Source organism: Lepisosteus oculatus, chromosome 13 (genome assembly GCF_040954835.1).
Source record: "Lepisosteus oculatus isolate fLepOcu1 chromosome 13, fLepOcu1.hap2, whole genome shotgun sequence".
Classification (NCBI taxonomy): Eukaryota; Metazoa; Chordata; class Actinopteri; order Semionotiformes; family Lepisosteidae; genus Lepisosteus; species Lepisosteus oculatus.
The window spans coordinates 22,285,440-22,429,618 of record NC_090708.1 but is presented as its reverse complement, the minus strand read 5'-3'; the positions used below and the strand labels follow the sequence as shown (position 1 = coordinate 22,429,618).

Sequence of the window (144,179 nt, the reverse complement as noted above, 5' to 3'; positions counted from 1 at the left end):
TTAAGAATATAATGGTTTGAATACAAAATAGGATTATAAGTGTCAAAGTAGGAATTAAACTTAATCCCCTATTTATCACTACCCAGTAAATTAGTCAGGTAACAGTCCTGATCAGTCAAAAAATGCAGAGACATATTCTCAGTCTAATTCTTTATTAATGTTTTTGTGCATAGAAGGGTGCGGATTTCCCTTTCATAATCACATCAAAAGCAAAAGGTATGTAGATTTGAGGGGAACAGGAAAAGTCAGCTGCTTGCAGTCTATAAATTTGATTTAATCCTTAACTGCCAGCAATGGAGACTTGTTGTGTATACATGACATCAAAAGCCCCAAAAAACATGCTTTAGACACTTTGCAAATTGAATATGTGAAGAAAATGGCAGGATCGCATTAATAAATCTATTATCATTCCACTATTCAATAAAGTGTGTAAGCCATCCACACTTTTTTTATAAATTGCACTTTTATTTTGTCTCTTCCATTATACATTAATAAACATTAATTTCTATATTGTTATTAATCCAGCGTACACAACAAAAGAATTATATAGCCTCACAAAACTGCAGAAACGTGCAGAGACTGCAGAAAAGTGCAGCTGATGGTTATTTGTACCATATGACTTGAATTGCTTTTAAACCTGGTAAATGATCATATATGGTAATAATCTGTAAATGATTCTGGATGGAATGAAAGAAACGTTTCCAATATATGCAAGACAGAAAATAATTTTCTTCATCTTTATTCCCAGAAGATGGGAATGTGTTTTCCTTTTCTTAAGGGGGTGAATTTATATAAATTGAATAACAGGAGGTAAACACATTTTACCTTCGGATGAGACGTAAAACCGAGGTCCTGACTCTCTGTGGTCATTAAAAATCCCAGGGCGTTTCTCAAAAAGTGTAGGGCTGTAACCCCGGCGTCCTGGCCAAATTTCCCATTGGCCCTTACCAATCATGGCCTCCTAATAATCCCCATCTATGAATTGGCTTCATTGCTCTGCTCTCCTCCCCACTGATAGCTGATGTGTGGTGAGCGTTCTGGTGCACTATGGCTGCCGCCGCATCATCCAGGTGGGGCTGCACATTGGCAGTGGTGGAGGGGAGTCCCCATTACCTGTAAAGTGCTTTGAGTGGAGTGTCCAGAAAAGCGCTATATAAGTGTAAGCAATTATTATTATTATTAATTATTAAAGCCTAATTCCCAACTTCTGTGATAATTCCTACAAACAGTAGGAGTCGTTTCAATGACTGTGGTGCAGTAAGTATACTGATGGAAAAAAATTAACGCAACATTTTCTGTAATGAGAATACTATAGTTATAGCTTATGTACTTTCACAAAAAGTTGTCAATTTGTTTTCAGCCCTCTGACCAGCAATACAGTTTGTGCAGTGAGGCATTGCAACTTCCCAATCACACGAAAGCTCGTAAGGTGAACTTTCACCTAACGACGTCCAGGTGGAACAATGCCTGATCAGGAAAAAGAAAAAGGCCACACTTAGTTTTCTTTGCATTCCATAATGCTTTGAATGTCACCAGAAGCAAGGGAGAGGGCCTTACGAGCTTTACTATGGAGTAAGCCACTCCACTGTGTTAGAGCAAGGTGACCTGTCAGAGGCCCTCTGCTCACACCTCCTAGACATCACATCCAACTGGCTTGGGCCAGACAGAGGCTGCGATGGACTTGTCAGCAGTGGCATCAGGTCCTCTTCACGGATGAGTCACTCTTCGGCCTGTTCCACACAGACAAAGTGTGGAGGAGGAGATGTTGCGTTTCTTTTTTCCATCAGTATAGATAATTAACTACCGAACAAGAGGGTGTCTTCCAGCCCGTCCACTTTGTTGGGTTCTAGTTATCACACCGAAGGTGTTATGACATGTTGACGGGACAGAAAGCCAAGTGGCATTGAGCTCCGGCAGGCTGAGTAGAGGATGGTAGGGAGTTGATAAGGTTGATAAGATCGGGCAGGTGGCAGAGGAGTGACAATGTCCCAGGAGGACTGCATGGTCAGCTGGTGCTGCGCTCTCGGAGATGGCAGAAGTGCGGAAGCCGACCAGCAGCTGTCCGGGATCGCAGACAGTGAAACCACTGAACAGGGATAGCAAGCAGCAGGGAAGCTGCTGTGAAGCTGCCAAAGAACAATAAGGGAGAAAAAGATCTCGCCAGAGCTTCTAGAAAAATGGGCTTTAGTGGTTGAGGGACAAAAGCAGAGGCCTGAAAGCTAGAGTGAGCTCAATGTCAGAGCAACAGTCTTGTGGGGAACAGTGCCTTTAATAGGCAGATCACTCAGGTGCTTGATTACTTGATTGGCTCCCTGATTAAAAGATTGATGGAGAAAGGATCCAAGCATGTTCTCACAAAGCCCGTGAACGGGTAAGCGCTCATGGGAAGTCCCAGCTTCTCAACATCAGGCTGCAAGCTCCTCCTAGCCTAGGTGTAACATTATATAATCAACAATGTCATTCCTGATGCATCAGGAGTCTGCTTCATTAATATGGTATTATTACTTGATCCAGATGTCCACAACCCTTTCCGTAAAGACGTGCTTCCTGTATTTAATCTTAAAGGTTCTTAATTTCTATCTGTGCCCTTTTGTGTGTTTCCACTGGTTCAGAAGATGCTCTCGCTGACTTTATCTCAGTACATGTCAGGACTTATCTCCTTGTCATGAGTAATTTTAAAAGTATATTTCCAACAGCTGGATGTCTATCTACTGGACACAGGCCAAAGTCACATTAGACATTATCCTGACTTACTTAATCATTTTAGGCACTATTTTTCCACTTCATAAAATGTAACACAATTGCACATGATATATACGATGTGAGTTGCACAAGCCCTTCACAGGAATTTCAAGCACTTCTTTTACAACTTTACTGCTGGCTCCCCTCTGATTTTCCCACACAGCACATGACTCATATTTGAAATAATTTCCACAGGATTTCTCTGCAGTGTTCCTCACAAAATCAGCCTTCATGTTTGGTGAAGCCTTGAATCTATGTGTGTTTAAATGCTACATAATGAACCATGTTTCTGCCACTAATAATCAGTTCTAGGTAACGTGAAAGTGGGCATAACGCAGCAGAATGCTGTTGTGTGTGTTTAATGAACTTAATATTATTATTCAGGCTTGTTTTGTCAATGGCAGAAAACAGCACAAAATCAACACAAAACCCAGGCCTTTACTAGCAACACTGCCTGCCCAAGTGCAGGGTGACCCATGGGTTCGAAGAACCTGGGTTAGATTACAAGCCTACTGCACCTGGGATTCCCATAGTCGTGGTGTAGGCTGAGCTCTGCCGGAAGAAGGATCGGGGATAGTCAGCCAGGGGTCCCTTAGTCCACTGCCATATAATGACCCCTGCAGACCTGAGGTGCCGCCAGTGATCGGCGCACTTTCCCGCCAGTGTCCTCCTGTGCCAGGATACAGAGCCTACGCAAAGTACAGAGATGTCAGGAAGATGAGTGTCTTAAAAGTCAGGCAGGTCAGAGAAGTCTGCCTACACTTCCACGTTCTCCCCCATATGAGGTCAAGGAGTTTATAGTCATTATCTGAGATATGAAAATGTGCCACTGGTGATTCTAAACAGAGCAAGTATATAATAAAAATAATTGTTGAATAGATAAAAACTTTCACATTCATAATAACGGCAAGATGCCTCATTCAAAGCTGAACCATAACACCTATTTGGTCTCAAGCTATTTTTTTAACACTGAGAGGGTTTTAATTATTAATGCCTCATCAGGATTGATTTTTTCAAGGTGATTGTGCCTTTTTTAAAGGCAAAAGAGATTCTCAAAGCTGAGATAATTCAGGAGATACAGTGACAGCAAGTTAATGAAGAAATTATTATCTGTTGTGACAGAATTAATCTGGAATATCCCTGTATATTCTTGTTGAAAATCCTGTTGTATAAAACCTTAGTATCCTCCTTACTGAAATATGTGGGAGTCGTGTAACACTCTGTCAGTCCAAAGCTTTTATTATCCTGACCAGGGCTGCCTTCCTTAATCTCTTTCATGCACATTTGCTTTTCTATTACAGGTTCTTTGGAAGGTTTTCAGGGGCAGGCTTGCAGATGTTCTTGGGACTGAACTGTAGATTACATCAGCTTCATTCCACAGAGTGTTGCAAGCAAGCAGAGTGCATTCCATTAACGACAATTTCGATTCAACTACATGGCTGGAAAGCTTTCACACTTTTCAACAACCAGCACAGTTTTTGTATTTTCAAGTCAGAATTCAATAAAATGACGGCTGTGTTGCATTAAAAAATCTGATGCTGTTTTCTGGCCAAGTTCCGATTTTTTAATTGAAACATCTCAAAACATTATTATTTTTATTATTATGTTTTTTAGCAAGATGAACTCTTTTAAAAAATAGTTTACTTTTTTAACAAGGTTTAAATATAGTCAATCGTATTCAGATCGTTCACTTGTAAGATGTTTGTTTTCTTCTTAATTCTTGTTCCGAAAACACTCCCTACTACCGAAATTGGAATGAAAAATCAAGAGATATTTTATTTACACTCTGCATTGAATTTGTTGTTGAGTTCAGTTACTTATTATACTTTTAAATTCAGCAACATACCACCAAACATTTGGAAATAATAATACTACCAGACACAAAGAAAGATTACTGTGTCAGTTGACATCTTTTTATAGGTAACAGGTATTTAGGTCGGGTACTGTTAATACATGGAATAAAAGAATTATCTTGAAAACAAATGTAATGACAAACAAAAATGGTTGACAACTACAGGATGATTGGAAATAAAGAAAAATTCACCATGCAAAATTAAAATAGGAATTATTGCACTATACAGTATTTACCGATGACAGTCTGGGTGGGGGTATATGGATTTGCCTGTAATTGCAATAACACTGCATATCCTTGTGGGAGAGCTCCATTGCTCTGTGTTCCACCCCCTCTGTGTAGTTCTGCAATTTTCTTCATGAATTGGTCTATAATGATACAACCCCTGCCTATGATAATAAGACCCACTCTGAAATTAAACCATGCTGATGGATCTGTTGTGCTGACATGTGAGGTTGACTGAATAATGGAATTTGTGACTCATTCTTGAAGAGTTTCTGTGTTATGGGCAAAATAAACCTGTCAGTAACTCACCATTATATATATATTCCCATTTATGTAATGTCCACAATTAATTTACATCAGAACAATCTGAGAAAGGTAGCTAGATGTTAGGCCTTTTATCACAAGAATTTGTTTTTGTAAGGCTGCTGAAGATGCCCAGATTTTTTAAATCAAGGTCAAATCACTTTAGGACTAAGAAACAATATATCCGGAAGATACCTAACATCTTCTGAACTTCCTAGATTTAAAACAAAATACGCAGGTAGAAAGAATTTTCAGTTGACACTAAACACATATAATTAGTTTGCCTTTTTAAGCACAATTGATTAGAAACATTTTATCTGTGCTGATGCAGTTATCTTAATGGCTTCATTTTTTTCTGGTAGCTTGCTACATTGTGTTTTAATAAGTAAACATAACTTCCTATTTTCATCACATGATGTTTAGATTGTATTTAAAGTAAAGCCTTGAGTAAGTCACAGTCAAAAGAAATGTGTTGTTATTTTATTAAATAAAAATGTTGTGTGCACTTGATTTCTTTTAATTTTTTTTCTTCAGTTTGTTACTTCATGACTTTCATTTTCACTAATTATTACAGTATATGCATAACATAGAATAGGAAAGCAAACTGCCCTGAATTAAAATGCATAGGAATTATTATGGCTTTTGAAAATTATTTTTAGCACACTTTTCACCAATAATTTGTCTCAATTTCACATAGAGAAGAATGACCTCATTAAATCCTGTGAGTGTCTCGGCCCAGTAGTTTAAACAGCCTTGATGTCCTAAGCTATTTTAAAAAAGATAATATTGTGTAATGAAGATACCATTCATGAGATTTTCCAATACAAATCTTCAAAATCCATTGTATTTATCCTTACAGTATCGTACGGTAATCACACTGGAATGATTTTCTGTCACTGGGGACTTTGCTAGATTTCAGGGTCATACACAAGACAGAAAAGGCCAAAACATTCAAGTAGATATTAAATAGCAATTACCTTAAGATTGATGCATCTAATTATGTACGTATTCCTAGTAAGGGAAACCTTCATTGTTCATTCTACTGCTATGTACAAAGCTATTAGGATTCATGGCATTGGACCCTAAGAGCGTGAGAAAAATAACTGGCCTGTTCAAAACCAGCAAAATTGTTGTGTGAAAGTCACACGCAAGTGACCAATACTGGAAGCCATATGAGCTGCACATCTGTAATGCAGATTCCAGATGCTGTCTTGTGGGATACAACCCAAATCCTCATACAGAGGCTAAATGGGAATACACTGTTGACTGGTCTCTGAGCCTTAGATGCAACACATCATCCCAAACTCTCTCTCACACATTGAGTAGGATTCACATTCAATTTATAACCATATTTAACAGAAACATTACCTGTTGTCTTGATCTTGTTTTTTTTTTTTAAAATGACTACTTTAGAAGATAATCTTCTTAGAAATTAGCCTTGGATTTTTTTCTTTTGGTATTTGGTCATTTTATTTTAGAATAAGATACGGTATTGCCTTAAAACGATATGATGAGATGAAACTTCGCTGACTTTTGTTAAACATAAATATGTGACTCGGTTCCTCTAATTAAGATAAGTTCATAGGGGTTAGAATCAAAAGACTGCTAGGTCATTACTAAGTAGGTCTTATATGGGCCTTATATAGTAACATCAAGACATTGGCATGAATTCCCATTTGTTCTCTAAAATTTTGTTCTACAGTCTAGACAATACAATCCTTGAGATTTATTAGGATGCAGGAAAGAGAAGAAGAGACTGGAAATACATTATACATTATGGAGACAGGACTTTAACTAAAAGATTCCATCTTAAATGTAACCTTCAAAAATTATTTAGGGCTTCTCATTTACTTTCCAACCTTTTGTTTCTGAAGAGTACAGCTGATAAAAAAGTGTTATTAAATATTTTGACCAATGGAATATTTTTAGGATGAATCTACCACTAAATGCTATGGTAAAATGTCCTTCAATCAGCTTGGATACTCATGAAACCTTTCATTTCGGAACAATTATGTGAAACAAAAAACAGAAAAGTACATCCTTATACATGTTGGAACACGTTCAACCAGAATGATGAAGCTGTAGAAGGACTGATTAATACTGCAAAATATCAAAATAAATAAATACTCTCAAATTTTACTCACTCAGTTAAGGTGGACATGTACAGTACATGAGAATTGTGCTAAATCTGTAAAGGAATTTCTGCAAAACAGAACAAGATTAGTATTATGAATTGGCCATCTCAGTCCAGAGACGTCAAAACCATCAGGATCTTGACTTGAAGGCTACAGTTGCAAAGAGGAAACTAAAACTTGTTGCGTAACTCAGAACCATGCATGTCAATGAATGGGCAAAAACATCTCTGGAAAGAAGCCAGGGACTGATTTCAAAATGCAAGAAAATTACAAGCTGTAAAATCTGAAGCAAATAGTGTGCTCACAAAGTATAAAATTGTGCCCAGATACTGTCTGTCTGTCAGACATCTGATATTTTTTTTATTTAATGTGGCTCTTATAGTAATTTAGCAAACTGAAAGTGTAATTTGTATTCAGTAGCAGCATTTAATTAAAGAAAACACCTTGTTGTTTGGTTTTACATTTGTCTGTGGTCTTACGCTTATAATAACATGCCCCATCCAAACAAACAATTAATCTATTACCTTTGGATGCAGTGTGTGTACAACATGCTGTATTACAGTCTGCCTTATACATAACAGGCTTTAAGGCATAAGGAGCATTCAATCTACTTTTAACCTAGATAAAGTGAAAGCAGATATGGGGGAGGGGGAGGGAGAGAGACTGTAAACATAAGGCTTTCAAACACAGTTTTTATTCTAGGGTAGCGTATCTAATCCTGCCTGACTGATCAGATTCCTATTCACATATAGTGTTTCAGAGAAAAAATCTATACTGAATATGGAAGCACAGATTCAATATTTCATGGCCTTTTGGTTGGGAGGGATAAAAGTGAGAGAACTAGAGCAGAATATTTTCTCTCTTTGCTGCTGATCCCGATCCAAAGCCTTAATTACAGACCAACACGAGCTGTGTGACTTGTAGCTCCCCTCCCCCACAGCTACATATTACCGTCCAAGTTCTGTGCTGTCTAGAAAGGTCATGTGACCCTCATCAGTCTCCCGGAGTGGAGGAGGGGAAGCAGATTGAACCTGTTCTTTGTTAAGAGGTCAACGCCAGCTCCCTTGCAGGAAGGGATATACCACACACTTCCTACTAGCAGCGCAGCTGGAAAACAGTCCATGTGTAATGATAAAAAACACTTGCACTGCTCAAATATAGCACTGCTCACTGGCTATTGTATATATATACTGTTTATATCAATAATAATGTTATGTAATTTAACGTTATTACAGTCTCTTTATTTATACTTGTGCATTGACTGTATAGCCCTAATTTAAGATGAAAAAAATAATTTTGTTTAATGCACAATATTGTGATTTATTTTGCAAGATGAATGTGTGATCCCACGTTTTACAAGAATATAAGCAAGAAAATAGAAGGGCTTGGAAGAAGATGCCATATACAGTAGTTGCATTTCAGGTATGTGTGTCTAAATATAAGCATTTTGGTATCTCTGAGTGAGGATACAGAAAATTAGTCTGTACTGCAAAAGAAAGAAGTGGCCTAAACTTTACAATAAATAACTTCTTATAATGTCGTAGTTCAGGTGGGTAGCTGCATCAGCATGCGTAGGCTGCAAAGGAACAAATAAAGGTTTATTCCATGCTGAAAAAAATGGGAGAAAGAAAACAAAACGTTTCGGCCGTGGAGCCTTCTTCAGGTGTGAGAGAGACAAGGCAGTAAGCAAAGGTAATGTAGCGAGAGAACAAAAGCTGGAAGAGAGGAGGAACGAGAGGCTGGAGCTCCCTTGACCGCCCTCAGCAACCATCCACACCAGGCACTTTCTCCTGCAACAGAGCTCGCTGCATCACCTGTAAGTATACATCTAACACCACACTCATTCAAGGCCCCTCAGGACGATTCCGGATCACCCAGATGGCATCTTGTACGTCCAGCAACCCTATTTACTGTTTCTCTTGCAGTAAATGCCCAGCCATCTACATTGGAGAAACAGGAAGGAGACTCGGAGACCGCTTCAGAGAACATGTTAGGGCTGTGAAGATTAAAGATCTCTCTAAGCCCATTGTTTTCCATTTCACCTCTGACGGCCATGACCACTCTAATCTCTCCGTCTGTGTTCTCAAAGATGGTTTTCCGAATTCATACATCAGAAAGACTACAGAAACCAAAATTATCCTGCAGCTAGGATCACACCTCCCCCCTTCTCTTAACGACAGACTACTTTTCTTCTAAATTCTCTCAATTCATTGAAGGTTTCATTTCACACCTCTCTACACCTATTCTGACTTCACATCTCTTAATTGGCCTCTACTTCTGTCCCCTGCTCCCGCCTCTCTCTCCTCCTCTCTCCCAGCTTTTGTTCTCCCACTACATTACCTTTGCTTACTGCCCTGTCTTTCTCACACCTGAAGAAGGCTTCACGGCCAAAACATTGTTTTCTTTCTTCCTTTTTATCAGCATGGAATAAACCATGCTTACTTGTTCCTTATTATAATGTCTACCATTACAACTTCATCAACTGAGAGTGAGCTTATTATTTCATTGTTAAACTCTTGGCTTGTTTTAAGACAATTAAAGACATAATTTAGAAACAAAGAGTAATTTACCTTCCACTAAAAGATTGGAGGGATAATTACATAGTTACGTTTTATGGTGGGCAGTACTATAGAACAGAGATTCCAACCTCTCTGTATTAAAGACCTGTCAGTAATCATGGGTGTGTCTGTAGATTTAATCTGCCACAGAGAGTGTCTGTGAATTCTCTCTAGAGTTCACAACAGGATGCCTCTCTAGCAGCTCCTCTGAAGACCATTTAGAGTACGGTATTAGGTAATGTCGTCACAGCAAGAAGTACTGACTTAACTAAACTCGGACTACATCAAAGCCTTGGCCTACCAGTCAGTCAAGAATCACAAATTTAGTACATGGCTGCATTTTACCCAGAAGCATCATGCTTTTACCTAGGATTTATGACTTGTTATCGAAAGGTGAATCAAGGTTTTGATTTGATCTGGGTTTAAGACTGGATTTACCAGTCAATGTGTTACACTTGCCCTGCTGCAGCTCAGTCGGGTGTGTCACACTTTTAGGGGATGGTGGCCATGCCTCTGCCCCGCCCTGATCACCAAGGAGAGAAGATATGTAGTATATGTCCTGGCAGCAGGTGCTCTGAGGGTATTTAAACCCAGCTAGGATTCTCCACGGTGATCCAGTACCGATGTTTTACACTTCACTCGCAAACCAACTTCTAGCGTCTTGGATTTCCTCTGGAAGCTCTGCCTGTGGCTGTGCTGTCCAAGGATTCTCCAGGCTGCAGAGGTTGAGATCCCAATTCAGACCCGTACCTCAGCAGACGACAGCCTCTGCCCAGTCATGGGTGTGTCTCCCTAGTCTGCCCTGACGGCGTGCACTGGTCTGGTCCCTGGAATAGATCCCTTCGAGGAGTGCACGCCCCGTTCAGCCCAGTTATAGACATGCCTTGAGGATGATCGCTCTGACTGGGAGTATCCTGCCTGACCTCGGTGCCACACCCCTTAGCCCAGCACTGCGCCCTGGAACAAAGCACAGCCCCAGTGTCTGGTGGCTCTCCCTACCGTGCACCTGCTTTCCCACCACTCCTTCCCTGTGTTCTAGTCCCTCAGTCTATCTGTCTGCAGCCCAGGCAATCCTGGCAAACTGTCCTTTACCCTGTGAGGCACCTGCTCCTGGGGCTGGCTGTAGATTTCCCAGGACAGTCTCACTTCAGGCTATGTCTATGTTCCAGCATGTCTTGCATCCAAGGTGCAATGAGCTGACAAGTCCCCGTGGATGGCAACGCCCTAGCTCTTAGGTTCATTACGTCATTCATCATCCACCCCAGCGGGGCAGCACCTGGTTGTAACAAAATATTAATGAAGTTCGAGTAGCTATGTGCGTCAGCATGCGTAGGCTGCAAAGGAACAGGTAAAGGGTTATTCGATACTGAAAGGACAAGATGTTAACTAACAAAATGTTAATGTTCAGTTAAATTAAGCATTAGTCCTTAGCCCTTAATTGCAATGTTTAATAGCTTAACCAACCATACTTTTCAGCCTTTATAAAAAGACAAAGGGTTGGTTCAGTCGCTGGCTAAAATATTAGATGGCTCCAGCAAATAACAATCAGAACCTTTTAGGAGCAACAGGAACAGCTTGAGGTTGAGCTTGAAGTACTGCTCACACCACCTTCTTGGATTGAACACCGATGAGTGCCAGGGCACTGTGTGATCACCTGGCCTGCAGACAAACACAGTGCAGCTGTACTTCCTCAGAATTCAACTGCTGTCGCACAGGTAGCTGCAATCTGGTCTTTCTGAGGCAGTGGGACCAGCACTGTAAAATAAATCACGAGGAAAGAATATAACGTGTTAATCTTTCTGAGGAGTCGGGAGCATCGTTGGCCTTGAACACGCCAGACAGCAAGCATCAGTGCACTGACAACCTGCCTCTGGCACAGGACATTGCACTCTCAGTAAGTGAGGCATATTGGGTGCTTTCTACATTTTTCTTTCTTGATTAAACCATGCTTGACATTCATCAGGTTATTCATCAGGTATATTCATCAGGTTAAATCACCTGACCCCCTGTGCTCAATCAACTCTGATTCTAACAAGGTGATTCAGTGTTCACAAAACAGTTTACCTCATTCAAGTGCATCTTGTTCAAACCTTCATGTGTAATCTGCTAATCAAAAGGACTTTATTTTTCTAATAATGTAAAAAGACAGAGTTAGATTTCTATTTATCTAATTATACGTGTAATTATAGTGTTTTAAGGCTCAATTGAATGAATAATAAATGCACAAAGCAATTGTGACTCCTTTTTAGGAATTGAAATGAATATTAAAAAATGAGCTGTTGAACTTCCAACTCTGGTGGTCTATTCATATGTTATATAAATAATCTGCCTTGGAATCTGCCTTGGAACTTCAATGCAAAGTAAAGATTAAAACAGTTTTCACCTTTGAAAGGTATAATTGTGAATGTTATAGAAAGATATAAATGTTTCCTAATTCCATTAGAATTGGATTTCATATAAGATTTTGTATTTTGTACTTTTTCAGTGTGTACAGCCTTGTTGTTCATAATGCTTTCAATTATCCTTTTTTCTCATAAGATATCCATTGTTGTTAAAATAATTAAATTGCTTTTACATATGATTGAACACAAGTAGTGGTCTGTTTTTCAGAATTCACAAGACCCTGTCTAGTGTTTCAGGGTAATTTGTTTTGTACCTTTCAGAAAGTAATTGGATTTATAATCCAACACTTGCTCAAAAAATGTTTGTTCAGCAGTATTCAGTTTATGAAGATACTAAACCTAGCCATAAAACTGAAAGATATACCTGTGTTAGAACTCTTCCCTTGCAAAACTGTTAAATATTTTTCCTTCCATCTGTACCATGTATGTGACCATGCTGAGAACAAAAGTTTACGCTATATGGTGACCATTGCAAAGGATTTAAAGTAATACTTTTTTCACGTCAAATGACCTGACTTCTGCCTTTTAGTTTTGTATTACTGCAAGTACAAAGGTGAAACCATTCAAACATAATTCAGTGTGAGGAGCTGTGCAACAGCATCAGCCTACTGCACTCACTGAGCTCTGCAGCATCTATTTTAACGGACATGAATACTCCTGAATGCCTTTTATGTATGATTCAAAGAAATGTATTCTTGCTGTCATTAAAAACCTAGTTAAGAATTGACTAATTTCAAACCTGTCTGTATGCAAGACAGATACAAAAATATTTCAGTAAATAAATATTAGCTTTTTGTTCAGGGAGACAAGGATGTTTGGGGAATAGGAGAGTAGAATAATTACTATTTGGGAATCTGAAAGAGAATTAATTAAAAAAAACTAACACAACTACACATTACATATAATGCAATGCAAACCCTCAAAAGAAACAAACATTCATTATTTAAAATGCAAATGTACTGTATAGATTTTACATTCGCTACATGAACCATAGTATAGCTTAATTAGTTTCAATTCAGAGATAGCCTGCTGTGATAAAATATTTATGTAACAATATGCAGTTTGAGAAAATATTTTGTAATTACTTAATAATCCCCCGGTGCAGGTTTCAGGAACAATTAAATGGTTTGGAGAATGCAGGAAAACAATAAATTCAATATCAGTACTTAGCCTCTGTTTTATTAAAAGTTAGGGTAACACTTTCACTTGTAAGCCCTTTGTTAGTAACTTATGAATAACATACAGTATTTGCACTGACATTTGCACTAACATGCAGTATTTGCAACAAAATATGAACAATCTCTGTATACAGCCTAGTGCATATTACCTTACGGCATTGATAAATATCACATACTCCTCGCTAATATTTCACTAATATTCTGCTTGTAATAGAGTTAGTCACTTACTAGCATTAAAATGGCTGTTTCAACAGTAAATACATAATAATATTAGTAATAAAGTATTAATACATTGTTTGTTGTAATATTATTAGTAATAAACTACTGACGCATGGCTTAGAGTTATAATATTTACTCATAAGCTAAATTGTTATATGACGTTGTGATGTTTTTGTTAATTTATGAGAACAATTCTATTCTAATTTATTTTTTTCAAATTCCATTACTGTTCACTTATTCAGTTTTAAAAAGGATTAAAGAATTTCAGCTTACACTAAAAAATACTTGGATATAAAATATGCTTTGGAATTGTGGGAGTTTCAAATTCAGCTCCATAAATGGCCCTGTGGGTTATAAATGAAAGTGACTCACATATCTGTTACTCCTACTTCAACATTGAATCTGATTTTTCACAGTATTAAACACTTTTAAATGGAATTCCCTTATTTTGTATTGGATTTTTTGAATATAATCACTGTACCATTTTTATTTAACAGAAAACACTTAGGTGGTAAAACTTAAGCAAACATACATACCACATATATAAGTACAGTATATAATATTGAAGGCATACCCGAAGAAGGCTTCACAGCCAAAACGTTGTGTTTTATCGCTTCTCTTTCAGCGTGGAATAAACCTATTATTTGTTCCTTTGCATATAATATTGACTACATAAATCATCAGATAAACGTAGAAGCAGAAAGCATGAAAGAGGAACACCAGAGAGAGATCTTTCATTTGTATTATTTGCCTCTTATAATTTATTGTTGTAAACATATAAATGGTGCTGTGTATAATCTGTGAAAAAAATACTCCTAAAGAAATAATAATAATTGCTTACACTTATATAGCGCTTTTCTGGACACTCCACTCAAAGCGCTTTACAGGTAATGGGGACTCCCCTCCACCACCACCAATGTGCAGCATTCACCTATGGCGGCAGCCAAAGCGCACCAGAACGCTCACCACACATCAGCTATCAATGGGGAGGAGAGCAGAGTAATGTAAGGGCCAATGGGAAATTTGGCCAGGACACCGGGGTTACACCCCTATTCTTTTTGAGAAACGCCTTGGGATTTTTAATGACCACAGAGAGTCAGGACCTTAATTTTACGTCTCATCCGAAGGACGGCGCCTGTTTTACAGTATAGTGTCCCCATCACTATACTGGGGCATTGGGACCCACATGGACTGCAGGGTGAGCACCCCCTGCTGGCCCCACTAACACCTCTTCCAGCATCAACCTTAGTTTTTCCCAGGAGGTCTCCCATCCAGGTACTGACCAGGCTCACACCTGCTTAGCTTCAGTGGGTCGCCAGTTGTGAGTTGCAGGGTGATATGGCTGCTGAGTGAACCTTACAGAAAATGGTTAGCAGGAAGCAAATGTGAAAGAATGTAAACCTGCAAGTTGTGACTACTACCACCTTGCACAGAGCTTGAGTCCTGTTCTAGAGAAAATTGACTCTTGTAAGATCATATCAGAAGGCCACTCTTCCTTAGAAAGTGGTGAAGATTAAAACAGCCATAAATACAGTAATGTGAAAAAGAACATACACACTCTTAAGATTCTACAGTTTTACATTCTGTATTAAGACATACCTGACCTTCACCAAGTGCTCACCAGGACCTAACAGTAGATACATCTATCCTCATGTGACAAATAACACACAAATCTTACTTGGTCATTATTTATTAAACAAAAAAATCATCCAACATTCAGAAGCCTTGTGTGAAAAAGTAAGTGCTTCCATATCAGTAAAGAAGGTAATTAGAATCTTATGCTGCTAAACAAGTGCACATGATTAGTTGATCATCAGGAATTGCTTCCACCTGAATAAAATCTGAATTTTGTGAGTTTGGTCTTGAGCACTCAGGTTTGTAGTAACACATAATGCCTAGGTCAAAAGATATCTGTAATGGTCTCAGATAAAGGATTGTTGCTGTCCATCAGTCTGGGAAGGGTTATAAAGCTATTTTCAAATGATATGAAGTTCATTAGTCCAGTGAGAAAGATAATTTACAAAAGGAGAAAGTTTAAGACAGTTGCCAATCTATCCATGAGTGGACGTCCCAGCAAAATCCTGCAAAGATCAGATTGCATGATGCTCCTAGAGATTGCAAAGAACTACAGAGATACAGTCAGGGATGTAGAGGCCTCGGTCAATACGGTAAACATCACTAAACATTACCATGTTCATGACTCTACCATTAGCAAAAGACTTAACAAGAATGGTTTTCCTGGAAGGGTAGCCAGGAGAAAACCCCTTCTCTCCAAAATAACATTGCAGCAAGGTTTAGGTTTGCAAAACAGCAATGAACCACAAGACTTCTGGAATAATGTCCTCTGGATAGTTGTGACCAAGGTGGAGTTGTTTGGCTGTAATGCAAAATGACAATCACCACAAGAACCTCATACCAACTGTCAAGCATGGTGGCGGAGGGATGATGATTTGGGCCTTCTTTTGAGCCTCAAGACCTGGAAGCCTCCCAATCACTGAGTCTACCACGAATTCCTCTCGATACCAGAACATTCTGGAGGAACACTGAGACCTATGTCCAACAGCTAAGGCCTATGATCCAAAACACACACATAAATCTACAACAGAATGGCTGAATGTAGAGGATCAGGATTTTGGAATGGACAAGTCAAATTTCAGACCTCATCCCCATTGAGATACTGTGGCAGGACCTAAAGAGAGCTGTGCGTAAACACATACCCCCAAACATCACCAAGCTGAAGCAGTTTTGTAAGGAGGAGTGGGCCAGACTTTCTCCAAGGTGATGTGAGAGACTGATAAACTCTAACAGGAAATGTTTACTTCAAGTTATTGCTGTTAAAGAGAGTTTCATGTGCTATCAAATCACAGGGTGCACTTAGTTTTTTATACAAGCGTATAGAATGTTTAATAAATAATGGCAAAGTAAAATGTGTGCATGTTATCTATCACATGAAGTTTGATATACTGTTTATATACTGTTAAGGCTTGGTAAGGTCAGATATACCTTAATAAGTAAAACCATAGAATCGTAAGGGAGTGTACTTTCTTTTTTCGATCACTGTGCTTCTATTGCACAATTACAAAGAAGATGTATTAAAATAAATTTGTTGTTCACTTAACCTTAATCCCATATACAACCAAACTAATTTGTAAAGGTTTTCTTATCTGGCTATAACAATAATAAGAATTTGTATTTGGATAGTATCGTGGAATGATGCGACTCACACAGCATAACTGGATCTCTTTTATATCTCTCTTTATTCTTTATCCCTGCTTTGTACTTTAGAGAATACATTTCAGAAGATGGCAACAGTACACCATTCTGGGGGTGTGTCACTATTGGTCTGAATTAGATGACGCAGTAGTTGTTCAGCATGATGTTTCTAATTTTTCTTCAGTTCCAACATTCATTGTGTATGAAATGGGATCTATCTGTGATGCAGTGCTCCCACAACCAGGGATGGAAAGGTGATGGAACAGGCAGCTGCTTAGCATGATAACAGGAGGCGTATGTCTTTGCTTGTTGCTCAGCTTGGGAATCAGTTCCAGGTCACCAAATGTAGCCTCTAGCCAAAGCCTTCATTCTGTCAACTTCAGAATGTCCCAAGTGCAAGTCTTTAAAGATATGTCTGTGGAGAGCTAGAAGGACAACTACTTGGATAGCCCTGAAATAAGGACCCTTGTGCTGTGAGCTCATGTGTTCCTTCAAGGAATGGCAACAATTTAACCTTCAAGCTCCTTTAAAATGAGAACGTGGCAGATACAACTATTTAAACTATTTACTCTTTGCTAAGGAAGGAAAAAATATATTGAGTGTGGGGAACGGAGTACCCACACAGAGAACAAGGTGGATGTTCACTTTACAGTCCCCATGTATTCTCACTGAGCCATCTTTTCTCATTGCTGCTACAGGAAGAGTGGTGGAATTGTAACACTGTACAGGTGACAAGACTCCCCATCAGGACTCAGTTCAGCCTCCACTGCGGGTCAAACAGCATGTGATACAGGCCGGGTCTGACAGAGCCTTGGTCTGTGCTCTGGCTTCAGAAACACATTGGCTTGAGTGCCCTTCATAGTTCCCTGTTCCTTGGCAAATCTGGAAATGTTTCTGCAAAACTGCTTCACGTCTGTTCTAACAGCCCCTGAACCATGCTTATTTACAGTTGCTCTTCAGCCTGTCCCTGCCTCAGACAGAAGGGTAATTACTCTTGACCACAGATAAGAGAAGAAGTGCAACTTGTTCATTTTTATAATCACATTCATGACTCCCTCAGGTGAAACATCTTCAATAATTGATTTTCCTTAAAGGTTTCCTTTTCCAGTTTTCCTCAACAATGTGAACAGCTTACAAGAAGTTTTGACTGTGGATAGCAAAACCAATGTGGTAATTGATGTTTTCAGCCTTTTAATAACTTACGTATTCATGTATGAAATATTCAGTGGCTCTCGATGTATAAACACTTATGTGACATAAGTCACTATGCAAAGACTTAATGCAGTTTAGGAAGGAAAAAAACTAACTGCAATATAATCAAGAAAGAATAGGCACTGGAACAACTGAATACCTCTGAAGCTTTTTCATGTGGGTAGAGATTAAGCAAAAACACCAAGTGGTTTCCAGCCACATAAAAATATCTCTAGATTCTGGGCCAAAAGTAACAAGGCAACTGCTTCAATATTTTATGCAGAAGTAGTCTGAAAGTGATAATTAGATTCTCTCTTGCCCTTTTTATCTCTTTGTTGCTAATTGCAGTTTGAGAATCCACTAATATTTCCAGTTCCTTCCTTCACAGACGACCCCTGAGGATGCCCTGATACTTACAGATGAACAAGCTGCAGTGGAGACTAGAAAATGATGCTATTTTAGCACACTAGTGGCAGAGACAGCTGGGTGACAGCAGACGCTGAGCAGTTACAAGAAAAGCAGAAAGACAGAATCACAATCGAGATCAGCTACAGCCTTCAAGCTTGAAGATTTAAAAGGATAAAGGCTTGGTTCATGTGACAAACAGTGAAAACCGAGTGAGCCCAGAAGGATTTTTCAATGTGAATATCTCTCAAGGGCCTGGCTGTTAAATGAATGTTTCTTAAAGGGTGCACTGGGAGGTAATGGGGTATTAAGCAAATAATTGCAGTTTAGTAATTGACTTTTCTTAGCATAATTTAAATAAGTAACTATGTTGTAATACCTAAAAGGTATCATATTTAATTCAATCTGCTTTTATAATGTGTATTTACAAGCACTGTAGCTTCTAGAACTTTCTTACGAGATGCAATGGCTTGATTGTTTAATGTACATTTTTAAATCATAGCAGCAATAGTAGACAAGAACACTAGAACATTTTATCAGTTATTCGCATGTGTTTGGCTTTTTATGTACAGTTCCAAAAATAATTACATTATAAATTTTACCTCTACATCAGGTGTATCGGAATGAATGATAAAGTGAAATGCCAAGAGAAGCCACATTGTGTTATTCTTTACCCAGAAAACACAGCATTACTGTATCCAGAGATTTATAGATTCCTACTACTTGAAATAAATGTTGTTAGCAACTCTTGTGAGCGAAGCAAATTCTTTCAAGCTTTGCAAATTAAATATAAAGAGTCATCCTGCTCTGCAGAGTGGTCAGAAGACAGCCCATGATCAAGGGTTCTTTTTGGTATGTCCATCTAGCAAACCATTTTCTAACCACTTAATCTGATGCAGAATTGCATGAGAGTTGGATTCTATCCCATCCAGCAACAAGCATAAGGCAGGATACACCCTGGATGGGATGACAGTCTGTCGTAGGGCACACGGAGAAACAAACACAGACACGCGCACACACTCACACCAGTGCCAATTTTCCCAAAAGCCAATTAACCTATCAGTATGTCTTTGGACTGTGGGAGGAAATCAGAGCACCCAGAGGAAATTTACATGAACACAGGGTGAACACACAAACCCCACACAGATAGGATCCCAGTTCCAAAATTGAACCCAGGGCCCTGGCACTGCAAGATAGCAATGATAAACGCTACACCATCATGGCACCATATATGAGCATGAAATAAATATGGAGGTGACAGAGATGCTTTAGATGTCTCAACTATGTTTAAGGCCCACAGAGAAGCAGTTAGGCCCTGCAAATATGACAAATATCTCGGAAGCCCAGAAATGTTTTAGCAACATGAGGCATTTAACTCCATATCACCCAGACACAATGTTAACACTAACACAGCAGCAACATTGTCTAACATTTAGAAAAAAATACAGTGCACAGTGGTAGGTATCATAATGATTACGCTGAGAATTAAGTGTTTGGAAAGATCTTTTTTTTTCTCCCTTGAATTGAAAAAGTCTGGAACAGCACAACTCAATGTATCAAAGTAAATTGCTGAGAGTCCTGATACCAACACCTCAAGCCAGACCATCAGAAATTGGGTCCATACTGACATCTCCAGTGTGCAAGTGCCAAACTGACACCTCTCATTTTGACTCTCATTTTGAGTCCACACAAATAAACAAACATCTCATGTTCACATGAATTAACCTTTGTACCTTTATTCTACTTAAAAACATTTTCCTGTTTTTTCCCCCCATACCTGCTTCTCACTGGAATACTGTACATCAGATGTAAATCCTTTGAGATATCTCTCTTGACATGATGTTTGAAACAATAACTTCACAAAGAGCAAAGATACTTTGGGAATTTTTGAAGCATATTATGCGTGCATAATGTACGCATATACATATGAAAAACACAGCAAATAAATGTTTAGAACATTAAAATGAACTCAGAAAAAATCTTTACTGTAAAATACATAAACATTGCAGATATGTCAACAAATATGATTAACAGAAGCATGTATTTAGATACAAAGGCATTAATCCTACGCGGTATTAAAACGAGGAGACTCAATTTAGTATATAATACGGAAGAATTAAGAAACTTTCATAAGAGTACAGGAGGACTTTATGATTCCTATTGCATAAGCAAAATAACACCATTGAAGGGGACTAACTACGCTACTAAATAATTTAAAAAGGCCAATTTTAAAGATTCAAGGTAAAAAGAACAGTACTAAATGATGTAAATCCTAAATGCACAACCTGAAAGACTGTACATCTGACCAACGAGGTAGTCTAGGAATGAACATACACTAGCAATGGTGTAATTTATTCTAAATTTATTTTGGGAAATGTTTAGAAAATCAGTAGCTACACTTGGGAATACTGTACTTTTATGCTGAACAGTTGCACTAAAAGATCTTCCAGACAGACCTCAGGATTCAAAATCACACAATGATTTACTTCTTTTATTTCTATGCGGGGGAACAGTTACAGGTAGGTTGGAGGCTTTAGGCCTTCACCCACACATGATCATCATGAAGACAAAAAATATGGGAAAACAATAGACTGAACAGATCTCCTTATGTCTTTTATAATGCACCGAAACCTTCAATATCACAAAAGCTATTTTAGAAACTCACAATTCAATGCAGTTAACAGAAACAGTAAAAATTGCAAGATTTGTTAGTATGCACTTTGGCAACATTTATCCAAAAATAAAAAAAGTACATTTTGTCTTGTATAGTCAAGCTTAGACATCAAAATACGCCGATTTTATTCATACAATCACCACTCTAACCCTGTCCAAACTTTCCTATTACAGTAATGAAATGCAGGCAAACCCGTCTTAAAAGATAACATGCTTTGAAAAAATGACTAAAAAAAGATCTAAATTGCAGGATAAACAAATACAAAATGTTAAGGTGGAAACTGATACTGAGTTTGAATTTTTTTTGCCAATAAATTTTTAAATATATATATATAGAATGCAATAAGAGCTACCTAGATTTTTATAATGTAATTTATAATGTTATTTCATACTAATATTTCATTTTGGTTAAAAAAAAATTGTGCAGAAAAATACAACATTTAAAAAGGAAGGTGAAGCCTAAAATATCAAAGGTTCCATAGTACTTCACTCTATAACGAATATACTACAGTTACACTAAATTAATATTGTTATAAAATAAACTATTAACATAGTACTTAACAAGCTTCAGAAAATGACATGAAATGAAAATAAAATACATTTTAAGTTATAGTTATTTTTGTAACAGGGGTTTTCTTAAGAATACTGTTTGATGAGTTCTGAATAATTGTCTTAACCTCCTTTGTAGTTGATTTTGTAAATGTAGAGCTTCCCTTCCTAATCATTTTTTAAGTTTTAGTCATAGGATACAGCAAACGAAGTAGGAAAGTTCATTCTTCCACATCAGAGAAACTGTCTTGGCTTCTTTAAACATTTAGTTTACTGGAAGCGGCTATTAAGCCAACAGACGTCTCGTATAGTTTAATTCAATACATAAAATCCCAATGCTAAAAAGAAAGGGTGTTATGAAATGGAGGCAATAGATGTGAATAATTTTTAATGTATTCGCATTAAAATAGCAGTATAAATCAGTCAATCTCTCTCACAGAGCTAGGCTGCAGTCAGAATTGAATATTTACAACAATTACACATTAAGGTTTGATAACAAAGACCAAGCTGTACTTTTGGACTTGCTCATCTAAAATAATATTAGGGAGTCCAGATAAGAGCTCGTCCAGGCCTATGAAACCACTGGGAAATGTCCATCAAAAATTTAAATGAAAAAATATGGCTGAATATTTCGGGTTCAGCTTCATTTTGACTCCAGAAATCTACATTACATTCAATTTCTTCCAGATTGTTTCCATGTCTATGATAAGGCTGCCAAGCTTTGTAGCAACTTCTTCATTTGCCCAAGCAGAAGATGGAATCACAGACTAAACACCACAAGAGGATTTGGATTCCCTCGTTTTGAATCTGGGATAGTTGCTAAAATGAAGAGATGACATTCTTTTTAATTTGAACTGTTCTTGGATGCACAATACAGAAAACTGTATTTAAATTGTCTTTTAATAATATGCAGCTAACCCCAAACACGTTTCAGCCACAACTGATTGTTGAATACCGATAAAATATCCAGCTCTCACAGTAGTCTTCATCAGAACCTCTTGACTAGGAAAAGTCAAGAAGTTTTCTGTTCAAATGTAATCTCACCGTTGCAGAGAGCTTGACTCCAAACTACATATGGTATCAGCACATTGCCTTGCTGATCATTTTCCTTTTTTGTGTTTTCTTCTTCAAAGAGGGCTTCTGCAATAGCTTCGTGCTAGAAGTTTGCAGATTTTCCTTAACGATCTCCTCCTGAGCAGCCGGAGACACACCTGCGAGAGAGCACTGTTCCCCATCCGTTCTCTCTGTAGGGGTGTGTTTCTCTTTCCTGACCAGTGTCTTCAAGTACAACTCAACGCCATCTGGGCGCTTCTGAGGTCTTCCACTTCTCCTGATATTCTCCACCATCCCTGTGGCCTCGTATTTTTTCACAATGCTTCTGACAGTAGATATGGGCATGTTCAGTTTCTTGGCTATAGATTTGTATCCAAGAAGTTCCTTTTTTTTCAAGTCAACAACCTGCTGTCGCAAATCCAAAGAAGTCTCCTTTACCTTCCCCATTTTTTACAGGGAGAACAATGTCTGAATACTTCCTAAAACCGCAAAAAAAGCCAAATATTCCCTATCGTTTTGAAGGCTGCCTCAGTTCAAAACAGTACGAATTGTAATTTTAACGTGACGAGAAGAACTGCGTTGCAGGTATCACGGTTTCATGGTAAGTAGGTTTAACTTTCAGCAGTCCCGACCAAAGTGCAGCAATTTTACGATGACTTCACATGTGAATCTCTACTGATAACTTCTAAAATAAAGAGATTTGGTTATTCACAGAGACCAGCGTCTGTTCCTGGCAACAGCTTGATGCGACCACTTCACATCGTCTCATGATTAATCTTCTTGATGCAGAAAGTACTCAATTAAAAATACATTTCAAAATAAATCCGAAACATGAACAGAAATTGTCACAGAAAAACAAACTTTGCCTCTTTGCTTCTCTGTATGTATTCCACTACTCATCACTGCCTGCGTATCCATCTTTTCTCTTGCGCCAGTCACAGCCGCACTGCACTGTGGTCTGTGTGGTTTTATTTAACAAACGTAAGAATACACCGGCAAAGTATTTTTCTTACCTAAACTACAATTCCCATTTTGCTGTTTGACGCACATAACTTTATTTGTTTTCCTCATTTCCTCAGCAGTAAGTGTGTGATCCTTTTGCTGTTGCCTCCGTGTAATGAATTCACGAACGCAAGCATTTTTTTTAAAGTTTTCAAATAAAAAAAAGACCCAAAGTGCAAACTCACTGCATCCTAGCGTTCATGATGTTCAAACTCACGTTTCTCCGTGTGAGTGAGTATGTATGTAGGAACCGTATTATTTATTTAAACCTTGTGTACAACAAAACACGTTATTTTCTTTTTCACATATTTTGTAAAATGCAGTTTGACCAATCTTTAAAATCGTCTCAGTTCCTAAGAAAGGACTGAACAGGATATGGAGCCCTGTAGCCACTACAACGGACTTCAGTAGGTGTACACTCCTTTGCTCTGCTCTCTGGGTCCTGTTCTCCCACGTGTGTGTCGACATGGGTGCAGGTGGGCGTGGGCGTGGCCGCTCCGGCTTGCTTTAGCACAGGGGAACGAAACTTTGGACACATGGGGGACAAATGTGACAAAAGTGGAGGAACCCCTGATGAGCTGATGGGCCTGAATGGTGAATGGAGCCTCTGTCTCTCCTCCTGAGGCCCCAGCCCTGGCAGGGGATGAAACAAATCAGCCTTGCACCCTTTGGGCGAGTTGGGACAGCAGAGCTGGGCAGTTCGATTCCTTCTGGTGAATCCTTGACTGAATCAGCTCGTTCATTTGACTAACCAAGTCAGCTGAATAGAAAGCCACTGGATCAAGTTTGAGCCAGTGAACGAAATAGTCCCGCTGAATCGAGTCTAAAACAGTGATCAACTTGTTGCTACTAAATAACATATCATATAAGTAATTATTTAATGATTACCATCTATAAAGCTCAATTTAAAATAATATGCTCTGTAAAATATACATAATGTCGTGTGATATGTATTCTTGGTAGTGTTTGTTCATTCACATGGAAAGATATTTAGTTTGAGAAACAATATTATATTATTATGAAATAATAGAAGAGATATCATGTATTAACAGTTTAATTGATGAGAACCTAACCTGTTTATACACACAGTTGTCATGAATAGGGTAAAAGAAAAACAAAAATATTACAAAAGTACACTCTTCTTATTTACCCATTTTTATTGCATCCCCAATGTATAGAAAACATAAATGATATATCAATATAAAAACGTTCATTTTTTCACGTGTAGCCTTCCACTGTTTCCCATTTTGTGTCTATATGTCCCATTTTTGTTTTGCCTTCTGCAAGCCAATCTCTGCATTTATTCACATTAAATGTCTTCTGCCATATGTTTGCCTGGTTTTGAATTTTACCTAACTTATTTTGAATTTTCTTTTGCTGCTTCTATAGTCTCCTTAATCAGTATCATCGGCACTTTTGACTAACCCACAGTTTCAGAACCTAGTGGTCCTAATTCAGATCTCTGTGGTACTCCACTAATTATATCACCCATATTTAAAGACAGGGCCTGCTGTAGCCTCCCGGATTCTTGCAAGTCTGTGATGCCATGATCACATTCAAGTCCTTAGTTACTCTGCAGAATCAGGCAGCCAGTGACAGTATCATGGATCCAGAGGCATGAGTCACACAGGACCCACATGGCAGAGAGGACATATGTGTGAAGGGTCTCTCATTGGGCAGGCGGACCTGTGATAAATGGAAATTTCTACAACACCAGAGAAACACCACCACAGGCAGGCGGGTTTTTAGGTTTGTGGGTTTCTTTGTTAATAAAGTTGGCATACTTCTATGTCTGTGGGTCTATGTCCTAAGTGCCCTCATTAAACACCAAACAGCAGGTTTTGATACAACATGCAAAACTAAATAATATGGTTATCCTACATCATACCATCCTTCATACATGATTTGTAGAAGTCTAAATCCTGGTAAGGGTCATGCCAACCTAAAGTGTATTCTGGAAGCACTCTGCACAAGTTGGGACCACACCATAAGCAACTGACAGACAGCAATAAGCCAGCATGCTCTCAAAGATACTCACATGGACAGGCTGAGAACATGCAACCTCCACACAGACAGACACCCCAAGCCTGTTAGAAAAAGCCAGGATCAAAGTGCTGCGATACCCAACCTGGGCGATGGACACAATGTCCCATGAAGGGTCAAGCCAGTTGAACTCTTTCACTAAAATTGTTACCTCTTCTCCAAGGTCTTCCTCACATTACATGTGTAATGTGGGGTACTGGGGCTAGATGTCCTCTCTAGTGGCCAGTTGTGTTCTGTAGAGCCCTTGGCAGCACTGTGGGAAAACAGTTCATTAATAATAATTGCTTACACTTATATAGCATTTTTCTGGACATTCCACTCAAAGCACTTTACACATAATGGTGACTACCATCCACCACCATTCACCTGGATGATGTGCCAGTACACTCCCGACACATGAGCTATCAGTGGGGAGAAGAACAAGAGTAATGAAGCCAATTCATAGATGGGGAATATTAGGAGACCATGGTTGGTAAAGGCAAGGTCCCCAGGGTAACACCCCTACTCTTTTTGAGATACACCCTGGGATTCTGACCACAGGAACTTGGGTTTGTATCTCATCTGAAGGACTGCACCTTTTTACAGTAAAGTGGCCCCATTACTATATTGGGGGCACTAAGACATACACGAACTGCAGGGTGAGCACCCCCTACAGGTCCCACTAACACCTCTTCCAGCAGCAACCTTAGTTTTTCCCAGGAGGTCTCCCATCCAGGTACTAACCAGATTCACACCTGCCTAGCTTCAGTGGGTTGCTAGTTGAGAGTTGCAGGGTGATATGGCTGCTGGCCTAAACTATTAAGGTTACTTGATGCTGGAAGCCTGTTCTTTACTGATCGCATTAACAGCACAGGCAGCAGTAGTTACAGAACACCACATCTCACTGTTCTCTTCTGGATGCTTCAGGCCCCAGGACCGTTTTGAGGTTTCCCTCTGGATAACCCTCTGGCCATTATGTGCACGCAGCAGGTGTTGTGCATGAGCTAAACACTTCAGCAGAAACAGAGCTTTAGCTACCTGGAAGTTTTTCGTGAGTCTATGATCTACAGTTCAAGCATGAAAAATCCCATGGCGAACCAGTTGCTCCTCCTGGTTTAAAGATGGAAGCAGTAATATATAGGTTCCATCATTTTTAAAAATACGTAATCCAGTCAATAGTGCCACAGCATTTCTGACACAATTTGTGTGTCAAAAGGGCAGTTTCCATGTAAATGCAAATTGTGCATAAACATCTGAATCAGCTGAGTTTTAAATGGTAGTTAATTGATTTTAATGATAAATTGCAAACTTTGCTAATACAAATGAGGAATTAAACGTGCAATTAATGTAATAATTCAGTCTTCCAGACAACACAGGACTGTCACCTGGTGCTGACATATTTTTATTACCAGAGCTTGTATTAAATATGACTGAGATAAATGTATGCTTGTGGGGGATAAGTTGTTTATAATTGTCTGAGTATTTAATATTATCTTACATATGCATGAGACAAAGGTTTTATATTGCTCTCAGACACGACCTTTATCAAATAGCCATGGTGTCTTTACAATGACCCTAGAATTGATTTTCCGCATAAACAATATAAACACTGTTCTGTGTTGATGACAGTATAATTGTCAAATTGTTGGGATTTTTATGTATGTTAAAGTGTACCACGTGTGTGCTATTGTTTACCGCTGGGAAAAAAGCTAATGAATGTATATCATTTGTATTAATTATTGGTGGTAGCAGTAGTATTATGTCATAGACGGAACTCTTTGCGTGATCATCTCAAATGATGCATTATATTTTTGAGTTTCTTTTAAGAACACGCAGACTGTGACCTGAAATGGTTCCTTGTGCTCAAACGCTTAAATAAACAGGCAGTGCATTTTCCTTTTTTTAACTACAGTACTCCCAGGCCTGCTTTTTGAGTGCGCGGATACTCGAAAGGGCTGGGTAACCAAAGGAATGTGTCACACTAATGCAGAGCTGTAATGATGTCAACTTGTTATTTACTTTCCAAATCTGAATGACTGAGCAAGGCGAAAGGAGAATTAATCAACCACAATGTGACCGTGCAGGCGAAAAAAACGAGCTCACAAAGCACACGGCCGCGTGGGGGGAAGGGATACCGATCTAGCACATGGACCCAATGCAAGGTAACGTTGCATGATGTAGTAAAGGTTGTACTTAGGATTTATTTTCTTCCAGTAAATGTGACTATATTTCGGAGTCTGTTTGAAATATGAGTAAAACGACTGAGTTACATAACGAAAAACACTCAAAGAGCGAAAAATAATTGCTTATCATTAATGCTGATTCATATTCCAAAACGTACAAACGCTGTTTACCTTGAATTTATTTGGGGGTAGCAATCTATGTATGTGTTTTGTGATAGTTATTCTTATGTTCAGGTCATTTGCAGAAATGAATAACCGTTCCCATGTTGCTTTTGAAGGCAAGGTACAGCCTACATAATCGAGAGTAGACCTATAAAAAAATCAAACCACATAATATTAGTTTATACTGAATTATATTTTTAGAAACTCTTAGTATATCTGAGAAAAACCAAAAATGAGGTGTTGTAAGTCTTAAAATTCGATTTTTTTTCAAAACCTGGCATAGTTTCAGTTTTACTTAGACTTACCTTGTAAGTTTTTTTCTGAAAATTAAAAATCTGTGTTCATATTAAAAACAAAGTGGCTTTAGTCTATGATACTTCGCGTCTAAACAAGCACACCAGTCCTCTGCGTGACCATTATACAGCAATGTGTGTTGTCAGGGATGCTGCGCTAATTGTTTCAGTCTTTAGCTGATCCACAATGTAAAATGTGTCTTCTAATATTTTTTCCCATGTGGAAATAATGCTCTGTGAAAGCGGGTTTAAGGTCACTCGCTGATTTTTCCCTTGTAGGTCACTGGCTGTGGCTCTCGTCTCAAAAGTGGCTCTCTCTCTTGGTCTGCGAGTGGTTGCCGCTGTCTCCTGTAGCTTCTCTTACAACGCAGACACAGTAACTGCTAATGAAATAGTTAGCGGCACCTCCTGACTTCATTCCACTCCAAACTTTACCCTCTGGCTTGTCTGCCCTTGGTGTATACGACATATTTATTTCGGGTTTCTCTGGGGTTTGCGGATTACAGGGTGCAAAGGACACACGGGAGCCTTCTGCTGAGTTGTAGCGAATATTATGTGAAGAAAAGTCCGCATTTCCTCCCTGAAGTTGGAATCTCTTTCCTTGTGGAAGTGAAAGCTCTGTCGTCGGCGCGCACACACTCGTATTAAGGTAAAATCAACTCTTGATATACCGCAAATTGTGAAGTTTCAAATGATTGTTTTAAGTTGTCTTTTATGCGGTGCTGTACAATTGCAACATCGTCTTAAAATTTCCTTGTTTTTGCATTACTTTTTCGGCGATGTGTGCTTGCTTTAAAAATAGTTGATCTGGTGTGTCTAGGTTAATCACACTGTACTTCATTTGTTCTCCTTTACGGGGTTAGTGTGGCTTTTAAAGAGCAGCAGTTGATGTGAGTAAAACTGGAGACCTAGTTTGTTTTGCCTTGTGGAAACTAAACGTGTAACCTCTTGAACTGTGCTGTTAATGTGTTTAATATGGAGTCGTGAGCGTTTGAGCCAAAATATTGTCACCTTGGTTTTGATAGCTTTTAAAAGTGCTGAATGTTGTGATTCTTTCCTGCACTTCTATTTTTTAAAAACAAATCTTTCCAGATAGGAAGGTACAGAACTAAGCCATGCAGATGGCCAGACTTCAGAAGTAAGTGGGGGGGATGGGCGGCATGTAGAATTGTACCAGCAGACCGTGTCTTTTTAGAAGTATTTTGTTAGCTGGTGGATTGTTAAATAAAGCAACCAAATTCCTCCAACTTTCTTCAGAAATTGTCTGACTGCTGGCTACCAAGGCCTTTTCTGTCTGCTTTGTATCTAATTTAGGAAATGTTGAGCCTATAATCCTGCTCATAAGTGTATTATAACAATGCAACTTCTGATGTAAGCTCAATAGCTACACATTGATGGTGCACTAAGTGAAGAAAAGTCACAATGCCACCCTTAAGACATGGAGCAGTGCCAGCTAATGTACCTCAGCCTGCAGTGATCCATATTCTGTTTGTGATCACCTGTTGGACACAGGCAGAAGGATGTGATGCTGGTTACAGTGTGGAAAGTTGTTTGAAAAATTATAAATCATGGAAATTAAATTTGAGTAAACAGTTAAGTCACCTAGGTTTTTTAGTTATGGATAAGGATGTTTATTTTTTATCCAGTACGATGTGATTCTCAAAAACAATATTACCACACATAAGCCTTGCGGCCTTTTAGAAAATATAGTACGCCTATTTCATTTTCCATGTGAAGATTTCATAGTAATTAAGTAATAACTCAATGTGGGTTAAAGTTGTAACAACTTCAATTTGCCTATTTTGGGGGGCTTTTCAGAGTTTCTCCTGTGTTGTACATATCTGTTTACAACATCCTGAGCTCTCCTGAATAAATCAGGTGGTTATTACTGAAGGCAGATCGGAGGGGTGGTCATTCCAGTCACTTTTCTGCTGTTAAACTACAGCAACATGTGGGTGGCAGAGAGAATTTGTATTTCTGTGTGTTGAAGCTCTATGAATCAATTCTTCACTGGCCTCCTGTTGAACAACAACAATATAGTCCAGGTGGAGGGCTTAGGGCAAAATTCAAAACCTGTTATATTCTCTACAGAACTACATTTTAGTGTTTTTTTTTATTTCTTAGCATTGTCTGGAAAATGTGTGGGTTTGTTGGCAATTATTGTTGAGTAATGGAGATAACGGGGAGGATGGCTGCTTTATGGATATAGAGAGCCATACATCATTTTGCTTGTTTGAATTTCAATTGCTCAGTGAAACAGCTTGATTGTACAAATGTGAAACTTCCTTGAAGGAGTAAAAAGGCCAGTGTATCATGGTGTTGTAATACTAAGTGCAGTAGAAATACACCACAAATCCATAGAAACATGTTCACTCATTATGGTGTGTGTGTGGTGGGGGGAGGGGGTGACTTAGTTATGCCAGTTACATAATATTTGCATTACATTATCAAGTTATCTGCATATCTGTAAGGAAGAGCATGTTTCCTCCTTACTGTGCAGCAACAGAAACTATAATTTTGTTTGTAATAGAACCTGAAATGTTGAAAAGACTGTCAAGAAGACAGGAATCTTCTATTGTACTAACTGTACTGGATGTTGCAAGATTAACCTTGGACAAAGGTTTGGGGCTGTTTTATATACCAGGAGTAAAGGGCTGTACTTATTTTAATGATTAATTTGACATGCTTTGAAAGTGAGGATCAACCAGCAGTTTGGAGGAGTGGTTAGGTCTCTGCTCTTGTAACTAGGAGGTTGCAGGCCATTGCTGTTGGATCTCTTTGCAGGTTATTTCACTCAGTGAAGTAACCAAGCACAGTGCTCACTTGTAGAAATGGGTCTTCTGCAGGTCATTGTAAAGGACAGTTTGTTCTCATTTGAGTTGCCCACTTTAAAGGTACAGTGGCATCACGAAGAAATATCAGTATTGGTTGAATGTGCTGAAACTCTAGTTCCAAGAGATTCTGAAGGCAGTGTTGCTCATTATGCCCTGGTCATTCAGACTCTATCTAGTGTCTGTTTCTTAATTGTCTGTAGAAGTAGTGTGGATGTTCCATATCGGATAATTGTGGTTGAGTGTGGAGAGAAGCCTAATGAAAACTCAAAAATGGTTTATTTCCAACCATATAAACAGCTGCAGCTCTGCATTTGGATCCATTGTTTTCTCTGAGTGGATTTTACTTTGATAAAGTATGTGTTGCTCAAATCAAATGCAAGTAGCTGTTAAAATGTATCATTATTTCTTGGTATTGCATATAAGGAAATTTTCTCAGGCATTAGGAGCAGACAGTGTAACCTAAAAGAATTTGTCATATGTAATATTTGACTACATATTTTTATTTTTTACCCTAGAGTTGTCATTAATTTATGTCAATATCACATTTGTGATTTTTCTGTTGTAATATAATCACTCTTGAGTATCTGTAAAATTGCTCTCATACTACGTATTTCTAAGCAGAGGGATAGACCTAATAATTTGGATGATGTTGTAACTCCATTACTTTCCAATGATTAGCTTTTAAGAAAAGATTTATTTTCTGCTAAGTCTCTAAGACATACTTGCAGCCCAAAGTCATGAAGTGCTCTCCAACATGGCCAGAAATCCCCCTATGCCAAAGGGCTGGCCTCCTACTGTTGTAGAGTTCAATGCTCATGAGAGTCTTAGGAGTTTATGTCATCGTAACAACCTTATGTAACTGTCAGACCTTTTATATGTGTCTCGCACTGATTTAGGACATGACTTAAGAGAAGTAAGAAAGTGTCAGCTAATTAATATACTGGGTGTAACTTATGAAAGCCTCGGTGGAAATCTAGGGGTAGACCATGGAATATTTATATCAATGTGCAGGTAGTGCGCCAAAACGTGGATGTTCCATAGCCTGTATGAATAGTGGCATAGACTCTCCCGGCATCTGGAATTCTGCAGTGTTCCACAAAAAAGTAAATCAGGTCATTCATTGTTGATGGAGGTGGAAAGCTCTGTCTTGGTAATCGTTCCATAATATCCCATCAGTGCTTAAATGAATTCAGATCTGGTGAATGTGAAGGCCATGACATACAAATAACATCAGTGTCAGTGTCTAGCTTTTCAAACTATTGGGCACACTGCAGCATGACTATGGTTTTTGCTCAGTGGAGTTCTCTGTGGACTATTTTTAATTAAAATGGCTACTTGCATCCAAGGCTGAAATTTGTAGCTAAATGATCTGCAATAGCTCGCCTGTCTTGCACTTTGTATTAATGCAGGGACATCGCCATCCTGGCCCATGCGCTCCCTTGTGGGGTGTATGTTGACATCATTTTAAACAGTGTTATGTGTGAAACATCAACCTGTCATTCAGAGTCACTGAGGTTTGTAATTATAGGTAACCAGGCCCCTCTAGTATTTTTGTACATGACCAAAAGCATGCTGGGATTTTATTTACTGAAGTGACGCATGAAATGCCCTTTGCAAGGTTTTGGAAGCCCCTGTTTTCATTATACTTCGTCCCGCTTGTACCCAGGTTTTCCATTGAGTGTGTTCTGTTAAGAGTTAAACAGAGAGAGAGTTTAAGGATCTCCTAGACACGCACAGATTAATATAATTTGAGCTGTGCCAAGTTAATTGTGATTTTGGGTAACCAAATATATCCATTTTCTAGACGGAGAAATGAGTCCCTTATTTTATTTATTCACATTTTCTTCCTTACCTTGTTCTTCAGTATTATTTTTTACTAATGGTTAATATAAAACTGCATGTTACACATTTAGGATTAGGCATAGAAACTTGTAAAGAAATGGTATACATTTTATGCACAATCAGTGTTGTTTTTGCCGTGTTCTGTGGTTGGTACTGTCTTGTGATTGGTATTTTGCACTCCCGTGAAAAACTCTTAAAACACTATAGAAAAGCTAATTAAAGGTTTCCATGACTGGCATTTTTTGATGAAGTATTTCACACCTTACACAAGCTTGGGAAACCTGATGAAACAACATGCAAGAAGAATAATTGCTGTTTTTAATCCCAGATATCCCAGAGGGCTTACTTGTGGTTGTGGTGGTGGTGGGGGGGCACTTCCTTCATATGCACCCATTATTAATCAGCAGCCCCAAAGCTGGAGAAGAGAGAAATTACTTCATCCCTTGAATTAAGGGTAGATTTTCTGGAGGACTGATGTAAGCCTAAGGTGGAATTTAGCCAGGATGCCAGAGTTGACAAACCCACTCTTACGAACATGTGAAATGACCAGGAAGTTGGGGCTTTACTTTGCTGTCTCTGTAGTCCCTGTGGGTGAAGCTCAGTGGCACTGGAAACCCTTAGTCTTAGCAGCCTCCAGGGTTCTGCTAAAGGTCAGCAGTGGAACTGAGGCATACCACTTGGCTGTTGTGTGCGAACGGGCCAAAATCAACCACCTGAATCATGAAAGCACTTAGGATCTATGAAAACACTAGAGCATCATGGAGACTAAATTCACCTCAAAATCCATAACTATAATTTTGAGTTTAAGGCTGCAATTTGGAAATCAGTGACACCTCAGTTTAATAGTCAAATAATTTGTAGGGTTTTTAATGTTTTGCACTTTTCATGTTAAAATAAGGGTACAGAAACTATTGTCTTCTGATTTCTGGGCTACAATCTGTCTCTTCTGGGACAGTTATTATTCCAATTTAGAAGCTTTTCTATCTTCTTTTTGTATTCTTCTTTTAATAATAATAATTGCTTACGCTTATATAGCGCTTTTCTGGACACTCCACTCAAAGTCGCTTTACAGGTAATGGGAACCACACATCAGCTATCAGTGGGGAGGAGAGCAGAGTAATATAGCCAATTCATAGAGGAGGATTATTAGGAGGCCATGATTGATAAGGGCCAATGGGAAATTTGGCCAAGGACACTGGGGTTACACCCCTACTCTTTTCGAGAAATGCGTTGGGATTTTTTATGACCACAGAGAGTCAGGACCTCGGTGCCTGTTTACAGCATAGTGTCCCCGTCACTTTACTGGGGCATTAGGACCCGCATGGACCGCAGGGTGAGCGCCTCTTGCTGGCCCCATTAACACCTCTTCCAGCACCTTCTAACACCTTTTCCCAGGAGCTCTCCCTGATCTGAAAATATATTTTTTTCCTACCAAAATACTATCAATTCCATTGATAATTAGATAAGCATTAATTTTAGCATAAAAGAGATGATGGTATGTATGTATGTCTTATGTCATCCACTGCATGTCCTCATTGCAGTGAGTAGAGATGAGCAAACACTAATGTAGCCGAGTAAAGACTTGCAGACCTAACCAATACCTAACCAGTTACTGGTTGCTGTTGTGTTGCAAAGCTGAGTGATTTCAAGCCTAACCGAGCCCTAGAGGGCTTGACCAGGCTCAGGCTGCCTTCACAGATCTCTTGCTCATAGCTGGCCAGTGTCAGTCTATACTTTACTTTGTATATACTGAAAATTGTCAAGGACTTAAACTTTTAAACTTTCTGTAGTGTACTTTTTAAAAGTAATTTTAAAAAGTGTTTGGTCAATGTTAATATTTGAAATGAACTTTTCTCATAAGCCTGTTTGTTCATCAGTCTTATTGTGGATGCACCAAAAAGTATGATAGATAGGCAAGTGCTATATTATTTTGTTTTTAAGGCACATTTTGCCTAAAGGCTTTTTTTGTAGATGGAAATTCAGATTCATGACAAGGGTGTTAACAATAGCCTATTTTTATTCCACAGTTGTCAAACGACTTTAGAATAATTGGCAAATTCAAGCAGCTTTTTCTTTTTTGGCTTGAAAGCTTTAACTTGAGTATATGTTATTTTACTGTCTTTTCAAAGCTCAGTTTTTTTCAGATGATACCTTAAATGCATTTATTTATAAAGTGGGCTTAAACAGAATGCATCCTCAGACTTAAAGATGTGTTGTAAAGTGTGTTCCGGATGGATCTGTTGAGAGAGTTGCTCTAGGTCACATTGCAACTGGATACTTGTAATCCCTTCTACATTTCAATGCAACCGCATTCTGCTTTTTCTTGGTGGAATTTCAGTTTTTGAGAACGGGTACTCTAGTTCTCGAGAGAAAAAAGTACATCTAATTTATGTGGACATTTTAGTAACTGATATCTTGGATGGAGTCAAATAAGTGAACAGTATTAATTTCTTTCATTAGGCATAAAGATGGGGGGAAAAACACGTTCCTTTCAATATTAAGGCGTCAACCATGTTGAATTTGGTATAATGGGAAGAGAGACGTGATCACATTGTATTAATCTCCAATTCAGATATTTGTCTCATGGGGGAAAAATGTATATTTGTACACTGGACCACCGTACAACAGCTTTTTGTAGAGGAGTTTGAAACTAATTTGATCATTTAATTATTTTGCCCTGTGTGCCTGTGGGATTGACAGGCGTTTGGTCTTTGGTACGAGAAAAAATCATTTGAGATCAATAAAATAACTTGCGTGTGGGGACTCTGTAATAGAACGAGCCAGTGGTTGGCTCAGTTGCTGGCAGTCTTACGAGTGTGTTTAGCAGGGAAGTGGTCCAGTTGAGAGAATTGAAAAGATGATTATTGGTGTCAATGCAAATGGCAGGGACAGCAACAGTGACTCCGATTCCTTGGTTTCAGACAGTATTGAGAGACATCAAAATCGTCAGACTTTTCATGATCCTCTGGCAATTAGCCTAAACAGAGTAAATTCGTACATTAATTTTTCTCTTTTCCAGGCATAATGATGGATTGTAGATGTGCAGTCACAAGGTTTTTATTATTTATCAACTGCATTTCCTGCACAATTTACTTTGAAGGGTTGTCCATAGTTAATCTTTGGAGGATAGTAAGCGTGAATCACAGGGCTCCTGCCTGAGCCGGTTACCGGAGTGATGTCCACCCCCCCCCTGAGATCTAGAGCATGTAGATCTCTACCGCAGCTTTTGGTGTGGCGCAGTTACCCACTGCACCGAGAGGGGCGCTGTGTGTGCTCAGAGCCTGCGATCAAGTAGGATGGAATCCCAGCAGGGGCAGGGTGAGCTGCATTCCCTGCATGTGGAAGGGGCTGGTCAGCACATGGAAGCTACACGACGTTTTACAAAACCTTGACCCCAGTCTTGCACCCTCACATTTAGGATGGGATAATGAAGGATCTGCAAAGTAAAAGACCCTGGCTGGTAATGTAAAGTCTTGATTTTATATTGGCTCATATTCCAAATCTGACTCTGGTTTAGGACTTCTAAGATTGCGTGCTAATTAACTGGCTGCTCTTGAAACATATAGTCATTGTCATGAGTGAGTTCCACCCACCGTGGTGCAGTTTTCACTCTGCATTTCGAGCAAGGCTTAACCAGGAGTCACAATGACACGTGTGCAAGGTGCCAGAACAGCAGTCTGAAAGGATGACTCTTTTTAGCTTGTTTATGTCCATACTGGTTCTATGCAATACTGTTGGGAAGAAGCCTCATCGAAATATTGTAGAAGATGTTTTTGTTGCAGATGCTTCCCCTCCAGACTTGTTTGGACTGAAGTGTTGGTTCTAAGGATGGTGAGAGCAGCTGTCTCTGTGTCGCTCCACACCATTCCTACAGCATTTGTGTGTCATTCACACTATCAACATGCTGTTAACAGAAATAGGATGTGCTGTTCCAGTACTGGAGCTGGCGTGGCTATCTCTCGTCTGCGTTACTCACAAGTGGTCGCTGCTGACCTGAATATGTGGTTTTACATCATTCTACGCTGGTAACTGTGACATGGATGACTAACCCTAAACATGACCCGTCTCGGAGTGTGAAAGACAACAACAATAATAAGAAGAAGCAGGCACAATGTTTTATTCAGCATCACGGCAGAGATGCAATGAAAAAGTTACATATGGAATTTTTCAATTTCTGTTTTTTACACACTGGAGTTTTTTTCATAAATTAATTTTTAGAAATCGACTGTTTCTTATTTGCATACCGATTTCCCCTCAGGTCAAAGGCCTGCATTATTACGGCACTTTTAATCTGTTTATACATTATTTTCTGGAAACCGTGGGATGTTAAAGCCTGCACAGAAATTCTAGGTCTTGTCGTATTGCACATTCAAATACAGCTTTATGCGTTAGTGGACAGTTTTATGTGTGTTAAGGGTTTCATAGCCGTTTGTAATATTTAACTGCGTTTCATTGGATTCCTGGGTTCTGTGACGACCGTGACCTTTCCTGCCTGTGCTGTAGCTCATGACTCATGTTTCAGTTTGCTCACACTGTTGTCACCTTGAATTTTCTGTGCGGACTGCAACACAGGCCTTGTTTATGGAGAAAACTGAACATTTTGTTCTTCCCTTACAGTTATAAGTTTTCAGTTTGGAGTTCAGGCTAGAACTGTTTTGTTTAAACTTAAATGTCACTAATTGCACAGACTGGGTTTATGACTTTCCTTTCCATGCATAGTTGAATATAGAGTTTTGAAGCTGATTTGTTTTGAATGCCCCATTTATTACGATTTTTTTTGTCTATATATCATAGACTTTGTGTTTTTGTTAACACAATTTTCCTGTTTCCCCTTTTCATCTGAGCGTTACGCTTGTGCTCATTCTTTGTGTTCTTCAATATTTATGTTGTGCTTTATTCTTTGATATTGTTACAGAAATCTCCCTTCCCCCTCCCCTGCTTATTTTTTTGCACACAGAGCTATTTCCGAGCTTTTTATTGACTATGTCCAAGACTGAAAAAATTCCAAAGGTTTTGAGGTACCTGTATTGTGTTGGCATGACATACAAACCGCATATATTGCATTAGCATTATTTGCAGTGTGCTATTGAAAGCAGCAGTGTACCACCACATTAAAAAAATGCATGTATCGATCAGGTGTAGCTTATAAACTGAAATATAATTTTAAAATGTAGTTCTGGATTGATTTTTAATATGCATGAAATATTGTGATTGTTATCAGAATGGCAAGTTTCACCTGCCGTGACAAATAAATGAACAAGACATGTTTCCGTGTTCCATTAAGGTGTCTGTGAAAGCTGTATTTTTTAAAAGGAGCTTTAGCCTTTATAATAATATCTGCCTTTGGAAACAGGCAGGCTTAGAAGTCTTGGCATACTCCTTCTGAGTTTTAAAGATTCCTGTCGTGCTGCTGAAGCAGTGGTATAATCTGAAATGTCTGACTGTGGGGGTTGTTCTGTGCGATGGGGGATGGGTGGCAAACACTTCTCAGATCGGCTGGCTCAGATTCTCAGATCTGTGTAGACCTGCGATTGCTGATTTTGTCATTGTGTTTACCACATTTTTGTGAAATAGCTCTTTCCTGTATACGCCTCGCAGCAGGAAGGACTATGGGTCTTAAATTAGCAAGTTAAGGTCACAAGGAAAGCAGATGCTTAAGGCCTAAGGGCTGGCTAGACTGAAGCAGGTTTATCTTAAAAGGAAAAGGGTGACTGCTCTTAGTGGGGTGAACTCTAAACTGGTCCGATATGACAAAACTGTTTCACAGAAAACCATTTGTAGTTCCCGTGCTCTCCACCATTAAAGTAATTTTGTATGAGCTCTACTCTCACTACTTTGTATGAGCTCTACTGTACACTACTGATGGCTCAGCAAAATACTTCAGTTTACATTTCAGTTGAATGGTTTCGCTAGTTTATTTTTGCTTGTGTTAGCGGCATTGCTAATTTTACTTGACTGTATCTCCATGCTATCAGTATTTTAATCTTAAACTCTTGTGCAAACAGCATGCTTTTTTACAGATAACGTTGACTATTGTGATTTTTGGTAGCGTGATTCAAACTTGATCCAAATTTGTTTATTATGAGTTGAGCCGTTACAAATTAATTAAAATGAAACCTAGAATATAAAAGTTAAAAGACGCTCCAGCTGCAATACTTCATTTATCCAGTATAAATGGTCTAAGGACTAATGTGTTTTTTATAAAACATAAAAATATAGAAAGGTGAAATTAGAAAATTAGGTTTTCCTGAAAGGGGACACTTGTCTGTGTTCACATGCCCAAAACAGATAGCTGAAATTACAGATTGGTCCAATTCTCCTTAGTAAGTATATTTCACTGTCGTGGTGGGAAGCTCAGTGTGAGGCAGAATGGGAAATGATGGTACTGCCCTTTTCTCACTGTAGTGAAAGTTGAAGTGATTACTTCAGTATTGCAAGCTGAAGTTTCTCACCTCTCTTTACTGTTTGTGCTTCAATACAGCACTTCCTAAAGGCTCAGAATAGATATTGATGGCTTTATCGAACTGTTGTTGGGTCATATATTCTATTGCAGTGAAAAGGTTCAGACTAAAGATCTGGTAACAAATTTGTATGTTTGAAATGTTTATTGGCAATGTCATGTTTAAATATCTCATTAAAATTCAAAATATTAAAATGTGTGTGATATATAATATTTTTATTAGGTATAGAAAGTCCTCATACAAGAGAGACTTAAGAGCAACATTTTAGATAGTGTTCAACTTTATGGTCTGTCATTTTTGCATAATTTTATAGAATTATTCAGTGTTAGTAGTAACTTACCGTATACTGCCTCTACTGTAGATTGGTTGCATGTTTGTAGCAAAAGCTTAAACTCCATACTCATAACCCTAGAGTACTTACAGGAGGTAATTTGTATATAACTTATTTCTAATTTTTCCATGTCCAAAATGTAGCCATTACATTTTGGTTTCATGTAGTCTTCTACACAATTGTTTTGTTAATTATGTAACAAATATCTAGAATATATATAATATATATTATAGCCACCATACAGTGCTTTTACTTGGTAACTTGCAATGTAGATCCATATAAACTGATCCCTAACTTGAATTGTAAATCTGCTATAAAGTATTTTATCGATTATAGAGAAAAAAACCTAGAACTTCCTTTAATAAGCTGCTAAAGAGGTTGTTTAACGATGTACGATGTGGAATGGAAGGTTTGCTTACCTTTTAAAGTACTCTTGGAAATAAAGGTTGTACAGTAATATGAATTTGTCATGTTGTAAGAAAATATTTGGTCCATGCTATTGTGTTCCTCATATCAACGTATGGGTGTGAAAGCTGGACCCTGAAAAAACCTGACCGAAAGAGGATGGATGCTTTCGAGCTATGGTGCTGGAGAAGTCTGTTACAGATACCATGGCAGCAAGGGTCATCAATAAAGAGGTTCTGGAGCACATCAAGCCAGACATTTCGCTTGAGGGAAAGATCACCAGACTCCGGCTCACTTATTTTGGTCGAGTGATGCGATCAGATTCATTGGAGAAAGCAGTGATGCTTGGAAGGGTCAGTGCAACGAGAAGACGAGGCCGCCAAAGAACGCGGTGGTTTCACACCATCAAAACAGACACTGGCTTAGGCATAGAACAGCTGAAAGAGAAAGTCCAAGACCGGAAAGCGTGGCGAGAGATGGCCTATAGAATCGCCGAGAGTCGGATCCGACATCATCATTATCAAGAAAATATTTGCAAGTGTCTACAATAACAAAAAGGAGCTGCACAGAGGAGCACTGGTTAGCATTGCTGCCTTGCAGTGTTGGGGGACCTGGGCTCAATTCCCGGGGTGCTATCTGTGTGGAGTTTGTGTGTTTTCCTTGTGTTCACGTGTCTTACCTCTGGGTCCAAAGACATATTGGTAGGTTAATTGGCTTCTGCGAAAATTGGCTTTGTTGTTGTGAGTGTGTCATGAGGATGTATCCCATCTTGTGCCTGCTGCTTGCTGAAATACTCCCCAGCTACCTTACAAGTGGATTGGATGAAGCAGTTAGAGAATGAGTTGATGGATGAAAAACAAAAACGAATACCAAGAAGGAAAAGCTTTTGTGTTTGTCTTGACACCTCAGGCTACATGGCTCATCAAGGGTGTCATATTAGTGAGGGTTAAATTATTATAGTTGTACATTGCAGTATTATTTTGTTGTTGTCTGTAACTGAACTAATTTGTATTTTTTTTAAATGCTGGTCATGTTAAAATGTTTAGTCACTGTCATAAATCTTTCTGATACACCATTAACAATTATTAAGATATTTTAAATTCAGTCTATTCATTATGTAGTACCGATTGCAAGTTTTGTTGGAAGTTTCTTTTGTAATTAATTTTGGAATTAGTGTCTAATTTCCTGGAAGTGACATGCTTCTTGATTCTATAATGAAATTACAGTTACCTCAGTAGGCCATTTTCTTGTAAGTATATACTTTCGTAAAGACAGTAATTTTGAAACAATGTGAAATGACAGCGAAAAGGAATATTTTCTGCATTCACAAAATTATGTAAATTGACAAAATATCTGTGACATGCTCTGAAAATCACAAAACCAACCACTGAGACTGCAGGATTTTCCATCACTTTAAAGGACTGGGTGATACTAAGGGACTTTTTGCAAGTTTCAGCCTGGTACCCACATCTGTTTATCATTAATAATTTGAAACAGTGTGTATGAGTCAACTGTAAATTCTTTTTTCGAAGACTAGCAACATTAACATTTTTTTAGCGATGTCCCACCTCTTCCAGGCTAAATTTCTGTATACAGTCGGTAATTATATAATCACGTGCAAGGGGAGAAAGTATAATAGTCTCAGTGGGAGATTGTGTCTCAAGTAACTGCAGGTATTAAAGCTGCCTGTTGCTTGTCAAATCGGACCGATGTCTTTAATTATTTAAACAATTCACTGTGGTTTGGGATTAACAAGACCGTGCTACAACAAGGGTTGCGTTTCAATTCTCGGAACAAGCAGAACAATCTGCCCTGTAGTCTCTTGCTGTCCGGCAGTTGTCCTAGTGTACCTTCTTGAGCACACAAGCCAGCTTAGGTTTCCAGGGGAACCTTTTTAAGTTAGGCATTGGGTTACTGTAAAAGTAACTTGTAAGTTCATGACTGATTTACAGTATACTTCAGCATATCCCTTCTATTTTTAGGTATTCATTCACAGTGTCTGTTTACAAGAACATTCTTGTTTCTTAATTTCTCTCCTTCATAGAAGCTCAAGGCTGAGCAGTGATGTTTATACAGATATTCTGTGAATCACTGCACAGGTACTTCAAGCCCTGAGATTTAACACAGACGCCATGCAATTGTGTGTCAGTTTCAGAATAACAGTAACCAGCAACATGTCAGATTTGTCTTCAGATAAGTTTTTTGTCTTGTGAGGTCTAAATATCTAGCTGTGTTTCCTGTAAATCAAATATACAGCTGATTTAAATTTAGCAATATGTACCAAACCAAGAACTGTTCCCCCCGACTTACAAGACATTTATTGACTTCTTCACTGTTGTTGATTTTCTGTTTATTACTAATGTATGAGAAGAGGATCAACCATTAGTAATAGAGGGGTAATCTGTAGTGGAACAGAAACAATATGGGTGTTTTGTGTAATTGTTTTGCTCAGTTAGGAAAAGAATGCTGCAGACAGATTTGAAAAATGTTGGAGAAGATAAAGTGAACTTGCAGTTGTAATTTGGTAAATAATTTCAAACAAAACAGATGCAGGTTTGTGATCTTATTGAACTGCAACAACTCTCATTGATTAACATACCTCAGGATATCTGATGTTTTTCAGTTACAAACTGCTAAGTGTATGATAACCAGATGCACATTTAGATGAAGAAACTTAGGAACAGCAACAAATATCTTCATCTTGACTAATAATGTTCCCTGTTCTTAGCCAGTTACATCTGGCTCAAAAGCCCCTTGAAAGAGATTTTGCTTCACGTTAATAAAAATAAAGGTAATATTTGTTGGGTCACTGTTCTGTATTCTAGGTCTAATGCATTTACACAAAAACAGTTGTGAATCCTGACATTCTCTGCTTGATTTTTGCTTCGGCAAATTCTTTTTTTCTATTTCCAGTGCAGCCCTTCTTAATAAAGTCCTGATGTGTAGCCTAATGGGTGTATAATATTTCATCATGTTTCACTGGGGAGGTGTGTTCACCTCCTGCTGCAGAACTGCAAATGGAAACCGAATTGAGACTAGCGTTTGGGAGGATCATCCAATACACAGGACATCTGGATAATTTCATGTCATTGTTGGGAATTCCTAGTTCAGTTTTTTTTTCTGTTCCATTGCTCCTTTTTATACAAACGTGCTTTGTGTCGTCCCCACCCCCCACCCCCCAGTGTAGAATGTTTTATTTGTCCTGTGGGAAGAGAAAAGTTGTGTTCGAAGGCAAACCCAAGAGCTGCAAAGCATTATCTGTGCCAGGCGCTTACAGATTAAATTTTCCTTAAAAAAAGGCTGTAGTGTGGAAAAGTGGTCAGGGCTCTGGAACGGAGAGTCCTGGGTGCAAACCCCAGGCAGGGCACTGCAGTAGTGCCCTTGAGTGAGGTACGTTTCAGTCTGACTGCTCCAGTAAATATGAAATATAATAGTCTCCAGTTTATCATTGTAAATTAAAATTTTTGGAATTTTGTGAGGGATTGACTTAATGTATAAGATTAGTGGGGGAAAAATTGTGTAGTGGAGAATAACTTCAGTCTGGATGCTTTATGGCCACTGAGTAGGACTCACATGTCTGTTAAGTCATTTTTTTCCAAGGCATTTCTTTTTTTTGTTTGGCTTAAACTTGCATAGCAGTTCTTGCATTTATAATTTCAGTTACATACTTAGGAATGTCTACATTAAATAACAGAATTTGGTATTGCAGTTCTCTTCTACTGATTTACTCTGGAAAGGAAAAAAAGAAGTTATATTCACAGTCAGATGCTTAGTGAGACCACAGGTTTGCCCTGTACTTAAGGTTCAGTTCTTAATGACACACTAAGAGGGTGAGTAGACTTCACAGGATCACAGGATCTAAGACACTTGCAGAAAGTGTGATCTTTTTAAAACTTTGATCCTTTCTCTGATGGTATGCAGGTTGAACAAGAAAGCATCCACAAAAATATAGTCGAGGTGTTAAAATCTGGTAATTATCAAGAAAATAACAGTAATTTCTGTAGTGAGTGCACTGACATTTGATTGAACAGACTTAACACATGGATCAATTAACTACTAGCTACCAAAAGAGCTATACAGACTGAATGGACTCATCTCATTTGTAACCATTTTTCTGTTTTTAGAAATAAGTTAATTATGCAGATTAACATTTGTCATCATCATGGTTGATCAGCAGGGGCTCCCCTATGAAGGTTATAGGCCAGTAGCTAATAGCAATGCCGGCTGAATATGTGGGATGCACCAGGTTGCAGATTCTGTGTCATTACTCTCATGGACTGGACAAGCATGTTCCTGTTCACTGCTCTCTGAACCCTAGATCCCACAGGTCGTCCCAGCTCATCCCACAAATGTCATGTGGGGCTCAAGTCTAGCGAGCTGAGCATCTGTGGCATTACTGTCTTGTTCTCGTCTGGTATGAAAGCTGGTGTTACACGAACAGCATGAACATTGCTCATACTAGCTTGTTGTCATGTCAGTATGAGCTATCAAGGAGGCCAGTAAGTGAGGTTTCAGGACCTGATCTATATGGCATTACATAGTTCTGTAATGACTACACTCTCTTACCCAGACCTCCCCAATCCCCTTTAATCTTAGGGAGGTGTTATGACTTAGCCTCCAGTTCATGGTCTGTGAGACACTGCTGGGTGCGAACACCAATTGTTGATTAGCGACAGTGTGTTAATACGGTCCAACTACGTAGTACCGATGGCACAAAGATGTTGTAATCGTGGTGGCACGTATTGGTTTCTTTGTTTTTTTTCTTGAATTTCTCCATGCTAGGCACCTTTAAGCATAGTGCCCGTGACCACTCAACTTTCACCCTAATGAGGTGATTAAGTGCATATGCACAAGCCAGTCACTTGAATGCATTATGGTCATGAAAGATCAGTTCATCAAAATTCTGCAAAAAACTTTTACTCAATATCCAAGTCATCATACTTTATTTTGCTAAAAATATGCATCATTTTTATTTTTTCTTAAAATATTTAACTTAAAGTATAATGTATTAATATTACAAATTTTATTTTATTGTCATTCAAGTCATCTTAAATTAAAAGGTTTGGCTAATGGTGCAAATGTAAGACTTTTTGGATAAAACCCATTTATAAGGCAGGGCATTTTACTGGAGCACTGTAAGTGAATTACCTTGCTTAAGTTTAGGGTACAACTGTAATGACTCGCACAAAATTTTCAATTTACAACTTCCCAGAGCCCTGACCACTACTCTACATTTCATAAATAAAATGCACATTTTCAGAAGATTATTTGACAGGATTTTTTTAAATGGTGAAATTGTATGTTTGCAATTTCTTTAAGAGATTTCTCATTTCTCTTTGTGTGGTGAGACAAGATGGTTGGAATTTTTACAAAAAAGAAACGTCTGTCATCTTGCTCTTTGCTTAGCTGTTTGAAACAATTTGTAAACCACTCAATACGTGCTGACGAAGACACAATATCAACAGTTCTGCAAAGGGTTCAACATGCATTTTGCTGTCTGTTCTTCACTGTTTCACTGAAGTTTTATGTTCTGCATTTTAAACATTGCAATGTTTTTCCAGATGTTATTGTCTTTAGCTAATTTTGTATTGTCATTAATTGTTATTAAGCTGAAATCTTTTCCTTTTTATTTCTACACCACATACGCATTAAAGCATGTGGTGTATTTTAAAGACATTTTCAAATGGAGATTTTTTGCTGTCTGGAACGATTCTAGTAAAACCTGGAACCTGGAAATATGTCTGGAACGATTCTAGTAAAACCTTTGATGCCATAGAGAGACCTGACATATTCTAGAATGGATTTGGGTATGTGGGTGATGTCTAATGCTCATACCTGTCCAGGTATCTTGGGTAATCAAGTATTTATAACCAAACCAGTGCTAACCTCTGGTACTTAGATTGTGTGCAGAAAGACATGAATCATGTTTTGTCTATCATTCTTCTTTAGTCGTAAGCAAAGTAAAAGCCAACAAACAGTACATGAAGTTATCTGTCTGAACTGCCCACAGCGTTCAGTTAAACTCACATGTTAACGTAGACGTTCTTATCCAGAGGAGCATTTGCCTTTTAGGGACATGCTTGTTTGTACCATCATGAGCTCCTTCAGGCTTTCTGCGAGGTTATTTTTTCCACTCACTCCATTTCCTTTCACTTTATTTCAAAAGGCAGGCATTGCTTAACACACCTTTTGCCTTTTAAACTGAATTGGCTAACTCTGTTTTCTGTGACACTTTTTATTTATGCTTCCAGTCAGGTTAGGGAAGATTACATGGTTCCATGTGAAGTTTTAAATGACGTGTAAATGTTATGCATCTCCCTTTAAACAATGGAAACTTTCTTACAATAGCAAACTGTGCACACAGTTAATTAACCTTATGCTTACATAGTGCGTGCATGTATATACATTGATTAGCAAATATCCTGGATAGCTTAGAAGCCATCATGAGTTGGTATGGATGTTATGAGCATCAGCAATTTACTCAGTGCTTGCAGTGATGTTTTCTATTGTACCATCTTTATTATTATATAATATTATTATTAATAATCATATTTATTATTATTGTGTCCAAAATTCAGCAGCCAGGATCCTGACCAGGTCTAGTGCAAGGGATCACATTACTCCTGTCCTGGAGTCCTTACACTGGCTTCCTGTCAAGTTCCGTGTGGACATTAAAATCCTCATGCTCACCTATAAGGCTCTGCATGGCTTGACACCCCAGTACCTATATGTGCTATTATTGTCCTACTCCCCACCTCGCAACCTTCGCTCTTCTAATTCTGGTCTCCTAACTGTCCCCCAAGCCCATCTACATTGTATGGGTGACAGGGCCTTCTCCTGTTATGCCCCCAAGCTCTGGAACTCTCTCCCCAAGGATATCGGAGAGTCACCTTCTCTAAACTCCTTCAAATCCAGATTCAAAACCTTCTTCTTCAGAAAAGCCTTTACTTTACTGGTTCCATTCTTCACCCCTCTGCTTTTCTTAGTACCACCATCCATGGTCCTCTGTATATTGCAATTGTGTTTTATCTTGTGTATTCTTTTTATTTATTGTTGCTCTCATTCTGTCAAGCGCTTTGAGAAGCCACCTTTAAAGGCACAATATTTATATATACTTTTGTCACTAAGAAGATCAATGAGAGAAAGTGCAGCAAAGATTGCATAGCAGTTTATACATTATATATAAAATATATTTATGTACATATTTCAGTATTTGTTTAATATCTGGAAGTTATTGGCTGGCAAATTGCGATTATTCCATTTATTTTAGGAAATTACAATTAATTGAAATATTTGATCCACAGTGTCTCTGTGTTTAGTTTTAAAATGGAATTAATTTAAAATAAGTCAGATAATGTACCTTAAAATTTGGCATGGCATTATAACTGTAAGTACTAATGAATGTCCATACCATCTTTTTAAAAGTTTACTCTTCATTTCAAACTATACCAATAAACAGCTATTTCCAGCACGCAATGCTTTGTGCTGGAAGTGTCTGAAAGCTTCTGTCTTGATTTACAAGATCCTGTGAAGGCAAAAACACTTTACATTCTTTTCTGAATTGAAATGTCAAAGATGTCTAAGTATGTGATGAAACAGCAGGCTTTTGATTTCTACGTTAGACTGATTTGTTTGTCCCCGTTACTGTGTGAAATTTCCTGAGGTTTCACATGCTGCCTTTTAAAAATCAAATTTGCTGAATACCTGCATTTGAAAGGCTGTCTTTCAAACCAGGGATTTAAAATTGAGTCCTTGTTCGTATTCATTGCTCCATGTGAATATAGTTTTTAAATGGGAAATAATTCTACATTGTGAAAAAACTTCAATTACACTCCGGCCAGCATCAGTCATGCAAGAGCTAGCATATAAAAGCTGTAGAGTAAATTTATACAAATTATAATTAATTCAGAAAAAAAAATTAAATATAAAGTTGGTTAATTTGTTTAGAACTGCCAATTATGTTTTATTATACTCCCGCTCAAGTGAGAATTACCACTCTTAATGTTTCAGGTTACAGTGACAACCCCTGTACCCACACAGGGAGGACACCTGCAGGCAGTCCTCCAGGTCCACCCATTCACTGAGCCTGCTCTGCAGTGAGATACAGGTGATTCAGTGCTGATTGGAGGAGAGGCACCTCCTTCTATGACATCACTTTCTGCCTCAAGCAACCAGGACATTTCAACAGCTATTTTGGTGGAAAAGGGAGGTCTGACTAAATGATGCCTTCCCTACCCTCTCTCGCCTCTAAGCCGGTGGTATTGTTTGTGGGATTGTCGGCCAGCCTGTGAAGCTCCTGGGTAACTGTCATGGCACCCTGGGATCTGGGGAGATCAGGGAGCCCTCTGCAATTTTCTATTTATAACAAAAATAGTGCAATTGAATAAACCAGTATAAACCTAATGTAGCTTTTTCACCATTTCATTGGTGCATTTTGCATTGCGTTCATCTGGTTTTCTAAAACCAATTTAAGCTGTTTTGTTTTAACGCCTGCATTAAAGTTGGTCTTGCATAAATTCCTCATTTTCGTAGTACTGTTCCAGAGTGATGTATAAGCATACAAAACACATTACCTGTATTTTCCAATATAATTTAGCATAGAAATGATAAATGTAACTAACTTCACTTTGTAAAAGGATTTAACTTGCAGGTGTTCTTTTTTGCCTCTGTAAGATTTGTTGAAATTATAATGCAATGGGCTATTTCATTCATATTCTATTCAACTGTATACATTCCATCAAATCAATACACAACATTAGTTTTCTGAGTTTTGCTGTTAGAGGCAGGTGTTGCGCTGTGCTTTTCCAAACCGTGAAGCTGTGCAGCCAAGCTGAGACTCTTCAGAATGGCTAAAATGCAGGCAAGACATTGGTTCAATACAGAGGTTTGAGATTCTGCATAAAGAAAATACTTTTTTATTTTCTTCCTAAAGACTTACTTTGTTTCTTCCTATGGACTCACCAGTTATTCCATTTTTTTAAATCTAAGCCTGGCCATCCTAGTGCAGAATCTCCATTCAGACCTTTTTGTGCACACAACAGAAATGAGGACAGTGCAGGCTGTCTTTAGAAATCTGCACTGTCAGAGCTATTGTGAGTTTTCACACACTGCCTCCGGCAGAGTTAGCATTAGGTACAGGAGGGGGGTGGTGCTTGCTGACACCACTAAATGCAACCAGACAAGGCCCAGGGGCCACACTTACCTGGCAACCAAAGTTATCCTAGTTGACTCAAACTGACCCAACCCAGACAGCATTCTGCAGATTGTTTCCAGCCACCTGGGAAGTAGTGGTTACAGTTAAGCTCGGTCTCAATTACATATGTGATTTTGATTTGCAATTCAGTTGATTTGTTTTAAATTGTGCCTTGTGAGTTATTACACATATAATGTAGAAGGATCTCATAGTTTGTGATAACCATTGGATTGGGGGGGAAAAAAGTGATGTAGGGAAAGAATGGTAACCAACATTATAACTAACATGTATTCTGACCCTTGACAGCTTTTTGCAATGGAAGCCAGGGCTGTGTAATTGCAGACTTGCAAATAACTGGAGACTGCCAAGTGTGAACAAGTGTGAAATAGTCAGTGAGCCACGTGGCCATTACTGTTACTGAACACAGAAACACATGGCCACGTCTCCACAGTGGCCACAGCCGCTGAAAGTCAAACCCCCTTCTGTGTGCAAGCAGGGACTTGTAGCCCTCTCTCCAAGTGTACAGTGAGCTCATTTGTGCCTCTTAGTATCAGACCCAGAGAAGTAACTTTGAGCTGCATTACGCCTTTCTTAAGTTTGCATTCACTTTCAGATCTTTTCATTGCATGTGGTAACATAATCTTTGTCATTTTCTGTCATTTTGTCATTTCATACCAAAATATAAGGTCAAGCGTCATTGGATATTGGAAGGCTTGTTTCAAGAAGTTTGATTTGCAGCCCTTTGCAGTGGAATTGTGAAGCATTTAAAACGTTTTCTTTCGGCTCCATTGCTTGAAGCTGAAATATGGGAAACTTGAAGAAACAGAAGCGTTGCAACCTGAGAAGTTGAAGTATTTATGTTGTGGATTCAGATTTATAAAAGAAGTTTATACTCTAATGAGCTATAAATAATGCTATTAGGTATTAGACAAACTGGCATTGTTGCCAAGTTTGTCTAATACCTCATAAATACTCAGCTTATTAAAACATTTAATAATGAATAGTAGGAAAGCAAAATAGGCAGGAGGTGCAGATATTATTGGCATGATGCATAATGAAAGTGGAACAAATTGCAGATTTTACATCGATAGTCTATCGGACACACAATTTTGATGACATGTTCAATAGGGAGCAGATATGTTTGTTGTTTGATGGAATAGCACAGTATTCAGTCCCAACTCATAAAAACATAATATTTCTCAGTGTTTGGTGTTGTTTGATAAAATTGTTTAAATTAGCTTCTTAAGAATCAGTATCGACAACTGTTTAAAAAGGCACACTTTTAATTAAACATGGAAAGACATGATTGTGCCCTGCTGGGGTAATGAAGATCTCCTGCTTGCTGTCAGCTTGATTGAAGCTGCCTGGAGAACAGACACCAGAAAAGACCTGATCTTTGAAAGTGCTCTCAGGTCTCTATCCTGACCAAGGACAACTACGTGATCCTTTTGTGACTGCAGTGGCTATATCACTTCAGCTTTCAGAAAGACATGTTTACGAGCAGAAAGACTTGAGCATGTTAGCATGGAGCACAGGGGTAACATATTTAGGGTTAAGAGAAGAGATTGTCATCTTCTGTGAGGCAGGGTGATAGGCCTCTTTGCTTGCTCCAACCTGTGTGTGGGTTGCTGATCCATTCTAAGCAGTAGCAGATAGCAATAATGTATGTCCTGGGTGGGGGCGAATAAAAAATATTTTATTTGATTTTCTCACTTGTCCTCCCTACTTGGGTTCAAACCTCTTAACACCAGATCTGCCCTTGTTCGAGTGCACTTCGAGATAAGCCTTGGCACACTGTACAGGCTGGGAGTCTGAAATTGCTAAATAACTCCTCATTATGCCTACAGTTCAATTAATGCATTTAGTCAGAGTTATTTTGTTTTGTGCCTTAAAATAATTGCTAGTTCTGTGTGAATTGTTACTTTTTAAATTCTAAAGCTCAATTAATGAAAGCTGTTTCTTTTTGTCATTGTCCCATCTGTCTCATAACCGCAATTAATTGTACAAAGTTCCATATTCCTTAGTATGTTCTTTATAAAAAATATTTTCAGCAGTCCAAGAGTAGGTAGTTAATAAGGCAAGCAGATGAGTTCTAACTGAAGCAGAATCCTGGTGTTGTCTCTTTAGTATGGAATGTAGAACAGGAAACGAGATACAAGTCATCAGAATCCTCAATGTCTGTAACGGTCACCATAATGCACTTCTTAAGACTGAGCACAGAAATGTGAACCACAATATACAAGTGGAAACTATGGAAAAAGTGCATTTAAAAACAAAAACAGGAGATACTTCCTGGCTGGTGGCACTGTGGAACAAGCTACCCAACCATGCTGTTGAAGTCCATTCCATGGTTTTCATTCATTAAGAGATTCTTGGATCAACTAGCTCCTATGTACTAAAGGGGCTAAATAGGCAGAACTGCTGCCTCTCATATGTGACCATTTTATTCACAGAGCTGCTTATTTCTGGTAAGGGTCGAGTATGAATCACCACAGAAGTTAGAATGCGGCTTTATTGTTACAGTTACTGTAGTAAAAAATAACAGGTATTTGCTGTTAGTCTGTGTGACTCAGTAATGATGGCAAAAACCCAGTGTTTTTGCATTGTGTGAATGGGATCAGAAAAAAACCCGCAAGCCTACACATTCTGGCGTTTCCTGTACATTTGTAGAAACTCAAGACTGTTGCACTGTGGACTTCAATCTTAACTTGCATCCTTTGAATATCTCTTTCAGATTTGGACTACATATTTAGCTCTGGTTATTTTTTTTCTGGACATCTTAATATAGAAAACGGCTGACATTGCTTAATATAGAACAAATGTAAAAATGTCTTTAGAAAAACAGTATACATATTTTGGGTAGTGACTAAATACTTTTTGGCATTGTTTTAGTGGATTGTTTGTGACAGATTGTGAGTCTGTTGCTTAAGTACTAAATCCCCTCATTAGAGAGTCAGTTGATTGGGCACAGGTGGTGGTTTAAATTGTTGAAATTGTGAAAATTGTGAAAGGTAAAAGAAAAGGAACCAATATGTTGTACTTAACAAGAGAATGCTGCCTTGATGGTATGTTGGATCATACCAGTTCAACTGTCCAGTTCAGCTGGAGTCAAGTTGAGGCAGGGATAACAATTTTCTGTTGACTGCCTTGGTGGATGTCAGCAAGCATGGTGTAGACATGCAGAGCAACATCCTCATTTCTGTGTACCGCCGACCAGTCAATGGGGAGGTCTGAGCTGGATGTGTGGGGAGGAATGCCCGGAAGTTACAGAACTCTGCTTGGAATTATTGATGGCCGCTTGACTGCATGGCCACACGTTGATCAAGACTTTCCGGTGGGCTTCTCCTGACATCATTCTAGCCTGATTGTGTTTGTCCTCATGCTGCTCCTGTAACAACATGGTTTTGTTGCAGGATGAGAGTGTGAAACTTGATGAGGACGTGTTGTTGGTATCTTCTTCTCCAGACTTGGATTCTGACCATTACTAGGACGACTTGACATCTATGGTTCAGAGACAAGGCACATGGTTGTCCTGAAGTTATGAGTGAAATGGGACAGAATCCTTCAAGGGAGCATCTTCTACCAAAGCAGGCATGGCAAAAATGCTGCTTATGCTGCTTGTACTGCCTCTTGACTGTGGCCACACATGCTGATAACCTGGGACTTTCACAATGCTAAATGTTAATCCGCATAATGAATTTACCTGATATATCTGTTCAATAAAATGTCAGTTCACCAGCTGCAAAAAAGATAGATAAATTATTTAGCAGATTTGGCAAAGATCATAAGCTTTCTGTTTCTGTAGCAGTAACAAGTGATGTTTCTTTTGATACTTGGTATATTTAGATTTATAACCTTCACATTTTACTACAAAAACAGGATTTTCTCTTCAAGGTACTATATTAAGTACTTTTGCATTCTGCATTTTGTGGTTTGCATTTAAATTCAGCAATATTTGAATCAAAACACTAAATAAGACCTTACCATCTATTCTCTGATGTAAAAGTGTTTTACATTTGTGTGAAAAATGCTAAACACGGCTATTGCAAGTGATAGGTGATTATTTTTTTTCTGTGTTTTCTTGGGACTAGATCGGCTGTAGCATGCGGGAGATTTGTGAAAGGATGATTTACTCATTGCATTTGGGGAAATGAAAGAGAAACACTAAATGCATTAATCACAGTAATTCTAAGAATGGCTCCTGAAATGTATTATTGCTTTTAAGACCACAAATGTCGGGAGACTTTTACACCCCTACATCAAAGTAATGTGATTCAGTTTGAAACTTTAACCCTGTGATACACTGTCTTGAGGTAAACTTGCACTCCAAATTTCTATTAATTGTCAGCATTAATCATGTCTTTTGAATGCTCATTACAATGCTAGTCTTGAAATTAGAGAATTGGTTTGATTGTTTAAAAAATGAGATTACTGCTCAGGCTGCAAACATCTTAAAAAGTAATGTTTTAGCCTAGATTGTTACTGAGATTGTAAGGTTAAGCACTTTCTAAAGTCCATTGGACTCAAAGGGTAATGTAGTTGTGAGTTTGAATTAATTATAGTCATGAGCAAAGTGGAGGATCCGATTATAAGTCCTGCGTTTCCCAGAGTGCAGCGCCCTGCTGATATCCTTATTTCAGGACACAGGCTTGGAGTGCAAATAGAATAGCAAAGAAAAAAGGTCAGTTGGCAAATTCCAACTTATTGCCTCAAAACAGAAATAGTGTCCAATTGTAATAAAAAGGATTGGGTCAGAAAGATTCATGCCTCAGTTCAGATTCTCATGCATAGGTGGGATCGCTTACACAGGCCAATTACGGATTCAGAATTAGGCTTTGTAGTTTTAATCTATCACATTCCGTCTGGTCTATGTGTGTCTAAATGTCCTGGCCCCAGGGTGTGAGCACTCAGCTGCATGTTAACTTATTGCACAATAATTGCTGCGGTTCTATTGCTATTCAATAGAACCGTGTAAACACCAGATAGTTGAAATGGACAAACCTGGTGCTTTGAGCATTAAGAATTAAAGTCTACATGTACGTCAGCACTTAGTGGAGATGTCTGATGCATGGGGATTACAAAAAAAAAGAACTGATTACAAAAAAGAAAAATAACCCAAAAAAGTAATTTGGCAATTTAATTAAAAATATATGGATACTGCAATTGGCAGTCATATCTTATTACTTCTCCTTCTGATGTTTAAAAACCTGCAGTAATCAATACTTCTAGTGGTTATTGCATTAATCATTACTGGCACTGACCAAGTATTATGAGCAGAATATGTGCTCAGATTATGTCTTAACAGAGGAATGTAAAAGTTGGAAAAGACTGCATTGTTTTGTTTCAACTTGGATTCATCTTGTTTTCTGAAGTTTGAAGTTGAGGATTGGATGTTTTGATTGTCATTGTTTGATTGGTTAGTGCTGTGGTTATTTTCTTCTCAGGCAGAAGTTTATGCACCTCCTCCATTTTCTTACAAAAAGGTCCTCTTTAAGCTTTGTTTTTTCATTGTGTTAAAGGGCACAGTGTTGCTGCCAGATGCTTTCCATGGAAACTCCAGGCGGGTTTTTTGGGGGAGTGGAATCCTATTCAGATATCTTGTGATCTATCCTTATTTCACACACCAGTGCACCAGAAAAGCAGTGGAGTGAAATGCAATGACAGATTGTACGCTGAAGAAAAACAATGTAATTCTGCAGTTCTCTTCCATCACAAAGATTAGCTGATTCTTAATGCATCAACCTATACAGGGACTTGTGTACTCAAAATCAGATTAACACTTCCTTTCTGCCAGTCACAATTGCTGTTGGTATTAGGCTGTATTTTTGTGCATTTGTTTCTGCATTTATTATTTCTTTACATATTGAAAAGAACACATTTGGAGGACCACACTAAACAGCAGATAGTGATTCTTATGTTTCTTCAGAAAGGCAGAGTTAAAGAAGATACCAAAGAAGTACAGAACAAGGATTTGATTTATAAACCCGTCCATTTAAGTTTAAGTATATGAAATAAAAATCCACAAAAATAGAAAATGGAACCAAGCTAACTTTTATCAATTGGAGCAGAAAGACCAAAGTCTACATTTTTAAAGCACTGAAACCGATAGGTAAAAATATTTGCTCCAGGTGTTAAAAGGGGACTAAACACTAAAGTATAACTTATCCTTGCTGTCTCCAAAATATTTTTGGGAAAAACTCCTCTGAGTAATTCCTGCCTGAGAATGAAATCTGTGCTCCTGATATCGTTAGTTTATATGTTCTCCATTTCTTCCAGTGTTTTAATTATGGCCGTTACAGTACACAGTCCTAAAATCGATCACACTGCTGTGTCTAGAAGTAGCAGATGAAGCGGATAATGTGCATGTACCTGCTCCTTCTAGACAGAACATCACGGACTCCCCTCCCCCACCTGCAGCTCTCATAGTTCCGTGAGTCATCGTGTGGGAGGGAGATGTATGCACAGACAAAAATGGCTGTGGTTGCTACCTGTTTGTGGTTGATTGGTTGCCCCCATCCCCCCAGTTGCTGGAGGCTCGGAAGAGAACAGCCGCTCATCAAGTGCTTCAAAGCTAGTTTGCTCAGTGTAACAGTTCAAGAGAAAATGGCTGCTGTTTCCATGCCTTGTTTGCACATCTGTCAGGAGATGACTGCACAGGAGAAAATGGGGTCTCGATCATGTGAAGCCTGAATGTTTTTTTTCTTATTATTATGGAGTTCTGTTTCTCTCCATCAGTTCTTTGAGAATACACTACATTTAAATGCAAAGCATTGCATTTTTACCCGTTTATTCTCATGAACATGTATATATAAAAACTGCTTTTTTTGCTGCTGTTTTTGAAAAATGATTCTATCTTAATGACAAAGATGTCTCTTTCCAGCCACTAAAGATATGTATTCTGCTCAAATGTGAAATAAAGCTGTACCAAACTGCCATGTTTAAAAATTAGCTTCAGAATTTGCTTCTGTTTTTCTAATTTAGTGTTATGATTTCTGTTGGCACACAATACAGTCCAATTACATTTCCAATTACTTAGATATTATCCTGATTAGTTAAGATGTTAGTCATGTTTCTTGCTTTGTATGTTTGCATCCTTTAAAATGTACATGTAAGTGTAATAAATTTGCTCATTTCACACTTCTGTTGTATTTGTCAGGCTTGAGAATGAAACCCTAGAATCAGGAGTGACTATTTCATAATCTTGAATACTGTACTGTGCAGTATTTAGTTGGCAAGCATGGTTTGTAAACTCAAGCTGGTGTTTGATTCCTCAGTTAAGCTACCAGGTTGTAAGTCTCAGCTACTGCACTAAGCAACACTCATGGCAAAACATTCAGCTTAGTCCTTGAATTCTGTGTCACAGAATTCTGTGCTATTTTTGGAGTAGCTTAGCCTGCAAACAAAATTTCTCATAAACAATTATTTCTCTTTTGCATAGTTTCATAATTTGATCCTTGTAAAGCACCGCTTCCAAGACTACTCTAAAGTTACAACTGTTTTAGTTGAAAATTACCTCTAATGAGTGTACTGTTCCATTAAGGTGCTCAACACTATGGACACAAATTTATTTTTTTTACTGCCTTTCAGAAATCTCAACTTTTGCTTTGCTTTTATGTAAGCTTTTGGTGGATTAAACATCTTTAATCTTTGTTGCAAGACATTCTGACCCTGTGTACATTCTACATTTTGCAGTGAGGAGGGCTGTGAAAATATAATGAACACAGTAGTGTTTCAGATAAATGCATCTAGTAAATGAGATTTTTTCCTTGTAATACAGTACCTTCTTTAAGGATCTGAGAGCAGAAGATTAGACTTTAGTGAATAATCATTAGCACCAACGTGGGTGGCTGTTTTGCTGAACATTTTTGAAAACCTATTTATTGATTTTCTCATTTTATTTCTGGTTCGGTGCGTCAAACCAAGCTTTTGCTCTGATTTCTGTTTGTTTTTTGAGAAAGTCTGAATAGTTTCAAGACTACTACATTCATTGGTTTTGTATTTTGTAGTCTTTGATTGTATTCGCCAATACTGCAGCGTAATAGTGCTGTTTTTAGCAGGCCATTTTTCTTCCGAGAAGCCTGGATTGTGCACTAGAGAACTGTGTGCTCGGGCCTTCAGAAGAGCCAGCACACAAGGAGAGTTGACTCATCCCAGCAGAAGCAATCTGAATGAGATCTGCGGGGCAGAATGTTACGTGTCAGTCAGTATAAAAATAGAGGCGTATAAACATGCTGAGTGTTTCTGGGCCTCCCCTCCCCCAGCCACAGAAAACAGTAGTGTAGTTAATCCTCTGTTCTCGCCTCCCACAAGTAATTCTGCTTGACATTCCTGTACTGTTTCCTGGGATGTTTAGGGCTGCTATCCCATGTGACCTTGTCAAGACGTCATCAAACAGAACACTGTTGTGGTGTGACTTTTCCTTGATCCCTGCGGTCATCTCAGGGTTTCAGAGGCCTTCAGGGCAGCCACATTCTTCTGCTGTTGATACTGTACCTGTGCACTGCCTTGTTTTCTTCATTAGTTTGCTGATTAATAGCCAAGTATTATCTGTTATTTTGTCGCTCGAAGAGAAAAAAAATGCAGCATTCTTCTTGATGTCATTACATTTTATTTGAGACCCCAAACCCACCCTGAAACGAACTACAACTCATGTTTTTTTTTAAGTTGAGTTGGCTTAGTCATGTTGTGGAATTTCAAACAACCACTATCGGAGGGTTTGTGAAACATTTCAAGACATTTTTCTGGTGAGCAATCAGTGTGAAATAAATTTTTGGAGGAAACGATTAAAAAAAAAAAACTACCAAACAGTCTGGAAGCTGCTGGTTGTTCCTTCTGGCACACTGTAATGGTACCATGTGCTCTCTGATGTGGAATGGAGATCAGATCAACTGGAGCAGGTACGATATCGCAAACTCTGTCTTATTAATCTCTGGGAATCACAGCTCAAGCATCATTTCAATATACATGTCTTAGGTTATCCCTTCCTGAAGGCTATAAAACCTATGGCCAAGTAAACCTTATCATGACGTGTATTTTAAGTTGAAATACCAAAAATACGATTAATAACGTTGTTTTCTGGATAACCAGAGAGACCATGGTGAGCTTTTAAAAATGCAGCCAGTGTGGTGCCACTACTTAGAGGTACAGGTCTTTATCATTAGATGAAACTGTCAGTTTATCAGCTTTTGTGTTCTGTTGGCATAATTTTATAATGTTATTATCATCTTACAAATTTAGGCCAAGTGTGCAATTATACACTGCAGACTCCTCACGGATGGTTTAGTTAGCTTTAAATGACAGCATGATCAGTGCGGTAATGATGTCTGCAGGACGCAGCCATTTAGAATGTAGCAACGGTGGTCTAATTGAGAGTTAAATTAAATCCTGGTGTGCAAAGAGCATTGCTTGAGGCAAGTAATTCATCTGATACCTAAACATAACAGCTATAATAAATGCTAGTAATTTATCTTTACACCATAAAGTAATCACAATTAATCAACCGTAAAGTTCCTAAGAATAGGCTGGACCCTCTTAATTAGGATTCACAATGGTGACACCTTGGTTCTAAATTTCAAGTAGCCAGTATGTATGAGTGCTATTGTACTGTCAGTTCTAGGGAGGGATTTTGTATAAAGGTTTTGTCTGTTGATGAATAGTTTGCTTCATGAATCAAGCTCTGTAACTCAAAATACTTTAAAGATTTGTTAATAATGTGATTTCTAGTCAAATTCAGTTCAAACAAATATTGAGTTTATAAGCAGAACCATTTCTATCCCTATCATGGGCTCCATTTCAATTGACACCTTAGGTGCAATGTTAGGCATTTGGCACAGCAGGACAATGGCACATCTTGCATTCTACTGCCATTAACAATAATTAGTGTTGACACCTTTTCTTCTCTGTACAAAATAATTCAGATCTCATTGCTCTCCCCAGTTACCAACAAAGTGTTAGGTATTCCTCCATTTCCCTGCAACGTTTCTGACTCACATCATGATATTGTGATCTGAGGTGTGCTTTTTGAATGGTTTTGGAAAACGGGGATGTTTGTCTGAAGAACGGTAAGCAGCACAACAGAGAAACTTCAGAGGAACATTTTACTTGGGATGACTTTGGGCTCTGAAAATAAACTGGGAAACTGGCACTTACGGACTTCTTGGGTCTGAAGGATAGGGGTGGTCTGTAATTGGGAGCTGTAAATTGTTTAACAGTTATTTGAGGTTTAAAACCTGATCATCTACAGATAATCTGTTAATTTGTTTCCTTTTAACTGTAAGGTATGTTGTCCTCCTGTTCTCTAAAAATGAGTATTTGTGTTTTGATCAATATTATAGATGAAAGCTTTGCTTAAATTTGATCTTTTTGCCTTTCTTTCTATCGTCGCATCATTCTGTTTTACATTTTAAAAGAAATTGAAGGAGTTGTCCACAAGGTTGCCACTTTTAAAGTGACTACTTAGAATAGTATAAAGGGAGCTCATGGGACAATTGTGTTCATTTAAAAAGGCTTTTATCGCACCTTTCATGGCACACTTTAGAATTGATTTTTGCTGACACATGATAATTAAAATATAACCTTTTGTATTATTGCATTGTGACTTCACGGTGCCAAACTAATGATGGAGTTATTCCAGAACAAAATGATGCTGAATTTTCTTATTTTCAATAACATCGTTCCTCTCTGTTGATAATTACATTGCTTCTGTGACTCATGTTTACAATATGACCTTTAAGAGATGATTTGTGGGTTTCAGTCTAATGTTCAATTTATTGATCTTGGCTTATTATGAATACTGCAGGCTTTTAAAAATGGCATAGTGTAAAGATTGCTTTGATTTGAGAAATGTAGAAATTATATTTCTTTCATATGTTGCTGGATTTTAGGACAACAGGATAGTGGGACTGGATGCTAAGCTACATTGAGTTAGTACAAAGTGATTTTTCTTTGCCTATTCTTACATGATAATATTTGACGTTAAATTATAGCTGATAGCACTTTTGATTGTAGTAATAGTTAATACTTACACAGTGACTTTCATCCCAAATTATCCAGTAGTGCTCTATATATACAGTAGGTGGGAACCTACTTCATTTACTACTGGAGTACGTTAGTGATCTATGTGCTCTATGAATTCCGCGCAGAATGTAACCCTAACAAATTGACATCTGCTGAAATTTACATAAGTTAGAACACACTCTAACAGTACAGTACTTTGCAATTACAGATATTATTATAGTACTGTAATAATGCAGAATTAGACTATTGCAGTATAAGTGCAGCTTTCATAAACAATATTCTACGAACTGTTGCATGAATACACAGAGAATTACCATCCATCTTCTAATGGCTTCTCCTAGTTCAGTGTTAGGGAAGAGCCGGAGCCTATCCAGCCTATCCCATCATGGGGCAAGGTTGGGTACACCCCGGATGGGATGCATAGCAAAACTGACAGACATACACATACCGGGGTCACTTTTCCAAGAAGCCAACTAAAATTCCAGTATGTCTTTGAACTGTGGGAGGAAACCGGAGCACACAGAGGAAACCCATGCAAACTAAGGGAGAACATACAAACTCCATGCAGATAGCATCCCAGGTCCAGAATTGAACCCAGGGCCCCATCACAGTAAGGCAGCATTGCGAATCACTGTATCACCATGCCTACCCTTAGAAAATTACCATTCATAATCTTTTATTGTAAATCAAAACATTTTCCTTAATGAAACATTTTAAACCCTATGATCAAAATTATTTAACAGCAAATATAGAATATTTGCACACTTTGAAGATATACAGAAAATAATAAAGGAAACATTGGAGAGAGAATGACATTTACAGGAATTAATAAATACTGTACATTTCATTACCCTTCACTGCTCTGCTCAGTAGTATGATATGACTACAACACAGGTTATTTACAGTTTTCAGCAAAAATGAAGCTACACATGCAGAAACCAAGCGAGACTCAAATTCTGAAAACACAAGAATTTTATTGAATCAACAACTTTAGTTCTAATTAAAACAACTTCCACGCATTTTAAAAGATGACATATTTGAAAGATTCCAATAATCAAAACAATGCCAAGACCACCTAATGTTCAAAAACAATTTTTATCTTAAAGCACACATGTATTAATGTTTCTTTTAATTATAGTGGTTAGTGAAGAAGAAATAAAGCCAATAGCAACTCATGATGTGTAAGAAAGAAAAAATGCATTTGTACTTTAACACCTTTCAATACAAATATTATAATAAGCTGAATAAGATTAACACTCACCAAGCCTACAATAGTTGATTTAGCATGATTATAAATATATTTGACTTTGGAGAGTAACTCTTTAACATAACTGACGCCTTTATATTAGGACATCTGGGTTTGTGGTTTTTAGAATGAAGGACTCAAGAAATTACATCTGTTTTTAATGAAGTGCTCCCAAATAAAGTGATTTGTGTTTTTTGAACTTGTTTGTTTTATTTCAATGTGGAATTCCAGCTTTAACATTGGTAGAGGCTTGATTTGTGTGTCAAAATAGAAATCTTTCAAAGTAGTTTATTTACATTATTAAAATACAAAACGGCCTGCAACACATGGTTTTCTAATAGTTAAAATCATGTGTACGACAACACAGGAACCTTTTATTTTCAGGGTCTAAATTTCTACACTGTAGCCCAATCTCCATATGGGGAAATATAAGAAGAATGAGCACAGTATTTAGTCATCTTATAATAGTAAGCAACAGACATAAATGCTTTGAGAAAACATTTTTTTTAAAGGGTTTATAATTGTACTCACCAGTTACTGCTACAGTTCACCTTAAAACCATGGTTTGCTACCCAACTCTCCTTACAATAAGCCGATAAAATGTTTTTCTTCTTAAAGATCTTACTTAAAGGATCTTGGCTATATAGCTTCTGTAATATGCCTAACTGTGGGGATAATTCATGAAACACTGAAAGGCTCCACATAAATTATGCATGTGCTTTCCAAGACATGGAGTTAACTGTTTTATTCCATGTGGATGACCAGCAGTTTCTTTGGAATACTGCTGATTTGTGATGTGCTGGAAGTGCCCAGCTGTGTAGTTCTGGACAAAGTTCAAGGACTGAGCAAAAATAACTGGGAAATATCATCATATTGAGTCACAAAAAGATTCATGGAGAAACATACATTGTAGTAAATGAAAATGCAGAGCACGTGTACACTGGTTGTGTAAATGAAAAATGTTCCTGCACTTGTTTTCCTGTAGTATCCAGGTTTCTTTCTGTGGCTTCTTACTCTTTGTTGTACATCTGAACAGACACAGGCATGATTAGAGGTTACATGAAGGTTGTGGGTCAGAAACACTGTTGCCAGATGGTTTTGAGGAGAATGAGGGTTATAAAAGTGGATGCAGGCAAACTTTTACAGAGCAAGAAACTTGAGTAATCTGTGGGCTCAAATTTGTAGCTGGAAACTGAACTTTCATCACCACTTAAACAATGAAAACTTAAAAGGAGTTTCCTATGTTAAAAATTTGATTGCATCTAAGCATGGTTCTGCCAGACATTAGATGGGATTCTGGCTTTTTTAACTGTTCGTATCAAATACAAAAGGTCTGACACGTGCAGTTTCCAGCATGACCAGCTGTTTTAGACATATGCCCGTGCTGTAAGATCTCAAATTGATCATATTACACGTCCAGAAGACACTATGTAAGTCGGTGCACAACGATCTTTGGGTGGTGAAATCCCACACATGTCATTCTCTAAATATTTCCTGATGTGTCTAATAACAGATTGCTATAATGTTAAGTAGCCAAATGTCAAAATCTTTGAAACATTTTTATTGTAACAGCTGCCTGTTTGAAGATCATCTGACAAGCCATGATCACAAATTGATTTGTTTACACATTTTTTACAAACTTACTACGAGCAATCAGATCTTCTAAAATAAAATATGAATCCCTTTTAAAGGAGTATTTAACTTTTCATTAACAGTAATGGAAAATGGTACATTTTGTTTTGTTGTCCTGGGGAGTCCATTAGTTTCCTTTTAGATTTTGATCAAGATTTGAATTTCTTCCTTTAATTGGCCTCTAGATATGCATTTTCTCAGGTACTCCTCTGTCTATGGTTACATTCCTGAGGGGGGCTGTGCCAGTGAAATTTACACTTGTCTTATAACTGTGTCCTTAAAACTATGACTAAGCCAAGCATAAAACAGTCCTGTGACACCACTTGGCAGGAAATGCGTCTTTGAATTACACCTGAGCTTAAATCCTATACCCATTGAAGGATAAGATCAAGAAATTAGCCTCGGGACTAATGGTTTGAGCAGAGGCATTCATAGTTAAATTTCCCAACTAAGAAAAGTGAGAAATGATGCATCTTCTCCCCCAGTCAGCAGTATCAGCAGGAAATAAAACATAAATGAGTGCAGAGGAACAGCAGTAACACTATTTTTGATGACATGCAATTGTGTGAGACTATTAACATTGCTGAGAATTATTACTGGTAATTGGAAGAATATTTCTGATGAATTCAGACAGTGGTAACATTTCAAAAAGTTGTGGAGCCTCTCTGAACACTGTGGTAGACATTTCTAATATCTGCTGAAAGAAGATATTAGAAACACATTATGATTCTGATATATTCATTGTCACAAAACAAAGCTGAACTTGAATTAGATGAAGGGTGGAGTCCTCAGAACTATGTTTACGTTTCCTACAGTAGAATAAAGGATTGCTCTTTGGAGAATTATAATTTCAAAACTTGGTGGTCCAGAGATACTTCATCCAGAGGTGCTTCATCCTCATGGGTCTGATCACCTGGCAGTGATTTTAGGTAGGTGATAATTATAAGTGGATCAACTTGGCAGCCACTGCAGTTTAAAACTTATGGGCTCCGACAGACCCTCCAGTGTCATTTTCTTTGCACTTTCTTAATAGAAAAATAATTATATTAATTTTGCTGGCTTTTTCTTTTACTGATGTATGAATGCTACCAACATACCTGTTCTGTCCTTAAAGTAATCACAGATCACTAAATGACACAATGAAACTTATATATAATTGTAATCTGAATATCCTTAATCATCTGAAGCAATTGAAAAAATATCCTTATCCTTGATAATATCCATGAATATCCAGGTAGAACAGATTCTATGTTGGTGGAGCCTAACAACATGGATTAAGAAAATAAATTTGTGTTTTAATCAGACCAAGAGTATAATTAATAAAATGACAGATTTAAGAAATGTGAAAAACTTTTACGTTTTGGAATCACCTATTCATTTTCACTTTTCGACTGTGTGCTGATGCACCAAATGGGTAATTCTAGGATGTATGTCATGAAGAAACAACTGTATGGTGGTTTGTCTAAAGCAGATATAGCCTACTTTATCACATAGAAATTTAAGCAGAATAATATGCTTACAAACACATGCATAACATTCTTAAGGGTGCTCAGTAGATTATGTTTTTTTTTAATGGAACAGCTTTACAGTTATTATGGCAAAACTGGATGTATTCAGCAGCCAATATCTCCAAAAAAATCATTTTTTTTAAAGAGCGTTTGTCATGTTAAGTTATAGTTCTATAAAATTATCCTTGTTCTTTGGTTTTGCATATTTTAACTCCCCCTTCCCCTATTGTCATGTGCAGCTTTTAGTTAGATTTTGAATTTGTATTACCGGTTCTACATTCATGGTACTAATTGTCCATAAGGTGGTTTATTTTCAAGTTAATGCATTTCCTTTGTGATGCCTTATGATGAGCAAATCAACATTTAAATGGAGTACGATCAAGCATGATGGCTTGAACACATGAGGAAAAAATTACTGCCACTGTTAGAATCTATGAAGTACTGTCCTAATTTGCAAATGAGGATAATCATGCTTTCTTAGAGAACAGCAGTTCATTTCCTTTTTGGAGAAGACACTTTCTGTGTGCTTCGGAGAGAATGCAATGCAATACATGTATTTAACTCGTTTGTATAAAATTTGTTTTAACAAGCGTTTTCCTTATTTTTCCAAGATGTTTTTTCGTTGTTGGATCTTTGTCCAGTTTTCATTTTCTACTTTTGTGGACAATGTCAACAAGCCAACACAGCTTCGTTTCTACGAAACTGCTCCATTCACTTCACAATAAACAATTAGACTTGGGCCCCTAAGCTGTTTGTTTTCAGTGCGGAGAATTCGGCACTCATTTGAATAATGAGGTTGCCATTTCCCTCCAGGTGTTTGTTCTGTCAGTTCAGCCGTCATTCAGTAAAATCTTTAAAATGATTGATTTCTAACAGTTACAGATTTTGTTTTAAGGTAATTGTAATGTAGTTTGAAACAAATACCCTTTGTGGCTCTGTTTTCTTTGCAGTTGCTGGCTGAAATTTTCAATCTGCGCACGCTTTTAACTGCATGGAGAATTGGTGGTTGTTGGGTGCCCAGTTATGCTGCAAAAAAAAACACGTCAGCAAAATTGGCCTTTCTTCTCATTGTGGGATTTTATTAAATAATACCTAACATTTATATTGGAAAGTGAGTCCTGAATAGAATGGGACCTATTTTATCCACCCCTGAAGAGCAGCCCACACCTGAGTGAGCACAGCAGCCCTTCTGCATATGCATCAGTTCGACTTGTTTCGCAGGACCAGCACGATTAGAGTGTATGCCTATTAAAGTATTATTCCTTTTCGTTGTATTCAAGGGATCAGCAATACCTGCCTGCCCACCTACCTTGGCTGATCCATTTCGCTTCTCATTCTTTTCAGATCCCACCAGGAATATAGAATAAGGTGTGATTAAGACTGGGGTTTCCGTTCTGATTCATAGATGATTATTTTTGGCGTGCTGACCCAGTTTAGGATGGCCACTTGTGTTTTCCACATCTTAGATCGAAGCAAGGAATCCCTGCAGTCAGGCAAGATCACGTCCATTTCTGGGCATGAAGCGTCCAGTTGGACCAGAAGCATGTCCCTCGCTGACGGCACCCATGATCTCCTTGCGGTCACTGGGAGCAGTGTGCCCTTGGGAGCTAATCCCATCGTTCCTTTCTGTGGTGCTGATTGGGGAGTCCTATTCTGCCATGTCACATGATCTGTACTTGAACCCGCAGCTTCTCTAGGATCTCGTAGGACTCTCCCTACATTCCTACATACAGCTGCAGCTTCCATTTCTAGCCTACCTTTAATGTTGTTTCTTGTACTATAAAAAAAATATTTTGGAAAGAACAATATACTGAAAATTGATTGAAACCCCATGTATCAGGAGTTATTTTTTAATGAAAAGAAATTCCTAATTTTTTTTTTGGCGCACAAAGCAACGTTTTGACCAGATGTTGTGGCATGGCACAGCAAGGGGCTGCCACTACATGTGTGAGATCCACCTTTGCGATCTTCTCGTCTTTATTCAGGATAATCTCCCACTACCTTGATTTTGGGAAGGAGAATATGGTGTTCAGTGGGGTAGCTATACTGTATCTTCATCACGTTTTAGAAGTTGTTCCTCACATGCCCCATGGGTTTCTCGGACAGACAATGGATTTTCAGTTTCCGAAGTCTTTGGAAGGGACTGTGTAAATCTGCCTCAAAGCAAAGCTCGTGAGATTTAATCTCTTAAAAGGCTCAAAGATTGATCAAACACAGGTTAGTTTTCCTTCAATGAAGATTGAAAAGACACTATTGCAGCTCTTAATCCGCTCGTATTTAAAACCTTACATGCACTATTTTTATTCAGTGAGTCATAATCACTGGGCAAATCAGCTTTTGTACATGCCTGCTGTTCATCTTTTTTATTTTTATTCTCAGTTTTCCATATTTGATTTTATCTAAAAATAGGCAACATTATTAATGTATGCCTTGTTCTGTTAAAGAGGACTCAATCCAAAATATCCTTTCTCACTTCCAATAGCACAGTAACACATTCCTTAACGTATCTTTTGTCTTCGTTTTATTTTGAGAGAGATGGCAGAAACTGTGGCGTTTTGACTGGAGTAATATTAATGTAATGGGACCCGTGTTGAAAATGATTCAGTCATCTGTCAGTCTGATAAATGGATTAGTACAAGAGGTGTTCCACTGGGAGATGCGGCCCTTCAGGGCTCCCTGCTAATTATATTTAAGTTGTTTGGTACTGTAAGGGAGCAGCATCCAGTTAGCAGCTGAAAGCTTTGATGCAGTGTGCCCCATTAGTCCTTGTTCGGTAACTAATTAACCACTGAGGCTCAAAACTGAGAAATGACAAGGAACAATAAAAGCAAAGCCCTCAGACATAAGCACATTATAGTCAGATCCTCATCTTCCTGCTCCTGCATCTGATTTGCAAAGAAGAAAAATACCTTTTCTGCAATTAGGTTTAAGGACAGCATCTGTGATATACTGAAATATACAGCCTTTTTAATGTTTTTCATTTATTTCTGTTCTGTTTTATTACATATATACTTCTTGATATCTTTTAAAAAACATAATAGAATTGGTAAGGGAACTAGAGAGTGTAAGTAGGTTTTAAGGACCTTGCAAAATTTACAATAACATTAAAAGTTTAGATTAAGTGGTTTTTACTGATTTATGTACTCTGGGGACAGAACTTTTTAATGTGTCGTAATTACCCGCCCCTCTCCAGCACTTCACACGCAGAGATATTTATTTTTGTAGAAGACTATACAGTAATGCAGGAGTAATGAAGAGGAGATGTCACCAGGCTTAAGGAGACAGGAATCCAGGCCAATAACCCTGCCATCCCAATTAATCTGTGTGATGAAAGCAGTACAAAAGAAATAGATTTTAGAAGGTCTGTCATAGAACAGCAAAGTAAAAAAAAAAATATGAAAAAATATTATTTAAAAGGCACACTGGGATACTCTGTCATGATACTTGTGTCTGGAACTCTTTCCTGGCAAGTAAGAAGCAAAACAAAATATGGGAATGTATCTGGCCTGCGGAGTTTGGAGAAAGAAGATAGAATTGTTTAGATTCAAAAATATATTAACTATCCACATTCATCCTTCTCCAAACCCCTTCCTAGCATTTCATATTGTTAATCTGTTTCTGCACTGTTAATAGACTAGTGATAATTTGGCTGACTGATGTAAGTTCCAATTGTTTTCTTCCATGCCCTTTGTTTATTTATTAGAAATGTGTGTATTTTTGGAACTTGCCTTTATGCCAAGTAATAGCCTTTTAGACTAGATTTTTTTTCCATTGTGTTACCTAGTTTTCCCTGGGCTTGTATACCATCCACCTAGTTACACTCATTTCCCACAAGGGAATGCTATTAAATACATATATTGCTATTCCCTGTCAGAAAGACCATGGCTACAACATGCATATTCTGAACTGTTTTGTTTTCTAAAATTGCCCATAAAAATCCAATATAAAATTATTGTGGTGTCCTACTTCAGTCACATAACCTCCTGTTTGTTTCATTGATATCATGTCATGAAAGATGCCTTAAAGCTTTCCAGCTTGGCCAATTTAAAAAAAGTTAATTTAAAGTGAACTTTAGCTGGGATATCTTTATTAACACCCCCATTCTTCCTGAAAGTGCCACATGACTTCTAGTAATAAGGCCTGTTAATAATCCCCATCTATGAATTGTCTTCAACACTCTGTTCTCCTCCCAGCTGATAGCTGATGTGTGGGCAGTGTTCTGGCACACTATGGCTGCCGTTGCATCATCCAGGTGGATGCGGTTCATTAGTAGTGGTGGATGAGAGTCCCCATTACCTGTAAAGTGCTTTGAGTGGAGTGTCCAGAAAAGAGCTATATAAGTGTTAGCAATGATTCCTATTTGATGGCTAGATAACAAGAACCCCAGTTTAACATCCCCTCAGAAGGACAGCGCCTCCTACAGCACTGTGCCCTATGCACTAACCCAGGCCATGTTTAAGAAATTCCATCACCACCATTAACTGCAGCAGCCTGGGTTTCCTTGGAGTTCTATAGTCCTATTAGTAATTCCCTCCTCAGTGCGGATTATAGTGATGAAGGTTGAAAAAACCCAGAGGAATTTGGGATCCTTAACTTGTGAATTATTGGGGGCGCACACATCACAAGGGATGAAGGTGTGAGCCAAATCAGATGAGTGCTCTGCATCCTGCAGTGTGACTGACAGTATTTGAAAGAAAAAGTTAATAAAGTGATATCAAATTAGTGTGGGAGAATTTAAAGATCTCAATGAGCATGTGTCTACAGCTCATTGCGAGAATCCACACGGTAAATTCTGGAAACCAATATCATTCTGTTTGTTCTTTAGTTTCAACAGGGATATTCTGCTACAGCAGACGATGAAGGAAAAAGACTAAACATGACTAACCAATCCTGTGTGTATATACAGATGTTTTTATTTTCATTATAGCAGAAGTTTACTTTCACAATTTTAGCACATCTCAGCTCAATTTAAAAGTAAAGTATATTAAAATAAAATTCCTAATCTGCCCAAAAAATTGAGTTGAGATGCATTCATGGAGAAGTGTTATATATTAATGTCTGTAAAATGTGATACACCCAGGTGAGTCACTTGATGTTTTAGAAGAAAAAAAATATTTACATGTTGAAATTATTACATCTGCCTTGTGTAACTCAGTCAGCCCTGATGGAAGCTGATAAACCTCTTAGGTTTAATATATTAAATATGAATTTTCTACACCAGTGGAGCTCTAATTAGTAATTTTGTATGTGAACATATATATACTAAGGTGGCACTGAATAAAAATTAATCATGTTGCAGCTGTTTCACTTATCTATAACCATAAGGCTGTCATTAGATCTGTTCTCCCTTTAAATTATGCTTTTACAAGGCTAAGAGCATAAGTGTCCCTTGTGTTAAATGTAGGTTCATCCTATTACTAGGGCCTGGAGTGTTATTAATGATGTGATCTTTAGGGCTCCTCACCTGTAGTTCAGTCATTATCCTCTAGGTATCCCCATAAATACGCTAATCTCAGCAATCATTAGGTAATTGGCACAGGAAATGGGAATTAGAAATGAAATAAAATGTGTTTACTGGTACGAATCATCAAAAAGCATTTCTTTGAGTAAAGGAATGCAACACCATCCAACTGGTGTACTTTGTATCCATTGGTATACCATATTTTCCATGATCTACAGTTTGAGATTAGTGTACATTCAGAAGATAACTATAGGACAATGCAACATTAGTAACTGTGGAAGTAAAATGTCTGAAAGATCAGTTTTGCACATTACTTTCCAAGAGAGATCAAGTACTGGTGAACTCGGTTATTCAATCCGAGATAGTTTATTTGCTGTCTGTGATTTACACTTCAAAGGCACATAACTTTGTTAAATGTGTAAAGTGCATTTGCAACGGATTTAAAAAAAAAACATGACTGGATTTGTATCAGACAATGCCAGTTGCATGATCAAGGCTTACAGTGACATTCTTCAAGGCTTGTTGTCGAATTCGGTACATTTAACTTGTAATTCATTGAGATTTGTTCATATGATACTTATAAGGGCTAATCATTTCCTCTAAACAAATAAGCTTGTTGCAACAATGAAGACAGTTTTTAAACATTGACCAAGCAGGAGAATGTTTTAAAGAGCAGCCGAGACATGCAATAGAAAGAATGTACTCTACGTATAAAGCTGCCAACCAAGCCAATTTGAATTGTGTACACTTGATATTCTGCCACAGAATACCATTCCAAATATAGTAGTTTTTCTCAAAGCTTTTGTGGCATAGGATATTTCACACAGTGGTGTTACAGGAGCTGAAAGCATTGCTAAAGATGTATGGGGTTTGGGCAGTTAGTTTTTTTAATTGACATATGGCAAAAGTCTGATCTGATGAGGTTTGATTGTTGTATACCTAGAGTACATGTAGCATACAAGAAAACTGAGGCATTAATAAATGCTGCAGAGCTGTTAAAACCTTAAGTGAAGCTACCAAAAAACTGATTGCATACACCCACCTGGATCAGTTAAAAAATAAACCAATTCAGCTGGCTCACAGTTAGGTAATTCAAATCAAATTAAGTGTGCAGTTTGGATGTTAGGTTCCCGTTAGATTTTATTCCAGGCTTATTTCTCAGTTTGAAAGATAAATGATATTTTTGTGTTGTTACCAGTTCTTTGGATGCTGAAAAAAGTGTTTCTCCACATGGACAGGTTTTCACACAGCAACATCAATCTATGAAAGAAGAACGGGGAACTGACAATGATTAAATTTAACAGCAAAACATAACACATTGGGTGCTTTATTTCCTGGTACTGTAAGTGACAATTATAGGTTCCTTGTGAATAGCCTTTATGCAGGCTACCGAAGCTTTATTGTGACTGCACTTATTTTTGGATTTTATTATTTTTCGTCTCGGAGCAAAGCATAACTGGTCTGTTGATACATTATATATGTGTTTACAGTCAGCTTCAATTTTTTCCTGCAATATCTATTGTACTACTGAATAAAACAAACACTATCGTCAGTAGCCCTGTACACTGCAGTTAACCTGGTTACGCATGTTAGTAGCAGTAATGAAATGATTAATTCAGATGATTAAGGTGTTGCACTGAGGCGATTGGGCGGCACTGTGTACAGTGGTTAGCTTCGTGGCATCGCTGCACTGGGGCCCTGGGTTCAGTTCCTGGGGTGTTATCAGCTGGAGGTTTTATGTTCTCCCTGTGTTCACATAGGCTTCCCCAGGTGTCCTCCCCCCTGACCAGAGACATACTGGTAAGTTAATTGGCTCCTGGGATAATTAATATGAGTGTATGCCAGTCTGTGTGTGCCCTGCAATGGACAGATATTCCATCTAGGGTGTATCCTGTCTTGTGCCCTTTGCTTGCCAGGATAGGCTCAAGCTTCCCAGTACTGGATAAAACTTTTAGAAAATGGGTGGATAGGTTGAGGTGATCAATTAGTAAATGCCTTTAGGAGTCTATATTGACCCCCTGGTCCTGGAGGACTGAAAGTCAAGGAATACTGTCCTATTTTTGTTGCTGGATTTGTAATAGAAGGAAATGAACAAGTTACTCAACATTAATAAATGACTAGTTTACCCTAGGACATTATTTAAGATGCATTTTTATCTCATTATCCCAAAAGCATTGTGAAGCTTATCCAAAAGGCATTAACTGACTCAAAATGCAAGGCTTTGTAAGCATTAGAGAAAAAACTTCAGCTGATCTTTCCAGTTATTACATTATAATTTTTGTAATAAACATTCTTCTTTTTTTCAAGTAAAGGAAATTATTTGGATTTGAAATACAGGTTAGGCATATTAGGCGAGAAATTCCATTCACTTCCTGTTACCCTGATGCATATAGCTTCCCTAGGTTTGACTGTTCACCTAAGGTCGCTGCTCTGAAAGTTTTCCAAGAGGTCATTTTGCTACAAGTTCCTATGGATTTCTGTTGGTTTGTCATGTCTTCACTGTGCTTTACTACATTTGGCATTGGGAATACTGGTATTCATTGTTTTCATGGTATTCCTTTGGTCTAGTGTTTGGAATCTAAAACACTGCTATCCTCCTGAGGATAGCCACATATTCTCAAAACATGTTATGTAATGCCAAATCTGATTCAGGCTTTGAACTGTTTTCTTCCTGGAAACATGATTCTTTTTTATGTGCTTTGATACAGAACCTTTTTTATGGAGAAGAGATCATAACTAATTGTCCATTGATATTTCAGTGGAAGATAAAGTTTGAGAGATGTAAGGTTTATGCACAAAACGTAAATGCATAGTTATGCACAGATACTGTATTTAGCAAAAGTACAATTGGCTCTTGGAAAACACTCTATTTGATTTAGGTACTTATTTAGGTTCAGAAGACCTTCATTATTTTTGCCACTGCCTGGATTGAGTTCAAAAGTTTTTTTTAAAACTCAGAATTATTAGCCTTGCTTCTCTCTGAGTGTATAAATTATTGGTAAATGTAAATTCAGTTCATGGGCAAAAGAAGGTGCTTTTTAATTTAATTAATATATTTATAATGTGATTATCTTAAAGTTTACATCTGAGACCTGTAGTTGATTTTTATTAAAAGCTTTTTTAAAAACAGTCATAAACAGTAGATTTTGGCATGTTTTCAGTTTAAATCATATAAGTACACCAGGTATTTCAGTGATTCATCTATATTTTAAACATCTCAAATGTTAAGCTGGTAAAATCTATGGTTTCGCCTTTTGCAAATGTGTGGTATTACAGAAAATATCTGGGAATTTTGAATGGGCTATGTCTGTGAAACCTTATGTCTCTGTGAGGCTGGTTTCTCCCAAAACAGTTCTCCTAAAACACATCAGATAAAATCTGAATTATATGAAACTCATTTATTATTATGCCAGCAGCCATATCACCCTGCAACTCACAACTGGCAACCCGCTGAAGCTCAGCAGGTGTGAGCCTGGTCAGTACCTGGATAGGAGACCTCCTGGGAAAAATGAAGGTTGCTGCTGGAGGTGTTAGTGGGGCCAGAAGGGGGTGCTCACTCTACGGTCTATGTGGCTCCTAATGCCCCAGTATAGTGATGGGGACACTACACTGTAAAAAGGTGCCATCCTTCAGATGAGACGTAAAACTGAGGTCCTGACTCTCTGTGGTCATTAAAAATCCCAGAGCATTTCTCGAAAAGAGTAGGGGTGTAACCCTGGCATCCCGGCCAAATTTCCCATTGGCCCTTACGAATCATGGCCTCCTAATAATCCCCATCTAGAAATTGGCTTCGTAGCTGATGTATGGTGAGCGTACTGGCGCACTATGGCTGCCGTCGCATCATCCAGGTGGGGTTACACATTGGTGGCAGTGGGGGGTGTCCCCATTACTTGTAAAGCCTGTCTAGAAAAGCACTATATAAGATTAAGCAATTATTGTTATTATTATTTTAATGAGATATATCATTTTGCCATTGTGTTTGAATGTCAGGTATGCATAAGATGCATCGTTTGCATGCAGTAGAACACATAATTTTCATTGATGACATTCAGTGCAGCAGCCAGCTTGGAGCCATAAAAAACCTGAGTATCTGCCATGACAAAGCAGGCATATATATAGAGTACAATGTTAAAATAAGGTTATATTTTCTTCATTTCTGTGTTTCATGGCCTTACATTTTGCAATACACTTTTGGGTTGGGTCATGTTTATATCGAGAGTACAAATGTTCAGAGTTGCAAGAAGTTGATTGCTTTAGTCAAACAATTAACTGGCCTAAACCAGACATGTAAAAGAGGGCACAGTGGAAGATTTGAGGAAACAGTGTGATCTTGAAAGGAGATATGTGTATCCAGAATCAATTGCATTGAAGGGTTAGGATCACAAAGGAATTCTGTGCTTTTGATAATGAACCCTGACAGCAAGGTGATAATGCAACAAATATTGAAGTTCTAAGCTAAAATAACCAGGACCACACTTGTTGTATAGAAGCTGTTGAGGTTTAATAATTTATTTGACAGGTATTCTGATCAAAATGCTACCTGTTTCTCCTAAATGTTTAAAAGCCTGCGTGTAATTAGAGTTGTAGCAGTGTGCCAGTATGACAAGGATAGTAAGGTACTAAATGCTCAGGTCTCATCTATGCTTTCAGTATGAGCCTCTCATTACCAGCCTGCAAAGCCAATCTTACACTTTTCTAATTTGATAGACATGTGTTGCTGCGATAGGATCAATTGCTGAATGAAATTTCTCTCTTAAGGGACAATAAATTTTTTCATAGTGCCAGGTTTCATTGCGTTCATCCTCAAAACATTTGTGCTTTGGTTTGCAAAACAAAAAATAATACAAGGTGCCATATCACCCAGTCTCTTGAGAGATGAGGATGAGTGTTTCTATCTGCTTATTTGAATCTTACAGCAAACACAACTCTTATCAGCCATGGCCATTAATATGATTTGAACACAGTGCCGCTACTGGAGAGGTTTCTGCTGTTTTGAAATAGACTGTACGAAGAATGTATAAGCCATGTTGAACAAAGTTAAACTGCATATTCACCTTCTAAAATATATCTTCAAAAATAGAGGATTTAAATTATCATTGCCACATTTTATCAAAAGAACATTGAAATAAAGACTAAATGCAGAAAATGAAGTTATTGATATCCAGGGCAGTTAAATATATTTGTAGAATGAAAATGGATTAAACCTTTATTGGACCTTATTGTAACGCTTTTACAATCATTATAAATGAAAACCCGTTTTTTCCTTATAGAACGCAAACTTAGAAAGTGACATTTATCAGAATACGAATTTAAGAGTTACTGAAAGGAATCAAATGTTGACTTTTAGGAGTTTGTGTTTTCTAAGAGATGGTCAAATTAACACAACATAAAAGTAGTATGAATAGATAGATAATACTTTATTAATCCCCTAGGGAAATTGATGAATACACTAATTTACTGTTATTCACGTAGCACTCCATTTATTTTCCTGTGGAGTTATACTAAATATTCATTCTTTAGGAAGAGAGATGTTTCTCTGTAGGGTTATACTGAGTTAACAAAGGAAGACGATTATTTGTGACCACAGATGTTAAACTCTTATTTAGGCAGAAACCGGTTTAGATGGTGTATTTAGTTTGCTTTAGATGACGTATACACATCCTGTTCCAATCATAAAGTGACAGCAGAGGAAAAAATTAGAGCGTAATCAGAATTAGTCACTAAGGAATTTAAACTCTAAGTGAGGTCACCAACATAATAATGCAATCTTGCCTTTCTACCTGATTAATTATTGCCTTAAAATACTTAAGGTGCTCAAAGATTTCCATGTTGCATTTATCTTGTGCCTCACATACTATGAAGTGATTAATGCAGTTACTAATACCAGTAATGATTAAAGTATATCCAGGGTGTAGTCTTGTGCTCTGTGCTTGCATGATGCTCACCAGGAGTAAGCCCTTTCCCATAATGGAAGGATAGAATGTTAATGAAAAATGAGCGTAAAACATGCTACATTCAAATGAGGTATGGGCAAAAACAGGTAGCCAGCTGTCACTTATTAGAGGATGGCTTGTAAAGGAAATGTGAATTGTTGCTGCCCTGAGTCTCTGTTCTGTAATACTTGGCAGTAAAATTCTCTTGCAGGTATTGTCATTTAATTGAGAAGTTCATTGGTTTTTAAAAAAGCATTTTCTGTTATACACAATACAAGCACACTGCACCTTGTAACAGTTGTACTGCACTTCTTTTTATTTTACTCAGTAAATGCTGCGGCTGTGCTTGTTCAGGAATGTATTGTTCCCCCATTTTCATCAACATGCATTTTTAGATCAAGTTCATATTCTGGGTAATCAGGAACAATAATGCCTTCATAATGCAAAAGTGCATATGTGAGGGACCATATTGTATAAATGCTATTAAGGTAGGAGGACCCTGAATATTTTTGGATTCAAATGCTGACCCTGATATTTGTACAAAAGCTTTCTTTCTTTTACTTTTTAACTGTGGCTGTGAATATAAATGGTTGAGAACTCTGTCATTCTCATTTGGTGATATTCTATCCAAAGCAGTTTAGGAAATAGGAGTATTTTTGAATAGCTTAGAACATTCTTTTTATTTTTTAAAGCGATTTTCAATAATGGTAGGACACAAATCCAAATAATTTCCTTTACTTGAAAAAAAGAAGAAGAATGTTTATTACAAAAATTATAATGTAATAACTGGAAAGATCAGGTAGATTGTGTTCCTCTAATGCTTACAAAACCTTGGATTTAGAGTCAGTTAATGCCTTTTGGATAGGCTTCATGATGCTCTTGGGATAATGAGATAAAAATGCATCTTAAATAATTTCCTAGGGTAAACTAGTCATTTATTAATGTTGAGTAACTTGTTCATTTCCTTCTTTTACAAATCCAGCAAAAATTAGGACAGTATTCCTTCACTTTCTTGTGGTTGCTATGCTACCAGAAAGGAATTCTTCAGCACATCTGAATTTGAAAGAGCTCAGGATTAAAGTACACATATAAAGGAGTTGTGTGGATCTACATAGTTATGCATTCCTTCACTTACATTCCCTTTCAGCCTGGCCTCAAGGGAATGTGAAACCCATTAGTGTTTTTCAGCTGCAGTTTTATAACTCTGATGTCACAGGGATCAGCTTGTTTGAAATCTAAAACTGTGAGCCTTCCTCTTTCATTCATTCAAAGCTCGCCTTCTCTCTAAAAGACCTAGAAAGGAAGATAACTGGATTTTGTCATAATTCTATTTTCCATCTTTGATGTTTTTGGCTTTGATGCATTCTCTCCATGCACCACTTCCCTTTTCTGGTACTTCATTATCTTAGCACATAAGTTTCAATATTAAGAACGTCATAATGTTAAAGAATCTGCATTCTGAGAGACGTTCATAGTGTGGTAAATTGAAAGTGAGTCTTCCACTTCCTTGTTCATAGTTTTTACTTGCATTATATGGAACAAATCTGAAATCAAGCAGAGCTGTAAAGAGGACGTCTCTGAACCCCTGTCATTAGAAATTGTGGGATGATGAGAATTGTCGCTACCACCGTGTTTTATGTTCAGGCATGTAAAATCCAAGGGTGTGATTTGTCTGAAGTACCTGAAAATAGCAGCAATTCACTTACACTTGAAAATGAAGTATATTGTGTACACATTAGGTTGGTCATCCACTTTTACTCTTTGTCATCTAAATCATGCCTCATTTCATGAAACTCAAACATGTTCTTCTAATGGGGTTTCTATGGTGTACTGTATATGTAACAATTACATACTGTATATAATTTTAGAAACCTTAGTTACAGGTAATATTCTGTGCCTTAGATGCTCTCTGTTCTAAAAGAACGACTTATTTGACTAGCTGTTCTGCTGTTCTGGCATTGAAATTAGAACACATTGGTCAGCTTATCAAATAAGCATTGGGAAATGCATCAATAAAAAGGGTTGACAGTGTACATCAAGTGTTTATTCACGGTAGCAACTAGTACTTATACAAAGAAAATATATTGCTATTTTGTGGACGACTTCAGTTTCTCCATATGTAAATTCTGAGTGTGTTTCTTTAAAGCTAAAAAGTCAAATGCAGATTTGAGTGGAGAAAAAAGCACACTATTTTAAAAAAAAATTACTGTAACTGTGCATACCTTAGGCTCATCACTAATTGAATCACCCTATCTTTTATCTATGAACAGATGAGTTTTAAGTTGACAGTTGATAGATTCTCTGATTCCTGTTTTGATTGTTTTGCGTGCTCAGCGAAGACTCTGTGTGGAAATAAAACTTGATTGGATTGCCTAATGTCTGAAATCTGAGTGTATTTCCTGAACATTACCAAATGGACCAAAGGCAAGTGGGGATCTCAACGGCTCTACAAGTAGTTTTCTTTTTTTTTACGAGGCCACTCATTCCTAGGGATTGATGCACTGCCAGAAGAGCTAATCTGATTGACAGATATAGGCTATAGGTAGATGCCTAAGCTTAAAAAGTTTCAGTTGCATTTATTACATGTAATAATCACACTGATGGACTATGCAGTGTTAGAAGATCTTTCCCATCTAATGTGTCCAAATAACCCAGCGTTGTTGTCATCATTCCTTTGTGTCAACATAGAAGACTAGAAAGAGTGTTTTGTCATCCTTTAATTGAATCATACAAATAAAGTCTTCACTTTTCTCATGTGGTTGTGGCTTTCTTGTCTATCTGAGCACTTTGAAATAATGCTTGGACTGCTCCAGGCTGTGGAGGAGAATATGTACCCAAAGGAAACAGCAGGCAACACCATTCCAGCACTGTCGCATCCATCATCACCCTTTACATATTGATTCTTCTTCTTGAGAGTGTTCCTCTCTGAGATGGGGTGATAGGATCTGGCTTCAGGGGAGGTATTTTGGAATAAGGGAGCTATTTGTGTTCACTGTTATTTTTGATATACGGTACAGTATCCACACACCCTTTCCAAAGCAACACATTTTGTGGCCTAACAGCCCGAAATCAAAACCCCTTAAGTCAGATTTATTTTCCCATTATTTATACATTGTAACATGCAACCTGCAAGTGGAAAACAAACGGTCCAACAATCCGAAAAGTAATTTCAAATTAAACCTTAGCGTGCACGCCTCTTAGTAATTGCAACTGTAAATTAGCTCTGGTGTAAACAATTGCCTTCCAAATCGCAACAAGCAAATTAGCCTCCACTTGTATTCAGTGGTAGTGATTCTGATTTCAAAATAAAATTCTGCAGCAATCTGGGTTGATGTTTATTAACAGCTGTGTGCTTTAATGACTGTCAGCTCAGGCAATTGGACCTAACTCCAGTTTGTCAGTGTTTCACTATGACTTAGAGAAGCAAACTAGATCGACCGGGAAGCACCAGGATTATCAACACAAATGTTCCTTGTTTGTGCTGGACATGCTCTTTAGAATTCTTGTATTGGTGGTGAATTATTTTAGCTAAATGAATTAGGGAGTTATTTAGTACCCTTTTCCCTGTTTCAGTAACGACTTTATCTTGTGGGACATGTCCTCCGAGACATTTTTTTTTTCTTTGAATAAATTACAAGTAATGTACTGTGATTGAGAAAGTTTCTAGTGAAAAATGTTTAATTCTGGGCAATGGTATTAAACGTTATTCAGATGAAGGGTTCCCTTGTGGTTCAGCTAGTGAAAGCGCTTACTTAGAGAGTCAGATCTGCACTGATGTAGAAACTTAAAAATTAGAGGGGCTTGGCATCGCACAGTTAACTGTAGTCAGTGTTGAGTGGGAGATCAGTTGGCCAGGGCTGTATGTTGCTGGGCACTTGCCCCTGTTTGCCGGAGATGTACAGCTCCTTCCATTAGCATGCGCTCTTCTCGCCAATGCTGTGTGTTGTGTCAAATGACAAGTGGCCCTTTTGGTGACTGTTTTGGCCGAGCACATCTAGACATTCTTTCTTGAGAAAGTGCAGGAGTCATCGCTGGAGAACCAAGTCTTAAAGACGATGGGCACTTCTAATTTAAGAGAATACAGAATAAGACTTGTGGCTTTTAATAATTGGCAAAAATAAACTACATTAAAATTTCCATGACCTTATTATGGTATTGGAATTAGTACTTCAGCCTTACAATGTTGTCACTCACTGTTACTCTGCAACAATTGATTTTAAACCTTTATTGCCTTGCCCTAGGTGTTCTTCTGTGTGTTTTACAGATTCTACTTCTTGACAGTTTTAAGTATCTGAGTCCTTTAGGTTTTTGCTCAGTTGAGACAATACCTTGAATGCTGACTGCTCCCGAAAGTTAGTGCTTTATGGCCAATGTACATTTGCCAAAACCTATTACATGATGGAACAATGAGAACACATAAAATACTTCTACAAGGACTATTTAACTTTTCACATTTTTGTCACTGGCCAAGTAGTTAAGCCAGAAACTGTAGCCACATAAAGCTAAATTACATTAGAAGTCACTGTCAGGTTGAAGAGACTTGATGAAAAATATTTTTTTATGTAGTGGAGATGGATTTGCTCGGCAACCAGCCGTGTCATTGACATTCTCAGCAGACCGTTGCAATCGTTGTGTTAGGCAAGGTGAAACTGCACTAATGGAAGCATGAATTAAGATATTTCATCATTTCTTGACTTGGGGTAATACACTTCAGCACTTAGCATTATTGTCATCATAAGGGGACAGTGAGGGAAATCATTTAATCCACTGATGCAGGGGAGGCCTTCATCACGATTGCAGTCATAATTCATTTCAGAGATGGAGTGAAACATACAAGAGCTGGGAGAGCTGACAGCATTGCCCATCCCTCAGCAAGCTTCTCCTGCAGTCCTTCCACACACTTCCTGTCTCATGTTTGTTCCCCATGAATGAGTTTTGTAATGCTTCCAAAACTGCCAAACAGGGGGGAAAAAGATTGAAGTTGTTTGCTGTTGACATCTGGTGATAAACTAACATCATCACAGTATGATGTGTGGGCTGCTAACACAAATTCAAAACAAAATGCAGTAATGGATACTTTACCAGTATAAGCTAAGGAAAACATAATCTGGTTAGACTTCAAAAACTGTACTCATAAAGTCAATAGGAATTGAAATTGCATGTAAAGGGAAGCAGATTGTTGTAAGACTCTGTTGACACTTAATTGATTTTATCCTGGCGGACATAATGTGTTCCACTTCCTGCTGCTCTTCAAGATGACATTTTTGAGATTGGGAAGTTGAGAGATTTCTGAGGTTGGGAAGTCTTTGTTTTAGCCTTTGAGCCATGCATAGTCTGGTTTGTATTTATGGTGATGTGATATAAACATGAAGTTTTTATGTGTTCCTTTTCTTACAAAGAAAAGAAACTAGATACAAATGTCAAAAGCATAACCTATAATTATTAGATTTTACTTTATCATGGGCAGTTGATTTTATTTTATTTTTTAGTTCTGTCTGATTTGCATTAATGGAATGATAAAGCAAGTTATTTAAATTGATCACAGCTTTTGGCCGGACCAGTTTTTTGTCGTGATTGCTTTTTTTGAGCTGATTGGCAGCTTTCCGCGTTTCCACCTGTAGATTTTCCATTTTTGCAGAAAACCAGTCACTGCTGCTTTTCAGACTTGCAAGTAAAGAATTGGTTTACATTTTTCATAGTTGCACTACCAAGTTTCACATTGTAAAACTACAAGCCCTCCACTCCCATCAGCTTCTGTTTTTATCAAATTAGATAAAGTGCTTTCTTTTGCATGGAGTATTGTCTCCTGAAGATGGTGGTATTCTCTGAACTGAATTTTTGTAGTAATGTGTCTAATATTGTGCTATTCTGAATTAGATATTTGTTTAATTGTGTCATAATGTGCCTTGATTAAACTTTGTGCTTTTAATAAATTATTAAATTATACATTGGTGTCCAAATGTATTGAGAAAGTGAAGTCTAAACTGAGATTTTCATAATAAACATTATTTGTCATAAAAAACATGGTTGATAAGTACAAGTCACAGGTATATAATTTTTTATCAAATCAATACAGTTCTATGCTCTTGGCTCAATTAATAGATTTGAACCTCTATTTTGCAGGAGCAAAAGTAGTTTGAAAATTGCCCGGCATTTGTCTCTTGTTGATCAGCTTTTTGTTGTTAACTAAGATCATAAAATAGCTGTGACCTTCCCATCCATGTGTCTCACTTCAGCATTTGGAGTTTGTAGTAAAAAGTAAAAATGTTTTGACAACAAGGGCTTTCTCTTAAAGAAAAGCAGTCAGTTGTGATGCTTAAAGAAAATAAAACTCAGTTAGAACCGTAACAAAGAAATTAGGCATACTAAAATCAACAATTTGGTACATACTGAAAAAGAAAGAAACCACAAGTATAATTTCCAATCGGGCAAGACCAGGTAGGCCAAGAAAAACATCTGCAGTTGATGACGGAAAAATTATCACAGCTAAAAACATGGGTTAAAAACTTGGCTGTCCAATCCTAAACCTGGAGGACCAAGTGTCTGCAGGTTTTTGTTCCAACTCCGCTCTTAACCACTCAGTTCAGCTCAATATGGGCTAAATGGGACCAGTTTAATAACCTCACATAGCTCTGCCGGTACTGCTGCTTTAAAGAGATCTATAAGACCTGCTGACACAGTCCCAGGAGCAGGATTGACCATTCCTGCCCTAAAACACCTGCCTGAAATTGCCAGCAACCTCCCAAGTGCATGGGTGAAGACATAAAAATCCTCCATTAACAGAAGAGACAGCAGAATTACAAGAGCTACACTGCAAGATGCAAAACTGCCATTAGTGCCTGCAACAGTAAAGCCAGACTAGCTTTTGCATGGAAATACAAACATGAGTCAGGAGAGTTCTGAAAGTATCATTAGTAAGGGTTTATCCTGGTTTCATTTGTCAGTGACGAGAAGGTTACAATGTGAAGAAAGAAATTGCTAAAACTCTGAGGAATACTCAGTCATCTGTGAACTGAATCACTTATCGTTATTGAAGATGTAACACATGAAGGCAGCATTACCATGAATTCTGTCGTTTACACAAACATTTTGTCTAAGTAGAAGAAACTGCTTCCGTGGTTCCATGCAGCGTGGCAGTGGCCCGACATGAACTGCATAACCAGTGCAACCATGGAGCTCTTTAGGAGCAAGAAGTGAAAGTCTTAGACTGACAAAGAATGTGAACATTGCTGAACTAAAATCTGAAGCCAAAAGATCCCATTGGCAACTCATCCCACTCCTAGCAGCTTCAGCAAAAACATGGAATTATGCAATGAAACAAAAATACAATTGGTCTTTGAGGAAAGCTGAACTCTCCCATGACAACTACTTCTTTACACATACATCCCTGATTTAATTTTACAATTTTGAAATATAATATCTGCATTTTCTGGTCTGCAGAGAACTCCTGACACAATGCCATTTGAATGTTATTGTAAGCCTTATTAGTACTGAAACCCTTGATAAGTTAATTTTATCTTTTGTATTGCTGTAAATCATAATAACCTCCAGTATAAATACAGCAGTCTTGCACTGCAGTGATGTTGATGATTGGATACAACAGTGGGGTGGTTAACTTCCACACAGTCTGTCAAAGTGTGCTGAACTGTTCTCAGTGCAGTGCTTCTGGAATCGACACTCTAAAAAAATGGCTATGTTATTTTAATATAGTTTAGTACTACAATACTATGTTCTACAAAGTGGCCATCTCCACTACAAAATCTGTGATTTTTTTGTGTTCAACATTTTCTTTCTTAGATTACCATGTCCATTTAGTAGTCCCTCATAACTGATTGTTTGACCTGTCATTTTTTCTCTCTTGCAGAGTGTGGCACTCCCTTTATATAAACCTCATACGTTGAGGTGAGGCTAAGATGAGTATAACCAGTGACGAAGTGAACTTCTTGGTTTATAGATACCTCCAGGAATCAGGTAAGGACTTCTTTAAAAAATAACTTCTCATAAGTGTGGTGGTTTTAGACAGAGGTCAAGGTGGCTTCTGGTGGGTAATGCTATTTATACAGTTTTATTGTAGCTAATTGTTAATAGTGCTATAATCACAAATACTCTGCAGGAGCATCCTGTGGGTAGACATTCATATTTTTTATGTATTTTGAGCATCTTTGTTCAACCGCTGCACATTTATGGATTTTCAGAAATGTTGACGAATAGCTAACCAAGAAAACGGACAAAGTTGTAATGCTTTTATTTCTCAAGGCTGTCTGGCTTGGTGTTGAAGTTTTTGTGGTTCTGTTTCCTAATAACATTGTCATGATGGTGTGCAACTCAACTGGCAAAGAAATGATGTAAAATTACTCTTTGAACTATAGATTCAACCAGAAACTGTGAAATACAGTAAATATTTTTTGTTTTACTTTTAATGATAAATTATTGTTTAGGAAAATACGAGAAAGACCTCTCTCACTCGTAGCACATCCTATAGTCTTTATGGAATTTTCAGACAACTGTGAATGTCCTTACAGAAGAGACAGCTCTACGCTTAAGACAGCTATTAATTAGAAAGATTCAAATTCACAGGCCCCAATCCTATTGATTCAGACTCACAGCCTGTGTCTAGAGAATTGGAGTATTTCCCTTATCTGAGAGTCATCTGCCACAGAAGGCCGATATTTCCAAACAGTTCTAGCATCAGTTGAAATCTACAAGATGTACCTGAGATCCATTATTTGAGTACTGCAACATTAAACCAATCAGATGGTCTGCTGTCACTTCTTCTAACTAAACTGGGCTAGAACATGAGCAGTGTACAAGGTACATGTAAAATTACCGCATTGCAATGAGTGATGTTGCCGTTTACAGAACACTAGTGTTTTCCCCCAAGTAGGAACTGCAAGTTCTCAAATTATTACAACATTGTGTTGTTGTGCAAATGAGAAACTCCAAGATTCCAAAGAATGTTTTCATTGCAATTTCATCTATTGGGAGATAATGGACTTTGAACAAACCACATTGAAGAGGAATACCTGGGAAAGGAGCATCATGTTCAGATTAAAATGTGTCAGAACAAGAAAGCAAAGAAAGAGTGTTGAAGAGAGTGCTCAATGGCTGGATAGCATATCACATGATCTCTCTGATATCTGATCAGTCACCTTTGTGATAATGGAAGACAATCATCCAGGACAGCAAGGAACAGCCAGTGAGTGAAACTATTTAGGAACAAGTAGAGGTTAATTCCACATTGAAACATAAAGTGTGAAAAGATTTTTTTTTAAAAAAACTTTCACATGTGTAGCCTTCTTCAGCTGTTTGGGTGCCTTTAACACAGAATGTGACTAGATCAACCATAACTATCTACATGTTCCAGATCACACAACTAATGTAAATTTCCACTCTTGTCTCTGCTATTTGTTTTGCAGACTAAATATAATCCTTTCTTGGCTAGTTCATATGAAAGGCTAATAATAAAGTAAAGGAAATAAAAATCTCTGTACCACAGAGAAAAGGACAATGTAGGGTGATAACCATTGTTAAGAAGAAATAAAACATTTACAATAATAGCTCTTGGCAAAGGATCAGGTGGAATGAATTCTCTATGACTTAAAACAAATTTTCCACATGCTAAGTCAATGTGTACCCCTAGTGATTTCCTGCACCAATATTTTTATAAGAGATATTCTTATTCTTTCTTTACTTGGAAGTAATAACCTTTATGTAAAATCATCTCTTTTAAAATAGCTGCAGTTGGTATATGTATGTATATAATAATTGCTTTCAAACATTGACTTCCAATAGTCTTGGGAGATACGAAAATATATATTTTTTTAATTGGCATTTGTGGACAATGTCCCATTTCAGTGTACATATTCTTAAACAAGATGTTTCAAGTAAGGGCATGCCAAAAATGCACTGTGCACACATTGTAAATGTTTAACGGTTTGACATTTAACAATTTGTTTAGCTGCTTAATTGCATTTCATTTGTTACTGTATGAAAAATCACTAATCGGGTAGACTATGAAATGGCACATTTTACTGTGTATTCCGCACCTCACTAAATGTGTCCATATTAGTGCCCTATAAATTAGTTAAATTCTGGAGACACGGATTAATTGAATGTGGAAACACAAAGCTGTAGCAATGCTCTGTGATTGACAGACCTCCACAGCGGCTCAGGAGTTTTCTTCTTTGGGAAGAGAATAATACTGGACAGGATAGATTAATTCCTTGGAGACTTCTCATTAAGGTCAAAGTCAGTGGCTGTGATGAGTCAAGCATCATTTTTATTTTCACACAGAACATGGAATGCCTTGTGCTTTAGGATCTGTTCAGCAAGTAGTATACAGAAAAAAAAACGGAAAATGCATTTTCTTATTCTCTTTGACTGCTTCCACATTCCCTGAGGGGTGAGTGGGGGTGTGTAACAGAAAAAAGTCTAAATATAGCAGTGTTTCAGCTGCTCTTTTATCCTGAAAATAAGTGGGGGAAGGGGATTTTCTATACAGTGTTCAGAAAAAACACTACCTTTCCCTTAATCTTACTTTTTGAGTTTCCCTATTATTAATCTTAAATTAATACAGGAATACGGTGGGTTTGTCATAAAACATTACAGAAACAGACCCTTCAGCATCTTTTTGCTGCTGCAATAAATTTCTGTACTATGCATCTCTGCATATCACTGGCAGGGCCTCCAATTGCTGTAGTGATCCTGCTTAATATAATAAATCTTGTTTGTGCAGGAAAACAAATACCTGCTTATATTAAAAACTAATACAGGTTGCTTTATAAATCCCCCATATTTTTGGTGATTAAGAACTTGTTAAATAGTAATGAAACTAAAATGTCTATATACTTTTTAAAATTTTGACTTAACACTTGAAATTTACTGCTTTAGGTAATGTCAAGTGATATATTAATTTCTCACTGAATTATACTTAAGAAACATGTAAATTAGGCACTTTCTATTAATAATAAGTGGGTCCCCTTACTACTGTGAAGTGCTATGTGATCATTTGGGATGAAAAGTATTATAGAGTGAAAAAGTGTTAGATTATTTATATATAACAGTAACTGAATAATCGCCATGTATATGGCAGGAAACAAAATTGGTGAAGTAGAAATCCATTATCAAGATGCTCATTCTTTTGATACAGCACTCAGGTAGCCTATTTTGGAAAATATATGTATTTAACAAGAAAAGTCTTACTGGCTGATGAGTAAAGTTCTTTTGACCATTTACATATGTCTGATCTTTACGTTATGGTTCTTGTTTTATTTTTCTCAAGTCTCTTTAAATAATCATCTGTTTGTTATAGCGGACATTTTGAATGAATACCTACATTGCGTAGATGTAGACTGAGTCTGCAAATGACTGGAATCATTATCAAATGCTGTCAGCCTTGAAATGGAGAATGAAACAGGTTGTCATTTAAAAAAAAATTACTTTATATAATGTGTTGGGTACAATAGGCAACTACATTTCACTGAAGTTTAGATTTTTTCAAATTAGTGTAATGATTTATTTCTGTTAAATACCCACCAAGTTTGGAACATTCTCGGCTCATGCTGATGACCCTTGGTGTTATCCGGGTTCCAAATTTGTGATTTCTGGATCACAGAGTCTTCTCTGTGCTAAGAACAGGCTCCTCACCAGTTGAGTCAACTTAATCTGTTTTTTAAAAACTGCCCTTTCACCCTTAAATTTAATGAAATGTCAGGTTAGATTTGAAATTCTCATGCTATTGTAAAATTTTTACACTATGGCTTGTATGTCCCTTTTAGAATTTAAGTAGTTTAATATAGAATTTAATAATTGTTTCAGAACTACTGTCTTCTGAGATGAATTACTAAAAATGTTCTTAGTATTCCTAGTTTGGTGTAAGCGCTTAAAATAGTCCATTCACTCTGATATGAAATGTTCTTGCATATCCTGTGAAATTCATGCTGAAATTTTGCACATTACATTATTTATTTCATTTGTTATGTTCTGTAACTTAACCTACTATGTTACTGTAGTATTGTCACAGGATTTTAAGAATGGAGTAACCTCATTTTCTCCGGATGGCCGAGCGAGAAGTTTCTTTTATTAGAGGAGTCTTTTAATACCTTTCCTGAGCTGCAGTCTGTGCTGAGGCCAGCAATTAAGGTTTCAAGGTGGACTTGGGTTTGTTTGTATGTGCCAGCAGAATGTTTGTCTCCAGTCGACAGAACTTGGCAGGGCAAGATCAGGACTGTTTATTGCTTTATATAGAATTCACTGCTATTTTCAGTTCCTCGCTCTGAAGATTTAGTAAAGTTCTTGAATTTGCTAGAAAATAAGTTAGTGCCATGAACTGGAACAGGCAGGGCTTTTGAATCCCTGTGGACCTTACTTAAAAGGTCAATCAAGAAGATCTGCCAACAAAAGTCACAATTACTGCTGAAGGTCTGCCACTGGTTGACTTGTGATGGGAACAGATTCAGTTTTTAGTTACTGCCATGAATTGTTTGTGAGTAATTAATTAGTCATTGCTTGATTTGTTGTGATCGGTAATTTTTTACTTTAAATCCTCAGAGAATTATCTCACTTTGGAGCTGAGTGTTTTGCTTCAGTGTTCATTTTCCTTTTATACCCAGTGGTAATCAAGGTGAGATCTGGATGTTACTGTGAACATTGTGAGACTGTGAAACTACTGGATGATTAAAGAAAGGAGTGTTAAGTTGACAGAGTTTGCCAATCTATTTACAAGATGTGAAGAAATTAAAATGTTATGTATTTAGAAATACATAGTTGTTAGTTATGCTACTTGTCCATTTTTCACTCATTTTAATTCATTATCACATGTTTTTGCTGTAAAAATGACAAAGCATGAATGTAAAACTAAAATCGGTTTTGCTGAAGCAAACTTTAGGTTTGGTTTATCAAGGATATGAATAAATTTGAATGCTACTCGGCAAATGGTTGAAGAAAAAAGTTTTGATAAAGCAAGGTATCAGTACAAAAACTAGTATACATTAGTAAATCTGAAATTGAGCTGATCAGAAAGTGCTAGTCATTTCAGATGAAATATCTGACTGTGAAAACCAGTAAGAATAAATGTGTCTTCATTATAGCATCTGTGTTTATACATAGACACAGACAGGGTGAGGGGTCAGGGAGTTAATCAGAACCAGCATTGTGGAGGGGTCAGTATGTCATGATAAGTCCTGAGTGTAATTGAAACCCTGATGAGGCAGTCTGGGTAGATGAGCCGGGTACAGAATACAATGTCCAGGCTGCATTGTAAAACTAAAATTATAGTTGCTGTATTCCTAAACCATCTGGAGTCTGTTGACCAGTAAGTACTGTATGGGATTTTCCAAATGTGAAGAGAGACAATCATAACAGAAACTTTTGTATTAGATAACATCCTCACCCTATATGCTGCGTACCTCCATGAAAGCCATTATTGCTAAATTCACAACTTTCCTTCTTTTGATGAGATGAAACATTTCTTTAAGTAATTCCTAATCCGATTGAAATGTTTTCAAGCTCTTGTGCAGAAAGCTGTGGCTTGATCTCAGTATCAGTTCTTAGTCTTCAAACTATTAATTACTGTAAGTACTTTCTAATCTGAAGCAGCCTCAAACTCTTACATTTTTGCAGTACCAGCACTTCTAATAGACCACAGATTTTACTGTGGATTTTGGCAAATTGTCTGTTGGTATTTCTTCAAATGGCGACTAGCCATACCTTGTCCTTTGACCACAGACTTGCTTTATTGCTAAATGAGTTCTCCAGAATTTGAAATCTTTGTATTCTGGTTAAATGAATGCCATGCAGTCTGTGCTAATGTTCAAGGAGCCAGATGGGTGCACTTTAATGGTGGATGAAGTGGGCTCCCTCTTGTATGTAAAGTGCTGAGGGATATTTCAAATGAAATTCTTTGGACATTTAAATGCTGTTATTTATAATTGTCAGAGGGCGGTCAGTGGAGACAAAATGGCAGTTATTGTTGGAACCACTGTTCCCAGGAGGCAGTGTGGAATGACCTATTGACCTCAGTCACCTAACCAATTACTGGAAAACCTTTTCACCTGTGCCAAAACATACTCATTCAGGAGGTGATATAATGCTCATGCAAAATTCTAGGTCACCCATGTGCATCATAGTCATGAAATAACATTGAATCAAACTGACATCAAAAACAGTTAATCTACATCTAAAGTCCTTATATTTTATTTTTATGAAATGAATTCCAGCACCAAGTAAGATTTTTAATATTTTGTTTTTTCAGTAGAAAACATAAAAGTTCATTTCTAATATGTAATGCAAACGTGTATATGACCTGTTAGAGTAGAATAGGAGAAACTGTGATGTGTGCTCCGCAATGTTGTGACAAAGTCAGAGAGGGAGTGCCTCTGGGGGTATTGCGGGAATGTCACAATATTTAGCTACTGGGACTTTCAAGGCCTGTTCAGCAGCAGCTGCAGCTTACAGAGGCATACCTGTATTCAGTTCAGCAATGGCTAAATATGAATTACAATCCAGCTGTATTTCTGTCAGGCTGGGAGGGGACATCCATAAAATTGGAGTAACCCAATTACCTGATTACACACACCCTTTGGTGGTTTTTGTGAAGCTTGTGTCTCATTAAGTGATGGTAGAGCCCATTTGCTGCAGTGGTTTAAGGTGAGGGTACTTGTCACTGGCAGTATTAGGAGTTGGCATGTTGTCAGCTGTGGCAGTGATCTCACCGCACAATATTAGGTTGACCATATTCTGAAATCTGCGCTTGTTCTGTTACAACACCAAAAATAACCATTTATTTTTTCAGTATCATAAGGCTTCTCCCCACATGGCAAGTATCACTCAAGGATTTCTTTGTTAATCCAACAGTGTCAAATACTGATCCTGTTTATCGCTGTGTTTTAACCTTTTCAAGCAGTGGTGGGACGAGTTGAGCAGACAAATATATTGGTTTCAGTTACCACCAAATAACACTGAATAACTGAACATCTGTCTCTTCAGTGGGCAGTGTCGCTACTTTTCTGTTTTATATCTGCTCCTTTACTTTTTTGTTTAATTGCTCAATTTCATTTCTAAGAGTTACAGTACATGAAAATGACGCATATCCGTATGAGTGGTGTAAAAGTATCAAGATGGGCACAATGTGCTTTTCTAGTGGTTTAAGAGTAATTCCTGTGAGTCAGACTGGGGTGTTCTCAACATTTAGCATCATTAGCAGTAAGGTCTTAGTACAACAAGGTCTGTTTACAAGGCATCTTGATGTTGTGTTGAGAGCACACTGGGATGCTGGATTAAGGCGGATTGCCAAAACTGTTTTCTGTTAATGGCAGGTAAAGGGGAAAATGCCATAGCCACAGTTGAGCTCATTAGTTAAACTAATGATTAATGTGTTGACTAGAGATGTACAGTGTTTGAGCAGTAGCATTAGGAAATAGGTTGCTCTGTAGTTTGTCTTGCCTGTAATTAATGATAATAGCATTATTTTCTTTATAGTATGCTGTGGATAAAACGTGATCTTTGGGGAAACTGAAGATGTGTATCACATAGACCCTATCTAATAGTTCAGAAAACTGCAAAATAAATTACTAAACATTTCCATGGTATGGGGAAAATGTTTAACTCTTAAAAGAATGAAAACCCTTTTTAAAGAAAATGTAGGGGTTTAATAAGCACAATAACTTCAACATCTACACTTTATCTATGGTGGGACATACTGTTGGCTTCACTTTGTGTACTTATTGACTTTCTTGCTTTGAACAGTGCTTGTCTGTTTCAGAAATGTTGCAACTAGAAATAATCTTGGGGAAGGCACTAAAATGCTGCAAAATCAAAAAGAACTGGTCAACATGAAGTGGTTTAAGGTATCATATCTAGATATGTAGGATCAATGTGGCAAAGAACCCATGTGCTTTTATGATGAGATAGATGGTTTGCCAGATCAGTGGCTGGTGAGATCAGATCAGGGTGACCCGTTTCTTACTGCCTTCAAACACCTGCTCTCGGAGATTACTCTGAGAGATTTATTTTCTGATTTTCTTTATTAACATTTGTGCCACACAAATTGAAAAGTAGGGATCAGTAATGATGACGGAGGGCTCAAGGAAAATTTGAGTATGCATGAGAGTTATGTATGGCAATGAAATTTGCAGACATCTGAAATATTTGTTCACTCCTTCTAATATATACACTCTCAAATCATCCTGCAATTTGTAGGAGATGTTGGGTATGTCAAATCCTACTGAGAAAATGACTGTAAAATAAACATTTTAGCTTCCTTAGGAAATGCGGAATTAACATGTTTGTAAGAAATTGGCTAGATTTTCACATGTAAAAGGTAATGTGTGGCAGTTTTCACACAGTATTAAATTATCAAAATTCTTTAATAATATTTGATGAATGACATCCTAAAAACAGAAAGCAAATCCTGGTTGTCTTAATCCCCCAGTGTCTTAATGCCAGAAGTGTAATTATCATTGTTGTTGTTTGCATTGCAGGCTTCTCCCACTCAGCGTTCACGTTTGGTATTGAAAGCCACATCAGCCAGTCTAACATAAATGGGACACTAGTGCCCCCTGCTGCTCTCATTTCCATTCTTCAGAAAGGCTTACAGTATGTGGAAGCAGAAATCAGTATCAACGAGGTAAGCAACACTGACAGTTGGTGTTGTTTTTGTGTTCATGCACCCAGAACAAAGCTTCTTCGGCAGTGTGTTTACGATGTTTCTTTAGGGGGTCGCAGGGGGACGCAGTGGCGCAGTGATTAGCATTGTGGCCTCGCAGTGCTGGAGCCCTGGATTCAGTCCTGGGCCCGGGGGGCTAAATGTGAGGTGTTTGAACATTATCCCCGAGTTTGCCCTGCGATGGTCTGGCTAATTGTCCGGGGTGTACAGTATCCCATTTGTGCCCATTGCTTGCCAGGATAGACTCCAGCTCCCCTGCTACCTTGTATTGGATAAAGGAGTTAGTGAATGAATGAATGGATGGATGGATAGATAGTTCTTTAAAGGAATGAGTAATGCGCTGAAAATCTAAAAAACCGAAGGAAGAAAACATCAACTTGTAAAGACTAAAGAATACAATAGGTAGCATCTGTACAAGCTTCTTGAGTACAACAGCCTTTTGTGCTTATGCATGAACAATAAACAATGTCAGTTTATACAGTGGAGACTGCTTATGTATTAGTCATATTGATTTGCAAGTGATCAGTGTCAACTTTAAAACTGTTTTCTTAATCAAGCTCTTAATTAGATTCACAATTAGTTTTATAAAATCCTTTTGACTATCTTTTCTCAACCAGTCAGAGGGTTTCAGGGTAAAATTTTATATTTCATATGGTGCCACTAACTTCGTAGGAACCAACAGTAATGAAAGGTATCAAAGATAGTTGATTCATTTATGGTTTCAATTGTGCGTCTGAGAGCTGGCCTAGAATGAAATCCAGCTGAGAGAGAAGCTGGAAAAGGTGGGTCCCAGCTCTGTAAGACTTAAAATAGAATGTAAGTTTAAGTACTGTTTTATTCGTTTCAGAATTATTCTGCAGAATTTTAATTCATTTTAAAATAAAGCATTTTAATAAAACAATTCACATTACAGTTTTCACATGCTGACAGTTACTTATAAACTTTTTATAGTTAATTTTATTTACGTAAGCACACTTCAGTGAAATCAAAGTCCATTGTGTATTTGGTAGAAGTTTCAGCTTCTTAAGGAAGAATCATCCCTGTGAATGGTAAGCAGCCTCTACTGTGATGAAGTCCGCTGACCGCAGTTGTTAGCAGGATTGGCTTTAGGCTCATGAAGGGGACAGGTGGTCTGCAGCCCAGATACAAGAATTAATTATTTTCAGGAGCTGAGACAATTCTTAGAGCAATGGGTTGCCAATCCTGGTCCTGGTGACCCACACACCTGTTGGGATTTGTTCCAGCCGAGCCCTCAGTTACACAATCAAACCTTTCATTGACTTAATAATATCATTAATTTGAACTGTTTGTTCCCAGCTCTTTAAACATGTTGGAATTTTAACATGGTGGATAAACTTGTGACTAGAAGAAGAATGCAAATATTCTAATGAAGCTTCTTAGATCAAACAAGGTTTCGATTCTGTAGTCAAGGTGGGATTAAATGAAAATCGACAGGTGTGTGGGTCACCATGACCAGGATTGGGAGCCACTGCTTTAGAGGTCACAGCTCTACATCAAAGCCTAGACCCTGAAACCGAGATATTTATTTATTTGGAAATGTCAAAAACGCTTTCCAGAAAGTAAAAACTGTGTTGGCAACACGTGATTGTTAAAGTGAATGAGGGTTCTGCGACTTAAGGAAATGATGCCTTTGTAGGGTGAGCTGTAAGAGGTCTGGGCTACAGAGTGTTGTGCTCTCTTCGCAGGACGGCACAGTTTTCGACGGCAGGCCGATCGAATCGCTGTCGCTCATCGACGCGGTGATGCCCGATGTGGTCCAGACTCGGCAGCAGGCTTTCCGGGAGAAGCTGGCCCAGCAGCAGGCTGCCGTGGCTGTGGCCACAGCTGCTGCCCAGCAGAACGCACCAAAGAACGGGGAAGCTACTGTGAATGGAGAAGAGAACGGGGCGCATGCAATTAGCAAAGGTCTTGGATATTCAATCAGCTTTTTTTTAAAGGCGTTACAAAAACCCGCCAGACAGTACCCACCGAATCCAGATGGATCACAGATTAGGTCATTTTTTCATGTTTCCCACGTTGTCAGAGTTGAACAGCTGCATGATCTATTTACACCAGTGCTGAACTGACAGTCTGAAACTGGATTTGTGTTTGTGACAGTGAATAGGAAAAACAGGTCAATTTACAAGTTTTTAAAGAAAAAAGTGAAACCGCACAAATTATATTTCAGTCACTCTGTGATTATAAATGTGATGATTCTAATCATTGTTGCTATATAACATGGATAGCTTCAAAGAAGGGTCTCAGTTCAGGAAGTTGCACAGTTTATACTTACTGAATTTGTATGCAGGGCCAGAGTAAGGGACTTTTTTTCCTTAATGAATGTCAAGTAATTGTCTTATCTTTTTCCTTAAAGATCTACTGAACTTTACACCATCCTTATTACAATTAATACCCTGTGCTGTTTGTTAGCTTTATTGCGTTTAAAATGCAGCTTTTAATGATTTAAAAATAATGTTAGAAGCCTACTGTAGGCATCTTCAGCTTTGCCATAGCCAGGTAGCCATTTCCGACTTTCCTACTTGCAAATCCCTCCTGTACCAAGTAACAAGCAAGCTGAGAGTGAGACATGATATTGATAGCAGTGAATATCTGATAGATAAGTATTCTATCAAGGGTGACTTAAATTAATACATACAACACTCAAAGCTGAAGATTATCCAGCTCCCTGTTAAAAAATTTCTTTGGGTTTAGCTGAATAATTCTTGTATATAACATTTGACTCTTGAAGTCACAACTCATTCACACTCTTCTTAATTTAGTATGAGACACCAAGGGTTCATATAAAGTGGAAAAGACAACCAAAAGTAAAGATCTGTGCTATAGCCACTTGGCAACATCTAACAAACTTTTAAGGGAACATCTGCTGTTTTCGTGCAAATATATGTACATGCTCTGACCCAGTAATGCAGTTTTCATTTCCACATTTCTTTGGCTTTTGATTGCTTTGTTCTACTCGTAGTTCAGGCTTTGCAGCCATACATATGTTACTGAACATCCAGGGCTTCATGAAGCTGAGAATTGTATTCACTTTATAGGCCTCTCTTAAAAGAGTGGTCTGAGGATGATAACTGCTTATGAACCAGGATTCCCCTGCCTTTTTATTTCTCCTCTTGTTCTATTCCATCTCATTTTTCCAGCAATGCCACTTCATTCACTTGTTCAACTTGCTGTCCCTCAAAGTACGCATTACATTCGGTTTGACCACGTTGCCTTCGCACAGCATGACTGCTCACATCTTAAATTTATCTTATGGTTCTGCACTTAAGTATTCTGTCGTAGAAGGTGTCCACAGCTTGCATTCAGTGTTTCTGTGGACTTTGTTAACTTGTCCCGTCTTCGAGATGTGGCTTGACGTGCGCCCTCCCAACTTCCTTCCGTTTCGTTAAAGATCCAGAAACCTGCAGCAACAGCAGGTACCTTATAAAACAAATACCATACAAAAAAACATTATAACATTATAACTCTCATTGAGCTCTTTTTCATGGTGCATTTCAGCACGATAAAGCGTGGCATTGAATTCCGTGATACTAAAAAAAATCGTCATCCTGGTAAATGGACGGCTAGAATGTTTTAATAATTGCTTTTCGAGAAAGAAGCAGCTATTTTCCTGCAGGTCATAAAATCAGCAGGCAAAGGAAAATTGCTTCTGCATTAACTATACCCTACAGTACACATTTGATGGGACTTGGCAACACAAAGCAAGAAAGAAAAGCTCACTAGCATCATGTGGGTGTGCCCTTTTGTCATTTTGAAGTTATCTGAAACTGTGCTGTGCATGGACACGAAGCAGCAGAACAATGTATTGATTATAATAAGGAAAGTGAGTGATTCATGTTAGTTTTCAGTAGACCTTTAATTACTTAGTTTTTATAGTATATGAGATTCCATTTCAGCAGACAGTCCTCAGAGGAAATGAGCTCGATGGCAATCAGTGTGGTCTTCAATTCATACTCCATTTATAGCATCTTTATCACTCTAAATACTGAGTAAATATTGTCCTGCAGAAGTTAGCTGGTTTTGATGTTCAGTGTAATATAAGTAGGAGGAAACAGTCTTCCATACTCCTGAGGTGTGCAGGCTGTACACTTTCTTTAAAAGACAGGATAGGCAATATGCCCATCAACAATCTTCAGATCTTCATCCCATTAACAATTCAAGTGGAGAAGGCAACTGAAAGTAAAGATCTGTGCTGTAAGTAATGCTTGTGTTACCTCTCAGGAAGGTGATACTCAGTTTGTAACTCAAGGTAAAGACAAGTCCTACAATAAGACAACATTATTTCATTTAGAAAATCTCTTTCCCAGCTTGTGTTATTATTATTAGTTTTATTAAGTGTTTTTAAGGTTGTTAGTTTTGGGTACCTCTGATCTGTGTGAATGGGTTATGGTTTTGACAAATATTTTGGCCTAAGACGTTGTGGGAATGGATTCTGAAATCTGAATAGTCCTGACGCCTGAAAGTGTAAATCTTTTCCTACATCATGAGAAACGATTAAGAAAACGGTCATTTCTGCAGTGTTGTTATTGGTTAATTGCCCTGTATCAGTTTTAAGGATGGAATTTTTACTTTCTTCCAAATATACATATGCCTTTTTTTAGACAGATCTGCATTTCGCATTCCACTGCTCTTGTTTTGAGCTTATTTCATTATTTTGGTCCAGAATTGGATACCTCTTTTAACTTATTACACATGACCTGGAGAGATTGATCAAAACAACTTAAGGAGAGCTGGATATTTCCATCCTTTGTAAGGTCTGTCATCTGTTGTTATGGTTCATCCAAATCTTAAGAATAGCTTTAAATGATGTTACAGATAACCATACGGAGGCCATGGAGATTGATGGTGATGTCGAGATTCCAGCGAACAAGGCTACAGTCCTGAGAGGGCATGAGTCGGAAGTCTTTATCTGTGCCTGGAACCCTGTCAGTGACCTTCTGGCATCAGGGTGAGGAAAGAATGGGGAGCATGTTTGTATTGTATCTTATGATACAAAAATACAAATTAGCACAATATGTAAAACATATTAATCAGCAAGTTTTGCACATGTATAATTTGTCATTATGATAAAAGTATGCCATTCCTATAAATATAGGAAACAATATGCTATATATACTATGTATAATGATGGGGAGGGAAAAAGAAACGCAACATTTTCTGGAATGAGAATACTATAGTTTTAAATAATGTACCCTCACAAAAAGTTGTCAATTTGTTTTAAGCCCTCTGACCAGCAATACAGCTTGTGCAGTGCGGCATTGAAACTTGCCAATCACACAAAAGCTCATTAGGTCCAGGTGGGACAATGCCTGATCAGGTCACCTTTAAAAAGGCCTTAATTCAAAGCTTAGGTGACTGCCAGGAAAAAGCCATACTTAGCCAGTTTTCTGTGCATTTCATAATGCCTCGAATGTCACCAGAAGCAAGGGAAAGGACCATTGGCTTGCTGCAGGCAGACATGTCATGTGCCAGCATTGCCGGACACTATGGAGTAGCCACTCCACTGTGTCCTGACTGCAGAGAAGGTTTCAGCAGACCGGCAGGACAGATGACCGTCCAAGATTGTCGCCCTCTAGTGGCCACACCAGAGCAGGACTGACACATCAGACTGGTCCATCTGAGAGATCCTTTCAGATCTTCCAACCGTACTGCTGCTGAAACTGCCAGCAGACACAGTGCCCACATCAGTGACAGGACAGTGAGGCTCCATGCAAGGCGACCTGTCAGAGGCCCTCTGCTCATGCCTCCTAGAGATCACACCCGACTGGCTTGGGCCAGAAAGAGGCTGCGATGGTCTCGTCAGCAGTGGCATCAGGTCCTCTTCACAGATGAGTCACTCTTCAGCCTGTTCCACGCAGAAGGGATGGCCAGAGTGTGGAGGAGGAGGTGTTGCGTTTCTTTTTTCCATCAGTATATCAATATGGTGTCCCAAAAAAGGTGTGTCAGGATTATATACTTGTGTGATTATTTCCTTCAATGATCCAAAGACACATGGTTGGTCAATTGACTCCTGGAAAACTGGCCCAGGCAGGAGTGTTTGTGTATCTGTATTTGTCTGTGTGTGCCCTGGAATGGACTGGCATCCTATCCAGGATGTACCCTGTCTTGAGTCCACTGCTTGCCAGGGTAGGCTCCAGCTCTCCCACGACCCTGTACTGGATAAAGCAGCTAGAAGATGGGTTGAAGAATATATTCTTATAGATTTTAATTGCACAAATTATAAATTGGTCGTATCAAGTGTAAAATAGTGAATAGAGTAAAATAGAATAATTGTTCTGTAGGATCTAGAATATAAAAAGAATAAGCTGTTGGGAAGCCATGCCTCTGTGTTGCTCACCACTGTTTATATGCTGGGTCCTAGACTTGGTTGAAAGATTAACTTGTTGAAAAGTCAAGGAAAAGAAGACACATTTCGAGCAGTGTAACATTCTTTTTATTGCCATACGACTGCTATGCTTTACTTGAAATGACGGCAAGGAAGAGTTCAGATGTGTGATGTTCTTGCATGTAGGTCTGGTGACTCCACTGCACGTATATGGAACTTGAATGAGAACGGAAGCAGTGGCTCCACTCAGCTGGTTCTCAGGCACTGTATAAGAGAAGGTGGGCAGGACGTCCCAAGCAACAAGGATGTCACCTCCTTGGACTGGAACGTGAGTATCTGGCAAGGGAACCTTCACAGCAGGGGCTCCCCTCCAAACCTTGGGGTCGAAAACTGAGCAGGTCTTCTATGTCTGTTTACCCCATCAATACCTAGAGCTGTGGAGAAGGGGTAGACTAGTCCAGTTAGACCTTAACACTTTTCTGAGGTGAAGAAAGATTTAAAACTTAAGGAAACAGAAAACCTGCTTGGCTTTGGACCACAAGGGGTGGAGACCTGCTTCAAAGCTTTCAGATAGCGTTATTTCATTAACATCTTATTTTAGGTATTCATGAACTTGTTACTAACTTTTCTTAAAAGTCTGCAATGCATCCTACAATGTTTCTATTTGTAGGACTAGTTTATGCTAGGATCATTTCTTCATTTTATTTAACTTTTATTAAACCGTGAAAAATACTGAGCATTGAAAGACACTTGTCACTTTTAAACCAATACTTTTTTTGTAGCTGGTACACTGGTATATTTGTTGAATGAGTATGATATCAGTAAATTCATAGTGCTTTCTGGAACTGGTCATCACCAGGGCTGAGCAACTGGGCATCTATTGAGGAAGTTGCAGGCTAGCAGTCAGGTGGCCACTATTGGAAGCAATATTAGCTGCATATCTGCAATGTTGCAGAATCTGTCTCTTTCCTCTTGTAGAGCCAAGACAAGCATGTGTCTGTTCACTATTCTCTGAATACTAGGAGCCATGTCCTCCCCAGAGACATTCAGCTGGGCGCAGGTGTGGCAAGTAGGACACTAATACATACAAAAATTCAAAAATTCTCAGTTCACGAGAAAGCTGTTGATACATGTGCAGGATGAAGACGTCCATCATCCTGTTGTGATATTGGTGCTATGCTGTGCAGTCAAGAAGCCAGCAGTCACTACAGATGGAATTCTGTAGCAATAGACACTCCAGCTCTCATTTGGACCTCTCCATTGATTGGTCTGGTTCACACAACACTTCATTCTACTCATCTGTACCCCACTCACTGATGTCCACCAGAGTCATCTGCACAAACGTATTCACTAAAGATGATTTGTTGTGAAATCTTGTACATGGTGTTCTCTTGATCGTTGGAGAATATCCATGTTTTAATTTCTTGATTTACCAAGACAATTTCTATTTACCAGTATTTTTACATTTAGCATGTTAAATTGCCTTATCACCTTTGCCCAATCAACTCTTGCACTGGTGCTATAATTCATTTGCTTATGCTACAGTATCACTCACTCAAATGTATCACAGTTAGACATGAATTATTATTATTAATTTTCTCACCTGCCACGTGGGAGGCCCAGGTTCATTTCCCAGCCAGTGCAATGCACCATGAATTATCAGTTAATCAAGATGATGTCAAAAACACTCAAGCAAAATGTACATTTTTCTAAAGCCATCCATACATTTTTTTGGTGCTCACTATAATGTTGAACTCAAACTGCCCTTTTCATCAGAGACCTGTTGCACAGTTGCAGAGTCAGAAACAAGACCTTCATTAGGACAGGGGACTTAAGCCCATGACATGGGAGTTACTGCTCCCTGGTGTTGCAGATGGCATCATAGGTCTGTATTGTCTGTTTTGAGACAGGACTTCGACAAGACATTAACCTCTATGACACCTGCTGGCCTGTTTTGGTTTGGAATTTCTCATTCAAAGGACAGAGGCCCATCTAGTGGTTTAGCTGCCCCACTTCCAAATGAGACCTGATTTTCCGTTGAGTTGACTCATCATCACATTCCCCAGCTGCAGTCCTTATCTTCTGATGTCTGACAAGATTAAGCTTCAGATGTTTCAGCTTTTGGTAATACAGTATGACAACACCTTTCCATGTACTTGTTTTATCAACAGAGTGATGGAACACTTTTAGCAACAGGATCGTACGATGGCTTTGCAAGGATATGGACAAAGGATGGTATGTTTTTTATTTCTGTGTCCATCTTAACCTAAAATGTGATTCGAAAAGCTTCAGTTATTAGTTTTGTTGTTTGTTTTCCGTGTAGGTAATCTTGCAAGCACTCTGGGTCAGCATAAAGGTCCTATTTTTGCCCTGAAGTGGAACAAGAAAGCAAACTGCATTCTCAGTGCGGGAGTGGACAAGGTACTTCAATTAATCCCATAAAACGTATTCAGAAATCATTTTTGAATTATACTGATTTTTTGTTCAAACAATTTCTTTAAAATTGAGCTGACAGATGAGGTTATCATTCTGGAATTATAAATCATAATCACTTTACAAATAGACAAAACATCTGTTGTAAGAAATCTTAAGACTCTACACTTGGTGCTTGGTGGTGTTAGATACATAGGTTTTCCATGAATTAAACTCCACTGATTTATAAGTTCTTAATTTTTAACAAAATATTTTGAACAATTACATACTCTGTGAAGAACATAAAGCACTGCATTGGAAACCGTTGCTGAAAGTAACTGCTGAGCATATTTAGACATTTGAAAAATCACAAGTGTTGTTCAGTGTGTTTTTTCTTTTTCTTACAGACAACAATCATCTGGGATGCGCACACAGGAGAGGCTAAGCAGCAGTTTCCATTCCATTCAGGTGCGTTGCCACAGAAGAAGATTACAGTGTTGCACGGCTGCTGTCGTCAGGGACTGATAATGGCAGATTGCTGGGAGGGAACATTTGTAACCAAAACAAATGAAGCCTTTTGAGGGTGGCGACACTAACATCTGTGATGCTATCAAAATGCCACTGTGTTCTTGGTGCTGCCCTTAGCTGCTACATATTCCTCATCAGTTGCCTTGGTGAAGTGGTATTTTCATTCAGACAAGGTTAAGCAGAGCAGCAATTTGTACCCCTTTTAAGTAATCACTGCTAATTACTACAGTATTATTACAGTGTTAGTGTAATAGATCACTATGTGCTGCCTCTTAAATTGATAATTACTATTTTTTAGAATTAAGTGGCCATCTTGTGCAACTGCAGTGTTCTCCTCCTCAGTGAGGAACCATACTTTCCATTGTTATGTGTTTTAAAGACAAGTACGTAGAAGTGTGGCAGATCATCCCCTGGTGTTGCCATCAAACATCTCACTCCCAAAATAGCATGTTGAGCATAATTATGGTTTTGAGAATCTTTTGATTTGCGTACTCTGGACCATAAACTGGCTAAGGAATATTTTTTTTTAAATCCCACATTGTTTCACAGAAGACAAAAAGAGTACACTGCACTGCACAGGCACATTATTGCATATGTACATTGGCATCTGTTAATTCATCCTGAACAAGGTTTGAGATTCTGACCCTGAAATATTGCTAGAATGCTATAAGCATAATAGACAACAGTGAGGAGCAATGCGATTTTATGTTCTGCTTTTATAGAGATAATGTGTGGTCTTCTGAAACCTGAGCGTTATGTATTGTTTAAAAGAGCTAGTGTTTTTAAACCAAATTTTATGATGATGATATTGTTATCAGGTGATATATCCTTTAAATCGATACAGGTTTTAAAAGCTTAACTCTCTTGAGTAAAGTGAGGTTTTTGTACTAAAAGTGAAGGATTTTGCAGTAATTTGAAACAGGAAAGTAGTCACGAATGTAGAAGAGGTTTTTACCAGGGAATAATTGACATTGATAAGCGAAGGCTGCCAATTAAGCATGTTGTATTGTAAGTATATATTCTGACATCTCCTCTCTACAGAGCCATAAAGCTGTTGTTTGCTAAGAACCTCCTCGCCACTCAAATTTCAAAATGTCATGTGTTGTGCAAGGACAAGAACTGTAAATCTCATGTAACTCACTCTGGATGGAAGCAAATATAAAGTGTAGAACTTCCCTAAACTGGGTATAGGGCTTTAATTTCAAGATGGTTACTTTGTACTCCACAGCGCCTGCCCTCGATGTGGACTGGCAGAACAACACAACCTTTGCCTCCTGCAGCACAGACATGTGCATTCATGTGTGCCGGCTGGGCTGCGATCGGCCAGTCAAAACCTTTCAAGGACATACGGTAGGTGTGCTTCACCAAGAGTCAGCATATATAATCATTTTCCTTCTGTTTCTTTATTAAAAACACTGAAGAGTAAGTTTTACCAGCTATTTCTGTCCCGTCACTCTCATTAACAATCTTGAGACAGACTGTCTCGGGAGAGATGTAAAGACACTTCGCCATACCAGTGTCGGGTGCTATCTAGAGATTTGAGACGTATTAGAGCAGAAAGATTGAACTTGGACTGCAAAACATCTGCTGTTGAAGCTCCGGTCTAGTTTAGAACCTAGTTTACTAATTTACTGCAGTTCCTCATTGTCCTGAGTACTTAGTATAGAGAGTGCACTCTGTTTTTACCATATAATAGGGCTGTCATTTAAAATTGTTTAAGGAGCAGAATTAGTTTAACGTACATTTAAGTACATTTTATTTTCTGTCTGGACAATAATTTCTTATTTATTTATTGGTATAGTGGACCCATTTTTAGGAATACGTTATTTAATATATTCTCTCGCAAATGTTTTTTCTGTTTCAGTAATGTCATCACTTCATTTTCAGTGGTTTAATCATAGCTTTAAAGTTCAATAAACGTTTACAGAACAAGAGGTGATATTGTTAATCCAGAAACTTAATAGAGTGTCTATTGAGCCATATGAAATAGCTCTTCAGCACTGCTATAATGGAGTAATTAAAGTACACTGCACTGCAACAATTCTAAATACTTTAAATGTATTTGAAAATACCAGTGTGTTTATTGCTTTTTAATGGACATCTGTTAAACTAAAGAATGTAGATACCTGTCCAGTTACTTGTAGACCACTGCTATGAGGTACTAGTAAATTCTTAATACATTTTAAATAAATGTTTCAATTTCTTTTTATAGCAAATACTTTTTTAAACCCATAAAAACTGTGCATTAATCTCAAGGTTTACTTAACATTGCATCTAAACCCTTCAATTAAATTATCTTTCTTACAAGGACAGCTATATAGGATCTGAGCTTCAAAGCCTTCATTTCTAATGATTTTATTTTTTTTCAGAATGAAGTTAATGCAATCAAGTGGGACCCATCTGGCATGCTGCTTGCATCCTGCTCAGATGACATGACGCTGAAGGTAAGAAAATAGGAATTTGATTTAGTTTTTTCATCATAAATATCACAGAATAATTGTCTTATGAAAAAGAAGTGATTGTCATTAATCACATCAAGTCCTCACACAACACTTCTAATTTGTTAAAAGGTTTACACTATAATCTAACAGCCTGTTCTGTTGAATAGCTTAATATATAGATTTATAGATTTAAATGTTGTTTGAAAATATCTACAGTGTCTGTTGGGCCCCTGTTGTATAGCTTTGATAAATATTTTGTTTGTATAATACACAAAGTAGAGCTGATTTTTAAACCTTCAGGTTTCTTTATGAATGGTAATTGAGTGTTAGGTGAACAAGCATCAAACTCTGGGGAAAGTGTTGGGATGTTTATTTTAAAGTAATTGTGAGTTTAAATGATTTTTTTCTACATTCTTCAGTTGTTTAAATCATGGAAATAATATGGTTAAAGTGAAATGCAGCACAAATTATATTTTTAATAGGAATTAGGTTTAGCATTTCTGTGTATTTGCTTTTGTCTTTGTGAACGTGCTTGTCTTTGAGAGACTCCAGATGTTTGTTTTTTTAATTTGAACTACAAATAAAAGTAATTGCATGTGCGTTTGATTTTGCTGAAGATCTGGAGCATGAAGCAGGACTCCTGTGTGCACGACCTCCAGGCCCACAGTAAGGAAATCTACACCATCAAATGGAGCCCAACTGGCCCGGGCACCAACAGTCCCAACTCCAATATTATGCTAGCCAGGTACGAGAACAGGTGTCACCTGCATTCTCTGGGGAGACCGTTCCCAGAGAGACTTTTTTTTATCTTTCGCCACTCAGCAGGCAGCCCTTGTCCAGTCACAACACCCTGCCCCTCCAGGGATATCCTGGTCATCTTGGCTACTACAGAAGCGTTCCCTAGCATTTTGTTTTTGCACTGATAATGAAGAACAGTATTTATCCTACATTACATTTGCCATCTTAAACGGAAGCTGCAAAAAAAGAATAAAGACTGTTGAGAATCTCAAAAGCACTTAAATACCCAATAAGAATTGTGTTTCTTTCAAGTAACTAGGTATTCTTTAGGAAATAAAATGCTACCCACCTTCTTACCCCAGCATTGAAAAGGGTGTTGGTGACTGTCTATTAAACAAATGCTTCTTCCTAATATCCCAGTGGCAATCTGCCTCCAGGTACAGTGTTAGGTGCATAATTTATGTAAAGTTCTGATTTTATTTAGGTCTATGTCTTAAACCTTGAAAGGGTAACTGTGAAATTGAAAGGGCAATTCTGAGAATGCTGTGCCTTTTCAGCACATTCAGCTTAGACATGTACAAAAAGTATTTTATGCTTATATTCCTTCATTACTTACGCTGTCAAACTTAATAAAAATAAGTGTTCTTATTTAGTGTTAAAATTTGCACCTCTTTACACATTTTGATTGTAGTTTATTTTTTCCTCTCAAGTGCTGACATACAGTATATCTTAACGCTTTTTTTCAATTCCGTAACTGCCTGGTGTTCTCATTAAAACTGGTCTCCTGTGGTGATGTTTTTGGAAGATGTCTCATGTTTTATGTTAGGGATTTGCACAATTATACATTTGGTGTGTTTATAATTAACTCTAGAATAGCAAGTTCATTGTGGTAACTTAGTTTCTTAAAGTTCAGGAGGGCCATGGATAGGCAGTGTGGGATAGTCTGGGCTGGTTTTCTGTACTGTGGGCAATTTGTTGGCTCAGTTCCGATGGGCAAGAATGAAAAATGAGAACTAATTTTTGCAGACTTTTCTTTCCTAGAGTTTGTTGCAGACTAGTATTTCTGCTTTTCCCAAATTCTAGCAAGCTTTTGTTTTTTATTTTATTTAAGCAATTTAATAATCAGGGGGTAAAAAATCAACAGATGGTTCCAAAAGATAATTTGATTTGTGCCTATTAAAACGGATAATGAACTTGTTTTCTTTGCTTGCTCAGTGCTTCCTTCGACTCCACTGTCCGTCTGTGGGATGTAGAAAGAGGAGTCTGTATCCACACTTTAACCAAACACCAAGAACCAGTATACAGTGTGGCCTTCAGCCCAGATGGCAAGTACCTGGCAAGCGGATCCTTTGACAAATGTGTGCATATATGGAACACAATGGTAATAACCTTCTTTCATTCATTCCGATTTAAGAAAGGTCAAGAGAGAATAGTTCTTCCATTCATTTTAAAATGATTTGGCATACGTGCAGCAAAAATCACTATACTGTTTATCGTTGCTAAAGAAATATGACAAGATTATAAGTGTGATATATGATAAATGAACATTGTTAACAAATGGAATTTTATACTCTAGTATAATGGATTATACTCTAGTGTTCATTTTTTTTTTTTTAGATTACTGAATAAGTGCAGGGCAGCACAGTGGTTAGCATTGCTGCCTAACATCAGTGGGGGCCCTGGGTTCAATTCTGGACCTCGGGCTCTCTCTGTGTGGAGTTTGTATGTTGTCCTAGTGTCCTCCTGTCATCAAAAAACAATGGCTGGCCCTAGGTGTGACTGTGACTGCCCCATCCAGGGTGTACCCTGTCTTGTACCCGTTGCTTGCCAGGATAGACTCCAGCTCCTTGTGACCCTGAATTGGAGCAAGCAGTTAGAAAATGGATGAATAAGTGCTAAGGAAGATGTGAAATCCAATCTTTTTATATTTTTCTCCCACCTTAAACACCTGTGTTTTCAGAGCGGGTCCCTGGTTCACAGCTACAGAGGGACTGGGGGAATCTTTGAGGTGTGCTGGAATGGCACAGGGGACAAGGTTGGGGCTAGTGCATCCGATGGATCCGTAAGTAGTGAAGAAAAAGTGGTGATGTTTTCTGTTGGAATACAATAAACCCTCAACAGATAATAAATAATTGTAACAATTTTTTTTTTCTCTAGGTATATAATTAAATTATTATTATTCTTATGGATCACAAATAAAACTAAAACACAGTGTAGTATTTAGGTTTGACGTTATAGAAGTGTGAATGCATAGGTAGGGTGGAGGACTAACTCTGGTGTACCACGAGGTGGTGCTGTCTTTTAGTGATGGTAATCACACACCTTCATGAAACGTGATGAATCTCTGCCCACATTGAGGCAGAACCATCGGATTTGACGGTATGTCATTACCACCACTAATACACTGTGGTAGCTAGTGGCATACCAGAGTTAGTCCTCAAACCTTCTTATTTAGCAATGTGCCAGTACTGTATAACAGTATTTTATTTTCTATATTTGTATATACAGTATACCTTACATTTTAATATACAAGATATATTATTTTTATCTACAGCAAAATCATGTATATACATATTCAGTAAATGTATCAATAGTATATATAAATATTTTCTCATATACAAGTATGTTTCTGGGGTTCAAAATGTTGTATTCATAATTTAATGGACAGCCGGCAATACTGAACACAACTTCCCCCTATTATTCTGCTAAGTTGAGGGTATATAGTATCTGCTTAATACTTGCTTGCTGTGAACCTTTAGTGTTTGTTCAGGACAATTACCTTTCATGTTTGATGTGACTATAGTGAAAAGGTTCAGAATTTGCATTGCTTTCACAAGAAAACCTGAACAGAAAGGAAGCCATTGGTGGATTAAACTTGAGACAGATTTGATGATCTTGGAGGGAAACTGCAGGGAGAAATAGTCTGTTTTGACAAGAAATTTTTTTTTGTCTCTTGTAATTTTAGGTCTGTGTTCTTGACCTTCGAAAATAGTGATCTGGCAGTATTTAATTAAGATGGACCATCAGTGATCAATGTTGGAAGAAACATTCTCCATTCTGTAACAACAGCTTCAGAACCAGTAGAAAACATTGCTGTGAACCATATTTACACCACTCAACTATCCTCCTTGGCAACTGGATTCAACTGTTCTCTGGTGAACCTTGTTGAGTGAAGAGAAAAGAGGTGCAGGAAAGAAAAAGAAGCGATTCTGTGGAGAGAAACAGTTTTTGCTTGGTAATGGGAGAACATAGCAAGGACTGTAAAAGGTGTGCCAAAAAAGAGAAAATGTATAAACCAAAACAAAGGAAAAAAAAGTTGCCCTTCTAAATGTGGATCTCTGTTCATATATTTGGACACTACTGTCAATTTCCCAAAGGATTTCAGTAAACCTGTAACATCAAAACCGCCTGTTTTCTGTACAACATGGTTCTGCACTGTTTGATAGAAGCTGGAATAAGACGTAGAATCCCGAGATGCTTTCGGCCTTGGCATTTGAATGGATAAAATCTTTTCTGTTATCTGTTCTTCTAGCTGGGGAGTGAAGAGCGGAGTGAAAAGATGTAAAACATTCAATAGGTGGTTAATCTTTCCTCGCTTATAGGTCTTGATATCTCTAGAGCACTTAAGAAAACTCTAAGAATAAAAAGTGCTTTGACACAATATTCCTGTGCACAAGGAGCTTTATACAGGGAAATGTCATACAAGGAAAGAACGCAGTGTATTTTTTGAAAAAAAATAAAAGTGTATAATTTTTTATGTAAAACATGAGTTTTGGAGACAGAATGGGCTAAACAAGGACAGACTGCTTTCTTTCAAAAAAAGTCACTTGGGGTGACTCAAACTGAATACAGACACGTTTTTAAAGCTGCAGTATCCTTCTTAAATGGAACTATCGTTCACAGGATGCAATGTAAACCTTTTTTTTTCTAAATTGTAAATGTTATCAATGTAGGCCTCAAGATTTTTCACTGGACTTCAGAGGTTTGGACAGGCACTGTTTAAGGTTTATTTAATGAAAAATGTTCAAATTACATCTTCAGACTACCTTTAATTTGTGCAAGTTCATTTCAAAGTTAATATTAAGATAAGATAAACTGCAATACAAAACTCAGTATTGTTTATAAAGTTTTTTTTTCATGTAATGCTTTTGAATAACTTGAAGTTAAATAAAACTGAAAAACATCCTTTTAACTTTTCAATGGAAACATTTATTACCACAAATATATGTAAACCTTTTCTTTTGGATGTAAATTTCATGAATGTAAAGTTTGTAAAATAAATACAAATACATATATAAATATATCTCCAGTCTCTGCTAAAATGAATAGACACACCCTGAAATTGATTATTTAAATAAGAATTCCAAATAAATTAATGCAAGCACTTTTATTTTTTTAAATCTGTTCTTATAATTTGTGGAAATTCCATGCGCTCTTAATATTGTTAGAGCCTTTGTCGCATGATGTTCTTAAGTAATGAATGAATATGAATAGCTACATTTATAGTTGCTGTTTTCTTTTTTCAGAAATGGATAATACTCCTGCATATTTGTATTTTTACAATAAAGGATTATTACTGAGCTCTAAACACAAGAAATCAGCACAGCAAATTTCCCCAAAAACTTTAAACACCAAATCCTAAACATTGAAGTGCCTCAATGGTAGAGAAAAGACATTTTAAATCTCTTCAGTATTTAAAAAAAAATCAGAGCTCTACTGTTTCAAGAAGGAGCTGGAATTACCTAGTCACACCTGATGGAAAAATACTAGATAATGGTGGGTTAAATGGATGTAAAACAAGAGTAAAGCCTCAACAAAAAGCCTTTTGTAGAAAAAGGAAAACATATGGGTTAAGTATTAGCAAACGTGAAATTACTGGGAACTTGACAAAGGAGCTTTTTATTAAGATGAAGCAGTTATGAGGTTAGAGCAGCCTGCAGGTGAGGAATAATGGCTTCAAAAAGACTTTATATCCTAGCTCCCCCAACACTGATCCTTTTTTTTCTTATTGATAACATTTTCCATACTTTTTTAAGACATGGAGAGGTGTTTTATCCTGATGGATCAGTCGGTCATAATTGTCACATTTGGTTTAGTAATTGGCTACATCTGTGTGTCGTGGGGGTGTGTCTCAAAATTATTTTTAGTACTAAAATGCAAGTTGAGTCCTGGCTAAATATGTATATTGCAGATATTCTAGACTATTCTAGTTTGTAAAAATTAGTCCTGCTCCTCTCAGGTGGCCTTCCAGTCTCCTAATTTAAAACATTTCAATGTCTATGAGCACTTTAAACTAAAGCTGTCAGGAAGTGTGTGTTCTATGGCAAAAGTAAAACAAGAATTGGTTGAGATGGATTAATATTCACTAGTATGCCACCTCCATGTCACTTAAGTTATAGGGTCATGCAAATTACTCTTGGTGCAGTAAAGGATCTCCGCACCAAAGCAAGCAGATAGAAGCCCAGCAACATACAAAATCATATTTTTTTCTTTCAGTACTAAGATTGTAATAGTTCCAAAACATCAAAGGTATGTTCAATCCGTGGCCAAGACTGTATGTGTTTATGTTCATAGTAATGTTCAGATTCTATTGCAATGCCTTGAATTTACCATTTGTTTGGGTTGATGCATTTTCATTATTTAGAGAACAGGGTTTAGACGACCCCAGTTCAGGACCTAAACATGCAGCATTTCTTGGGAGTGTGTCTTGGGTTAATTTATCTTTCAGGATCACACAATTTGCACACCAAGCCATGGGGTGTTCACATATTCACATATTGTGGATGTGGAGACATTTGTCTCTCTAGACAATTCTTTTTGTGCTGCTGAGTTAAGTGTTTTTTTCTGACCTAGTTTCTGTACTAGAACAATATTAAGCCTTTAATTCAGAGGCTGCTTTATGGAGCCTTACAATGTTAAAGGTTCTGGTTGCTGGAGATTCAGAGGTTTTGGGGCTAAAACCTCATGAAAATGTGAGCAACTGAGTAGCTGATTTATTACGTTATATTTCATCCATACATGTCTTGGTGGCTAGACGTTTGTCACTTTGGAGAGGTCAGGTATTGGGGTTTTGGGGCTGTTGTGGAAGCAGCCATTTGACCTCGGAAGTAATTGGCTATGCATTTGTGAGGTTTTAGGCCCACGATGTAGAACAGTTTTTTAGCTCAGTAAACCAGTGAAGTATTCAGTACGTTGTTCCATCAAAACAAAACTGGAACTGATGCTTTTTTTGCCTGTTTTTGAGAGTGATTTGTCACAGCTTTGGGAATGTCTGAAGCAGAGGTAACACAAAACGGCTTTGTTTGATGATGATATATTGAAGTGCGTCCAGTTTTGGGGATTGACGGTATACAGATACAAAATCAGCTGCAAGTACCTCGTAAGGAAGTATCTTCCCTATAACAGTGTTTTCAACAGAACCTAGCAACAGGGTGTATTTGGCAGGTTTTGAAAACTGACATGAAGTAAAAGCATCTGACCTTTGCTACCTTCATATTACATGTTAAACTCAGAAGACATGACAGAGGCATCTGTAGTGGCCCTGCTGTAAAACAGAATTGAAATGGATTGAACTGTGCATCTTTAATTTTCTCTAAATATTACCATGAATGTCCCGGATTATGTTTGCATTAAGACAGTCGCTTTCTCTTGAAATTTGTGAATGTCATGTTGTGAACCTCTTTCTAAGGGGCCTGAACCTTGTAATTGGATGAATACAATTTTCATTTTCATTTTCTTGAGGCTGTTTTGTTTTGAGGGGGGAGAGGGATTTGGTTTTTACTATTGGATGTTTTTTGTGTCCTCATAAGAATCTGTTTAATATGGGGATACTGCATCTTTAAATACTTACCAATCACATGCTTTGTTTTGGGTTTGTTTTTGATTTGTTTCAATAAAGCTAATAGTTGTAGAGCCACACGAAGGACACTTTGTCAGATGGTAGGGTCTGCTTTACTCCATCTTTATTGAAAAATACTGTCCATCACAAACATACTTTCAAACATTTGTTCACTTTTTTTCTGGCTTCTGCTGTTTTTATTCTGTCTCAGATCAGAAACCAGACTACAATCAGTGGTCATTTCAGCGTAAGGTCCAGGGTAGAACAGATTCCTTTGCTGTTTTTGTCTACTTCATCTGGTCAAAAAAGAAAAAAAAATAACATTCATATCCAATGTCTGAAATAAATCTATTTTGATAGAATGCACTGTGTCTGTATCTCATTGTCTTGTTGCCATGAGCACAAGTTCCTTTGACAGATTCTATAGACTGCTATCAAATATGAAACATGAAACTTTCTAAGAATTACAAAAGCAATAACATCAGAAAAATCATAACACCAGTCTTGCAGTCAATAAAATGCTGTAATTGCATTTCTCATATTGCTTTTTTTGCATACTTTGAGTTAGTTATTTATTAAGTAATATAAAATATGTCCGTGTATTCAGAAGCTAGTCAGAAGAATTATATTCATGGTTCATGCAGACTTAACTTTTATGAATGCTTTTCATTTAGTGATGTTTAGGTTTTTTTAACCTTACATTCCCTAATTTTTTAAATGCTTTAGTACAGGCTAAAGTATATTTTCCTACATCAAATAAAAAAAGATTAGTCTCAAGAATGCTGCAAAATTAAAACTTGTTTGTTTATTATGAAAAACATAATTTTCTCCTGTATCATTGCCAGGATTAGCACATCCTCACAGAGAAGACAATACTGGAGACTTAATACATTTTTTTCAAAATTTCATTAAGTAATTTCAGTAATACATGGCAAGTAAATCATTCTTATTCAGATAAGTTTTAAAATTATTTGAAAACTAGAAAAAAGTCAAAACACCAGGCAAGGTAAGGAGTCCAGATCACATTCTGAGAGCTTTAAGCCTGACATTTATTTTTGAACATCTTCCAAACAAAATGTATTCCAATCATTGAAATTTATTGGCATTGCATTTATTTTGCCATTTTCTTTTTAGTGTTCTTGAGTCTTTCAGCCACAAAATATGGAAATAAACTTGATTGCATTCAGTTAGCTGTTTATTTAGGAGTAGTAAGGCCTTCAGTCTCTGCCTACTAATCTGACAATGACTTTCAAGTAGGGTTCATTGTTGCTATTGGTTAAATATGGCATTTTGAAACACAAAATGCTTCTTTAATTATACTTAAATTCTGCATAATGGTTAATGTGTAGTGTCATTATTAAGAGTAGTATAAAAACAGCAGCTACCTGAATGGAAAACTCAGCAACACATGATCCTCGAGGTGTCTATTTTTGTATGCTCAGTGAATAAGTAACGTACAAGAGGAATGCAAAAATAAACATTTATTCAATAAAATTTGGCAGGAGGATAAAACTGCTGTAAGGTGGCATCACTAAAGATTGAGAAATAAAGTACTTTTTCCTAGACAGAAAAAGGTGCCAGACACAGTGAACACAGAGTTTGGAACTTCTAATACAATGCAGCTCATCTCACCAGCTGATGTTTCTCAGATTTACTGGTTGTTTCCCCATCAGCATCTAGGCCCTCAAAGTCACGGAGCTCAGTTGAAATGTGAATTTCAATTGTACTAGACTCTGAATCTAACAAGACAAAGAAGGGAAAGAACTCTTTAGGTTTTTACATTTCTTGCTTTCATACTCTCATATCGGTACTGAAGACATTTTTTTAAAGGTTTTGATTCATTTCTAGAATACTTCAGTCCCATATTAAAAATGCTCTTGATCAAGAATTTGACATTTCATAGCCCTTAAGCGTAAGATGCCCTCCCAATTGTTTCTAAATTTCTTCAAATTGACATGATGTTTTCTAAAGGTTTTAAAATACGTAAATTGTACTGGTTAAAAAATGTGCAAGAACCTTTGGGACATATTAGATACTAGTTCAAGCCTTTAACTCTTCTGCTTTTCCTGAGAGCGGTATTTATGCCATACTGTATAGATTGCATATTCTGTTTTTTTTTAAAATAGTTACTCATCAATAATGGCATATGAATTTGCAACAAAAAAAAAACGTCATAGTTATTTAAGGGATAGGAGTAGCAGATCTAAAAAATATATTGTTTATTGGAAAAAAATGATAAAGTTCAATAATATTAAAAAACGTATTGTGGCTACTATAGTACAATTCTTTGTACTCTTCCTTGCAACATTCCTGACTGCCTGAAATTGCACAGACCTTATCTTCATAGTTCACATAGAAACAACGTTTTTCTGCAAATCCCTTGGCAGCAGACAGGCACAGAACTGATTATTGGGTTTCTTTTTTATAAACCAGAACTGTGGGATTCTATTATCTACAGAACCTATTATCTTTATTTTCCAATGTTGTTCAAGGACTTCATAAATAGTTCACCCTTCCACACTAGCCTGAGGCTAAGGGCAATTGAGTGATTGTGAGTGTGATAATCACCATATTTATTCACATGTTTTTCAATACCCTTTGAAATTTCAATTGGAAATGAAAAGTAGTCAACACTATTCTGAAATCAAGGACATCATGGGTGACAGCAGATCCATGTTGAAATTCTGCCCCTGCAATGAAGGATATTATCTGACCTCAGAGCAATGGGAGCCTATTGGGGTGCGTGCCTTTTAATTGTGCCCTATATCACCCATATCAAGGCACAAGAGCTCAGAGCTCTTGGGTTTTCTGTCATTATTATAAAGATTTCCAACTGATGGGAACAATTTACTAGATGGTGCAACAGCTAATTAACATAGATCTGAGGAGGAATTTTATGCTGATATATTTAATTTTTTAAATGTAGGATATACCGCATGTAGTATTCAAAGAGAAACAATAGTGGAGCTTGTTTTGTTATTGCAGTGAACACCACAGAAAATGGGTTTTTCATCTGCAGTACTAAAACACAGTGGTGCTGATTGGTGGCCGTAGAGTCCAGTGTTCTCGTTGTTCAAAAGAAGCAGCAGCAGTCTGAGATGTGAGCGACCCCTGATTTCTACAGCATACACGTGTTGATGTTCTGGTATTTTTATTCAGCTTCTATGTTTATTTATTTTGTTTGGTTGCATCTCTTACTTATTATGCATTTTGCTTTTTAGAAATATATTTTTTTCATTATTCTTGAATTATTATTTATCGGAAAAATATTTGTGAACTATTATAAATATTATACAATTTTAATATAAATTCTTAAACGTTTTTTAAAAAATCATCATGACGGGACCAAATGTAAAGTCTAAAAATGTGCACCGACCTACAAAGTTTTATTAACTGCTAATTATTATTAATAAATTCATTAGATATTCCTGTCCATCAGTCATGGTGTATTGCATTCGCTGTTGATACTACAGTATAACAAACCCTGTCATTTGATTAATTTTAATTGATTTTTTCATCCTTAGAAGTTTCCTTTGTTCTTGCTTTAGAATAGTCACCACCACCATTCCATCATACATGCACATTTATGTTGTTATTAGTTATTTTTTTAAAAATCGACAATGCCAAAAACATCCAGTGTTAATAAACTGGCACTTAATCAAACCAGAATAACCAGCATCAACAGAAAGGTTCTTCTTTCAGGGTTTTCATTACTCATATTGTTACCTTCAGAGAGGACACTTATAGCATCAGTGGACTGTTGGTCATTCCCATTCATGCTCTTCTTGGTCTCCTGTACAAGGCCTGGGTAGTTGAGTGAGGAGCCCACTGTGGGATTGTAGGCCCCCCCAGTAACCAAGGACGTTGTGGCTGATTCCCAGGGAATCTCTCGTTCCCTCTGAATGCTGAAATCAACGTCAAAGCCAGTCCAGCCACGAAAGGCCAGAGTATTGAGAAAGCCCTGCATTGGGTTGAGAATTCCCTATACAAAGTACAAGAAAAGCACACACACATAGTAATGTGAGTTTAATAAGTACAATGTGTTACATCAACAGCTTCTAAAGGTACGTTACAATCACATTAAAGCTCAAAGACCAATGATTCACTGTGAATATGTTGCCTCGGCATACATAGGTGTTGTTCAGTACTGTGGCCTCTGAAATTGGCTTTTTTCTTTCCCTGATATCTATTGCTTTTTTTCTGGCATTAGTGGATTTCTCTTGACTACTAGTGCCAGCTATTGGCCTTGGATAGATCAGGATATTGATCCAGAGCACTTTTGTTTTTGATTGACAAAACACAGGGTAGACCACTATAATGGGTTATACACTCCAGTCTAACCCATAAGTCACCTACTTCTACTCATTCAGAAAGCTGTTGCAGAGCTCCCAGAATGCACTCCGTCACAGTGGATGATAGACCTCTTATGTGGCTACTTTTCTCACAACCTATTTTCACTTACTGCATAGGGCACAATGTTTAATTTGTAAAAAGTGATGATGCAATTGGAAGTTTCGTTATGTTTGCACTTTGTGTGGTGTGTTCTCCTATGCAATTTTGTACTTTGACTAATAATGTATCGTGTTGCTGAGAAACAAAGTAGGTGAGACAGGGTGAAACAGTTCAGGGAAAACAGTTCAAATCATATTCCAAAATATTCTCATCTATCATTACCATTACAGAGCTAAGCATAGCAATCCTTATAACATACCATTATGAACCATGTGATGAGGGCTGCATTTCTCACATTCTTGAGGTTACTAGCTCTGATATCATCCTGCATTTCCATGTAAAAGAGTAGGCTCTCATTGATGAGGTTTGGCAGCCAACTGTAAATTGAATAGAACAGATGATTTCAGTTCCTGCATTATCCCAGTGAGGAACACACGACTGTAGAGTAATTATGATATATGGACAATATAGAGTAATTGTTATATACCTGTAACTGGGAGCAATTAGAAAATATAAAATTCTTTCTTTGGAGACAACAAGCTTTGAGTCTAAATATAGTGCAGTCTTGTATTTCAGTTAGCAAAAACACCCATTCATCCATTTTCTAACCACTTCTTTCAATTCAAGCTCTATGCAGATAGCACCCCAGGTCCAGAATTGAACCCAGGTCCCAGCACCATGAGGCAGAAATGCTAACCACTCCATCACTGTGCCATCCCTAGTAAAAACATTCAATTGAACTTTTTTGTCATTAAACTTACACAGGTGCATAGTATAATGAAAAGTGTTTCTCATTAGTCACTCAGGTGCAGTATATAAATAGGACAGAAGATAAGACAATAGACAGTAACACAATAGCAATAACAGTAACATGTAATAACATAACATAAATAACATGTAATCAAGTAATCAAAACTGTGCAAAATTCCACAAACGGAGAAAATATAACAGGACAAAAACAGTTCAAGGTAATTCTTGGAACAGTGCAAAAATAGTATGGTTAAAAATAGTATGGTTAATTAATAAATATTAAATATTATTACGACCAGTACAGTTTTACTGGGCTATCGATGGGACAGTACAATTTCGGCTTACATGTGTGTGTAGTGGTACACAATGTACACAATGACTGTACTCCTACAGTAGTGGTGTAGGAGTACAGTCATTGTGGATACAGGAAGACGTTAGGAGAGATCATAGTATGGTGGGAGGGAGTGGGGGCGTCACCAACTTGACAGCCCTGTGGAAGAAGCTATTTTGGAGTCTAGTTGTGTGCGGCTGGAGTGACCGGAACCTTCTGCCAGATGGTAGGGGAACAAACAAGTTATGACTGGGGTGAGTGGGGTCAGACATAATTTTGGTGGCTTTTTTCAGACTCCTGGTGTTGTATATTTCCTGGATGGATGGTAAGGAACTGCCGATGATGTGTTGGGCAGTGTTGACCACCCGCTGTAGTGCCTTATGGTCAGATGCGGTACAGTTGCCGTACCAGACTGTGATGCAGCTGGTCAGTATGCTCTCCACCGTACATCTGTAGAAGTTGGTGAGGATCTGTGGATGTAGGTGTATTTTCTTCAGCCTTCTAAGGAAGTTCAGCCACTGTTGTGCCTTCTTGATGAGACTGGAGGTGTTCAGTGTCCATGTAAGGTCCTTACAGATGTGAACACCTAGGAATTTGAAGTTATTCACCATCTCCACCGCAGACCCTTCTATGTAGATGGGGGAGGGAACTTTTCCTTGTCTTCTGAAGTCAACAATCAGCTCTTTGGTTTTGCTGATGTTGAGACATAGGTTGTTGGTTCGGCACCAGTCTGCGAGTTGTTTTATCTCCTCCCTATAGGCAGTCTCATCATTGTCAGTGATCAGGCCCACAACTGTGGTTTCGTCAGCATACTTGATGATGGTGTTTGTGCTGAACTTGGCAGTACAGTCGTGGGTGAACAGGGAGTAAGGATATGTTGAAGATGTCGGTACAGACATCAGCTATCTGCCAGGCACATGTTCTGAGTACCAGGCCAGGGATACCATCAGGTCCAGGAGCTTTTTGTGTGTTCACTCTACTTCGTGATTTCCACACATCTAGCTTGGATAGTGTGGGGGGTGGGGGGGCAGGGGACTCAGTGGTCCAGGTGGTTGGTTCAGGGTTTTGAGCTTTGAAGCGTGCATAGAAGGTGTTAAGCTTGTTTGGAAGAAAGGGGTCAGTAGCGCTTACAGGGCTTGTTTTGCTCTTGTAGCTTGTGATTGTATTTATGTCTTGCCACATGCGTCATGGGTTAGTTGGTGTTGTAGTGGTGTTCCATCTGGGATTTGTACTGTTTCGTGGCAGATTTTATGCCAGCTCTTAATTTATGCCAGCTCTTAATAGTAAAAATATATATTCCAACTAAGGTTTTTAATGGTTGTATATATTAAAAGTTCTATCAGCTTTAGGCTACAGGACAATTAAATTACAGAACTGCATGTAACTATAGTAATTAAAATGAAATTTAAAGTACAATTGTTTATTGATTTCCCTATCTTTAAAGCTTGTTTTTCACACAGAAGTGCCTGAAGACACTTATTGATTTGGTTCTGTAAAGGATATACATTTTACAGAAATTCCACTGATACAGTACAATTGAGATATTATGTTTTCAAACTGGTATTCAGTACTGCATGGATTTACTGACACATTTAGAGTAATAACCATGCAAAGTATTACTTTGTGAATTTGTGAGTGCAATGTTATATTTACACTTCCAGGTATCTCCCCAGAAAGGGATGTGTCTGGTCTAATGCACTAAGAGTCTTGCAGTGATTTATTCAGTTAGAAATACCATTTACATTTCAGAAGTTGATAACAAATCTCACCAAATAATGAAAACCAAGATAATCTTGAAGAAGCGTATTTTTATCTCTGTCCCCAGTCGTCTTTCATTCTCAGTGTAAATTCCTTGCCTTCCCTTCAGCAGTGATGTCACTGCATTGGAAAAAAAACATCAAATGTGAGCATTTGAAGTAACTGTTTTATAGACCTGATGTACACCTACAGTAATATCCCATGTCACACATGTTGGTATGTGACACCTAATTTATTGTAATATAGTCAAGTATTGTGAAATATTTTCACAGTTGATTCTGAGTGCTTATAGATTTGAAATTGCTCAACTAGATATGCCTTTATAATTATTTAGATTAATCTGTGCATCACATTTGTTCATGTTTTGCTGTCTCAAATGCTTGGAAATTCATGTGTGTGCACAGTCATGTCTGTTGACAGTCAGTTCCTGTGAAAATCAAGAAAGAAACCCAACATGCTCCCTTATTGACAAAACAAATGCATGTGATGCTTCCAGTGCCACAGTCGCTGTTAGCCTGTGACTTTTGCAGTAGACCCCCTGTTGATGAGGAACAGTAAGCAGCTAAGATTGTCCCTTCAATTAAAATTTGTGCACCTGCTATTGTAGTTATTTTTCTGGTGTATTGTTCCATTTATTGTAGTTAAAGTATAAGTGATTTCTTTTGATGATCGAACATCGCAGTTCTAATGTCAGGACTGACAGAGTTTTGCAGCTATGAAACTGAGAACTGTGTGTCTCATCTGATAAATGAAATAAGGGTATATTTATATGAATACAATTTTGCTTCAAAATATCGCTCAAGGTTTGGTAAATATTTAACTTCAAAGCCAATGCACAAATGTCAGTTTCTCTGAACAGATCTTGACTTTCTTTTAATATTCAAATCGGATGTATTGGGAAACAAACTATTCCTGAAGGAACAATGCTGTTCTGTCTCCCAGCTCCTCTGTACAAACTGATTCTAAGTTTTTGAATGGCACTGTGATGTACTGTCAGTTTTATGCTATTTACAGCAACTGTATGAATTAGTCACACATATAGGTGTTGAGAAGGTATGAAAAACTGTAGGTCACATGGGCATGTAACACATGGATAAGTGTGTTGCTAAAAGGCGTTTGAGTGGGTAGGTGTGTCAGTGCACAAGCAACAAGCAGAGGCTAATTCCTCTTTGAAGAGTAGAAAGAAGAAACACAAGGTATTGGCTTTTGAGCCTTCTACTTGTTCTAGTGCATGGGTTCATATAACAAAGTCACAATAATAAAATAGATTCATCAGTGATGAACAGATTTACTAAAGAATGTAAATGTACTCACCGGCTGATACTGTTCTTCCAAACAGTATTGGGTTCACAATTAGGACAAGCAACATGGGAGCGTAGGTGGTGATATAGTGAGGCACAGCATGTTCTAGTCCATTTTCACAGCTGGAATTCGAATCTCATGTTAGTGCGCCAGCTGTAATACGGTTCGCCCCAGTTCTTGTGCTGAAAGATTTCCTTCAAGTTAACTACCAGAATTAATTGTTTTATTCCACTGGAAGTTAACAAGCTTAATGCAATTTGAATTTAATTTTATAGCCATTCTAGAAGTTATACCCCGATATACCCCATTCACTTACAAATTTGAGACTTCTCTTGAAGAATCATTATATGTATGCCAAACATTTTTGTGTCATAAAAGTGTGCTTTTATACAATACAGTAAAATGGTAAGGTTCTGAGCCTAGTGTGTGAAAAAGCACCATTTTGCACTACTCATATCACTGTTTGAGTTTTGAAAAGCAAAATTGCAATATTCTAGAAATGCTTCTTTTGTCAATAATACTTCAGCTCCTATGGATTGACCAAGCATGTATAATAAAAACCTGCTGTGTCTTCACATCCCAAAGCACATAAAATGTAATTCTACCTGATGAAGCGACACATGGACCTTTCACGCCTTTGACAGGGAAGGGTTCTTACCCAGTGCTTGTCTGTAGCAAAGCTTAAACACACCTTGAAATGGAAGGGTAGTAGAGCATGGCCACGCCTTCCACACACAGCAGCACTGCCAGGCCCCAGGTGATCATGTGGTACAACACAATTGTGCTGAAACAGAGGGGCGGCAGCGTGAGTGTTCACAAGCACTGATGAGCTGACACATGGCCTTGCCTTTTCTCCCTGTGAAGCTTTTATATTGACTGTTGTGCAGAACACATCTGACCTCTGGATGTAAAAGATCACTAAGATCTTTAAAAGGTTTAAATACATTGCTGTAGATATAAATTTGTACTATATATACTGTATATATTTCAGTTCAAACAATAAATTAATATTTTTAATACAAATACTATGAGGAAAGAGATGCTGGATGTTCCAAATTCTTAAACCCTTTTGAAATGGGTTAGTGTAGGAACACATTCACAACTCTTAGTTTTCAGCTTACTTAGCAAAAACTAAACTTATTGTGTAACAATTACTGTAGTCTTTTGTAATCTGATTTCCCTTCCTCTTTTATTACCGTCAATGTGCCTTTTCTAAAGTTGATTCCTTTCTAGTACATCTGTTATATTTTAAATTTAACAGTTAATCTATATGATGTCATTTCTAACTGCTCTCTATTTTAAGACTGATAGATGACTGGTTGGATTTCCCATAGACATTTTCTTTCAAAGCAATATTTTAATACATATTTTAATTTTGAGATGTGTTGGTTACCTTTCAATATCAGAAAAAAACATTATTTGTCTCATTTGTATCATTTTCTGTAGCATTAAAAATAAAAGGTCAGTTATCTCAAGGAGAAGACCCAAAATAATGAGCTTTCTTAATAGCCTTGTATTGGTTTCAGCTTTCCATATTCATTTAGTTTTACTGCAAAGCATAGTACTCCCTAAATAAATTCAGTATATTTTATTAATGGATGGAACCTTTTTGAATGAGTGAAGTCCCTGAAAAGAGATTTTCATCCTTATTATTAAAGAATCAAACCTGACATAGAATTATCAACAGGACGTACCTTAGTCCAGCTGATCTTTTAACAACTAAAAAGACATCCACTGCATAGCAAAATGTCCACCAGAAAGAGGCACTGTAAAACAGCTGAATCCATATCTGCAAAAATAATTCAGTTATTTGTTACTGTTAGCATAACATAAGTTTCTTATGTTAAATATAAGAGTTTATCCAGAGCCCATAATGAGTATTATTCAATACTACTTTGGTATTTACACTTTTCTTTTTATATACTGTACAGTACTTAATGAGCAAATATACACCCTGGGCAGCATGGTAGTCTATGGTTAGCATTGGTGCCTCGTATCACTTGGTCCCCGGGTTTAATTCCATATCCGGGGTGCCATCTGTATTGAATTTATATGTTCTACTCGTGTTTGTGTGGGTTTCCTCCCACAGTCCAGAGACATACTGGTAGGTTAGTTGACTTTTAGAAAACTGTCCCTGGGTTTGTGTCTGTGTTTCTGTGTATCTGCTCTGTGAAGGACTGGTGTTCCTTCCAGGGTGTATCCTGCCCTGTGCCTGCTGCTTGACAGGATAGGTTCCGATTCCCCCCGCAATCCTGAATTGGAAGAAGTGGTTATCCATATGGATTTATATACCTCACAACAATAATATATACAGTGGTGTGAAAAAGTGTTTGCCCCCTTCCTGATTTCTTATTTTTTTGCATGTTTGTCACACTGAAATGTTTCAGATCATCAAACAAATTGAAATATTAGACAAAGATAACACAAGTAAACACAAAATGCAGTTTTTAAAAGAAGGTTTTTATTATTAAGGGAAAAAAAAAATCCAAACCTACATGGCCCTGTGTGAAAAAGTGAGTGCCCCATAAACTTAATAACTGGTTGGGCCACCCTTAGAAGCAACAAGTGCAATCAAGCGTTTTCGATAACTGGCAATGAGTCTTTTACAGCGCTGTGGAGGAATTTTGGCCCACTCATCTTTGCAGAATTGTTGTAATTCAGCCACATTGGAGGGTTTTCGAGCCTTAACCGCTTTTTTAAGGTCATGCCACAACATCTCAATCGGATTCAGGTCAGGACTTTGACTAGGCCACTCCAAAGTCTTCATTTTGTTTTTCTTAAGCCATTCAGAGGTGGACCTGCTGAAGTGTTTTGGATGATTGTCCTGGTGCAGAACCCAAGTGCGCTTCAGCTTGAGGTCACGAACAGATGGCCAGACATTCTCCTTCAGGATTTTTTGGTAGACAGCAGAATTCATGGTTCCATTTACCACAGCAAGTCTTCCAGGTCCTGAAGCAGCAAAACAGCCCCAGACCATCACACTACCACCACCATATTTTACTGTTGGTATGATGTTCCTTTTCTGAAATGCTGTGTTACTTTTACGCCAGATGTAATGGGACACACACCTTCCAAAAAGTTCAACTTTTGTCTCGTCAGTCCACAGAGTATTTTCCCAAAAGTCTTGGGGATCATCAAGATGTTTTCTGGCAAAACTGAGAGGAGCCTTTATGTTCTTTTTGCTCAGCAGTGGATTTCGTCTTGGAACTCTGCCATGCAGGCCATTTTTTGCCCAGTCTCTTTCTTTTGGTGGAGTCATGAACACTAACCTTAACTGAGGCAAGTGAAGCCTGCAGTTCTTTGGATGTTGTTGTGGGTTTTTTTCTGACCTCTTGGATGAGTCGTCGCTGCGCTCTTGGGGTAATATTGGTCGGTCGGCCACTCCTGGGAAGGTTCACCACTGTTCCATGTTTTCGCCATTTGTGGATAATGGCTCTCACTGTGGTTCGCTGTCCCACAGTCCCAAAGCTTTAGAAATGGCTTTATAACCTTTTCCAGACTGATAAATCTCAATTACTCTGTTTCTCATTTGTTCCTGAATTTCTTTGGATCGCAGCATGATGTCTAACTTTTGAGGATCTTTTGGTCTACTTCACTTTGTCAGGCAAGTCCTATTTAAGTGATTTCTTGATTGAGAACAGGTGTGGCAGTAATCAGGCCTGGGTGTGGCTAGAGAAATTGAACTCAGCTTTCTAAAGATGTGATAAACCACAGTTGATTTATGTTTTAACAGGGGGTGCAATCACTTTTTCACACAGGGCAATGTAAGGTTTGGATTTTTTTTTCCCTTAATAATAAAAACCTTCTTTTAAAAACTGCATTTTGTATTTACTTGGGTTATCTTTGTCTAATATTTCAATTTGTTTGATGATCTGAAACATTTCAGTGTGACAAACATGCAAAAAAATAAGAAATCAGGAAGGGGGCAAACACTTTTTCACACCACTGTATATTTTTAAAACACCAGTACAGTTCAATAAAAAAGAAAAGCTATAACCTTTCAGATTTAATTAACTGCTCCTAAAAAAGGTATGTAGTTCTGACATTATGCCATTAAATCTGCAGCTGGTTGAAAAAAGAAGTATCTCCAGAAAAACCAATGTCGTGGATTCCCTGCATGAAGACAAAATTAGCTTTTACGTACCGCACTTCCCACACAGAAAGCAGCTGGCCAGACTTCAGTGGTATTGACAACTGACATTCTGGAAACAAAGTCTGGCAGACCAAGCCATGTGGAGGATCTAAGAATTATCCCTTTAAAACAAACACACAAGCAAAAATGTATTTTTCTTTGCTGCTTCAAAAACTGCACTCTGACAATGGTGAGTGAATAACTTTAAAATAACTTTTAAATAAAAGCCTTGTCCATATGATAGCTGCATTATTAATCTTGTCCTGGAATATCAAAATAGAAACAAAGAAATGAATTTTATTACCCAGAGCATTCGTTTTTTTATTAAAGTGTCTCTCGCTTTACACTCACATTAATGCCCAAGAGTCCTAGTTTGTAAAGGATATCGATTTGTAAAACACAACTTGAAAAGTTTTCATTCAGAGAAGTTTTCATCTTGAAAGAGAAAAATCACAGTCTCTTCATTTAATGAAACCGTCCCTTTATATTGCTGATGCTTGCAGATGCATGCAATGATTAAACACTTTCATACTGATCTCATGTGTCTAGCCCTCCCTATTTTATTAGTGCCCTACAGGGGTGCTTTCTGATGCTCTGCGAAGAGCCAAGAACAACTACATCTATGTGTGATGACCTAGCTAACCAGAAAATCAAATGTCAATGATGAATGAACTCATTTACACTTCCAAATGGAATTCCAAATGAAAACTGACAATCAAGTAAATCCATTGAGATATTATAAAAGGGTATAAAAAGTTAGTATTTGGTTAGTGATATTGTAAACATTCCACTGTACAGGCTGTGGTCACCATAAGCAATAGCAAGACACTCATGCTCATGGTACTCCTGCAACCTTACAAGATTCTGAACAACTCTTGAGAGGTCATGACTAACAAAGTTTGATTCATTGTCTTGAATGCATTGACATTTTAGCAATTTACTTCTCCATATATCCAAATGTATGTTACTGGTAAGAAAACGTATTGAAACTTTTTTTAGGGGGTATACCTATTTTTTGAAATATCACCTTTTAATGTCAGGGTATTTTGAAGAAAAAATGTTAGCAATACAGTACATCTCATTTTGAAGGGCGTGATTATGGGGCCGTAGATTGCACAATTGTTCAAGAGATTATTCTGTATTTATATCCAATTTATAATTTTGTTTATTCATTATCACTGCTGCAACACTCGTACCAGTGTTGTGGCACCATGTTTTTCTACCACAGCGCCCAACAGGAAAGTAAGTGATGGAAAGTAAGTAAGTGAGGAAAGAAGTGATGAGTGATCCTGTCCAGCCCTGAGAGAAATCAGCTGTTTGTACACCACCGCTGGGGGAATTCCAGCCACACTCAGCTATGTCACTCAGTGACATAGTTTAGATTTCAATCACCTGCCTTGGAAAACATCTCAACTTGTGCTTGTAATAAGCGTCTTTGTTTAGCAATACCAGGTGTATCTTTTTCATTCCGTTTTATTCTAAGGATTTCCACATTTCAGTCTAGATCTCTAATTTGGTAGATTACTGCAATTCCATAAGATGTCTGGTTTCCACGTAAAACAGCCAAGCCAAAACTTTAGTTTTTTTAAGACACCAGAGTCTTGTGAAACTGTCAGGCATTCGACATGATAATATGGATTCGAAAACTGCTCCAGCAGCTCAGTAAAGTTCTGAAAAGGTCATATTGAGGGGTTCAGAACTGAAAGCTGCTGGGAGGTATCACGCTCAGAAAGAAGATGTTATCTGCAAGACATTCCAGGGGAAATATTGCTTTCATTAGGATGATAGCTATTTTAATACAAAGAGACACCTTTTCTCATAAGAACAAGGACAAATCCCATTGTTGTTTCATCAAGATTATGTTCAGTTTGAAAACAGCAATGTCTTTGCACCCTGTTAGCCTGGAAAAAGCAAAAGAACTTTTGCTATGTTCAATGAATCTGCCATGGTTCAGTTGCAGTATCTGCCTAAAAAAATATTGTTGGACATTTTGACAGTCTGATGTGATTATGCACACGTACTGCATCTCACTAATGCATCTTGTTCTTCAATGGCTGATTCTGCTTAAAAATGTCAAGATGTTTTTATTTTTAATCTGGCTTTTCCCAATGTTAATGTGTAAGAGCTTGTGACAGTTATAAGAAGATACTAAGGGCACTTTGACTGCCCTTTCACATCCACATTTGTAGTTTACTCAGTTTTCTTCAAAGCTCTTTATTATTTGTGACTATTTGTTTTTCTTGCTTGGACTAATCTTTGCTACTTCTAACTACATGTCAGTATTTTCTAGTTTATGATTTCTTAATGTTACTTGATTCCCCATTTTACCTGCTAGCTCTGGCTGCCCTAAAGCTACTAACTCTGCTTTTGTACGATTTCTGTTTGGTGATTTAAATACACTCTTCTAAATGCTCGACTACAATAGATTTCTTAGCTACTTTGGATTGTGTCAGTTTTACTCAGCATGTCAGCACCCAGCATGGCTACATATTAGACAGTGAGCCTACAGGCAATTGAACTGTGCATTTCTGACCACAAAAGCCTTCAGAACTATGAAATCTATGAACCCCTCTATGAACCAAAACTATGAACCCCTCCAATCTGGCTTCCGTCAACTTCACAGCACAGAAACTGCCCTGGTCAAATTCATTAACAAACTTCTAATAGCTGCTGATTCCGGTTCTCTTTCTATACTCATCCTTCTTGATCTCAGTGCTGCTTTTGACACTGTTGACCATAACATCTTACTTTCTTGTCTTGAGACTGTGTTTGGACTTTCTGACACTGCTCTCTAATGGTTCAAGTCTTACCTCACTGATCGCTGTCACTTTGTCTCTCTTAATGGGTATACCTGTAGGTCTGAAATTGGTCTTGTTAAGTCTGGTGTTCCTCAGGGCTCAATACTGGGCCCTTGCTCTTCAGCATTTACATGTTTCCACTTGGTCAGCTTTTAAGATCACATAGCCTCAGCTTTCATTTTTATGCTGACGATACTCAAATATACATCCATACCAAACCTGACACTGATGTGGCTGTCTCTATTCTATCTAATTGCATCTCTTACATAAACATTTGGATGACCCAAAACTTCCTTCATCTTAACTGCAACAAGACTGAAGTAATGCATATTGGCACCCCCCATCAACTTCATAAAGCCAGTCCTGTAACCCTTTCTGTAGATGGTTCTGTACTTGAGCTTCAATCAAAATTGAAAAACCTTGGGGTTATATTCTATTCTGGCTTAACATTCGACCTGTCAAAATATCTTTTTTTCACCTCAGAAATATTGCTAGACTACGCCCTGTGCTATCACTAACTGTGGCTGAAAAGCTGATCAACATATTTGTGTTCTCTCGAATTGACTACTGTAATGCTCTACTCGCTTGGGTATCTAAATCTACTCTGAACAAACTGCAGTATGTCCAAAATTCAGCAGCCAGAATCCTGACCAGGTCTAGTGCAAGTGTTCACATTACTCCTGTCCTGGAGTCCTTGCACTGGCTTCCAGTCAAATTCCGTGTAGACTTTAAAATCATCATGCTCACCTTTAAGGCTCTGGATAGCTTGGCAACTCAGTACCTGTCTGAACTTTTATCGCCCTACTCCCCAACTCGCAACCTTCACTCTTCTAATTCTGCTCTCCTTACTGTCCCCCAAGCCCGTCTACATTGTATGGGTGACAGGGCCTTCTCCTGTTATGCCCCCAAGCTCTGGAACTCTCTCCCCAAGGATATCAGAGAGTCACCTTCTCTAAACTCCTTCAAATCCGGACTCAAAACCCTCTTCTTCAGAAAAGCCTTTACTTAACTGGTTCCATTCTTCACCCCTCTGCTTTTCTTAGTACCACCATCACCGGTCTCCTATATATACTGTAATTGTGTTTTATCTTGTGTATTCTTCTTATTTATTGTTGTTGTCATCCTGTAAAGTGCTTTGAGAAGCCACCTTTAAAGGCACTATATAAAATAAAGTTTATTATTATTATGAAAAAAATGCTTGCCTTCTATTGACACTATTCCAACTAATATGGTGGAGGAGAGCATAAAAACTTTAGAAACCACTTAGAGAAGTTCAACGTTTTTTGCTTGAGAATTCTGTTGATCTTTATAGTGACACACTAATACAGGTTATTGATTGTCTAGCAGTTACTAAAACCCATTGAATTTCTTTATTTTATCCTCACCCTGATCACAAATGAACTGTGCTCTGTGAATGTTGGAAGAGCAACGTTTTGAGCATTTTGGGGAAAAGAACGAATGCAGCTGACTGCTCATCTGCCAACTTCTGAACACTATCAGCTGTGAGGATGTCCTTAAGGCAGACAGATCTTCCTTTAACTCCAGGCCTATTGAGAGGAGTTGCCATTTCATTCATCATGAACAAATGCCTGAATGAACATATAAGTCCCTCTACTGAACATTGATACAATTCTTCCAAAGTAAAATACATAACAGTGGTAAGAGGTTGCCGACTGCCTGCAGCTGAGACAACTACTTCTCCCTCTCCTGCTTTCATACAGGTAGGTTTGTGTTTCTCTTTATTTTACTTTTCACATTATGTGACTGAATTTGTGCCTTCTTCCTACAGTCCTTCTTAATTCTACCATCTTTACTTTTTGTCAAGTTAAATTTAGTGTTAAATAAACGGCTTGGCCTTTCAATACAAAATTCTGAAATACTGTAGGCAGTTCAATGACAAACGTATCTTGCATCTAATGAGCTCTTTAAGACATAGCACTCAATAAGCATGTGTTAAAGTAGTTAAGGTTTTGCCAGTGGCTGTTGAATTGAGGTCATGTAATATTCTCCTCCTACTAGACTGAAGTGTAGATTTTGATATTGTCAATCATGATATTTTACTGAAGTGAATAGAAAATTATATCCAGTAGGGAATGTTACTACTTTCCACTGTTGTCGTGTCTCCTACTTAGCTAACAGAAGCTTATTTGAAAATATGTTCCACATGGTTCTGTGCTGCAGTTCAAACAGCACTTAACTCGTGTTCTAATATAAATTGCAGTGACAGCATGGGAAATTTAGAGCGGACTGGAAGGTTGTCCTTCTCATTTACAGAGCACTGAATAGTCTTAACTTCAGGTACTCTTAAGAGCTCATTACAAAAGTATAATAAAGATGTAATCTGAGGTCTACCAGTCCAGGGCTTGGGACTAGATTCCATGTCTGTGATGTCATGGAGAGTCCGGCATCCGGTGTGTCTAGTTAGAAATGGAAACAGATAAGGGCGTATTAACTGTTTCTATGACAGACAGGTTTGGGAGCTTTGCCACTCAGGAGAGGAAAGGGTCCACACTGCTTCTAAAGTAATTGGCTGTGATCTACCCTCTGTTCTTCCATATCTACAGCATTTTTAAATCGATAAACTCTGAAGATTATCAGTGATCACTCCCATCCCGCTTTTCCCCTGTCTGAGTTCCTTCCTGGTGCTGGAAGAGCACCTACCCTAAAGCTACTGTATTTGCTCTCTCAACACAACACTGTTAGAAAAGTATTTATTGGTAGATTTCTGGTTTCTATCTTCCGAGTAATAAAGCATTATATTGTATTTTGTCCATAGTACATGTATGTTATTTATGATTTCTCTTTATCTTCTTATATCTCTCTTTCTTAGCTGTAATTTTGCTCCCACCACAAAACCTTCCCTATCAACTAACAACTTTATTGGTTGGTTTGGCAATAAAGCTGACTTTGACTTTTATGTCAATATTCAAATCCTTTAAACTGCTCGTATTTAACCATTATATTGTATTTTTATGACCACCGGAATACCTATATTTTCACTGTTTTTTAAATATAATATACTTATATACTCATTCTATACTCACTGGTTTTATTGGGTTAATACCCTGAATATAGGTTTTTCTCTGGATTCACTTCCGTTAGTGATGACAAGATCTCCCAACAGTGAAATCATCCAGTTATCTCCAAGCACTTTCCTGTACTACTGTACTTCTGCTATGAACCTTCAACAGAACTTTAAGGAGCCTCTGGGCAAACTATCAGACACACATAATGGCTGTTGTTAACACACATTGTGCTTGGTCTTTTGCTGCTGTGTTACTTTCTTGGCAGAGTGGATCATTACATTCTAGCACAACTCTCTGTGTATAAAATATTGCAGATTTGTAAGTATAGAAACAAAAAGTTTCAGGTGAGTCCATTCAGTAAGAAATAGGATGTACTATACATGCACTTTCACTTTGTATGATGAATTATTCCCTTGAAAATCCCAACATAACCGCCTGGTGCTTATTTTCTAGAATAACACTGGGGACCCGCCATTAGATTGTAAGAATGTCCTCTAAATCTAGGTGAAGTAGAAAATTTAAATTCTTTTTCAAATGAAAATATATAACAGCAGTTGCTCCCTTGAGAAACATGATAAACACAAGAATGATTTTTCTCTTAAAAAAACAAATGGAGCATAAAAATCAGAGTTCCAATAAATATAAAGATAAAAGGATAGGTCTGTTATGGTGTATGGTTATGTTTAACAAATGTATTTATCCTTTTTTAAGCATATTTCAAAATATAGTGGAACTGATTTTCCACAGTAGCGGAACAAACTGGAGTAAAATAGATGTTAAAATGATCTAGGTTGCTGCATGTAGCTGCAAACTACAATTTTCTTTTCATATAAAAAGAACTTTCCATGGTAAAAAACTGTTTTAATATGTCTATCATCTCACCTGATGATGCAGAAGCATGTTTGTGAGTAGTTCCTACCTACTACCAGTCTTTAGAAAAGAAAATCAGAGAAAACATGGTAATCAGAGGGATACGCAATTATTTTAACAACTGCTTGATACAATATGTAAATTAAACTAGGTGAAAATATCCAAAACCTGTTACACAGTAAGTTGAAAATTCTAAGTATTTTCCATAGACAAGCTAGCCATGAAAAACCATTTAACAGAACACTTCTCTGAAATTGTATTCCTCCCCAGGTGCACCCACACAATCCTGAAATACACAATCTGGAGGCCTTTGACATACCTGCGCATCCTAGAATATCGCACAGACTAATGATGAGGAGTATCCGAGAAGAAGAGGCAGGTTTTGGAAGAGGATACTGCCCAAGTCTTCTATAGCTCCGTCTTTTGGGCAGAATCTGTAGGATGGCGAAGATTAAACTGACGCTGGCACTGCCGATGCAGATGGCACTGAAAAAACGAGGCTGGAAGCTTATCACAAACTCGGTGGATTTGTCTCTGTTAGGGCAGCAAAAACTTTCTAGCCGAGGAGATGCCATTGTGGAATAAGTCAGGCGTCGGTGTCAGAGAGAAAGAAAGGGAAATTCATTCATTTGCTCTGCAGTCTGGGTTCCCAGAGAAATCACGGGATAATTTATCATGTGCTTCTTCTTAATCCCTCCAGCCAGAGCTACTCTGTCCTACATCTTCTTAGGAACCCTGTGAAAGAAACGGTAACGACATTTAAAACAAAATAGGTAGACAAAACTGTAAAAGATAATTATATTTATAATATACTACACGATTCTTTTGGCTATACAAACTAGAAAATGGTAAAGATTTAACTGATTCAAAAGAGTTAATTGATAACATTTAAAATACAGAGCTTTTTAAAAGTTTCAAAGGGAGGGAAATAAACAGTAAATCAATGGATTAGACATATGGGATTCTTCCTGTTATTTTTTATGTATAATTCTAATATGGTTGTCCCAATATTTTACCTTTGTGGTTAAAAAAAAGAAAAAAGGTGTTACTCTGTTGTACAGTAGAGGATCCTAGAGAGTCTGGGAAAGGTTTCTTTTAATTCAATGTCCACTCGGGTTTTCAAGTAAAAAAAGCAGATCTTTGCATATTCATCCATTCATTCATTTTCTACCTTCTTTATCCTGTACAGTGTCATAGGGAGATCCAGAGCAGCAGGTAGTGGAAGCATGGAAGCATGTCTAGGTACATACTGGGCAGGATGCCAGTCCATCACAGGGCTCACAACGACACAAACGCACACATTCACACCACAACTAAGTAACCTCCCAGCATGTTTTTGGACTGTGGGAGGAAACCATAGTTCTCAGACAAATCCCACACGAACATGGGGAAAAGTGCCTGCAGACGGCACCCCAGAAACCTAACCCGGCACCCCAGCACCGCAAGATACTGTAACAATGTTAACCAGTGTGCCACCATGCCAGTGCTTTGCAAGTATTTGCCAGATGGTAATTTTGTGGGGATGCAACTGAAGATATTTTTCATTGCTATTACATGTTTATTAAACCATTCCTGTTAAAACTCTCTCAGGCATGGCACCCTTAAATGAAGAGAGAAAATCCTACCTTTTTTATTAATCGAGAACAAAAATGACCAACGGGAGATTTAGAATTAGAAAAAAATCCTCAATAAAAGCCTTGATGTGTGCAAATATCTGAAGGTTACCTTGGTATTTCCTATTTATTTCTGCCATCTGGTGGCTAATGGTGAATATTACAGAGATAATACAAAATTACCCTGCTGAACAGTCCAGCACTCTTTTTATCATGTCATTCTTCAGGAGAAGCTTAAGAACGTGATACACTGGAGCTCAAGATGCTTCCTCAGTCAAGAAACAGCCAGAGGGAAACTGTCAATAACCAGGGGGTCCATCAGTGCTATTTTATTTGAAGTCTGTTTTAGATTTCAAAGCAATTTCAAAGCGTGTGTTTTGTGAAAGAAATAAAATGCAGTACTTGATAATGTAAAGAATGTTAGTAAATAATGTGACATTCCCCAGAAAACTGTATAGAAAGCTAGCTTTACTAGATTGTTTTTATTTATGGAAAAATAAGTGTGTTATAGTTCAAGACTGAAAGAAATACCAAAATATTATCTAATGTGATATTTTAATAGAAATTTCTTATGCTTTTGCTATTTTTGTTGCAGCTAGATGTTGTAAAACTTTGGTCAATAGCAACGATTTTTTCTTTGTGAATTAATACGGACTTGTGAGACTAAAAACGTCACCGTTATTGGTTTTGCTAAAACAAATGCATGGGGCCAGTGTCTGGTAATGAAGGATGCTCTTTGTTTGATTTGTCTTAATGAAAGTTTAGACTATGGCACATAATCAAGTTTTATATTTAATGTCTTGCAAGTTACAAAGTTAATCGCAGATCACATGAATAGTTAGTGACTTAGCAGATTTTTGATTCTATTGAACAGTATTGGCTTCTTTTTTTCCAGAAATATTTTAGATGAAATTTCTAGGCAACCTCTGACTGTTGCAGTTGCCATCTGAAGATTATAGTGCCGTGTGACCCATCTGTCTTGTGATGTAGACATTCGACGTGGATGTACAAACAGTGAGCTTAGGGCTAGCGCTGCAACATCTCGGAAGTGCATGAATGGCATTTCAGTGGCTTCACTAATGGTTTGCAACAGCTTGTTAGGAAAGATTGTGGAATATGCAGCTTTTGATTATGCTCATAAGTGAATTGTGAAATCATCTTGCTCGAAGCAAGAGACTTTTCTTGTGATGGACTTGTGACAATAGCATTGCCATCTGATTTTGACAGATCTCAGAAGCTCAGTAAGGCTGAACCCAGACATAATGGGATGGGAAACCTCTGAGAAAAACCAGATTGCTGCTGTAACTGGTGTTTGTGGACAAGTAAGTGTCAATCTCCTTTTATCCAAATTTCCCAAAAGCAGTGCTCCAGAATGATGACTGGGGAATCTATGTTGTAGTTTCTGAGATCTGATGAGATCAAACTATGGGTTAGTAGCACTGCTGTTGAAGTTACTGTTGGCATACAAATGCCATGTTTGGTATATTATCACCAAATAGTCTGTATTACCCTGTATCAAGGACTGAGTTGCATGGATACCTCTTTGGCTTGATCAGATCTCTAGTCTTGCCTTGGGATAATGGAATTTCATGCTCTAAAGAGCTCTTTTTCCAGGTTTGCTGAATGAGTGGAGTCTGACAATAATGTCAGGCAGATGTTCGGTGGGTTATAGGTCTTGATTCATCAATGAACAGTAGACTAGCCCCTTGAATCTAATTCCAGGCAATGTGTTGGTGTACCAAGTGAAGCTGACCTTGAGGGTGTCTGGAATGGGGTCACTGGAATGGCCGAAGAGCATTTTCACATAGATGCATCAGTAACAGCTCCTACCCTGCAATGTTCAGGGAGTTTCTGTTTGCTGACTGTTTTGAAAGTGATGAGATGGGTTCATCAGTCTCAGACAGGGTGCAAGTATTTTCACTTCAGTGATTATTTCAGTATTTCCAAAAATATTGCCCTTTCTTTGCTAGTTAATCCTTCCTACACGGAATGATGATCATTTAAATTTGTCATTCAATTGCTGCTTGATTAAAGTACAGTATACAAATCTAAGCTGCAACATTGTTGCTGCAACATTCATGCAATGTCACTAACTTATGTGGTAGCAGTGTTACATCACAATGTTATTGTAACCATACAAGGTTTTTCCACCACATTTGGAAAATGTTTAGTCTGGTACACTTTTCCCTCTGGTCAAACGTGTTAATCATCAGAAGTTACATTCATAGGATAAAAGTACATCAATACAACACCTGGAATCAGTAGAAGTCAAGTCCAAGGATATACTGTACCCACATGGTATTTACACCATTGTGAGATAATGACCTCCACAATAGTACACGGCCTTAAAGCCTGTTCTGGATAAATATAAAATATATGTGCAAAATAGTGTTCAGTGCTTCAGACCGCCTTCTGAAGTTTGAGTTCAGCGTGCATGTCTGCAGATTCAGAAACTAATTCAAAACATACTAAGAGTAAAGCAGAGGTTTGTTATTGATTAAAAGCATATAATTAAATAATTAAACACTTTACTCTTTAAACCTAGACTCTCCTCATCCAGTATTCTGTGACGTTGTGTGTTGTTCTGGAACTGCAGTGTGTTAATGATCAGCTGAGGGATTGTGGTTATGTGTCATATTACATTCCTGCTCAACAAGCTTCTGCTTCAGTTCTCACTGAACATTCTTTCACTAACTTGCCCTAAGCATGCTTTGGTAAAAAAACAGGGCAGAGGAGTAAAAAAACTTGCTTTCTGTTTTTTTAGCGCTTGCTTCACAGTTGCAGCAGGAAGAAGCCATCGTAACTGCTACTACAAGAGACAGATAACAGCATATTTCCTGGGGAAATTGTGGACTCTAATGCTATTGAAATTGTGCGAAGTAAGTTTTACTTCTATTCATGCTTCAGATTCTGAAGAAAGGACTGTTGTGTTCCCCATTCCCTGTACCTGCATGTTTTCCAGAGCTGTAAAATAGCCACTATTTACAGATGGTGCAAACAAAGAGAACCAGCAACCTCAGGCAAGGCAAACCCACACAAGTTCTCAAACCCAGCCATGAACGGTAAGAGTCTTTTCTGTAAATCAAGAAAAATTAACTGAACCTGTTGAATATCTAATACATAACATTCAATGTCTTATTTTTTTATGAGGAGAAACCCTCTTTTTTTAGAATAGTGGGCAACATTTTGGTTTAAATTGTGCTGAAACAATACATTCCCCAATGTAAGAGAACAGAGTGGCCTCCCTACATCCTAGGATTCAACTGTCTCATGATTATTTAATGACTTATTATAGCCTAATGTAAGTAATTATTTTGTAATTGCCACATAGGTTTTACCCCTCTGTTTTATGTACGAGTTTAAACCTCAGGGTGGAATGTGCACAATCATGGACTGAAATGCCTGTCCCATGCTAATGACCACAGAACCAATAGCACTTACAATTAAGTGGCGGCCAGATGTTATTCAAATGAAAGAAAACATCTGTCATATACTTTGGAAATGAAAATACATACTGAGCATATAGCTGCTCCTATGCTTGTGAAACAAGAAGAACTGCTTATTCAAGCATATTCTGTATAGATGTGAATTATTCATATTTGAGTTTGTGGTGTTATATAACATCCTTTGCTTACAGTGCAGTCTCTAAAACAATAATTTCCACACAACATAATTCAATAAGAAATAGACATAGTTAAACAATTATAGTGTTTCTTTATATCTTGAAATGTATCACATGTTACGTCCAGCTCCTCTAAACCCTGCGATCTTTAGGGTCCTCTCTTCTGGCCTGCAAGAGTACTGATTTATCCATTCATTATCAGAAAACTGTTTCTTTCCTGGTGAGAAATCTGTAGAAATCTGGGTCCTGCTCAAGAAGCAGAAGCACAAGGGCATTAGGTGGCACCACCCCCTGGATAAGATGCCAGTCAATTACAGGGGTAACCAAGAGATACCTATTGTCCTAGGTAGCACGTCTTTAGAACATAGAGCACCTGGAGAATTCAAACTCAGATAGATGGAGAATGACACCCCAGTCAGGATTTTAGAGCTGAAAGGATGCAATGATAACTTCTAGGCCCCTTAGAAAATTTTGCTAGTTTTTTTTTTTAAATTAACGTTAACCACTTATTATTTTCTTTTCCATTGAAAGATTTTGAGTCTGATTGGTCTCTGCTTCATGATGCTGCTTTTAATGGGCACCTTCTCTCACTGCACAAACTGATTGCCAAGGTAGGGTGTGCTGTTCAGCACCACTGTGTTTCACTTTGACTCTTAAAAGTCTGCTTTGTCTAGATATCTGGCCAGGTTTGTAGCTGTCACCTGAGGTACTTTCTGATTATTTTGAATTAAATATGTATCATGTTTTTCTTCCTGTAAAAGAAGTTTGCTCTGCTGCGTAGATACAGTATGTGAAAAAGTACAATAGTCTGAATGAAATACCTTTGTAATGTGTTTCTTGAATCTGTACCTTACAATTAAATAAGCAATTTTTCTGTGGCACACAATATTGAACACATCACTGAAACACAGAAAAATTTGTGTTGAAAAACAAAGGTTTTGACTCTGTCTTCATTCATTTTACACTCCCTCCTTATAGGGCTACAGTGTAAACCTGTCAACTTTGGATAGAGTGACGCCTCTCCATGGAGCCTGCCTGCAGGGACATGTCCTATGTGCAAAACATTTGATAGAAAATGGGGCAAACGTAAGTAGTACTGTAGCTAAATACTTAGACAAGGTCAGAAAACTGTGCAGAATTGACTTGTCATGTCCATGTCCAAGTACTTTTGTTTTTTAAAAAAATATGTTTTGGCAAAATAAAGGTGTTTGTGACTGTTCCTGGAAGCACACTATATATTATTTTTTTCTGACTGAGTCATAGAGTAACCATAAAAAAGAAGTATGCTATTTAAGGTATTCATAAAATTACTTTTGACATCAGAGTTCTTCTTTTAAATTCAGTAATGAACAGAATAATTTTCCTTTATGTATCCTTTCCCATTGAACTAACACTTTAATAGTCCTTCAGCCCATTGAAATATTATATTCTAATTGATCCTTACACAGCACCCGGCTGACTCATGGGGATGTTGGAGTATTGAATTTTTTGACAACTAGATTGTGTTTCCCTTGATTATACTGTATAAATATGAAAATGGTTCTTCTAGATGAGTAAGTTTTAAATAACCACAGAAAATCAATCTGAAGTGTAGCTCACAGACTCTAGTCAAGGCTCATTTGCTAAGGTCTTTTTCTTTTCTTTGAGACATCCTGTCCTTTTTTCTGGAATAAGCCAATGTGACCTTTTTCAAGGTATGTGCATCCAGGATGTGATACCCAGAAATGATGAGAGTATTCCAAATGTGGTCTTGATGTGAAACTGTGCATCTGCTTCATTATTTTTAAAAATTACTGTAACAAAGGTTTTGACTCTGTCTTTGTCTGTTTTACCCATTTTACATTCTATACAGTACATATATTTAATGGTAACATGTAATAGTGGACATTTCTGAGATTGACTAGATGTATTCTTTGCAAGGTGTAAGATGTACAATTGATAGAAACTGATTTATGGACGTCAATGCCTCTGCAGGTGAATGTGGCCACAGTGGACTGGAACACCCCTCTGTTCAATGCCTGTTCCAGAGGAAACACTGCCTGTGCGAACCTCCTCCTGCAGAAGAGGGCTGAACCTCAGGGAGCAAATGACCTGGCCTCACCCATCCACGAGGCTGCAAAACACGGTGATGGTTTATGACACTGTTCCCCATGAGCGAAGGGGAAATCCTCTCTCTTCGGGATCTTTGCAGGTTGAGCAGGACAAGTCCTACTCCTTTTAAAACAGGAAATTGTGAGGGACTTAAGAACCTTTACAGCAAAGCAGAATATGCTCTGGGCAAATGTTTTGTATAAAGTGTCATAAAAACTGTTTAAAGATGTTCAGATTTCAGTGTAAACCAAAATGTAAAAGATGTGCAATTTCTCATAAATAATGTAAAAAAAGAAGACTGTATCAAGACAGATAGTGAAATGACTCTAATGACAAACGTTTGTTCTATTTGCTTGTTGAGGTGAAATAATGGAGGACTCCTTTTGAAATGCCATTTAAATACAAAAATACGTCTTTCAGCTACATCACGGCTATGAGCAAAATAGCACTACATCATACAATTTTTTCCCACAGTGAAATGTCCAAAGTTACAGTTCAAGGGTACTGTATAAGGGTGTTTAATTTTAAAATGTGACATAATTTCATTTTTTTAGAGGACCCAGTTTTAATATTATTTTGGTGAACCTACAGTAGGATGTCTAAACTGTTATAGAAGGATCTGCCTGCTCTTTTTTGAATCTCATTGTATTTGGTCTCTTTCAGTGCAGCTCTTTGTACTAGGTGAACTTGAAGAGTTTGGTAAAGAGCTTATTTTTATTTTGTAAAGGAAGAAGTAATAGGTTTATTCCATGCTGAAAAAAAGAAGAAAGAAAACACAAAGTTTCGAACGTGGAGCCTTCTTCAGGTGTGAGGAACCTGAAGAAGGCTCACACCTGAAGAAGGCTCCACGGCCTAAATGTTGTGTTTTCTTTCTTCTTTTTGTCAGGAATAAACCTATTACTTGTTCCTTTGCAGCCTACGCATGCTGACCACCTGAACTACTGTACTTATTTTTATTTTGTTGTTTAGGTCATACAGATTGTATTGAACTCTTAGTGAAGCATGGGGCTGATATTGACTACCAGGTTAAACACTTGGGTTCACCTCTGTATGTTGCTTGCTTGGGACAGCATCTGGAATCTGTGACGAAACTGCTTCAGTCAGGTATGACACCTACAGTAAGTGTGCTGTTCTAAAATAATATGTAATTATTTTACAATTTAACTAACTTTTCTTCCTAAAATGGTTCTTGTCTCTGTGTGACCTGACTACATTGATGAAATGATCTACTTCCATACATCCATTCCCTGATCTGATGAAAAAATAAACACATTGTACTGTTAATGGAGTTTCTAAAAAATTGTGAGGAAGTTTAGATCCTAACCTGACATACCTCAGCTCATCCATGTATATAAGTCTCACACTCCACTCACACAAAGGGACTTCCCTTTGCACATGTCCCTGGCACCTCCATCCCATCTACACCTTTGATGCAGCTCCCTGGCTCAATCCTCACCATGTTGAGGGAAGGTTGGACAGCTTTATCTTCATGGCTAGGCAAGTCATTCCAAATACACTCTTCATATTTTGTCTCTGTATCTCATTCTATGGAATTTAACCAAACCCAAAACAATATCGGTAATTAGAAGAGATTCTTCTTTGCACTGTAACAGTGTTCTTTATTGAGCCATGCCTATCTTGAAGGCGCCAACGTGAACAGCGGTAAACATCTGGACAGCCCACTTCATGCAGCGGCTCAGAACTCTAGACCTGATTTTGTTCGGGTGCTGCTTGCTCATGACGCAGATGTGAACGTCAGAAATGCCGAAGGCAAACAGCCCCGGGATCTGGCTCCTCCAAACAGCGATGTGGAGAAACTTCTGAGGCAGGGGGAAGGTATGTCCCATCATTTCCAATCCCACTTTCCTGCATGCATTACTTTCTTTCGGATTATTCTGTGGATACAGGGCAAGCTTCTGAGTTTTTTCTCTGAAATGAAGTATTTTGCAACCTAAAGTCCTAGTGTGCTAATGCACATTTTTACCAGATTAAATTTATATAAATAAGTATCCTTTTGAATTTACCATATTTTTTTATTTGTTGTGACTTTCAATGTAAAATCCAAATTGTGGTGCATAATTGTTTTTTTATAGTCACATCTGGCTTCTCTCTCCAGGACCCACATCCTTAATGCAGATATGTCGCCGGTCTATTAGGAAAGATTTGGGGAGAGCAAGGCTGAGTGAAGTGTTTGGACTCCCGATTCCAGCTGAGCTGAAGCACTTTCTGTTGTACAAATAAAACCACTTCCAACTTCCAGGCCTCTGGGAAGGAAAACAACACAAGACAGATTTATATTGACATAGTGTTTCCACAGTGTGTGCTGCACATTGAACATTTTTTCTGCATTACATTTACACTGATATAATTATGGTACATTTTTATAAAAATAACCTTGTATCATATGGATGGAAGAGTTTGTGTCCATATAGGATTTGCTGTGTCCTACAGGAAAGCACCCAAGCCTGAGCTACATAGCACTGTCATAATAACAGTGAATTCTGCCAGCTAACCTCTACTGGGTGTCCTATGGTGCTACTGTATGAGCCCTTTTAAAGGGCTCTTTTTAAGGTGTTTCTCATGTGTTTATCCTTCTTTTGACTGACTGCAAGTTTCTGAATAATTGCTATGATATTGCTTGTTTTCAATAAAAACTGCTATATTTGAAAATGTAAACTAGATTTAATCTGACCAAATCCTACCCCTCTCTTCAAGAAGAATGAGCCAGGTTGCTGCCGCAAGAAAGCTATTAAAAGACACCATTATAGTAATGACACTTTAGCATTTATTCTTATTTGTTGTTCATAACCTGGTCCATAAAAATGCTTATGTTTTTAAATAATTGGAACAATAGGAATAAATGGTTGATTGTTGTGACATTTTTTTAAGTCCAGTGCTTTTTGGTGATATTTATGACAGTATTGCTACTAATATTATTGGTTATTTTCAAAAGAATGTCCCATGAAACACTTTTTTTAGATTTTTACCTTTGTGTGGATCTTTCTGTAGAACTGTTAATCATTTTTTCCCACATTGTAAAAGTCTTTGGACCCTTCTGGGAACAATGGAAGACCACTGTCCGAGATGTGGAAATAACACAGGAGTGCTGGCTGTTTTGTAGTCCAAGAACACAAGCTACACACCAGATTACCGAACAAGAGGGGGTGTATAAATAAAATAAGATTCTTGTAGTTACATTTCAGTTCCCCTGCACCATTCAAAATGTTCTGACTCAAAGTTATTTTGAAAATCCTGCAACTGCAGTCAAATGGCTTATTTCAATTGATTGGAGCAGCAGGTGGAGCCATTGCTTTGCAGGCATTGCCTTCTCCTCTGTGAGACAGTCACAACAAGCTCGTAGAGTGTTTCAGCTTGATCATACAGTTTGATACAATAATTAACTCACGAGGAACAGTTTCAGGTTTGTAATCCCCAGGACCCCGAGAAACGCTAATTGCTGTGTGCTGAGTACTAAAGCTAAGAGCACCTTTTCATCTTCTTACTCTTGCTGCTTCAAACATGGCATACATTATGATAAGACTTACCAGATAAGGCCTTACAACTGCTATACTTGGGTTATTGCTTTGTTTCTACTCAATGACTTGGTTCTGCCTTTCATGTCTCAATGTATGTGGGCTTTTGTTTATCTAACAGGCTAGGTAGGTGGACTGCATGGCTTTATTTCTTTTGGACTAGTTCATAATAAGTAAAATTTATGAGAAATGTATTTAAGCATTTATTCCTGAAGTGTAACAAATTGCAGTGAATGGAATTAAATGCTTCAGAATTCCTACTGTACATAATTTGTTTACCAATTTAAGAAAAAAATAACTTCTTATACTGTATACAGGAAATAATAAATTTAAAATGAAAATCATTGAAAGTCATCCTGATGCAAATTAAAAAGTCTGCATTTTGGTTAATGATACTGTATGAACACTCTGGTTGCCCTTCTAATCAGAATGAATTACATTACATCTTATCATTTTTCTGATGAATACTGCCACATTTCATTTATGCTACTACAACTATTGTCTCTCAATTGTAATAATTGCCTGCAGATTTTTAAATATCATAATTTCTAAAGAAAATATGGAGTTAAATTACTGATCTATTCATTGTACCCCAAAGAACATACTACTAAAAAAATGCTCAACTAAATGAAAAAAATATATATACTGAAATGAATATCGTAGTTGTCTCTTATTTAATGTTATATTTATTTGTAATGTAATGGTTACTTGTACTGTTTGTCTGGTATGTGAGCTTCTGTGTGTGTAAAACATAGCTGCTTTGATGGAAGACAAATTTCTGGGAAATAAGACTGTACAGTTTTATTGTATATTGCTTTATTTGTCATTTCAAGTGCAAAGATTTAATCAAAAATAGATTATGGAATATTAGCTCAAGACAAAACAAAACAAAATCTTTATATAAAAAAAGAAATTGTATTAAGTGTTCATATTGGTGTATCAAGAGAAGGAAAAATGAGCATCTTAACACATACAGTTAGATGTCTTAGACAGTCATAAAGCAAGGTAAAAGTGAAATACAAAAACGAAGCAGGTCAAAGAAATTAGAAGGAAAATTAAGAACGGTTGTTGGTATTAATTATTCATGGTAAAAAAAAATGGTGAGCCAGACGTCCAGATTACAGGCTGCAGGGACTTTCAATCAGGGCTCTGCTTGTGGAGCTGATCAAAGCAGTAGATGAAAGGTTGCCATTTATTGTAGAAATTATTTTCTAATCCAAATACTGTCAATTTTATTTTTCTAGTTTGAGACAGGAAGATTCCCAGTCCAAAAAGTTTTATAAATCGCATTCCTACCAACAGCTGTAGACGCATAAACATTGACCTTCATTTGTATTGGAAGAAGTACAACATTCAACTGGCAATACCAGCCTAAAACTCAGTTATTAGGAAAAGCGTAATGAACACTGAGATAAAATCAGTACAGCCACTGAATAGTGCTAACTGCATTTCATAGAGGCTGATCCTGATTAAATTAGTTTCTACTGGTATTGACATTTCTAATGTTATAACTTTCAATATGCTAAAACCTCACACCATTTTATAAATAAGGGATTATCTTCAAGACATAAATTAGATGGAGTCTCACGGGAGGCTGTTTTTCTATGCATGTACTGTACGCTAACTGATTGAAGGAAATAATTACAAGAATGGAAGTTCCAGGGTGGGCATCATTAATAGATAAGTGTTGTTTCTGCTCACTGAAACCAGAATCAT

The 144,179-nt window shown here is 37.7% G+C and overlaps 3 protein-coding genes across 5 annotated transcripts; 2 read left to right on the top strand and 1 right to left on the bottom strand.

The window, feature by feature from the left end:
• The first annotated feature begins 27,757 nt into the window (after positions 1 to 27,757).
• Positions 27,758 to 112,544, top strand: tbl1x (transducin beta like 1 X-linked). Of its 2 annotated transcripts, XM_015361688.2 has the most exons (16): positions 27,758 to 27,884; positions 28,867 to 29,009; positions 84,087 to 84,193; positions 92,701 to 92,846; positions 94,592 to 94,811; positions 97,719 to 97,851; positions 99,415 to 99,556; positions 101,400 to 101,463; positions 101,552 to 101,649; positions 102,048 to 102,108; positions 103,397 to 103,518; positions 104,538 to 104,612; positions 105,227 to 105,354; positions 106,563 to 106,728; positions 107,308 to 107,409; positions 108,313 to 112,544. In XM_015361688.2, the coding sequence occupies exons 3-16, from the start codon at positions 84,136 to 84,138 to the stop codon at positions 108,337 to 108,339; spliced, it is 1,542 nt and encodes a 513-aa protein (XP_015217174.1). In that variant the 5' UTR covers positions 27,758 to 27,884; positions 28,867 to 29,009; positions 84,087 to 84,135; the 3' UTR covers positions 108,340 to 112,544. The 2 variants fall into 2 exon arrangements, with proteins under 2 accessions (XP_015217174.1, XP_006637972.1); XM_006637909.3 differs by lacking the exon at positions 28,867 to 29,009.
• On the bottom strand, positions 112,392 to 132,298 carry gpr143 (G protein-coupled receptor 143). The gene is made up of 10 exons (XM_006638011.3): positions 131,924 to 132,298; positions 124,923 to 125,032; positions 122,473 to 122,567; positions 121,470 to 121,562; positions 120,791 to 120,900; positions 119,488 to 119,596; positions 116,897 to 117,014; positions 115,912 to 116,167; positions 113,818 to 113,924; positions 112,392 to 112,481 (listed from the first exon to the last, which is right to left on the bottom strand). Exons 1-10 carry the CDS (start codon positions 132,177 to 132,179, stop codon positions 112,473 to 112,475), a joined length of 1,263 nt encoding a protein of 420 aa, XP_006638074.2. The 5' UTR covers positions 132,180 to 132,298; the 3' UTR covers positions 112,392 to 112,472.
• Positions 132,299 to 134,416: 2,118 nt separating this feature from the next.
• Positions 134,417 to 141,807, top strand: LOC102686691 (ankyrin repeat and SOCS box protein 9-like). Of its 2 annotated transcripts, none has more exons than XM_015361689.2 (8): positions 134,417 to 134,539; positions 135,982 to 136,279; positions 137,371 to 137,450; positions 137,818 to 137,925; positions 138,814 to 138,964; positions 139,900 to 140,034; positions 140,575 to 140,766; positions 141,047 to 141,807. In XM_015361689.2, the coding sequence occupies exons 2-8, from the start codon at positions 136,273 to 136,275 to the stop codon at positions 141,169 to 141,171; spliced, it is 798 nt and encodes a 265-aa protein (XP_015217175.2). In that variant the 5' UTR covers positions 134,417 to 134,539; positions 135,982 to 136,272; the 3' UTR covers positions 141,172 to 141,807. The 2 variants fall into 2 exon arrangements, with proteins under 2 accessions (XP_015217175.2, XP_006638073.2); XM_006638010.3 differs by lacking the exon at positions 134,417 to 134,539 and having other exon boundaries at positions 135,882 to 136,096; positions 136,206 to 136,279.
• Positions 141,808 to 144,179: the final 2,372 nt, after the last annotated feature.

What these genes read in the sequence shown, in the direction of transcription:
- tbl1x (XM_006637909.3), top strand. Translation starts at nt 84,136, where the DNA reads ATGAGTATAACCAGTGACGAAGTGAACTTCTTGGTTTATAGATACCTC. An exon ending in TAGATACCTCCAGGAATCAG is followed by an intron (nt 84,194 to 92,700) that starts GTAAGGACTTCT and finishes TTTGCATTGCAG; the next exon opens with GCTTCTCCCACTCAGCGTTC. An exon ending in TCCAATATTATGCTAGCCAG is followed by an intron (nt 105,355 to 106,562) that starts GTACGAGAACAG and finishes TTGCTTGCTCAG; the next exon opens with TGCTTCCTTCGACTCCACTG.
- gpr143 (XM_006638011.3), bottom strand. Translation starts at nt 132,179, where the DNA reads ATGGCATCTCCTCGGCTAGAAAGTTTTTGCTGCCCTAACAGAGACAAA. An exon ending in CGATATTCTAGGATGCGCAG is followed by an intron (nt 125,033 to 131,923) that starts GTATGTCAAAGG and finishes TTTGTTTTAAAG; the next exon opens with GGATAATTCTTAGATCCTCC. An exon ending in TGGAAGAACAGTATCAGCCG is followed by an intron (nt 119,597 to 120,790) that starts GTGAGTACATTT and finishes TTTCCAATGCAG; the next exon opens with TGACATCACTGCTGAAGGGA.
- LOC102686691 (XM_015361689.2), top strand. An exon ending in CCACGAGGCTGCAAAACACG is followed by an intron (nt 138,965 to 139,899) that starts GTGATGGTTTAT and finishes TTTGTTGTTTAG; the next exon opens with GTCATACAGATTGTATTGAA. An exon ending in GACGAAACTGCTTCAGTCAG is followed by an intron (nt 140,035 to 140,574) that starts GTATGACACCTA and finishes CCTATCTTGAAG; the next exon opens with GCGCCAACGTGAACAGCGGT.